Consider the following 143,512-nt stretch of genomic DNA (forward strand, 5'->3'; position numbering starts at 1 on the left):
CGAGCCTCTGTGGTCCATGAGATGACCAGAGAGGGACCTGGGTGGGGTGGGGTGGGGCCAGAGGGAACATTAAGAGAAATGGACTTCAGGCTAACTCCACAGCTTATGGGAAATCACCTGGGCTATGAGCACCAATTTGACTCTTTAAAGTGTCCAGAGCACTACTTCAGGGGTATGTGAGCGTGTGTGTGTGTTCACGTACATGAATGTGTAAAGAGCATAGCTATGCCTATATGGGTTGTAGGGTTATAAACTTGGGGTCTGTTTCATCTCATCTAGGCTGTTTGAGTTTTAAACTGGTGGTCTGATCTGGCCACCACGATTCATTTGGCCAGTATGATATCTAAAGAACAACTTTTTTGGGGGGGGAATGGCTCTAGGCCCTCTCTGGTTTGCCACAGGCTCTCCCAGTCCTGTTACTCAGACCTGACCTTTTCACACATTCCTGCTTAAATGCATTTGCGTTCACAACCAGTGCCCTAGGGAAAGAACTGAGGCCTCTGTGGGAGGGTGGGCACCGGAATGGGTGCCCAAAGGCAAGTGGTCTCAGGAGTCCCAGCGCCTGGGAAGGCGGGGGGTGGGGGGTGGGGGGCGGCATGGATTGTTCATGTGCAGACTTCCCACTCCCAGAGCCTCTGACACAACTTATAAATCCTGGGTCAGCTCTCCCTGCACCCCCCCCCCACCCCCAGCTCTTCCCTTTCCCAGAGAAGGGTGGTGGCTGTGTTAATTGCAAACCTAGATCTAAAGGGTCCAGGTGCAGCAGCCCCCATGGCAGAATGGGCCCCCAAACCAAAGACAACGTGGCTGCACTTTCTAAAATTTGGGGTCTCTCCTGCTTCCTGACCCTGCCAGGGCATCCAGATGTGCTGGGAAATCATCCTCCCCTTTCCTTTAGGTTAGGCAAAAGCATTTTTATCTGACTGGCACTTCACTATATTGTGAGGCTAAGAGTGTCTCTGCTTTCTTTTTTTAAAGACTTTATTCATTTATTCATGAGACACACACACACACACACAGAGGCAGAGACACAGGCAGAGGGAGAAGCAGGCTTTGTGCAGGGAGCCTGATGCGGGACTTGATCACAGGACCCCGGGATCAGGAACCTGAGCTGAAGGCAGATGCTCAACCGCTAAGCCACCCAGGTGTCCCTGTCTCTGCTTTCTTGGACGCTGAGCTCTGCCTGGGAGTCCCCTCCCCACCCCCAGGCTGACTTCCCATGGAGCCCACCCTCCAAAGCGGCTGCTGTCTCTCTGTCTCAGGGATGCCTGTCTCTAGCCACTCGCTTTAGCTTCTCTGTCTGTCCCCCTGGTTTGGCCGGGCCTTGGTGCTGGCCGGGGCTTGGACTCTCCCCTCCCATCTCACCTGAGAGTCCAGGATGCTGCCCTGTGCAGGAGTTGAGGAGTGGGCTCAGGTGTGTGCTGTCCCCTCCACTCCATCCCCCTGAGCCGGCTGACCCTGGAGCCTCTGAGCCCTGGTGAGCAGACTTCCCACTGGCAGGCTGTAGTCTGCATGTGTTAGGGCAGAAGGGTGACTTTCCTGGGAAAACTGCTCCCCTGCCTGGCCTGGCATCCTACTCTTATACCCTCTCCCACCCTGCTCCATGCAGAGCCCCATAAGAGGGTAGTGGGCTCTGGTTTGGGGCCTCCAGGAATTATCTGGGCTACACCCCCAGCTACAGGTCACCTTGTGGCAGATCCTTGACTCCTGGTTGGATCTCTCGTCTCTGTGTCTGTCCCTGTAGGCAGGAAACACGGCTGTGCTCTTCTGTCTCATGAGGACACATGAGGCTCATGAGCCCACAGGTCAGACCTTCCCCAGCCCTGTCAGACAGAGAGAGAGAGAGAGAGAGAGAGAGAGAGAGAGAATGTAAGCTCCCCCAACTTGTCAGCTTGATAAGCTTTTAGCTGTGGGCATGAGGGGACTGGGTAATGGGAGTGGGGTCTGGGGCATGACAGAGTAGTAGAAGCAGATGGTAGGGGAAGGGAGTGGGGGCAGAGGGACATAGACAGCAAGCTCTGGAGGACAGCAGTGTGAGATTTTGGAGGAAGGAGCCAGGACTAGGGTTCCTGAGGAGATATCATCACAGGGCTTGAGCTCAGCTCACTGGAATGGCCAGCACCTGTCTTTAAATAGCCAGGGACACAGAAAGAGCTCTCTGGATAAACCTTTTGGTCCACCTCTTACCTTCTTTTCCCCTAAGGACCCTGGTAGCCAGCCTCCAAGATGGCCTTCAGTGATCCCCATCTTCTAGCATCCACACCGTTGGATAACAGTGTATATGACGGAATGGTGGCAAGTGACTTCTTCTGCCTTGACCTCTTGGGTCATTCACTCAGGGGAGCCAGTTGCCATGCCATGTGGACCCTTGAGGACCCCAGGAGAGAGGCCTACTGGAAGAGCTAAGGCCTCCAGCCAAGGGCCATGAGCCATCACTGACGCGTCAGCCAGTTGAATGAGCCACCATGGAAGTGACTCCCGCAGCTCCACACAAGCCTCCTGATGACTGCAGGCCTGGCTGGCGCTGACTGTAACCCTGAGCCGGGAATGTCCAGCCAGGTGGCCTGCACCAGCAGGTATAGGCCCTTGGCTTCCCCACATACAGAAATCCCCCTCTGAGGGTCAGGTGTGGCTCCCCATCGGAGGTGTCCTTCAGCACTAGGGGGAGAGGAGGTCGCGTTGGAGTTCCTCCTGTCTGAGCCCTATGCCTTTCGCCCACATCCTCACGCCCTCTGGCCCTCCAAAGCCCTCCCCGGACCCTGGACCTTGCCCTCTTCTCCCTGTTCTGAAGCAGGTGAGGCCCACCTGCTACCCTGGCCCTCAAATGTCCCCTCCTGGTTGACCCAGGGAGCATAGCTTCCCTGTGGGTTTGGCTGCTCAGGAAGGTAACATGGGCTGATTGGATCTGAGGGAGGAAAAGCTTGTGAGCCACCCATCCGTACAGAGAGGCCAGGAGAACAGCAGAGGGCTGATGCGGACCAGGCCCGGCTGTCACTTGGGGCTGAGGTGGGTTGGTGCCCTTGGGCCCTGGCATCCTGCATTGCAGCACTTTCTGCTTCCAGCGTAACCACCAACGTGGGCAGCTTGCTTGCGTGTGTGTGTGTGTGTGTGTGTGTGTGTGTGTGTGGTCTGGGGAGGTGAGCTCAGGTCATGCCACAGAGACTGAGGAGGGCTCACTGTCTGCCAAGGCCAAGGCTGAGCCTTGAAGGCTGGAACTCTTGATAGGATCATGTTCCTGGGCTTTCTCTGTCCACACCACCTCACCGACCTGCTGAGGACAGCCACAGTGGTAGTGAAGGGCCTGGGCTCGAGGCCAGAGCTCCCAGGGTCCATCCACATCAGCAGTGAGGTTGGGGGCAGTGGCAAGTCCTCTCCACTCAATGGCCCACTCCCAGGAAGCCTCAGTGACCTCATCCCCATTCAACTCCCAACCCATGGGAGTACATGAGGGTAACCTGCACCTATCCAGTTCATCTTCAGCAAGCGCAGTTGGAATGGGATCTTTTGTTGAAAGGAGGGTCCCCATGAGAGGGACATAGGCTCGTGGCTATGACTTTTCATCTATCCCAAGGTTTCTGGTTTCTTTAAATCAAGACCTTTGACTTGGAGGCATGACCTTTGTTTTCTGTAGGGGTGATTGAAGCATGAGGTTTTGTGCAAATTAGATTGCTAAACTATTTCTTTGGAACAAGAAGATCTAACTTTCTCTTTCCACGATGCACAGTCACCTATTCCTTTATAGTTTTCAAGGAAGTAAAAAAAAAAAAAAAAAGAACAGAATTCTATTGATTGTTTTTTCTGCATCAATCGAAATGATATGGTTTTCTCTTTTTATCTGTTAATGTAGTGAATTATAATAATAGATTTTTCTGTTTTTTAAAGATTTTATTTATTTATTCATGAGAGCACAGAGAGAGAGAGAGAGGCAGAGACACAGGCAGAGGGAGAAGCAGGCTCCATGCAGGGAGCCCAATGCAGGATTTGGTCCCAGGACCCCGAGATCACAACCTGAGCTAAAACCAAGAATCAGATGCTCCGGCAGCTGTGGTGGTTTAGTGCCGCCTTTGGCCCAGGGCATGATCCTGGGGCCCCCGGGATCGAGTCCCACCTCAGGCTCCCTGCATGGAGCCTGCTTCTCCCTCCACCTGTGTCTGTTTCTCTGTGTCTCTCATGAATAAATAAATAAAATCTTAAAAAAAAAAAAAAAAAAGAGGGATCCCTGGGTGGCGCAGCGGTTTGGCGCCTGCCTTTGGCCCGGGGCGCGATCCTGGAGACCCAGGATCGAATCCCACATCGGGCTCCCGGTGCATGGAGCCTGCTTCTCCCTCTGCCTGTGTCTCTGCCTCTCTCTCTCTCTCTCTCACTGTGTGCCTATCATAAATTAAAAAAAAAAAAAGAATCAGATGCTCAACTGACTGAGCCACCCAGGCACCTCTATTAATGGATATTTCTCATAGTTAACCATCTTTAATTCCTGGGACCAATCTAACTCAGTGGTGGTTTATCATATTCTTTGTTATTCACTGCCAGCTCCAGAGTGTTGATATTTTGCTTGGAATTGTTATGTTTATGCCCAGGAGCAAGAGTGCTCTCTAGTTTCCCTTTCTTGTATTGCCTGGTCTGGTTCAGCTTTTGTTTTTAAGATGACTCTAGCCTCCTATAAAGCAGTTTGAGAATTTTCTTTCTTTTTCCCCTTCTCTGAAAGAGTTAATAGAAGATTGGAACTATCTATTCCTCCGATGTATGGTAGAATTGTGTAAAATCCCTTGGCCTGGTTCTGTGTCGTTGTCCTCGTGGAGGGAGGTGGCAAAGAGATTTTTAACACACGTTTGAATTTCTTTAATGACCATTCATCTCACATTCTCTACTTGTACTCGAGGGAGTTTGGGGAAGGTAATTTTCTAAGACCGTTTTCGTCCCGTGATGATTTGCCACCGTGTTGTCCTAAGTGGGTAGTTCATTTATAGTGGATTTGTAGCCTTCTCTCTACGGAGGAAAACATTCCTGCAGTCTTGGTAGCTATGTGCTTCTCATTACCTCAACTTCTTTACCTGTGCCCACTCTTGTTCTTGTGATCAGTCTGATCGGATGTTTGTCCATTTTATTAGTCGTTTCTTGGAACTGACTTCTGGTTTTGTTCATCTTTTCCATCATGTATGTCTTTTCTATTTCACTGTTTCTGCTTTTGTTTTCATTATTTCCTCTCTCCTACTGCCTGTGGGATTATCTGGTTGTTCTTTTGGAGGCTTTAATTTAACTTCTTAAGGGAAAGAGCCCTCCTATCCATAAGAAGAAGCTGTTAGGCTGCCCTGCGTGCTTCCAGGTGTGATGTTCAGGGACTCTGTGCCTCCCTGCCTTGGTGGACAAGGCTCCCTCAAACCTGGGGGGGTGGGGGGTTACAGGGGCTGGGCCTCTTCCCAGCCCAGATGTCTTAGGAGGAAGAAGGATTGGGGGTTCTTGGGGGAGGGAAGTTGGGAATGTGGGAATAAGAGCCAGCTCTCCTGGTGACTTCCTGCCTTCCAGCAGCTAGTTCCCACAACTTTTCCACAGCCCGCCTCAAGGTTCTTTAGGGTCATGGAAGCAGGAAGCACAGAGGTGCCCAGGGCTAGCTAGTGGGGCTAGGGCGCCGGGTTCTCTAGGGAAAGGAGCCACCCAGACCTGCAGGAGGGTGGGAGCACGGAGGCCTCCTCATCTCCTGAGCCCTGTTCCTTCATCCTCCAGCCTCTTCCAGAATGGAACTTTCCCAGGGGGACCAGTTCTGACAGTTCTGACTCCAGTCTGGGACAACATGGGGCCTATCCCTGGGCCTGGCTCCTTCCTGGGAAAGGACAGGAACAGATAAGAGCTCAGCCTGTCACTCTGGCCATTGGGCTCTGGCTGGGCCCCACATTCCCCTGGAGAGAACATGTCCCCCCCCCCCCCCCCCGGTCCTGTGAAGGGTCTCTCGAGGCCAGGGATGCCTGGCAGTGGCCTGTCTGGGCCCTGGTTTGCCTTGGGATGGAGAGCTCTTCTGGGCTCCCTCCTCGCTGGCACTCCCTGTCTATGACCCTGGCTACTATCTAGTACCTCGATGACCTATTTTGCCGGTCAGAGGCCAGAGGGAGCCGATGGCAGATGAGGAGAGCCAGTGAGGGGACCTAGTGGACTGGGGGTTGGCAGGGGGCTGGAGATCGTGGAGTCCTAAGAGAAAGCAGCCCTGAGCATTGGACGGGCAGAGCATCGGCGAGCTAAGGAACGGTGCAGCGTCTTCCCGAGCCGTTTCCCACAGCAACGTGAGGTCGTGGGCACTGACACCTGCCACCGGGCCCTGCGGAGGCTTCTTCCCTGGGCCCCTGTCAGCCCGCAGAGCTTGTCTGTGCCTCCTGCTCTAAAACCACCTCCGTCCCAGATGGCTCCCCTCAAGGACGGGTGAATGGCAGCTTAATGGCAGCTTAATTACATCCCCGGCGCCAACATTTGTTGATTGATGGGGACTCCTAGAAAGTGGTGGTCAATTGGCCACATCCGCCGGGGCTAGGGAAAGGAAGGAAGTGTGCCAAGGCCCACGGCAGGGTGCCAGCGCTAGCAGGCGAGAAATCGGCCTAGGCACCCTAGGACGAGAAATCGGCCCTGCCACGGTTTTGTATGATTCTTGCAGAGGTCAGAAAAGTTACCAACCCCACGGTCTCGTGGGTAATAGCCACGGAGTCCACCATGTTATGATTTTAAGTTGCGAACTTGAGTTTACTTGGTTTGGGGCGACAGGGAGGAGGTGGACAGCGTGCTCCCTGCAGGCGCAGTGGGCCCTGGGGCGGACTCTTCCCCACCAGGAGTCAGAACCCCACGGCACCCCTTGCTCTGGACAGTAGCTGCCTGGCAGGAGGGCAGCGCTCCCTCCTCACCACCACTGTGCTTTGGTGGCCTGGGTCCTCCTGCTGGGGCCCAGCCCTTAATGCTCCCCCCACCTGGCCTGCCTCCAAACCTCGATGGCCTGCTGTCAGCCCGCCTCTTTCCCACTGGCTATGATGCCCGTCTATCTGGAGATGTCCAGGAGAAGCCTAATTTTGTGATTTCCTCAGCAAGGGTGGTTCTTTCCATGCACTTAAGTAAGACAGAGTAAGATAGTTCATGCAAGTACATTCATGTGTTAGGCAGCAGTCCGTTGGCAGATGTCTAGGTTTCTGTCCCAGAAAGCTGTGGTCTGTCCACCTTGTGGAGATGGTCTCTGAACTGTTCACCTACCCTTGAACCTGGCCTTGACCGTGTTGAATTTGCCTCCCTCCAGAGCCTTCCTGACTGCTCACTCCCTCCAGTGTCACCTTCCCTGCCACCACTCTGCTAGGTGGCTCCCCAGGGGGTAGCGGCTTGGTTTGTGCCATCCACTGTGGCATTTCCATCTTGCTTTCACCTGAAGATTGTCTTAAGCAGCAGCCCAGCCCCCAGTGGGTGGGTGGAGGGGGTGAAGGAGGGCTGGCATTCCTCCAAGTGCCAAGCAGCCACTCTACACCCTCCCCCTGCCCCAGGACTTGATTGGATTAGAAAGATGCCTATTTTTCTTGTATCGAAATCTATTTTCTCCCAGAGACACTATTTTTGCAGCTGTTTGAAGTTTGTATTATTTTCTGTACTGCAGAGCTTACACACAATTGAAGAAGAATGTCAGTGTTCACGTTTTCTTATCCTGTGTTTAGAAGTTGTTTTTTTATAGATCTTGGTGTTAATAGATCAAATAAATAAGTATTCCCAGAAAAAAAAAAAAAGGCCTGGTAATGCGGGGGCTTTGTAACCTTGTTGACTTCTCCCTGAATCCTAGCACTGGTGTCCTGTTCTGGCCCATGGCTCTCCGATGCCCAGTCCCCCTGATTGGAGATGTTCTAAATCAATGGCTGATGAGTCTGAGCTTCCCCCTGCTAGAGGATCACTACCAGGGAGAGGCACTGGCGGACGGACCCAGGGGGCTTCTGGTAGAGCACAGGGGTCTCCCCCTGTCACTGGAGAAAGGGCCATTTCTTCCAGGCGACCTCAGGGGCCAGAAGGCTTGGAGGATGGCGTGCTGCCCTGCGTTCCCACACACCAGCAGCCCTCTTGGCCTTAGGCCCTCTCCCAGGCCTGGGCTGAGCTGGGTCCCTTCAGGGGTGCTCTCAAGGGGCCCGTCCTCAGATTCCGGGGTCAGAGAGTTCCCAGGATGGGACAGGTCCTAGCTGGCCCCAGACTTCTCCTGGAATTTCCCGTTTCCTGGAAGGAGGGTGAGGTCATGTTTTCCTTTTCCCTTGGACAGAGGGTAATGGGCCCCAGCCTGAGGAGCCATCTGGTTTTCTGGGTGTTCAGAGTTCTGGTCACCAGAAGAGCTGGTCACCTTCTTTGCAGGTGTCCCTGGACCCGCCTCCCTGGCCAGTCACTTTTCTCCCACAGTATAGTGCCTCTGACACCTTAACTTTGCTGGAAGGCTCTGTCCTCTCTCCCCTGGCCAGGAGAAATCACTCTCTGAGAAGCCCCTGTCCCTGGAGCCTGATGTGAACACTGCACATAGTAGTTAGTGCTCGCCCAAGCCCCTTCCTCTCTCCCCAGTTCCAAAGTTACTGTTCTCTCATGCAGAATCTGGGCATCCCCTCCAGCACCCGCAGATGTTTGCTTCAGCACATTTGGTGAGTCCACGCACCTTCCCTAACAGTGTTCCTTGTACTTGGGCCTGAGACCCAGGACTGCCAACAGGCCCCTGCTCTCCATTGCAGAAAACCGAGCAGGGTGGATGAGGTCCTGACCCCTCATCTCTCACTCTGCTGGGGTGCACATTAGCAGTCATGTATCTGTAATGCTGCCCCGGTCTCCACCATTTAGCTGCTCTGTTCCCTGGCTAATTGTGTGCATGCGTGTGTGTGCATGTGTGGTGTTGGTGAGGTCAGCTCCCTGACCCTGCACCCCCAGCTCTGACCATCGGATGATGCCCCTCAAGTCTCCTTTATTTAAGACAGGGCTTTCTAACCATGTCCCACAGTAGCACAGAGGTACCTCATCCTGGTGTCAGGGGTGACACCTCTATGGCCACGAGAGAGCAGCCAGGCTGTCCAGCTGCCCCTCAAAGACTTCGGGGCTGAGGGCCTCACAACATTCTCTGGCTTCAGACTCCGGCCTCACAGACACACTGATTCAAAGCAGGATCTCCCTCAGGGAGAATGAAAGAAATGGAACCGACACAATTTGCTCAAGTGACATATTTCAATATAATCTCTAAAACTCTATGAATTGAACAGATAAAATACCTCTGGGCTATTTTGTTACAAAATATTTGCCATTTGTATTAGTTGCTGGGTGTAGCCACCCTGCCTTTCCCTAGAGAGGTTTCTCTCCAATGGGGTGAAGGGGCATATACGGGGGGTGGGGGCAGCACAGCAAGAAAATCTGTACAGCAGGACACAGGGACAGATGGACAGATGGTTATCGGGGAAGCCTATTGGACACAAAGAGACATTCTGGCAGGCTATGGGGGAACAGTGCAGTGCGACGTCAAGGATTTCAGGGGTCGAGGGCCCAGGGCTGATCAATACATGTGCCTTGGGAGGCAGGCTTCCAGCTCAAGCTGTCAGGCCAGGGTCTTGCTCCAGGTCTGGTGTGGGACTTGCCCAAAACTGCGTGGGAAAGCTAGTTATAGTTCCCACTCCTGGTTCTGGGCTTGGGACCAGAGGGATAAAATTGAGATAGGGACTTAGGTCCCCTAAATAAGGCCTAGAGAGTTGATCCAGTGGGGCCACTCCGGGTGCTGTAACTGGGTACATACCCAGGATGCTGTGCCTGGGGGCCCAGTTGGCACTCCGCTGGCCCCACTGCTTTGGCGAGGAGAGCCCAAGTGTGTTTCTAGCCAGGCCCCCCGGGAGGGCTGGGCCTTGGTGTGGCTGCTGGAGTGGGAGGCTCATCCTAAGTCTTTGGGGATGAGGCTCTGGGGACAGGGACAGTGGTGGGTCCCAACCTTAGTCTGTTGGCCGATCAGGGAAGGGCAATTATAGATAGTGGGAACTCTTGCATCCCCAACAGTGAGGGGAGCCATCAGGGATTAGAAGCCCCTCACAGCTCAGACCAGGCCTCCCAGTGCTGCCAGTGGGGCTCAGGGAAGCCACCACAATGACGGGGTGAGCTCCTCCCTGGAGTAGGGACCCTGAGATGCCTGAGCATCTGGGTCCTCAGCCTCTGCTGATCCTGACCTGGAAAGCCAAGGCTACAGCAGATGTGGGAGGGAGGGGCCAGCTTGGCCTGCCTGTCAACAGGGGGAGGGCACTTTTCAATGAGAAGCGCTGTGGAGCAGGTGACAGGGACCAGATGGTTGCCACTGTGCCCCTTCTCAGTGGCCCCTGGCACTCATGGCCCCACCCTGTGGGGGTGGCCACACGTGGCCATCTCATAGCTCCTGTTCCTTCCTAAGGCAGCATCTCTGACGCCCAGCATAACGACTGACTGCCCTCTTCCAGCATCGCCCCTCGTTTGAGGATTGGCCCCTCCCTCCTGAGTCCCTGACTCCTGCTGCCCAGGCCTGCACTTTTTAAGGGTGATCCCTGCCTTAGCCAAGGGCATCAGAGGTGACTGAATCTGTGCATCCCATCTGTCAGCCACTCTGTCCCAAAAGGCTGTGACTGGAGCCACCTGTTACAGGGAAGACATGAGAAAGGTGCCAGGCCCACGAGGATGGGGCGGTCAGCTGGGCAGCCACCATGGGAGGAGGTGGCAAATTGGCCACAAGTTATGGAAACCAGACTGACAAAGACAGAGCCAGAAATAAACTCACTGGGTGACATCATATGACGTCTGGGTGACTGCACACACACATACGAAACTAGGTCATCTGGAATCTCTGAGACTGGGGGAGGACTCTGTGCCTCCTAGCTGGCTCAGGGCGCTCCCTTTGGGACATGGAGTAGGCGTCAGGGAGAAGCAGATTCACTTTGGCCCCGGGCAGCACTCACCTCCATCTCCTGGCATGCTTTATTAACGGGCTCCAAGGGAGGGGATTTTAGTGCAGGACAGCAATGAGCTCTTGGCACAGGACTGGAGAGGCCAGCCTGGTCTGGGGCAGACGCTTCCTGAAACGCCTGGGGTTGGGTTTGGGGCAGGCCACCGTCTTGCCTGAGGGTTTCAAGGCTTGGATGCCTGGGCTCTATGAGGAGCCTCCTAAAAGCTGGACTTTCTGATTCTGGTTGGCCCTGGGAAGGTCAGTGAGCCCTGCTTGGCTCACCTGCAATTTTGAGGGTGTAGGGGCTCTTTCAGCCACTCCTACTGAAAGCAGGCCTGGCACCTTCCTGGAGGAGGCATGGGGAGGAGGATTTAAAGGCTGATGGGCTAGTTTGGGACAGCAGCAAGAGGAATCCAAGTGCCTCTGGAGCACCTGCTTCTCTTGCCTGCTTCTGCCTCCAAATCTTTCATGGAGGTTGTGGAAGTCGTTCAAAAAGGAGCCCTGACTTGGATCCAAATCCTACCTGTCCTGGGCAGATCACCGCTTCTCCCTGTTTCTGCTTCCACATTGGAAGAACCTGGTTTTTCTGAATGTGTTTCCATCTAGACTCTGCACACTCTGCATTGGCTGGGGCTAGAAAACTAAGAAACCCTTTTGAAAGTTGCATATGTGACCTCACAATTCCACAGCTCTGCTGACTTAATCTCAAGAGAGCTGAGAGTGGTCCCCCTTACCCTCTTAACTTCCTCAGAACTTTCCTGAAGTCTGAGATGCCCTGGATAGGCAGGGCCCAGCTCCTGAGAAGGCGGGAGAAGGCCCTGGGAGGAGGGTAAGGATGTGGTCAGGACAGCTGAAATCCCTGGGGGGTGGAGGATCAGTTGCCTGAGACTCCTGGCCCTGAGGGTGCAGCAGAGAAAACCTCCCACCCCTCGTGCCTACCCACCTGGTCTGAGGCCCAGGGCCTGACAGTCTCAGGGCCAGGAAGCTGGTTAGGCTCTTGGCTCCTGCCTTCTGCAGTACATGGTCTAGGTGGCCAGAGTGGTAGTAGGGAAGAGGAGGCCTGGATGCACCTTGCTGTGGAGGGCCCCAGGAGAGTGAGGTGGTGTCTCCAGATTAGGGGCAAGGGGTGCTTGGCAGACTAAGGGAAGCTTGGTTGGGTGAGGCAAACCTAGGTGCCAGGGATTGAGATTCTCTTTCCAAAACAATGACCAGTGACCAGAAGTGCATCGTGCCAGGGCGTGGGAAGCAGCGAGCAAAGGGGCAGTTGGGGCTGCTGGGTGCAGCTGAGGGTGCTCCCAGGCTCCGGCAGCCGGCCTTCCCGGGACAGCAGCATGGGGAGGACAGAGTCTACACCAGGCTCCTGGAGCCGCTGGAGTAGCGGCGTCGGTGCAGCAGGGACCCGGGTGGGCAGTACTGGTGGGGGTGGTTGTAGGGGGGAGGGGGCGGGGGCAATGGAGGCTGGTGGATGACCTTGACTGGGGAGCCTAGGCCACCCAAGGGCGTGGAGCCACAGGAGTCAGAGGAGGACGAGGCGTAGCAGGAGAGGGCCTGGCTCAGCAGGGGCTCCATGCGGGCCAAGCAGGGCTTGTCCAGGACAATGACCTTGACAATCTGCTGGCACTGCACCAGGGTCCCGGGGGGTGTGGGTGGCGGTGGCAGCGGCGGGGACTGCTCCCTCAAGGGGCTAGGCTGCGGGTCTTGTGATGGCGCCGGCGCTCCCCTCTCGGCCCCCAGCGCAGGGTTGTGCTGAGATGATTGAAGCCTGTTGTGAATTGACACCTAGTTTAGAAACAGCCAGAGAAGCATGAAATGTTACAAGACTAATTCCCAGCTGCTAGGACTGGCTACCCTGAGCCTCCCGTCCCCCCTTACTGGCCTCCTGGGTCCTTCGGCTGCTCCCAGCACTCACTTCGACCCGCCAGCCCTCTCTCCACCCGCCTAGAGGAACCCTGGCTGCCAAACGGGAGGGCCGCCCCTGGGTGTGATGGGGGGCCGTGGCTCTCCAGGCCTGACTCCTCTCCTGTGAGATGGGAACCCAAACCAGGGGAGCCCAGGGTTTTTAGGGCACGGCTGTCACCTCTCCCGAGTAAGTGAACCTCTCTCCACCTCCCTATCAACCTCTAAGCTTGGAAAACGGGATAATGGTCTCTGCCCTCTCTCCCTGCCTCCCTCTGGTTCCTGAGACCAGACACAGGGACAATCATCCTTGAGCCTTTTTTTTTTTTTTTTAAGATTTTATTCATTTATTCATGAGAGACACAGAGAGAGGCAGAGACATAGGCAGACAGAGAAGCAGGCTCCCCACAGGGAAACTGATGTGGGACTTGATCCCAGGACCCCGGAATCATGACCTGAGCCGATGGCAGATGCTCAACCACTGAGCCACCCAGGTGTCCCCATCCTTGAGCCTTTCAAGCCCTATCCTCCCTTTGTTAAAGGAGAGGCTTCACTGGCTCTGTGGAATCACAAAGGTGCCCAAACCCAGAATGCCAGGGACCCCTGAAGGGGTGATCTGACCCTACCCTGTCCTCCTAGATTCCCCAAGGCAAAAGCCATGAATCTGAAAGCAGCCCAGATGCCCAAGGCCAGAACTCAGTCCCCAGCAGCCTTGCTGGGACAGCCTGTGTCCTGGTTAAATCTGCCCCACCGTAGGAGGGGGTACCCAGAAAGGACTGTAATCTTAAGGACTCCCCTCAGCCTGTGGAGGTCACTGTGAGCCAGCCTGGCCTCCTCTCGCTAGCAGAGGGAGGCTGAGGAGAACTAGAACCTTCCAGGAGTGGTGCTTAGTTTCTCACCCTCCAGCTCCCCAGCCTATAGGTATGACATGCCCCAATCCCCTTCTAACGCCTGGCTCGGTGGTCGCTGAGACCCTTCACTCGGAGGGGACCTCCTATTGTCCTTGGGCACTACCACCCAGGACAAGCTGTTCAGAGCGCAGAGACAGTAATTGAGGCCACAGAGAGGGCCTGGCCTGATTGCCAGGCCTAGACCAACATGCCCCGCTCAAAACCATCTCGGAGCCCTACATTAGCGGATCCTAACCCTATTCACTGGCAGGAGATGCAATTTCTACAACCCACCCCCCCTTCTGGCCCAGTGCACTCCCCATGGGCTGCTTCCATCTCCACAGTCCCCCAAGCCCTGGCTCCATCTGGTCCTTCAATGTCCACAGGCCCTGCTCTGCTCAGCACATTGGAGGCTTTCCTCTTCACTCTCAACCTCCAGCCTTGACAGCTTTTTCTAGGCTGAGATCCAAACCTCCCTCCCCAATCAAATGAAGGAGCACGTGAGTCCCTCCGTGCCCTGTGGAGACACAGGACAGGCAGAGGGCATAGCCGGGGCCCACATTCCCCTGGGGGCCCTCTGGGGTCCTCACTCTGACAGAAGGCCTCTGCCCACCGCTGCTGGAGGGGACAGGCTCCTTTCCCCACCTGCCTGTGTTCGGAGTTATTCCCAGGAGAAAAGTGGCCTAGATAGTGGGGGCAGGTCTTGTGCTCTCTTACCCCCACCCCAGATTTTACAGCTAACATCTAGCATCCCTAGTCCAGACCCACTGAGCCTTCCCTGTACTCTGCACCGGCACACCTCCCCCATGTAGCCCACAGCTCTTGGCTCCTCCTCACCTCCTCCTCACCTCTGGCTCTCTGATCCCCCTCCATTGTCTGCACCTCCCTTCTCCCCCCTGGATCCCTTATCTTTAATGGTCAGTAAGTGAGAAGCAGGAAGTGACAGCAAAACATTCATTTTGACCCCCTTCTTACCTCCCTGCTAATGAAAGAACGGAGAGAGGGAAAGAGGGGCATCAGAGAGAGAGAGAGAGAGAGAGAGAGAGAGACAGAGGATGGATCATGAATAGCAGGTCAGAATAGCTCAGAGAAGATGGAGAAGCGCCTGCCAGAGGGGCTCGGCCAGGCAGTGACAGAGAGAGGGCAGAGGACGAGAGAGCTTGGGGTCCAGCTGAGAGGCTGGAGGCAGCGAGGCTGTCCTCTGTGCAAGGGAGCAGAGGCTGGCAGGGCCCTGGGGGCTAGCTGGGGGTGGCAGCCTTGCAGATAGCCACATGGCCCTCTGGCAGGGTGGGAGGGGAGGACGGGCCTCAGATCGCTTGGCCTCCCCAGGTAGGTCAGCCTAAGGCAGGGCAGAGCAGGAGAACCAACCGGAGGGCTGGGAGCTTTGTGTGTTTATCTGCAAGGCTAGAAAATGGGCAGCTGCAGGAAGATGGGGAGAAGAGGGGGCGGGGGATGGAATACCCACCCTGGGGGCTTGTCAGCTGCTGGGGCAGGAAGCTCCTCCGTGTAAAGGTGCCTCCTCCAGACACAGGTGTGTGGGGGATGGGGGGCCAACAAGGGAAGATGGGGGTGGGGGGGTGTCCCCTGGGGTATCCTGGTGGGGGTAGACTCCTCCCTCAGACCTCTAAGTGGGGGCTCCTCCGGCTGGGAGTGGGGCTGGGAAGGGAGGTGTCTGTGTGAGAAGCTAGTTGTCCCTGGAGGCCTGGCAGAGGAGTGAGGGGGTTCACTGGGGTGCGAGGGGAGCAGTGAGGGAGGACTGGAGCCCAGTGAAGCTTATGGGGGCCACTGAATGCCCCCCCTTCCAGGTGACACTTGGGGGGCCTGGCAAGAACTAGCTGTTGTGGCTACCTCCCTAGTCTCTCCCCATGTGGCTTTGGAGGGCGGGATTCCCCTCCCACAAGGACAGTCTTTGGCTATACCTGTTCTCCCCTCAGGGAAATCCCTAAGGTGACCCAACCCTGCTCTGCCTCCTGGGCTCCGGCACACACCCCTAGCGAATGGACAAGCTGGTCCAGGGAGGGGCTCTACCCTCCCAGCTGCCCTTTCTCTGAGTTCTCAGACCATCCCAAGGGCCAACTGGGAAGGCAGGGTCCACTGGAAGCGGCCACTGGGGCTGAACTGGAGGGGTGAGTCTCTGGAGGGGCCCAGGCTCCCTCCTGAGGAGGACAGAGGCACCAGGGGAAGGGAACGGTGGCTTCCCCGATAGAGCAAGTGTTAGGGGGTCAGTGAGCAGTGGCCGGGAAAGTGGGTTGGGCGGGACGGGTGGGCGGCTATGGAGGCATCATGGGCATCATCTGCAGGTGTCAGTTGGGAGCTTGGCCTCGGAGGGCACTCGGCTGGGGAATGGGCAGAAAGTGCGGTGGCTTAATTAGACGCTGGAACAGTGGCGTTACCCATGCTAGCAGTAACTTTTAATTGTATCTCTTGAAATTGGTAAAATGGTGAGTCGGGCTGGGGAGGCATTGATTAATACCTGAGAAGAGAAACAACAGAGACAGTGAGAAGGAGGACAAGCGGGGGCTCGGAACCACTCACCTGGGCAACCAGGCCTCCACTTACCTCCACCGTGCTCTCCACCGGCTTCTCCCCCAGCGCCGCTTCCCTTTTGGCTTTGAATGCAAAGAGCACAGGGCTCACTCTCTACCCAGCCCAATATACAAATTCCTGCCTCTCGCCTCCACCCCTCACCCTGCTCCGCCCCCAATACCAGGCATCCTTGCCGTCAGACGGTGTGGACAGAAGATTCTAGGTACCAGGCCACTCCTGAATGAGATGCGGCCCTGGGGTGGGAGACCAGAAGTCGGAGCCCAGTTCTGCCACTAGGTAGCTGTGTGAGCTTGGGCATACAGACTAGAAGACTCTGACGGTTTTTAAGTGAGCACTGTTGAGTCTTGTTTACCCCTAGTCGAAGCCTCCCTGATAGGGACAGTGAAAGTTGGTTTCGAGATGGCATTGGTTCTTGGTTCTCAAGAAACACAAGGGGGATCTGCTGTGTGTTTGTGGGCACCACGTTAATCTGGCCCTTTCAACCACAGGCCCCATGAGGGAGGGGCCCGGTTCCTTTTGTGTCTTATCCCTGCCACTTAGCTGAGTGGTGAGGATTCAATGCACTGAGGCCCATACAGGACTCAGCACGGGACCTGGCATGGCAAGCTTGGCTGATGATGGCTGTGTGATCGCTATGGAACATTCTGACTGGCTCCACACAGCACCTGGGACGCTGTGGACCTCCAGGGACAGCATGGTGGCTTTTCTCAGCAGTCACTCCTAGCTCCCATCCCTACCCTCACCAGGCCTCCCAGAGCCCCTCTGCTGGAGCCCTCTGACTGTTCACATGTTGTGTGCCTATGTGCACATGTGCATGTTAGCAGATCCCCTCGTTGTGCTCATCCCTCTGCTTTCTGTAGCACAAGAGGGAGCTATGCCATTGTTTGGGATCGAGAAGAATCCCACTGGGGAAGTGACGGATGGACCAGGCCCTGGACACATGCATCTTGGCCTGACCAGGGGGTGCAGCTTCCAAAAGAGGCAGCCTGGGATGCAGAGTGGGGTGGGATGTTGAGTAATTAATCACAGCTGAGGTTTGGCTCCAGGGTTTACACAGCTGTGCAAACAAGCAGTGACCCACGTACTGTGACCTTAGAGAAATGGAGGGGCCAGCTGAAAAATCAGGCAGGGTGGAGAATTATGAATGCATGATGGCAAGTCAAAACCACATGCCGAAGATGACATCACAGTAAGGATCTCCCTGCAGCTAAAAGGGCCCCAAGTCTTGCCTGGAAAAGGAATTGCATCTTCTAGCTGAGTGACCAAGTGCTGTGATGCCGTCTGTCCCAGCATCATGGTGTCATGGCTGTAAGGGAGGGCGGGGGTGGGGGTGGGGAGGCTAGCATGAAACCCACTGCAGCCTCTTGGCTCCAGATGGTGTCTTGCTGGAACCCTGGTCTTCTAGTGCTTAGCAGGGAGCACACAGCAGGCACTCAATAAGTGTTTGTTAAATATAAGAATAAATGGCTAAATTAATTAATTAGTGGACAATTCTGGATGGTTTACTGTGTGTGTGTGGGGGGCGTTGTTGGGATGGGAGTGAATTCTCACACCATCTCTCCCTCTGATTTTTATTTGGGTTTGTAGAGCAGGGGTGGCGGTAACTCTTCCCAGGCTCCCTGCAGGTGGTGCAGGGGAAGGGGAAGAGTACAATGAGGGCCAAGAGATAGAAAGTAGGAAGGTGTCAGTGGGAGAAAGGAAGCAGGTCTAGAGAACATGGCCAAAGGTGATAGAAAATTTGAAGCTGGCTTGATTTGTTTGGAGTGAGTAAGTCAATTTGAAGAAACCATTTGAAAAATTGGGTTTGAAGGCTTGTCTGGATTTTGGGGTGGACTGACTCTGGCCTGGAGCACTTGTGGCTCGTTAGGGAAAAGACTTGATGGGCAGATCAAGATTTCCAGACCCCTCTGGCCACCCTCCTTACTGGGCTCCCATCTGTAGGCAGATTTTTCTCATGCTGCTTCTCTTTACTACACCTCTCACCCCCAGTGAACCCATAGTCCCCGAGGAGCCTGCATGCGGGGAGGGTGGGTAGGAGGCTCCCCCACTGGGGCCAGGGTGTCTGGGCTCTTGGCCTGACTCCTCCAGGGAGGACAGTGACATTCCACAGGGACCCGTGGCCTTAGGGCAACGTGTAAATGGACACGTCCCTCTCTTCCCGTCCTCCTCACTCCCACTACTAAGGCCCGTGAGACGAGCAGAAAGAAGGGTCCATGGGAATGAGCACTTCCCTCACCCCAATTCCCCAGGAACCCAAGGGCGGAGCGTGGCCTCTGTGTGGGCCCAGGGCCGGCCAGGGCCTGGGGTCTGGGACTCCGGAGCAAAACCAGGGCTCACCTGTAGGCGATCCTTGCTTCAACTGCGGGTCCACCTGCGCCCCGCTGGACTTGAAGGAGAGTGTCTTTGCTCCCTGCTGCTTCTCCAGCTCCCCTAGAGGATGGAGAGGAACCCAGCCTCAACTGTGGTGAGGTAGAAATGGAAGGAAGTGGGGGGCTCCCTGACATGTGACCTGTGTCTGACACCCCACTTCACAGCAAATTAGAGACCCTCTAGAACCTCTGTTTCTTTCTCTGTCTGTGGGGTTGCTAACAGCTGCTTGAATGTCAGAGACACAGCAAAAGAGGCAAAGGACAGGGCGGCGGGCTGCCTGGGTTTGAATGCTGCTTCTGGGACTTCTTAGCTGTGTGACTTTGGGCAAGTTACTTAACCTCTCTGTGCCTCACATGAAGGGACTGCAGTGCCCACTTCTGAGTGTTGTTAAGAGGATTACATGAGGAGATGCATCAAAGCCCTTTGGAACAAGGCCTGGCTTGCGGCAAGTGCTCAGTAAGTATTAGCTTTTATTACAACTTGGACGAATCACACACACACACACACACACACACGCTCACACACATGCTCACACACACGCACGCTGAGGCACAGCGGACCTCAGTGATGGCTGGTGAAAGCAGGTGACAGCCAGTGACGGCCAGCCTGTCCACCCTCCACCCAGCTGGCCGAGCCCCCCCCAGGGAGGAGATGTGCTGCCTGAGGACGGCAGTGCTGACAGCCAGGGATCCGTCTTGTCCTCCACTTTGATTCCTCTCGCTAGACTTTACACCTGTTCCAATCATTATTAAATCACTCCTTCAGCGTCTGTTTTTCAAGAGACATAACTTAAAAGTTCCCTTTATTAAAGCTGCTCTCCTGGGTCCCATCTTCTGTCTCTAGTTATCTACAATCCAGGGACACTGGGCTGCAAGCCTCCAAACCAGAACAGCTTGTCCTGACTGCCTGAATCACACCATCAGTCAATACTTCACACTTTTCCAGAACGGAGGGTTGTCCCTCCCTGGGGAGGGGCTGTCTTGGCTCTGGAAAAACGAGCTTCGTAATTATGAGCAAGGAGTCCGAGGACCTTGGCGCAAACCTCGCTTTGTCACCGACAGTGTGATCCCAGATAACTTCCTTCAGCTCTGTGAGACTCACTTCCCTTATTTGTAAACTGAGGACAACCCTATCTGCCTGATGGAGAGTCACAGCAAGGGTTAGATGATAAAAGAGGCTCGGCATGCAGCCCGGTGCCGGGCATGGGAAAAATGGTAGCTCTGCTGTTACCATTTTCCTTTTTCTACTTCCTTCCCACCTTGCTTTCCTGCCCAGTGCTTCAGCTTTTCTTAGCTGAACAGGAAGAGCCAGACGTGAGCCTCTCTCCCTGCTCCCCTGCCCTCTAGACAGCAGGAGAGGACATGTACTCTTGACAGGCTGATTCTGGCAATGCCTGCTCCTTTGTACTTTGGGCGGGATGGGCATGCTGCTCCCGGGCTGATGGGGGCGGGGGACGAAGGGGGGCCTCTTCCTGCAACGCTGGTGCCCATTGGCCCGCGGTGCCTCCCCGGGGCAAGGCAGAGCCACTGGTAGCACTTTAACATTGACAGAAGTGACATATCAGGGTGCGTCCTTGAGAACAGTCAAGATCAACAGCCAAGGCGGCATCTCTGAGCACCCAGGCCCACCGCTGAAGTCTGTCTGTGATCCCGCTGAGCTCAAGTACGCCAACAGAGCTCTGCAGGGGAACGCACGCCCCTGCACCCCAGCAGGTACCGAGTCGTACAGTCGGGTCTGGTGGGTGTTTGTTTCCTTATGCTACCAGAAACTTCTTCTGTCATTCTCAAGAGTAGAAAGTACACGAACCTCAAAATCAGACTTAAACGCAACTGCCAAGCGCCAACTCGTCCGCTTCCAAGATGCACAGCCTTAAACACGCCCCTTAACTTCCCTGAGGCTCGTCTGTACACCGAGGACAAGCACCACGTGCAGCATCACTGTGAACGCTGAGGACAAACTGCCTGGCACGGAGTAGGTGCTCCAAAAATGCTGATTAAAAAGCATCACCCCGTCATACTGGTCCCCTGACCCCCAGATTCCCCTGCCTTCCCTGTCGCCTAATGGGTTTAAATCAATTTAGAGGCACTTGTCAACTAAGTGACCATCTAAGGCAGACCTGAAATCTATTTGCTCTTTTACTTTCTGAATCCATTGTGATTTAATTTCCCATTAAAGGCAATCCAAAGCCACTGCGATGCTAAAGCATCATGCTTGCGAGTGGGCATATCACAGCTCTTTTCCTAAACCACAAAGTAACTGGCAAACTACCTGCACCTACAGAGAGGCCCACATGATTTTTAAAATGACTGAGTTGGAATAATCAAGAATCCAGGTATTCCTCAGTGGAACAAAAAGACAACTCTTAGATGAGGGATGGTCAGAAAAGTGGACTGGACTCCTCAGAAAGACCATATTATGAAAAAAAATAAAAGAGGGGGCTCATTCTGGGGGAAACGAGATGAAGGAAATGAAGCCACCAGATGTAATGTGTGACTCTGATTGGATCTAGCGGGAGGGGCTGAACGGAGGCTGTCTGGTGGGATGAGAAGCACCCGGGCCCACAGACTTTTAGGTGTGTATGCCTGCCTTGGTCGGCTGGGCTTGGCTGTGTCAGTCAGACACAGCGGAGTCCTGGGTTCCAGGGGGCTTGGCTGGGTGTGCATACAAGGTGTGCATGCTCTAGCGCACCCGCCTGGGCTGTGACAGTGCAGCAGGGCTGGGGGAGGGCTCGGGATGGCAGGAGGGTCCTTGGCTCTCCCACACTCACTCCAGACTGGAGCAAGCAGCCGCCTCCTTGCTGGACCGGGAGTCCCCCTGCCCACCCTGCCACGAGGCGCACAGCAGCCTTACACTCTATCCGGATTTGCTCCAGCTCTGTCACCTCCGCGACAGACTCCTTCAGATCCTCCACAAACTTCTGCATCTCATCCGAGCCCAGTGCACAGAAATGCAGCACTTGCTTCTTCTCGGAGCCCGAAAGTGGGGTCACCAGGGTGATGCCATGAGAGTAATCTGGAAAGCATACCCCAGGCCCCCATGGCCGTGAGTGGCAGCAGGCTGGAGGTGGAGTGGTGCACGGAGCAGCGATAGGACCTTTGGGTGTTTGCTGCCCCCCCCACACCGTCCCTACCGCTTCCACCATGTCTCTGGATCCCAGGGAGACTCACATTCATTCTCAAAGAGGTGGAACTGCATGCCCAGCAGCCCAACTGACTTGCAGAATGTGTACGTGGAGGAGCTCTTCTTCTTAGGGCAAAGTTTGAGAATCTGTTCAAGAGAGGGAGAGAGACAAGCCCTGACGGTGTACACGTGTGTGCGTGCATTCAGATGCATGGACACACAGGGACACCAGGGAACACGCAAATAAATACGAACATGAACACAGTTGCACACTACTACACAGGATACATTCACACACATACACGTTGATATATGTGTATGCACAGGTATACACACACACATATAAATACGCACTATAACAAACCATGGGGGGCTTTTACTGTCTAAACCCCTCAGTGGCTATTCCCACTGCACTTTGCAGAAGAGAGTCCACACTTCCTGTCTCTCCCCATCTGATCCGTGCCTCACTCTGGCTTTATGCTCCAGCCCTGCTGTCCTCCTTTCTGTGGTCTGAATAGAGGGAGTGCAGACCCCTATTTGCACATGCTACCCCTGTTCCACAATTCTCCCTGCAGCTTTCTACGGGGCTGGATTAGTCTTATGACTTAGATCTCAACTCAGATGCTGCCTCCTCAGAGACCCCCTCCCTGAGCAGCCCACGTGACAAAAAACAAACAAACAAACAAACAAATCCACCCTAACCCCAGCCCCTCCCTATCTTGTCACTCGCTTTCCTGGTCTTCATGCCACCTTTCCCCTAATTTGGTATTAACTTATTTGTTTTCTTAATTATTTTCTATATCCTTCCCCATGTAGAATGGAAACTTAGCACCTTTCCTAAGCGGGCCCTAGGGGCACAGGATCTGCCAGCCCAGAGAGAGCCCTGCCCTCAGGGAAATGCTGTTCCAGAGGAAGACCCTTGGGGTATAGATCTATGGATCGATCTATAAAGCATAATAAGCAGAAAAAAACCAAAGTGAAGGAACAGATAAATAATGTAATTCCAGAAACTGGAAAGTGTTTCGAAGAAAATGAAATAGGGTAAAGAAGAGAAGGTGACTGGGCAGGCTACCTTCTGAGGCGCACGGGGAGGGCCTCTGGGAGGAGGTGATATTTGAACTGAGACCCGAGTGAAGAGAGGGAGGTGGCTGGGTAAAGTCTTGGGGGAGCGGCAAGAACAGAGGACTGAGATGGAAGGAGCCTGGCCCATGGCAGGCAGCTTGTGGGGCCAGGGGGCCAGCGCAGCCAAGCAGTGGAGCAGAGGAAAGGGAGATGGGGTCAGAGATCTGGGAGGCCCTATGTCTGGGAACGTGGACTTCCTTTGCCTGGCATGGGAAGTGTGGCAGTCATGCGGCCTGATTTGTACTCTAGAAGGATCACTCTGCTGCTCTGTGGAAAGTGGACTTAAGAGGTGGATTGTTAGATGTGGGGTAATTTTAAAGGTAGTGCCAGTGTGACTATGGATAGAGAGGATGGGGGGCGGTACGAAGAAAAGACACAAGCCCAATCTTGTTCACCACTGTTTCCCAGCACTTACAAATCTTGTTCCCAGCCTGGTACATAGGTGACACTCATTAAATATTGTGGAATGGATACATATTTCAAAGAACGAGTGCCCCCCACCCCGTCACCCCCCTATCCCCATCCCCACATACACATGCACACTCGTGAGCACACACACACATACACGCACACACATCCCCCAAGCTCACTGTCCTCTCGGGCTATGCGATGTGAAGCACACCCTGTACCGTTCCTGCCTTAGGTTTTCCATAATGTAGGAGAGGCACATGCTCTGGAATCTGGTTCATTTCCATCATGACCACGGAACCATAAACAAATTATTTGGTTCCTCTGAGTCTCAGCTTCATACCTTAGAAAGTAGGAATGATCATATCTGCTTGAGCGACCTCACTGCCCCCCCACCCCCATGATGTGAAAGTGCCACGGGAAAAGGTAAATGAGTATGGCATTGGCATTCGGAATGAGGTTGCTGGCCCTCCCCAGCCCTCTCCGGGCTCGGGGCGAAGGTCCACTCACCACCAGCAGGTCATTGAAGAGGAACACCTCCCTCTGATGCGCGGCCTGCTTCTGCAGCTTGTTCACATCTGTCACCTCGAAGAGCCGGCTGCAGCAGACCAGGCGGCGGTGAGGCATGGACAGCACCTGGGGAGGAGGCACACATTGACGGGGGAGGCTTCGGGGCTCTCAGCCCTCCGCACCCCACAGCACCCACTTTCCAGAAGAGCAGATGGAGGCCGGGGTTCTGCCTGCAAACCCTGAACTTGACCCTAAATGTCCCCTCTCCTCACCCTAAACGTCTTCCTTCCTTGTGTGACTTGGGGAGAAAGGCTTGAGGAGAAGTGTTCATTGTTCTGGAGTAGATGAGGAGATACAGGCATGGGGAGAGGAAGTTGAAAAGAGCTTCCAGATTGTTCAAATATGGCCACTGCCAACTCTTTTTCCCCCAAGATCTTCTTGAGGACCCCCCACGACCCAGGCTGCAGCCTGCAGGGTGGCACTCTGGCACTTTCTTGCCTGCACACCCAAATGCAAGTGTGCAAGAGGGAGGGGATGGTGAGGATGCCTCAAATCTGCTGTCTGTAGAACAATCTACTGCAGTGGCAACGATGAGATCTCCAGCTGTTTCTTGGGTCAGCACTTTAGGGAGGAGAAAACAGACACGAATACCAGAACCCACTCTACGTCCTTTATACTTATGGCCTAAAGAGCCTCTGCTGATGTCTGAGTAGTAAACCATAGAGCATCACTGCCAACCTGGACCATATTGCCTGAGACACAGATCATGACCAAGGGGCACCCCAATGGTTGGGACACCACAGTCTAGAGCTTCCTTCAGCCTCTTTCCTGCCTTCTGTTCAATAGGACCATCCAGGAAAACCCAGTATCCAGCCCATCTTTCGTCTCCCCATCTGGTCATCCAGATGCTTCAACCCTAGATGACTGGACAGTCAGTCCTTCCCGATACCTCACCACAGGCTCTCCTGATGTGGTGGCTGGTAGCCATGAGGAAATGTCATTAAGGGGAGACAGAGGGTATGGTGGATGGCACATAGTGGGGATTCAATCATTATGAAGTGAGCAAAGAATGGGAAGGGGTTTCTGAAAGGGAAGGAGGAGAATGAGAAGAGATGTAACACAGGAGACAAAAGGAGGTATGAGGTAGGGGGCTTGGCATCCATGGGAGAGGAAGCGACCCCTGTGGGGTGAGAGCTGTTCTGTGGTGGGCACTTACTGTCTTCATGCCCATGATGGACTTCTCCACTTTGGTGACATACGTGACATGGTCCTCATTGGACTTGAGCTCCTTCTGCTGTATCCTTTCATAGATGCCTACCACCAGCTCCCTTGGGATGTCTGCACCGTCATCCACACCTACCAGGGTGGAGTAGAAAGGGGAGGCGAAGGAGGGGAAGAAGGGAAGGAGTGTCAGAAGTGAGGAGCCAGAGAGTGGAAGACCTCACCAGACTGAGGCTCCTGAAGGCTGGCTTTGACATTGCCCTGTCCCTGTTCCAAAGCCTTCAATGACTGGCTCCCCATACCTATTGAATTAAGGACAAACTCCTTAGCCAGACACTAGCACTACTATAATATGGCCCCAGCACACATTTGCAGCCTCATCTCCTGCTGTTCCAGAACCAGAACCTCCACTCCCCCTTCCCACCTGTTTCTCATCCCCAGGACAGCTTCCATGTTCCTGTTCAGCACCTTGCTTTAGTAGTTCTCTTGTCCTCCGTGTATTTATCTACCCCCCACCCAGCTCCCTGCCTCCCATGAGAGTCTCTTGAAAGCTGATGTTCTGTCTTGTTCTCTCTTGATCTCCTCCCTCTTGGACCATCCCTCTTTCTCCCCCAGGGAACACGGTGCTCAATGATTAGTTGCTGAATATATGACAAGATTCTTCCTTCACTGGAAGCCTGGGAGGTGGTGGTGATTAGATATTAGGTGAAGAGGAGTTGGACATCCCCCTGTGGCAATGCAGGTAAGAAGACCTTACTCCCATCTCCTACTTCATAGTCACAACACTCTGGTAACAAAAAATACTGACAGGAAATTTACTAATATTGAAAAAAATTTCTTTGTGAGCTAGAAAGAGAGGCAATAAAATTTTTCTTCTTTCTACTTTTCCTAAATATATTTTTTAAATTTTTATTTATTTATGATAGTCACAGAGAGAGAGAGAGAGAGGCAGAGACATAGGCAGAGGGAGAAGCAGGCTCCATGCACCAGGAACCCGACGTGGGATTCGATCCCGGGTCTCCAGGATCACGCCCTGGGCCAAAGGCAGGCGCCAAACCGCTGCACCACCCAGGGATCACTTTTCCTAAATCTTTTAAAACTATATGCTTCTCTTGTAAGAAAGAAAAACAGAAAATAAAACAACTTTGGCAAGTGTCCTCAAAGGAGATTTCTTGACTAGTGAGAGGACATTACACCTTCTATGAGCAACTCTTTGTGTCAACCCTGTTTCATCCACATTCTTTTCTTGGTTCTTCAAGTCAGGCACATTAGCTGTGTGGTGCCCCTGGGGACCTAAAAGACATAGGCTGGGGACAAGAAAGAGCAGGGAGCAAGACTCCATACAAGACTCCATCCGAACCAACACAGAGGCATCCATCCCACTGAAGAAGCACCTCTGCTCCTTCTGAATATTCTGGTCAAAGGGAGTTTTTTATTTTTATTTTTTAATTTTTTAAAAAGACTTTATTCATTTATGTAAGAGAGTGTGTGTGTGAGAGAGAGAGCACGAGCATGGGGAATGAGAGAGAGAGAAGCAGGCTCCTCGCTGAGCAGGGAGCCTGATGCAGGGCTCAATCCCAAGACCCTGAAATCATGACTTGAGCCAAAATCAGATGCTTAACTGACTGAACCATCCAGGTGCCCTTAAAAGGAATTTTTTAAAAAGAGAGATATGTCTACAAAGAGTAAGAGTAGGGAAGAAAAAATGGCACCATGTGACCTGGGAAGTGGACAAATGAGCAGATGGACTGGCAAGCCTGAGAGAGTGGAACCTGAAGCCAGCAGAGAGGTTACAAGCCACTTAACACACCACAGAACCACCAAAGGGCTCTGGGATGGGTGGCAATGGGAATCTTTGAACGTGGAGGTAAAGTTGGGCTGGAAACAGGAAAATAGATTGATCATCAGCCTAAAAAGCATTTAGATCTCCCTGTCCCTTCCTTCACTCCAACAGCAGACTGAGGGTTAGTCCTCTGGAAGAGGTAAACTGGGAACTCTGGGATGGGAGGACCCCAAGGCCAGCCAAAGACTCATCAAGTCTATGCTGAAAACTGAGGCATGGAGTAGATGTCTATGTATTAAGAGACCCTCTCAGTCCTATTGACCCAGAAGATCTTAGATCGCTGGCATCCAGATTCATACCCTCTGGGCAACAGACTGGACATTTCTGGGGAATCAACAGGCACAAGAGAAAAATGTAAAGATACTACAGTAAGGATTTCTCAGTGAAACAGTTCAACTCAATCACCCTATGAGAAAGCCCATTGGTCAGCACCCTGTCCCTGCCCATACTCACAGAGTCTTAAAAATTCTGCTTTAAAACATAGTTAAAACTGTTTTAAATCAGCCTTTTAGCTCACTCTTACATATGAGAGAACAACTACGTTTCATCATGTATATATGGAAAGCCTATAACACGAAAGAAAAATAAGTATGGGGAAACAGAGAAAGGAAGCCAGAAGAATTAGAGGCAAGCAGGGAGCAACTGAAATAAACCAAATGCCATCAGAGATAATGTAAGAAGATACCACATCTACAAAACAAGACTAAAATGTTATAAAAAAGGAACATTTCAAGAACAGGTTCTTGAAAATGAAAAATGTGACAGCAGAAATGAAGACCTTAAGAGGTGACTTGTAAGACATCTTCACGAAAGTCCAACAAGAAGACAGGTAGAAAGCTGTAAAAACTAAAAGGTCCAACTAGGAGATCTAATATCTGAATAATAGGAGTTCCAGAAAGTACAGAGAAAACAAAGGAGGGAGATGATTAAATACAGTATTTTTTTAAAGATTTTTTAAATTTTTATTTATTTATGATAGTCACAGAGAGAGAGAGAGAGAGAGAGAGAGAGAGAGAGAGAGAGGCAGAGACACAGGCAGAGGGAGAAGCAGGCTCCATGCACCGGGGGCCCAACGTGGGATTCGATCCTGGGTCTCCAGGATTGCGCCCTGGGCCAAAGGCAGGCGCTAAACTGCTGCGCCACCCAGGGGTCCCTTAAATACAGTATTTAAGAAAACTTCCCACAATCGGAGAACATGTTTCTAGACTGAAGGATCAACCCAGCACTAGCACAATAGATGAGAAAAAGCCCATAAAGAAACTCACCAGTTTGAAGAGATATCTGCACCCCCATGTTCACTGAACATTGCCTAACAACAGCAAGATGTGGAAGAAACCTATGTGTCAACTGAAAGATGAATGGATAAAAAAGATGTGACATATATATATATATATATATATATATATAATGGAATATTGGCCATAAACAAGAATGCAATCTTGCCATTTACAGCCACATGGATGGGCCTAGAGCTTATTATGCTAAGTGAAACAAGTCAGAAAGATAAGGAAAAACACCATATGATTTCACGTACATGTGGAATCTAAATATGAAACACATAAACAGACAAAACAAAAATATAAACAGACTCATATATACAAAGAACAAACTATTGGTTGCCAGAAGGGGAGGGGGGTTGAGGGTAGGCGAAATGGGTGAAGGGGATTAAGAGGTACAAACTTCCAGTTACAAAATAAATTAAGTCGTGGGGAGGTAATGTACAGCATAGGAAACAGAGTCCATAATATTGCAGCAACTTTGTATGGTGACAAATGGTGACTAGACTTATAATGGGGATCATTTCCCAGTGTATAAAAGTCACTATGTTGTACACCTGAAACTAACAAGATGTCAATTATACTTCAATTAAAAAAAAAGAACCCGAACGAGGTGGAGTATCAGGAAAGTTTAGAACGCAAAGGACAAAGAGAAGAGCCTGTAAACTTTTAGAGACAGAGAGAGAGAAAATAATATGCAAAAGGTGAGGAATTGGAATGGCAGAGCAGCACCGTCCATTAAAAGACAATGGAGCAGTGCTTTCAAAATTCTGAGCTCAATCTTGCCAGTCCAGAATTCTCTTCCCAGCCAAACTCTCAATCAAGAGTGAAGGTAGAAAATGATATATTCAGACACACAGGTTGTCAGAAAGTTTGCCACCAGGGTACCTTTTCTGTGGAAGTGAACCATAAACGAGCAAGCTACGAAATCTAGGACACAGGAACTGATCACAAGAACAAGGCAAAGGAGGCCTGTCAGTGATGTGAAGGGTGTCCCAGGCTGACTGCCGGGTGCTGGTGCAAGCATTCTCTGTCCAGATTGGAGCAGAGCTAGAGGCTCGGGGAGAGAGGCTCCAAGAAAAAAATCTCCCAGGCTGCATGTGTGGAGAAGAACTTGACAGGGTGGGGAGTTTGGAAATTAGTGGGTGGCAGGTGCCTAGAGAGCTAAGCAAAGGGAAAAAGAATACAAGTATTCACTCCAAGGAAAGCAGAAATAGGAAGGGTCTGTAATCATGATATACTTCAAGACTCAGCTTTGGACTATGTTTACATCTTAGTAACATAAACACCGATGTCACCAAAATAATGCTGAAGCTAGACAAACAGTGTGGGGCTGCAGTGTAATTTTAGTGGGGGCGGGCTAGGGTAGGTGGATGAAAGAGAGCTAATCCTCATTTTCCACGATGGGAAATTGCAGTGGTCTGAATGCTTGTGTCTCCCTCCCCCATTTGTATGTTGAAATCCTAGTCCCCAAAATGGATGGTATGAGGAGGCGGGGCCTTCAGAAAGTGCCCAAGTCATTAAGATAGAGTTCTCATGAATGTGAGGATTAGTATCATACACCAAAAAGACCCCACAGAGCTCCCCACCCCTTCTACCATGTGAGCACACAGCCAGAAGGCTCTCAAGCCAGAACCAGGAAGTGGGCTCTCACCAGACACACCCCTCTGCCAGTACCTTGACCTTGGGCTGCCTGGCTGGCAGAACTGTGCCAAATAAATGTCTCTTGTTTATAAGCTACCCAGTCTGTGGTATTTTGTTAAGGCAGCCTGAACGGATTAAGACAGAAATTAATGATACTTAAAAATTTAAAAAATGAACAAGTAGCAGTGTATGAAAGAAACCAAAATCCACATACTATTTAAACCCATCTATATGAAGTTCAAGAACTGGCACAATTGGTCAGCATGGATGGAAGGTCAGACGGTTGGCACTGGGGCAGGGGTACTGAATGGGACAGGATGTCCTGGGATCAGGGAACGATCTCCATTGAGAGCTGGCTATGATCACATGTGTATGTGGACATAAACATGCACCAAGTGCTCGGATCTATAAACCTTACAATGGGCTTTAATCTAATATAAAAAAAAAGGAATAAGAAAAGAAGCAGAAGCACGTTGTTCAGCTCTATAAAAGAACACAAGAAATGGCAAAAAAAAAAAAACCCAAAAAGTTGAGAGCGGTTGCCTCTGTGGAAGGAGAGTGGTAACAGGAGCAGGGACGAATATTTTTTTTTGTAGCAGGCCTTATAGAACGATTTGACTTTATTAAATCATGTGCACGTATAGCTTAAATTTCTTAAATGCTAAAAAAGAAAAGAAAAAACAACTGAGCACTTATCCCATCCTGTCAGTTTTGTCCTGGTCCCTGCCAGCGGGTGCATTATCTCACTGGGGAAAGGATGTGGCCAGTGGGTGCCATGAAGTTATCTGCAAGGCTGACATAAATGGACCCAAGACTTAAAGGCCCTCATATGTTATGCAGTGGGGAGGTCTGGTACACTTTGGTGCCAGCGGTGCCGCCGGTGCCTACAGGTCACCCACTGGAGGACGTTCTGTGGAGGGCAAGGTCCGGGGCTGTGGCAGTGACTCTTGGAAACTCTCCAAAGTTGCCTGGCATGCAAGCAACTTTCCCAGATGGCTGTGTGTGCCCGGGACTGGACACAGCACTGTCCATTCCCTTGGCTGCGGGGGTGACAATCTACAATCGGCTCAGCCTCACAGAATGAACGCTGAACGGAATGGGGCCTGGGCAGTGGCCTTGCCCTCTGCCCCTTCCTCCCTCTCTTCCTCCCCCTCCTCCCCCTTGTTGTCCCCCTCAATCCCCTTCATCTCCCTCCTCCCCACCCCTCACCTCGCAGGTTTCGGATAAAGTCCTCCAGCATCATCTTCCGGTCAGGCTTGATGTTGGGGCTGTACATGTCAGTGTTGAGGAGGATGATGGCAAAGGCGAGGATGAAGATGGTGTCGGGGTTGTGGAACTGCTGCACCACCTCAGGGTTGCACATGCAGTAGCGCTGGCTATGGTGGGGACATGGAGTGGGGTGCCAAGTGAGGCCCTCTCCAGCCCTCTCCTCCCCTCCCCAAGCCCCAGAAATGGGAGGGCACATGGCTATCGGGGCACATACACCGATTCTCAGAGGGCCTCAGGTCCCTAAAGATCACTGTCTGCCCAATAGCCTGGTTTTCTTCCCCGCTGAGGCGATAGGGCATGTGTCCCACACCCAGGGGGCCCATCACCTTGCACAGAGGCTTGCCAAGGATTGCTGGTCACTGGGGATGAGTGAGATGCACGCAGACCCCTTGGAGGGCCTAGGGCTGCTCTGGCCTCACCAGCTCCAGGGATCATGTACCTTTACTCGCCTTCCCTCCTTTCCACCCAGCCCACCACCCCTGGGCCCTGCCAGGAGGGCTTCTCCCCAGTCCTGGACTGACCCCTGGCCCCCCAGCATCTGGTGCCCCAGGCATGTGTTCCAGGGCTGCAGGAGGCAAGGGGGGCTCAGGAAGGGGGTCTTACCTGAAGGCCTCTATGAGCCGCTCCACCTTCTGGGCCTCCCCCTGCACGCGGATGTGTGCCTGGAACTTGCGCAGGGCCTCGTCCAGCTCCATGTTGGAGAAGTCCATCTCGTCCACCACGCAGCTGAGGGCAGGCAGGGCAGGGGCTCTTGAGGAGAGGTCGGCCCCCTAGACCTCCCTGGACCCCAGGCAACTCGAGGATAAGGGTGCCTGGCACAGCGCCCCCTCCCCCATCGGCCTACCCACCCTGGCGCCTGGGGGAGGGACTGGGGTCCCTGTGACCAGCAAGGAGGGGACTGACTTGGGCCCTCCTGAGTCAAATCACACCCAGGGCTCTCTCTTCAATAACCCCAAGGACCCTCCCTCACAGGGCCCTTCCTCTAATGCCGTAGCCCCTGAAGGCAGATGGCTGACTGCTGTCCCCACCACGCAGCTAAGGATTGGAGGCCCAGAGAGGCCAGGGTGCTGCCCAGGGCTGCACAGCCAGAAGGCAGCTGATCTTCCTCCTTCTGATCCCAGGTCCTTTCCTGTCTCAACCTCAGAGGATCTCAGAGTCAGACCAAGGTTTGAAACAGGATTAGAACAATCTACTCTTCTGGTCTTGCTAGGAGCCTGTGCACCTCCCTAGTTGCTCGTTCCCACATGGGCTTCCCCATGACTGAGCCCTGGTCCAGCACCAGCCCTCGGATCTGCCTTTGGGCAGGATTTGCAAGGAGCGAGCTCATCCCAGCCTCCCCCGCAGCCAAGGAGCCCTGAGCTCTCAGGGAAGTGGTGGTCTCTGAAGGTAAATGACAAATCAGCTTCATGTGGGAGGGGACGGTGTGACAAAGTCACAAAAAATGCGGTGACTCAGAGTTTGACTTCTGGTCAAAACTCATCTTTCAGAGCCTCAGTTTCTTGCTCTGAGAAGGAAGGAGGCCAGAATCCTGCCCCCCCCACCCCAGGGCTCTTCTATATCTGAAATGTCCCCTCTAGCCCTGGAGAGTTGGCCTCTGAATGTCCCCTTTCAGTGCATGGGGGGAGGGGGAGGTGGGGACACAGCCCAGTCACCCCCAGGAGGTAGTGTCATTCCTCAGGCCTGGCCTGCTCCTGGGGCCCCTCCTTTCCATGGGATCACACAGCCTTGCCCTCTCCTGGGGTGCCCTGTTCCTCGGGCTGTGAGCAGTGGGCAGGAACCCAGGCCTGGTGGAGCAGCAGACCTGACATGCCTGAGAACTGCAGGAGCTCACACGTGCCAACGGGCTCTCGGGGTTGATTTCTCCCCTTTCTGCTGTAGTCCAGTCCTCTCTCTCCTGGTTGCTTTTTTTTTTTTTTAACTTTTATTTATTCATGAGAGACGCAGAGAGAGAGAGAGAGGCAGAGACACAGGCAGAGGGAGAAGCAGGCTCCCCTCAGGGAGCCCGATGTGGGACTTGGTCCCGGGACCCCAGGATCAGGCCCTGAGCTGAAGGCAGACGCTCAACCGCTGAGCCACCCAGGTGTCCCTCTCCTGGTTGTTTTTATACCCAGCCTCACAGCACCCGCTGGGGTGAGCAGCTCCTCTGCTTTACAGCCCCGGCTGAGGCCACCACAGGGGCACCACCCCAGGCAGCAGAGGCCTGGTCACTACCTGCCTCCCTGCCCACAGAGGTGAGGCGAACTCCAGGCCTAAGCCCAGCATATGGCTCAGTGCCCAGCCCACTGGGGGACTCAGGGAACATTCACCCAGGGACCACGTAAGCAGAGGGACAAGCCCTGAACAGGACCCACTTCCTACACGATGCTGGCTCCGTGCAGAGCTCACCATCTAGGAGACTCAGAGGTCCAGACCCAACCCTGGCTCTGGTGTCAATTTTTAGGAGAAGGCAAGAGGAGACACCCACACAGCAGTGATCAGGGGCCTGGTGGCCCATGGGCTCTCCCTCCCCCACTCCTTTCACGGGGAACAGGGAGGAGAGGGCAACATTGAAACTTCTAAGAAGGGGAGACTGGGAGCCCCCTCAGCTCCCAAGGACAGAGAGATGGCCATCTTGGGGCTGGCAGCCCATCCTCGGCTTCGTCAAATGCAGCCTTCTCTCAGGCTTGTCTGCCTGCATAGTGAGTAAGAGAGTGGTGCTGGGGGGTCGAGGCGAGAATGTGGCCCAACTGTGACAACTGGCAATGTCAGTGTCTGGCGTTTGAGAAGGCAATTGGTGGTAGCAGCCTCCGGATCTGATTTCTCAGCAGCTCTTGTCACCTCTTCCCTAGGCCCTCCCCAGCTGGCAGGTGAGCCCTGAGAGCAGCATCAGGCTCACATCCACGTGTCCCCTGGTTCATCTCCATCAGGAGTTATGAATCCTGCATGATTGACCCAGACAGCGAGGCCAGTTGGAGGAAGTGAACCTGTGCGGTCTTGCAGCAAAGGGACAGGGAGCTAGAGCCAGGGAGGCAAGGACAAGGAGGGGACAGACACGGAAACAGCAAGAGACACAGAGGATATGGAGTCAGGTGAGAAAGAGAGAAGGAGAAGGCAAGAGAGGCAAGGAGACGAAGAGGGGAAGAAAGACCAACAAAACAGGAGAGATGGAGACTGAAAACAAGAGACAAACAGAGATGAGGGAGAGTCAGAAAGAAAGACACAGGGAGACAGACAGAGGGGAGGAGAGAGAGGTGGAAAAGCATAGGACATGGAGGTGGAGGAAAACACCACAGACTGGACCGGGGCAGCCTGGGCGTGGAGCAGAGGGGCTGCACCTGCTCATCCCACCCCCACATGACGTGCCAAGGCCGCGGGGGACGGCAGTGGGCCCCAGGGCTGGCCCGACCTGGAGGACCTCAGGCTGGCCCCTGGTGCCCCCGCCTGGCGTCCACCTGCTGTCCAGGACTCGCTCCATCAGTTTGTCCACCCCACCCCTACCTGGCCTGTCAATGTCGCTCCTAGAACCTCTGTACTGTGCCCTCTGCCCCAAGGCCCCAGGGTGCCATGGGGGGGTGGGGGAGGGCCACTGAAGGAGGCAGTGGAGCAGCTGGGAGAAAGTGGGATCTGCTCCGCCAAGCACGATGGCCTAGTTTCCAGGCCTTCACTCAGGTGACCCACAGCCTGCTCACTGGCCCGCTCGGGGCTGCGGCAGAAAGCTCCAGTAATGAGCCCAGAGCCTGAGACTCAGCCATGTGGAAATGCCAGCCCGCAGACTGGGGAGTGCTGAGTAAGTCGGCCACGGGCCATGGGGGCGGCGGGGGGGGGGGGACAACTTTGTGGGAGGTCGCTGTGGGGTGGGGATTCTACACCCCACATCCTCAAGAGCCCCTTGTTAGAGCTGTGAGGTGGCTTGGTAAAACACAGATCCCTGAGCCCCAACCCAGATCTACTGACTGAACTATGTGGAGGCGGACCCTGGCAATCAGCATTCTTCGCTGGCTTTCCAGGCCTGATTCTTAAAAGCTGAAAACCAATCACTGAGCTGATGCAAGGGCTGGAGGGGGATCCAGCCCATGTGGAGGCTTTCAAAAACAAGTGAGTCCAGCAAGTCACGAGCCACCAGGCCAGCAGCTCCGGGGAGCAAGCATGTCCCCTTCAGGCTCTCAGGGGCTGCTTTGGCAGTGCGAGTGGTGAGGGAGGGATGGGAGGTAGAGACTGATGTGTGCCCCCTCTGCACACATGCCTGCACGTGTGAGCTGACTTCCCACCTTACTCCCTGTTGTGGCCACCACAGGGCTTCAATGTTCAACGGGCTGATGGTGTCCTGGGGGTCTCAGATCCCAGGGGGACAAAAATCTCAATGTGTTCTGCAAAACCCCCAGATGGAAGGGAGGAAGCTGTGTTGAATGCTGGTGGGGCACGACTGACCCTAAGAAGACAAATGGGGGATCCCTGGGTGGCGCAGCGGTTTGGCGCCTGCCTTTGGCCCAGGGCGCGATCCTGGAGACCTGGGATCGAATCCCACGTCGGGCTCCCGGTGCATGGAGCCTGCTTCTCTCTCTGCCTGTGTCTCTGCCTCTCTCTCTCTCTGTGTGTGACTATCATAAATAAATAAATAAAAATTAAAAAAAAAGAAGACAAATGCCTTCCTCTCTGGATATTTGGGGTCCGGACCAGGTGACGTCTCAGGACTGCCCCCACTCTCTGAGAAGGACCAGAAGTAGACAGGGTGCACAGTCAGCAGAGGGCTCCCAGACAGCAGGTCACACAACATCCTTCCTGGCTGGCTTTGGAATACAGCTGGCCGCTTCTCTCCCTCCTCCGGTGAAGCACCGTGTGCCCCCTGGGGCAGCTGGCCAGGTTGAGGCTGTGCCCTCTCTGCCGACAAGCCTGCCCCAGCGACCCTCACCTCAGGGGCCTTGGCCATCCTGCAATCACCCAAATCCTTGCCCCTCCACTCAGCACGATGCTTTTTTCTCTCCCGAAGTACCAGCTCAGCCTACCCTCTCACCTCCTCCCCCCTCCACTTCAACAGGGGTCCAGCACCAGAGCGGGAGGCACCTTCTACCCTCGCATTTACTAAGCACTGTTCTTAGAGCTTCCCTAGGTCCACCTTGACTTCATTTTCTTTCTCTACCCTGTGCGATAGTAACTATCATCCTGTTATTTTTTTAATTACGTAGGAAGAAATAAGCTCATAAAAGAGCTGGTCCTGGGGGAACACTGCACACATCACATTCCCTCCTGGCATCTCCTGGGCCAGGCCAGCCTGTCTCCTTCCCTTCTCTGTGGACTGTGCTAATGTGTCTCTCCCTGGGGGCTGCTGTCTTACCCAGATGTCCTTGGGGGGCTGTGGTGGGGAAACAACTGGGCACAGTCAGTCACGTGCCAGGAGCCACTCCACCATCGGCAGTCAGCACAGAAACTGTGTGGCCATCCCTCAGTTCCAGAGTTGGCCTGGGCACACAGACCCCACAGCAGGGACCAGTGCCCCACCTGCCTTCCCCCTTCTCTTCTCTGGTGCTTTCTCTGACCTCTGGTAGTGACATTTCTTTTGTTTGTTCGTTCCTTCCTTCCTTCCACCCTTCCTTCCCACCTTCTTTCCTTCTTTCCCTCCTTCTTTCCTTCCTTTCTTCCTTCCTTCCTTTCTTCCACAAACATGCATTGACTGCCTCCTATGTGCAAAACGTTGTGCTTGGGACCTGGTATAAGTGGCAAACAACACAAACACAGATTCTGTTTTGGTGAGAGACAAACATTATACCCCAAGTCAAAAAAATAATGATTTCATTGTAATTGTTTCAAATCCTTTTAGGCAAAGGACAGGCTTCCATGAGAGGACAAAGGATATATTTCATCTTGGGATGTCTGGAAAGGCCCCTTTGGGGACACGACAGTGAACTGAGACCTGAAAGATGAGTGGGAGCTGACCAAGGCAAGGGGAGGGATGGGGGAGAGCTTTCAGGCAGTGGAGAGAAAGCATATGCCAAGGCCCTGTGGTAGGAAAGAACACCCAAGGATCTAGAAAGGGTCAATGAGGCTGTAATGTAGAGAGGAAGGGGGAGAATGGTGAATGGCAGGTCGTGGGGTTGGGAAGAGGACAGGGGCTTGACCAGCCCGAGCTCTGTGAGTCACCAGAGGTTTTCGAAGTTTCTCCTTCATGTAGCAAGAGAATACAGAAGGACATGATCAGAGGAGCAATATGAGCCAGCTGGTTTTACGAAGATTTCTCTGTTTTTTGGGGTAGAATGAGTGGAACAGGGAGGGCGGGGAACAAGAACGAAGTGGGGCCCTATGAAAATGCTGCTGCTGAGGACCAAGTTAGGGCTGATGGAGCCTGGGCAAGGAGGAGACCAAGTGAATGGACAATCTGAGATGCATCCTAGAGGAAGAACTGATGGCAGTGTGTGATGGAGGGAAGGTGGGAAGTGAACCAAAAAAAGAGTCAACGGTGAGTCTCAGAGCTCTGGCTTGAGCACCTGAGGCCCAATGGTGCTGATTTTTTAGTAGACGCCATGATGGGGTAGACACATATGCTGCAGGAGAGATTGAGAGCACAGGTTGGGACACACTCTGAGATGTTCCTTCCTGTTCTACCAGGAATTTAGCATCTTAGTAGAGTGGAGTAAATCATCCTCCTTAGCACCCAGCGTCTTGTCTCCTATTTCACAAATCATGACCCTGCCTTGACCTTTTCTGCCTCTAGTCACTATCCCTTTTCTATACTCTTCTTTAGAGCCAAAATTCTAGAAGGTGTCCCTATCCATGCTGTCTCCACCTCCTCAATCTCACCCACCTTTCAACCCGCTCCAGCCAAGCATCTACTCCCAGCATTCCACTAAAACTTCTCTTGCCAAGGTCACTCTGGCTGCCCCATTGCCAAGTCCAATGGCACCAACTTATTATCCCACCAGCCTCTTGGCAGCACTGACATGGCTAATCATTCCCTTCTCAAAACTCTTCTCTTTCCTCACACCACCCTCTTCTGGGTTGGCTCTTTGAACCTCTGAGGGTGCCCCTCCTTCCCAGAACCCCCACTTCCCCTGAGCCTTCAACTTAGGGCTGGCCACTAGGCTACATTCCCTCCTCCTAACATCCTCTCTCTAGGTGGCCTTACCCATTGCCATGCTCTGAATACCCCTCCGTGACTACTCTGAAGTGTTTATCTCTTGTGATGAATTCACAATTTTAATTTTATTACTCATCACTAATGAGTTGAGTTTCTTCTTGGTTAATCTATATTGCTTATAAAAGACAATGTGCTCAGTCCAGAGGGTGCAGGTAAACCATCAACTCTGCATTTGACTGGAAGCTGACCAACACACCTTTGAGTTCTGGCTGTTGAATTCCTCCAGGTGCTCTGGTCTGAATGGCAGGCAGAGCTGACCAGGGCACACTCACAAGACCACGGGTTGTGCTAGCATCTCTTGCAGGGAAGTCAGCCTGCACACATTTCATGTTTCAGCTGGTATTTAATATTTCAACTGTTCTCAGTAAATATTTGGCAATATCTGGTTTGAGGGATTCTTCAGAAGAAATGTCCTCGACCCTGGCACTCCCCTCCCAAACTGAAAATATACGCATGTTTATTTGGTATAATTTCACAAATTACTCTAGAGAGCTTGAAGCACAAACATATTCATATGCAAAGACTGAGTGTTCTGAATTCTCAGCAGCTCTGGAGGATGTTTCCTGGGATCTGCAACACCCCACCCCCCTGCCCCCGCCTCACTTCAGTGGTCTGGCTAGCCATGCCTCTGGGCCCTGCCTACCTCTCCGTTCCTTGGTCACTGGCCAGACTCAGGGTCTTACCATTTCTCACATTTCTTGCCAGGACTGTGACTGCAATGGCCTTCTACCCGACTGCCTGCCTCCAAGTCATGTTCCAGAACAATCCTTCTAGGATACCTATTTGGTCCTGTCATTCACTCCTCTGCTTATATTTTTTCCAGGGCTTCCCACATCCCTAGCCCAAAGCCCAAGTTTCTGGGCCAAGCAAGCAAGGCCCTGCGAGTGGCTCAGCTTCTCCTGCCTCTTCCCCATACTGGCTCCCCTCCTGCAGCCTGGCTCTCAAGCCTGATGCTTTTGCACATGCTGTTGTTTCTTTCCACTGCCCAACCCCAACCTCAAGGTCCCTGGTGAGCTATCCATCTCTCCTGGACCGCCGCAGTCTCCTGGACACACCTCTGCCTACCACTGCCGTTGTCCCTTGTATCATAGCATTTACCTGCCTGTCCTCCCACCCAGCTCTGCGATCCTTTCGGCAGAGGCAGTTCTGTTACTCTCTGCATGCCTGGCGTGTGAATCCAATAACTGTTTCTGGGATGAATGAATGTGTGAGTGAGAGACCAGTTGGGTGAGTGAATGGGACCCTGAGCACAGGCTCAGCTAGGGAGGGAGCCCATGGGTTGCTGGGCCTGCTCTGCCAAGATCATCTGGAGCTGCCCCCGAGACTGGACAGAGCTACCCAGGAAACAGCTCCCTGGAAGCCAAACCAGAGGCAGCAAGGCAGTGTGGCATATACACGCTTCCCACTTCCTTCAGTGGCGCATGCCAGCGAGTGATGAGAACCTGGGCAAGCTGGTGCCCATTAAACTGCTTCCAGCCGAGCATGTCTGCACCTGCCCAGGGAGGTGTCGCTGATGCTGATCAGGGAGTGAGTGAATCACAAGCGCGGTAGCTTCTGCTAGGGCGTCCCCCCCTCTTTCCTATGGCAAGTACTTCACAGGGGCTGGGGAAGCATAAGCACAGATGTTCCCTGTATCTGTATAAACAGGTACAACCTTGCATGAAATTGTTTCTTAATACTGATCTGTGCGTGGAATCAGTTTGTGTTGCAGGGAAATGAAGCGTCACACGACTGTAATCAAAATGAATTTCGTCATCTCAACTTTTTTTTTTTTTTTTTTTTACATGATAGCAAGACAGTGTCTGTCAGACAAAGGAACTGGCTTGGAACTGAAAATAGGTAATGATAGCAGCAGTGATTTTTAATTGGCCAGAAGAGACAGCAAAGATCTGGAAGATGAGGCACAGGCTGAGGCTCAGAGGAGGTGTGAGGGAGCACTGCAGACAGCAGAGGGGGCACTGGCGCTCCAGGCAGGGACGAAGCCCAGGCTCCAGGATTAGGCTGGAAAATGAAACCGCCCACTGCCACGGGATGTAGGAACCTTGGTTTTATTTCTGCAATTCTTGGCTCATACAATTCAATTAAAAATATCCCCATCCGCCAGAGAGTTATTTTTGTTAGGCAGAACTCATAACATGCCCAACAAAGGTCAAGGCTTTTTGGAAAAGTGCAGTGTGGCTCAGAAAATAGAGCAGAGGGAAGCTGACGCAAGAGGACCTGCCAGTGTTCCTGGTGACGACATGAGGACAAAGATAATCTCGCCTGGGAGGGCCTCAGAAGGGATGGCTGCCGGTCACACCTTGAGGACCCAGGAACCAAAAGAACTATGTTTAAACTACCCAAAGAATGAATCTGAAGTTATTGCGGATGCCTGGGGTGATTCTCCCTCTGCTGGGTCTAGCAGCATCGCTGCTTGCCAGGGGTCCTCAAGCTTGAGAACCGAACCAACCGGCAGGCTTGTTAACCCACCAATGCCCCCAGAGTTCGGAATCAGTGGGTCTGAGGTGGAGCCTGAGAATTGGTATCACTAACAGCTTTCCAGGTGACGCTGCTGCTACCATCCTGGGGACCACACTTTGAGAACCACTGCTCTACAGAATTAAGAGTCAGCAGAATGAGAAGTCAGGCCTTCGGTGTCAGACACCCTCAGGGTTGAATCTTGTTTCCATCACTGAGCTTTTCAGTTCAGGTCACCCAGACTCTCCATGCCTCAGTTTTTCTACCTGTAGTATAGACCTGACACCTGTACCATCTAGTGGGCAGGTGGCTCTGAGTTTTAAAAGAGACAATGTATGGAAAATGCCAGCCATGTAACAGAGCTTCATAGGTGATAGTTTTCATTGTGTACCTGGAGACCAAATCTAAGTTGACAAACAAAGTGAGTAAGTGAATTTGAAGTTCCTCCTAGTATAGGTAATAAGAGCCCTTCCTTCATCGACAGTGAACTCTGCCTGAAATTACAGCTCTAGACCTTCATCCACTGACTCTTTAAAATATCCGTCTATCAGGAAGAAAGGAAACTGGATCCAGCTCAGACCTCTTGAGATTTGTGATTCCATTTCTCAGTTCTGCTTTCTTCTCAGATAAGCAGAGCAAACAAAGGGGAATCAAAGGGTGGAATAGTACCTGATTTCATTCAATTTGCCACAGGCCAGGGGACTCGTCATTTCTTCTCTCTGGTCCTCACATTCTGCCTGGGTGAAATGAGAGGGGTGGACAAGCAGACCATGTAAGGGGTCTTCCAGCACCACATTTCACAACTGGGCTCTGACTACAGCTACAAGGCATCTGGACCACACTGGCCTTGAGATGAGGTACAGAGGTGGGATGGCATCGGGTTATGGGCTCAGGTTGTAGAACCATTCAGCCTGCCTTCAGATCTCAGCAATTGGTTAGTTCTGTGACTGTGTGTAAGCTACCTAAACTCTCTGTTCCTCAGTTCCTTCATGTGGCACAGATTGATAGCACTCACCTCATAGAGCTGTTGTGAAGATGGAATGAGATTATGCATGTATGGGTCTTGGCACAGTGCCTGCTGGCACACAGCGAATGCTTGATATATGTGAGCTGTCACTGTTATGTCTCACAGCCTGCTCACTCACAGCTGGCCCTCCTACAAACCCCAGAGGAGTGTAACTCCCAGGAAGCCCCTTCCCTAGTATCCTACTCCTTAGAAATCCCACTTCAAAGAGTGGCCAGTTGAAGCCACACCTGAGTATCACATAGGGATTGAGAGAGCCCCCCAGACCTAGGGCCTGAGTTATCAGAAAAGGCAGGGTAGTAGGTCTTTGTGTGAAAGCCCAATTTATATGCTAATATGACCAAGCCAAAGGGAGACTCAACTCTGGACTTGTTCACCCCACACTTAGGGTCCAAGGATTTCCACACATAGGAGTAAGCGGGTCTGAAACATGCATGACTCTTTATTGTTAAGGAAAATCTCTTGTCTGTTGGTGTGTGTGTGTACATGTGTGATGGTGAGGGGGTGGTCAGGGGAAAGGGCACTGGAGAGGCAAGGGGTCAAGGACATAAACTGAAAAATTTCACGTTTAGAAGAGACCCCCCATTCCCAGAGCTGGAACAAATAATCCTAAAATTTGTATGGAGTCAGAGAAGACTCTGAATAGCCAAAGGGACCTTGAAAAAGAAAACCAAAGCTGAAGGTATCACAATGACAGATTTCAAGCTCTATTACAAAGCTGTAATCATCAAGACAGTACTGTACTGGCACAAATACAGACACATAGATCACTGGAACAGAAGAGAGAACCCAGAAATGGACCCTCAACTCTATGGCCAACTAATCTCTGACAAAGCAGAAAAGAATATCCAATTCAACGAACGCTGTTGGGAAAATTGGACAGCCACATGCAGAATAATGAAACTGGACCATTTTCTTGCACCACACACAAAAATAGACTCAAAATGGATGAAAGACCTAAAGGTGAGACAGGAATCCATCAAAATCCTAGAGAACACGAGCAGCAACCTCTGTGACCTGGGCTGCAGCAACTTCTTGCTAGACACATCTCCAAAGGCAAGGGAAACAAAGGCAAAAATGAACTATTGGGACTTCATCAAGATAAAAAGCTTTTGCACACTAAAGGAAACAGTTGATAAAACCAAAAGACAACCTACAGGATGGGAGAGGATATTTACAAATGACATATCAGATAAAGGGCTAGTATCCAAAATCTATAAAGCACTTCCCAGTCAAGGAATGGGAAGAAGACTGAGTAGACATTTCTCCATAGAAGACATACAAATGGCCAACAGACACATGAAAAAATGCTCAACATCACTGGGCACCAGGGAAATACAAATAAAAACCACAATGAGATACCACCTCATACCAGTCAGAATGGCTAAAATTAACAAGTCAGGAAACGACAGATATTGACAAGGATGCAGAGAAAGGGGCACGATTGTACTACTAGGTATTTTCTCCAAAGATACACTTCGGATCACTACTCTTGATCCGAAGGGGCATCTACACCCTAATATTTATAGCAGCAATGTCCACAATAGCCAAACTATGGAAAGAGCCCCGATGCCGTCAACAGAAGAATGGATAAAGAAGATGTAGTGTATGTATGTATATATATATATATATATAAAATAATGGAATATGACTCAACCATCAAAAATATGAAATCTTGCCATTTGCAATGACAAAGATGGAACTAGACAGTATTATGCTAAGCAAAATAAGTCAATCAGAGAAAGACAATTATCATATGATCTCACTCATATGTAAAATTTAAGAAACAAAACAGAGGAGCAGGGATACCTGGGTGGCTCAGAGGTTGAGCACCCGCCTTGGGCCCAGGGTGTGACCCCGGGGACCCAGGATCGAGTCCCTCATCGGGCTCCCTGCATGGAGCCTGCTTCTCCCTCTGCCTGTGTCTCTGCCTCTCTCTCTGTGTCTCTCATGAATAAATAAATAAAATATTTTTAAAAATTCTTAAAAAAAAACAAAACAAAACAGAGGAGCATAGGGGAAGGGAAGGAAAAATAAAACAAGATGAAATTAGAAGGGAGACAAACCATAAGAGACTCTTAATCATAGGAAACAAACAGGGTTGAGGAGGGCAGGGGGTGGGTAGGGGGGATGGGATAACTGGGTGATGGGCATTAAGGAGGTGCACGTGATGTGATGAGCACTGGGTGTTAAAAAGGCAACTGATGAATCACTGACTCTACCTCTGAAACTAAAATATACTATATGTTAATTAATTGAAATAAAATAAACTTTAATTTAAAAAAAAAGAGACCCCCTCCTTCTAACCTGTAGGGTGGTGGCAGTGTCAAATTTTCAAAGCAGTGGAAATAAGCCTATTTAAGTGGGAAATAAGCAGTCTATTCCTGCCTGCCCAGGCCTCTTTCCATCCTCCTCCAGACCTATAAGGGTCTGCGTGGGCCCCAGACTGCTCTCTCCCTCCCAGTGGAATTCCCCAGAAATACAGTAACATTTCTAAGGTTACACATGGCACAAAGGGCAGGATATTCTCAAATAATTTCTTCTAAGCCATGAAAGACTAGCGCCTCCCAGCCTGTTGAGTTGGACAGGCAATCTGTCTTCATTTCTGAATGTCCCCTAAGAAGAACAAATCTGTTACACTCCGGCCAACATATTTCTAAGGAAATGAAATAATGCAATCTGACTAAAATGTCAAACTCTTAATATTGAACAAAAAACCGAGTTGACACAGTGAGAGAAGGAACACCCAGGAAACTCTTCTGGCAACTCAACCCAAAAGCTGCCCTTCGCGCCCTTCCACGGAAATGACAGACACCGATGGCCTCCCCATCTATGTGATTCACATCAGAAAAGATCACCCAGGCCAGAAATGAGCCTGCCCACAGCCCACATGGAATGTTCCCCCATCCTCTGGCCTTCCAGGCTGCTGAAGCCAACATTTCAGAAGGGAAACAGAGCAAAGCCAAATTTCCTGGCTATGTGAAAGAGGGAGAAGCTTCCAGCACCAGAGCCTCCTAACCGTAGCTGGTGACTGGCTCCTCCTGCCAGGCCACCAGGGCCCTTCTCTCCTCAACACCACAGAGGACCTCCTCAGGGTGTAGGATGGTCCCCAAATGAGCTCGCCTCCCTTCCCCAGCAAGTTCTAGCATGTTCTTATTGTCTGGGGAGTAAACCTGATCTCAGACCAGAGCTGAGGCGCCTAAGGGATCCCCCACCAGGGCTGGGGCCGAGGCGGGGAGGCATCTACTGTCCTGTGCCTTCAAATGTGAAAGATAATAGCAGAAATAGCTAATATTTGTAAATAACTTACTAAAGTATCAGTCACTGATGTAAGCACTTGACGTGCATTTTAAAATTGTAATTTGTATGAGGTGGGTACTACTGTCCCCACTGGACAAGTAAGGAAGCAGGCTGGTTTCTCCTTTAAAAAACCAAACCTGGGATCCCTGGGTGGCACAGCGGTTTGGCGCCTGCCTTTGGCCCAGGGCGCAATCCTGGAGACCCGGGATCGAATCCCACATCGGGCTCCCGGTGCATGGAGCCTGCTTCTCCCTCTGCCTGTGTCTCTGCCTCTCTCTCTTTCTCTCTCTGTGACTATCATAAATAAATAAAAATTTTAAAAAAATTAAAAAAAATAAATAAATAAAAAATAAAAAACCAAACCTTTCCCAAGAAAACAGTGGAACGGACAGGGCCCTTTGAGTTCAGGATGCCGTCTATTATTATTTGATACACCCTAGTTAAATACATTCCTTCTTGGAATGCACCTTCTATGGAAACAGGGCACTAAGTGGACGAAGAGGTCAGCGTCTGAGAGCACCAGGGTCCAGATTTTAGGAGGCAGGGCCACGGCATTTGTGATGCTCAGATGCAGGCCAGCAGCTGAGGTGGATTCTGCTCAGCCCCTCTCTCTTCCATTTCTCCACAGGCCCCCAGGCTGGGAGGTAGTGGTGGGGGTCCCGCCCTGTCCCCTCCTAGAGGCTTCCACCCTCTCCCCCTCCTGCCTGGCTGCATCTTGGAGAGTACTGTGGCTGGGGCTGTCTCAGTCTCCAAGGGGATGGGTGATTTATATCCTTTTATTCAGCAAGCAGCTTTGTACAGAACGGACGCGACATGCTGAATGTCACCAGGCGGGGGCAGGGAAGCTGTGCAGAATCCCAATGAGGCCTTTCGGCCTGGCAAAATGGCACCAGTGACTTTGTTATTGTGTGTTTTCTCTCATGGGTGTAGGGAAGAGGCAGCAGATCCTGAGAGGTTGCAGGATAGCTGGCTTGTGTGGCAGGGAACCCCCCTTGCAAAAACCCCAGCATCTAGCTCCCGGGTGAGTGCCTGCCCCATCTTCTGCCTGCACCAGGCAAGCAGGAAAACAGACTTGGGTGCAGAGGGCTCCTTTCTGTGGAGCTGTTCCATGTAGAGGTGGGTGTGTCAGGGCCTCCGGGGCCCGGGGACTCATGGCTGCAGAATAAACCCAGAGGGACAGAGGCACCTGCTGGGGCAAACAGGCTCGACACGGCTCTCAACTCTCCTGACACAACAAGGCCTGCTGGAGGTTCCTTGGTCCCTTGTCTCCCTTCCCATGCTCCTCCTCTCATCTGTCCCATTGACACCTGGGTCTGTAAGCTCCCTCAGGCCACAGCGACACATGCCCCTCACTGCCCCCATCTCCCCTTCACACGGATGCCTGTAGGGGACACCTCAGCCCAGCTCAGCTCCATCCCCGGAGCAGGTACACAGCCCCACCCTCTCGCCTGGCAGGTGAGAAAACCGAGGCCCAGGCCCAGGGGAGGCCTCCCAGCACATGAGGAGCAGAGCCAGGGGTCAGAGCAGGCCCTCCTAGGCACAGCTCTTTGTTGCCGCCACGCTGCCACCTCATCCCTAGCCTGATCCCTGCCTCAGCTGCCACCCCAGTCCCCAGTCGGCACCCTCCTTGCGAGGGCAGCAGTGCTGGCCTGTCTCCAGCCTTCACACTCCCTCTCCCAGGAAGGATGCAATTAGTGTGTGTTATGCTGCTTGGAAAACCACGCGATCCCATCACTCCAGGTCACCATGGGCCTGGAGGGCTGGAATTTCAGGGCCAAGCCATGAGGGGACCAGGCAAGGCAGAAGAGATGTCAGTTGGGGCCTGTGAGCGAAGCAGGCACCTCTGCCCCCAGAGCAGAGAGACAGGGCTGGGTCCCCCAGGGGCGCAGGGAGCCAGGGAGAAGCCAGGGGTGCGGCACAGCACACCTGCTCACCCCCCTCTGCAACGGAGGAGGGGAACAGGGACAAAAGCAAATGGAAAGGCCAGAGCCATGAGCCAGATGGAGGGAAATCAGGTGAGGAAAAGACAGAGAAGACTTTCTATGTGTCTCCTCAGGGCATCCCCTCAGGGCACCCTACACACGGCAGGGGTAGGGGTGAGCTGAGGAGAAAGGGGAGCCTGGGGGAGGGAGAAGAAAAGACAGGGGAAGGAGGCCCATTTATCAGTTCACTTTCCTCTGCCAGCGAAGGCAGGCCCCTCATCCCACTCAGCATCTTCCACAGTCGTGGGGTGGAGGGTGGGGTCTGATTGGCCAAAGCTGCCAAAAGTCCAAGGGGGGCACTGGGTTCTGTCAACTAATAGGCATCTGGGCATTTCAAGGTCCCTCAGGGGCTCCCAAGCTCCTGCTTTTCAGACTGTCCTCAGACAGCTGCCAGTGAATTTAGGATGTGGCAAGGATTCCAGAGGGCCACTGGTCTACCCCTCATAATCCAGGGCATGGAAAGGCAGGCTCCCAGGAGCAGGGGCTCGTCCAGAGACAAGGCAGCTGATGGCTGCATCAAAGAAGCCAGGTGTCCGAGGTCCCACCCCAGGCACCCCGACAACCCTGCCAGTCAGGCTGCGCCACTTCATGCTGCCCAGCCGTTGGCCCACCGCCCCCATCCCTCAACCCCGCTCCGTCCCAGCACAGCAGGCCCTGGCTGCTCCAAGAGCTTCTCCCAGAACCTCTGAGAGACACTTCTGTTTCCTTCCCAAGGAGAACATGGGGAGAATGGCAGGGTGACCCTTCAAGAAGGAGGCCTGAGCCACGTCATGGAGCCTCACCCTCTCTTTGCCAGGGGAGAGGTGGCTCCAAGCCCCAAGGATGCCACCCTGGGCCTGACAGCTCGAAGGAGAGTGGTGAGCATGAACAGATTCTTACCTGCTCCACCTCAAGAGCGAACAAGAGCTGAGTGCCAGCAAAGGCAGGCCCCTCATCCCGTCCCCCATCTGTTGATCTTGGTGGTAAACTTATCTTGATGGAGTCACAGTATTTTATTGCTCTTAAGACTCAGTCTAACTCCTTTTTTTTCTGATTCACATTTGCTTCCACCAATATGAAACTGAGCCCATGTGGGGACAAGCCAGCCCATGGGGATGGTGCGGGGGTCCTAGGCAGGTGGCAGCTAGAGGGTGGGCTGAGGGCCTGTTTGCCCCACCAAGTTGGCCTCAGTGCACACCACAGTCCTCTCCTTTTCCAGGCCCATTCTTTTGCCCCAGAGGGGAGCCAGGAGGGAGGGCTTTTTGTTTCCTTTGACTATTTCTGTACACCCCTCACCACCGCCAGTGCCTTCCAAGGTATCCTGCCCAGAGCACGCGTGGTAAATGTCTGCAGGGCTTTGGAGGGGGAAACAGAGGCTGGTCAAGACACAATGATAGGCCAAGGCTTCAGGGCCCTCCCCTGTGTCCCATGGGGCCTGTGGAGGACGGGGGTGGGGAGGAGGAGAGGGGCACTCACTCCAGCACATCACGGTTGAATTGCTTCTTGCTGTTGCCCAGGAACTCCCCGATCATCTGACGGCTGAGGCCCTTGCGTTGGAGAAGGAAGTGGGCCACTCCAATGGGGGTGTCAGGGATGAAGCCTCGAGAAATCAGGAACTGGATGCCTTTGTCTGGGTTGCTAAGGGTGGGAGTGGAGGTGGGGAGAAGGAGTAGAGAGTGAGCTGAGGCTATCCATGACTCCTTCCAGCCCATGAAACCCATAAGAGTGCGCCTGGAGGTTTCTGGGAAGAATGCCTCTGAAATGCCAGGATTCCTTCCACTGCAGAGGGGCTCCTGATCCCAAGTGCTTCTTCCTGGAGCCTCATCCTCTTGGACACCCGACAACCCCAACACACACACAGGAGTGAAGATAGCATGGAGGAGGAAGAAGTTAGGGGATTGTGGCCAAACCAAGCGAATTCTAGAGCAGGTGGAGAGGTTTCCTTCTGTCTTCCCTGAGGGGCCTGACAGGAAGGCCCTTCCTCCCTGTCTGTATTCTGTTGTCTGTACACAGTGCCCACCCTGGAATCAGGAGGCAGGGTGAGGCTGGGGGACAGAGGTGAGCTCTCCTACTATACTGTCCATAGTGTGGGTGTGGGTGCTGTGTTCACAAGTGTGGTCTGCAAATCCATGCTGTACCCTGAACGGTGTCTTCCTGGTTCAGGAGAAGGTATGTACAAAAATAGAGGGTAATAAGCATTTAGAACATTCATAGCATTTTGACATTTTCAGGATAACCAAGCATGTGATTGTTTTTCTAGCAATTCATTTTTATTACATTTTACAAAACTATCAGCTCACAACTTACCAGGGTAAAAATTCTAACTGGTCCTTCGCCACAGATAGTTTGAGAACCACTGCCTTGAGGGATCCTGGTATCTGTGTGAGTGTGAGTGAGCATGCAGAAGGGGTGCTGCAGGTGTGTGGAGATGGGAGCTGGGCTCACCAGGGTGGCAGTCCGGCGCAGAAGAAAGAGCAGTGGACTAGGAGAGAGACAGACCTGCAACTCACCACCTATGTCACCATGTGCAACACACCTTACTTGTGGGAGCCTGCTTCTTTTCTGTAAAATGGCATAATAAGGCCATCTCTAGATATTAGGAAGTTTGCAGATGTTTTATGTACGGTGAGCCATGAATAGTAGCTATTCCCCACCCCACTGCACCCCTGCCCCGGAATATAAGCTTCTTGAGACCAGGGTCATCTTGTGGTCAATGCACCTGGCACTCAATAAATAACAGTTGAGTGAGTAAATGAACATACATGTGGGTGGGAGAGATGTTAGATCTCCTGGCTTAGAACTCTGAAAGAAGAGGCGAATGGAGGGTGGAGATGAGTGCCTCCCACACTTGCGATTTCCACGGGAGGGGCATGTGTATACTGCTTTCCCCCAGATCTCTACTTTCCAGCACAAGGACCACAAGAACTATTGTGGCTGGGGCTCTGGCTGCAGACTCTGATCTACAGCACTTGTTTGTTTCTCTGCTTCCATCTCCTGCTCCACCTCTGCTTCTTTGTCTCCCCTTTTATCCCTGCCCCTCTCCTGCCTTTTACCTGTATTCCTCATGCTAGGTCTCTTCTCTCTCTCCTACCCAGGCCCTCACTTGCCTTTCCTTATTTTCTCCTTGCTCTCATTCCTTGACATCATCCCCTGGAGATAATGGTGTTTCCCTAACTTCACACCCTACCTGAATGATTTCTGCTCAATACTCATACAACCTGTACTGTTACTTACTTAATATTGTATTTTCTTTTAAACTCTCCCTTTTTCAAGCCCTAGCTTCATCTTAAGCAGTAATAGAGGTGAAAGCATGGGCTTAATGTGTTGTTTTGTCCCGGATCCTGAAAATAAATTTGTAACAATTAAAAATAAAACGTGCAGCCCTACACAGTATCTCAAGGAGCAGGCGTGGCACAAATGCCATCTGGAAGGGCGCTGGGATGATGTGGGCAATTATCTGGCACCCTGCTCACCTGTAAACGCAGCACACGCACCCCCCCCTTCCCCGCTCCCGAGATCTTCCCAGGACTCTCTGGTGCTCCAGAACCAGTGCTCACTTACATGTTGAAAAGGTTGAGGCCGATGCGATAGAGCCGTTTGCGCAGGGTGTCGGTGGAGAGCGTGGGCGACTTGCAACTGGCGGGGTTCTCGCAGTGGTAGCGGGGCAGGCTCAGGATCATGGCCTGCAGAGCCTCCTTGGAGGCCGAGGCCGACACTTCCGAGCCCGACTTGGCCGACTTGGTGGATGTGCTGCTGCTGCTCAGCCGCTCCGAGTTGTCGCCGGCCTCGGCCTCAGTCCCCTTCCCCACCTCCCGGGTCTCCTCCTCCTGGGCCTCGGCCTCCGTCAAGGCAGCCTCCTGCACCGCAGCCTCCTGCACCGCAGCCTCCGCGGGTGGGTGCGCGCGCGGGCTCCCGCGGGCTCCGGCCTCTGCGCACGCGTTCTCGGCGGGCACGTCTCCCTGGTGGGCGCTGGCGGCCTCGGCAGAGGCCTCCTGCCCCGGGGCTTCGCCTTGCTCGGCTTTGCCGGCCGCAGGCTCCGCCGGGGCCGGGGCGGCCTGCGCGCCCCGACAGTTGGCCACCGACAGAGCCGTGGCGGAGGAGACAGAGATGTTCTGGTTGGCGATCTGCACGGTGACGTCCCGGAAGGCCATCATGAGGGTGCTGCTGTGGCCCGGCGGCAGGCCGGCGGGCTCGGCGGCCTCCTCCCCGGGCGCGGGGCGAGCACCGTCAAGCTCCCGCATCTCGGCCTCCAGGCCGGCCGGCGCCGCACCCGCGTGCAGGGCCTGGTGCAGCTGGTAAGCGCCGCTCTCCTGCAGGGAGCACATGGTCTTGAGGCTCCAGGTGCTGAGGGCATCGTCGATGGACTTGGCCAGGGACTGCACCTGCTCGGTGAAGGAGTCCTCCAGCTCGGTGAGCGTGCCCGCGAGGGTGGGCGGCAGCGAGGGCGAGCGCACGAGCGGCAGCCCCACGAGCCCGTAGCCCTCCATGAGCGCCTTCTCGGCCGCCAGGCTCTCGGCCGCGGGCGCGCGGACTTTGCGCAGGGAGATCCGCCGCGGCAGGCGGCTCTCCAGGAGCGAGTTGCGGATCTTCTCGAAGTTCTTGCTGAGCTGGTACTGGCGGAAGGCGGTTTGGATGGTGCAAGCGGCACGGCGGGACACGAGGTGGCCCCCGTACTTGTGTTCTAGCATTTCAATCTGCGACAAGAACAGGGGGGAGGAGAAACAGTAAGGACCCGGGGTCGCCGGCTAAGCTTTGGCTGGGGCGCAGGGATGCACACCCAGAAGGGTGGGGAGGGTGGGGGGGGTGTACGGTACGAGAGACCAAATCTGAAACTCCAGCATGTCACAGCCTGAGATACCAGATCCTTGCCGAGACTCCCAGAGGTGTAGGATGCAGGGACTGGCTTCCAGGGGGCGGCGATGTCCGCGGGGCAGGGGACATAGTATCGCTCTGGTAGTCAACTGCTGCTGCTGAGGTGGTAATTTTAAAACGTTCATATTGGAGGTCCGTATGCAAGTACTTATGGGTGAAATACACAGTATCTTGAATGTATATTAAAATACTCCACCAAAAAAAGCGGAACTGTTAGATGAAACAATATTAACAAAAATTGTTGGAACTGGGTGGTGGTTATATGGAAGTTTACTACACTATTCTTTCTACTTGTGTGTACATTTAAAATAACACATTAAAAAATAAAATAAAATAACACATTAAAAATGAAACAGAAATGCTAAAAAAAAAATTGTTGCTACTCCTGTTCACCTGCTTTCTTCCTCTGCACGCACATCACTGTGTTGTGGAAGGTCCTGACCCTGGATCATCATAAGGGTTGAGATTGAGGTTTGATCAACTCCGTGTTCCCAGTACTCAGCCCAAGGGCTGGCACGTTGTAGATGCTCAGTGACCATGAATTTAATAAAAAGATGGATGGAGGACAGATGAATGAGTGGACAGATGTTTCAAGAGTGGGAGTCCTAGGGTGCTGGGGGCTCAGTCCATTGAGTGTCTGCCTGTGGCTGGGGTCATAATCCTGGGGGTCCTGGGATCGAGCCCCATGTCAGGCTCCCTGCTTGGCAGGGATTTAACTTCTTCTTCCTTTGCCCCTCACCCCTGCTTGTTCTCTCTCTCTCTCTTTCTCTTAAATAAATAAATAAATAAATAAATAAATAAATAAATAAATAAATAAAATCTTTAAATTTTTTTTTAATTTAAATAAGAGTAGGAGTCCCTCCATGCTAACATGCTCCATAACTTGGACCACCTCTGTTCTGAACAATGGGAGTTGTTGGGATCCCCAGGTGGCTCAGCGGTTTAGGGCCAGCCTTCAGCCTAGGGTGTGATCCTGGAGTCCCGGGATCGAGTCCCACATCAGGTTCCCTGCATGGAGCCTGCTTCTCCCTCTGCCTGTGTCTCTGCCTCTCTCTCTGTGTGTGTCTCTCATGAATAAATAAATAAAATCTTAAAACAACAACAACAACAACGGGAATTGTACAACAGGCGGGGCTTGGTTGGGCTGGTGGGGGCATGCTACCTCATGTAGACCGTGCTAACTCAGGAAAATCTCTGATGAGGAGCTGGTGGTGTGTCTCCAAAGCCCTTACTCACCTCCTCCCACCTCCTGCTACAGTCTTTTCTCCCTCTCAGATGGCTATGTTCTCCCTCTTTCTCCCTTACCAAAACCTCTTAGGAAAAGACCAGAGAGACTTTCCCTTTGAGATGGCAGTTACCACTAACATTTACCCAAGGTAGGCTCACCAGGGCTGCAGCTGGACTGCCTCTCACGACCCCAGTGATCCCTTCACTTCCCTCCCTGTGGGTGCCCCCCACCCTGCCCCATCAGACCAGAAGAGATATCTTTCTAGCCCAGGAAATCTCACAGACACAGTTGGGACACTACTGGGTAAAATGGGATGATCTCAGTGTTGCCTTCAGCCCTTCCATCTCACCATTCAGGGCCCTTCCCATCCCCAAACCTAGTGGCATTATTCTGTCTTCCCACAAGCTCTCTGAAGATAGTTGGGAAACTCAATCCTATTAAGGTTTAATGGCCAATAAGGCCTCCTGCCTGGCACCCCTCAGAAGTGTGTTCATGTCACGAAGTACAAGGCCTCAAGCAGAAGGGCTTTCTGGTCCTCATATCATAGGACCTTCAAGATGCTCTTAAAAACCATACCAAGTGGGTGGGTGGGTGGGGGGATGGGGTAACTGGGTGATGGGCATTAAGGAGAGCAGTGATGTGATGAGCACTGAGTGTTTTATGCAACTGATGATTCACTAAACTCTACCCCTGAAACTAATAATGCACTATACATTGGCTAATTGAAATTAAGTTAAAAAACCAAAAAACCCATACCAAGTGTATCAGTTATCTACTGCTGCATAACAAATTACCTCAAACTTAGTAGCTTAAAACAACACCCTCTTATCTTCTCTATAGCTCTGTCAGTCAGTGGTCTGGGCACTGCTCAACTGGCATCTCTGGGTGGGACCTCACCTAGAAGAAGTCAAGGCATCAGCTGGGACTGCAATCTCACACAAAGCTCAGGGTCTTCCTTCACACTTATTGTCGGCAGAGTTCGGTGAGATTCTAAGGCCAAGGCCCTCAGTTATAGATACCTGCTGTTCTCTGCTATGGGGTAGTTCAGCCCTTAGAGGCCAACAGAAGAGTGACTCTGATGCTTCAACTTCTTATAAAGGGTTCACCTGACTAGATCAAGCCACCCAGGGTGATTTTCTTTTGGATTCACTCAAGGGCAACTGAGTGGTAACGTAATCACAGGAGTGATAGCCTATTATGCCTTCTAGTCCCCTGGCACTCAAGGGAAGGGGATTATATAGCATGTGAGCATTTGGGGTCAGGAATCTCAGGCTGTCAGATTTCTGCCTACCATACCTATTAGACAATTGCCAATGGGGTTTTATCATGTACCCAAGATCTCCAGAGAAACGTAGAAATTTCTGATATCTCAGAGGCATTTCGTTGCTGCTTTTGCAGCAATCACGTCAGAGGGTAGAGACCACTGTAGCTTGGCTCACTGTCCCTACAGAACTCTGGCAGGCTCCCTGAGGTCTGGAATGGAGATTGGCCTTGAAGAGACTGGAGCGCCCTCCAAGGGGAAGTGTACAGAGTGAGGGGAGCTGACTTAATTACCTCCTTCTGGCAATTTCTGTCTCCCTCTTACCCTCCTGAGTACCAGGAGAAACTGTCACCAGGCAGAAATTCATATTTCTTTCCTACCTGGCCTACTCACACTTCAAGGGAAATACCAGGCCCATGAGCATTCTTTTCAGGTTATGAGATGCTATTGGCAAAAGAGTGAAGGTATAAAATCCATTGCCTGAAATGTTTCCAGAATAGGAAAGATGTTCATCCCCCTGGCACCGTATTGTCCTACCTAGAGGCAGAAGGCTGACTGAGCTAAGCCTAGGAGGCTTCTGTGAGCCAATGTCCCCAGGTCACCCAAGCAGAGAAGAAAACCTGACTTTATTTTTTTTTAAAGATTTTATTTATTTATTCATGAGAGACACACACACACACACACACACAGAGGCAGAGACATAAGCAGAGAGATAAGCAGGCTCCATGCAGGGAGCTCAACATGGGACTCAATCCTGGGACTCCAGGATTACATCCTGGTCCGAAAGCAGGCACTCACTCTTTAGCCACCCAGGTCTCCCAAAACTTGACTTTAAAGATCTTGAATCTGTTCCATCCAGTTCTCCACTAGACTATAGGCCCCATGAAGGCAGACTTTGCCATGTTCACTGCTTAATCCCCAATGCTTAAAGTGTGCCCAGCACACAGTAGGCCTTCACTGAATATTTACTGAATACATTAAAGAATTAATCACAAAGTTATCTTTGTGACTCTCAAAAACCTACCTAATCTTTTTTTTTTTTAAGATTTTATTTATTTATTCATGAGAGACACACAGAGAGAGGCAGAGACATAGGCAGAGGGAGAAGCAGGCTCCATGCAGGGAGACCGACATGGGACTCCATCCCAGGTCTCTAGGATCAGGCACTGGGCTGAAGGTGGCACTAAACCGCTGAGCCACCCAGGCTGCCCAGAGACCTTTAATCATGAAATCTGATGGTCCATCCTCAACCTACCTTCCTCCTCCCTGTTTTCTGCAGCTCCTGGTATTTTTATCACTCTGAAACCCTGTCCTCAGCTCTTGTGACCCAGTCTACCTTGGTCATCTGTTTCCATACAACTTTTTAATCCAATACTCTGACCACAAAACCCCTAAGCATGCCAGTTACAAGTCATATGTGAGCCACCGTCCACTCTGCAGACACATTTGAATTATTTTCCTATGCACTTCGGTGTTGGAAATCATCAGAGCAGTCTCTTGTAGCTGATAATTAACAACTGATTAAGAGGGAAGCTATCTCAGGCAGAGCCCTTGTGGCAACTCTACAGTTGTCCTGAAGGCTAGTGTCTTCTCACTTCTTGTGTGAGAACCTTGTCCACTATCAGAACTTCATCCTACTTTAATGGACTGATGAACAAGCCTTAGGGGAGATCCTCAGTCCCAGCCTTGCTTCTTCCCTGCTGGTTGACCTTGGACAAGTTTCCTAACATCTCTGACTCTCTGCTTTCTTATCTGTTAAATGAAGCTAATCCTGCTGACTCTGTAGCTTGTTATAATTGAATTGTTTCATATAGCACTGGCCACATACTCGGTGTACAGTAAGTGGTAGCTATATGAAGACAATGATGATTATGTGAATGTCTCTCAAATTTCCATTCTTAGGCTTGATCCTAGAGTTGCATTTCCAATAGTCCATGGATCCCTCTGTTCATTATACAAAGCCACTCCTTGAACCAGCTCTCAATGGTTTCTTTATTTCCCTACAGCGCCTTGGCTGCTCTGCTCTCGACAGCCTGGGAAACTTGCATTTGTCCATGGGTTCTCCTTCACCCCAGCCTCTGCATCTGTCAGCCTCAAAGCCTTTATTCCACACTCCTCTACCCTCAATACCTTTTGCATCATCCTGACCTTTCCACCAGACTGTTGCCACATGGGGCTATCTTTGGCTCCCAACCTGGACCACTGTGGCTGGCAGCCTCCCCACTGCCTCCCTGCTCCTTTCTTAAATCTACCATCCACCCTAGTCTGCATAACCCTAATCCAAGCTCTCGGAGAGCAGATTTGAACACAGGCCTTCAGTTGCTTGAGAGCATTGCCCAAAATAAATATAAACGCTTCCTGCTGGCTTTCTGACCCTGAACAATCTGACCTCAGCCTATGTCCCATCCTCTACTACTACACCAAGCCTATGTCTACAACTGGATGGACTCCTGCTCCTCCCCCAGCCCACACTAGGCTTTCCTGCTCTGAGTGTTTGCTCAGCCTTGTTCCTCAGCCTGCACTATCCTCCCCTTTCTTCAAGATCTGCCTCAATTGTGTTTTCTCCAGGAAGCCTTCTAGGTCTCCCAACCAGACAGGGAGCCCCTGCTTCAGGTGCCCATGGAGAATGTCATTTCTTACATCTCTCTGACACCCAGTTTTCTCTATTCATCTTTGTGATATTCATCTAACCCATCCTTCCCTCTCTCCACCCCACCAATTCCGACTCCAGCAGAGCATAAGTGATTCGAGGCCTCTGATCCATGCACAGCACCTAGCACAGAGCCTGCAAGGAGCATCTGCTTACTAGGGCATTTGAATTCAGTTGTTGGATATTCTCCATTTGTTCCAATGCATTTAACACAACCATCTCCCATTTATTTCAGCCTCATGCCTGCCGCAACTCCAGCCTGCACTGTCCCCCAATGTTTCTTTCCCATGCTTTGCAGCCCACCCTTAGTGCTCTCTGGATTCCCATGGACTGTACCTCACAGGCAGGATGGTGTTATCTGTCTCTACATTCCTGGTGCCCAGTCTCAAGACAGAGTCGTCTGGGGCTTAATAAATGTTTGCAGACATGAACTAAACTGAACTCTACCCTGTACCCCAGGGGAAATAAAAATCTAGGCTCTCTTCTGGATCTGGGCTTGGAGTCAAAAGCTGCATCTTCCTCTTGCCCTCCTCTGCCCCCAGCCCCCACCCCAGGGCTCAGGAACTTGGCAGTGTCCCAGGTCAGCTCTGTACACCCAGCCAGGCCCTCCTGATCACCCTAACTCTTTTCTCTTCTTAACCAGGGCCAGGTCAGAGAACTAAGAGAGATGGATATGGGAGTGGGGGTAGGGGGTGGCCCCAGGGAGGGAAGGGTCTCTGGGCCCACTGGCCTAAGGGCAACTCAGCTCACTTCTCTCTAAACCCCATGAATCATGGGTAATCGTAGCCTTGCCTCCTCCCAAGAGAGCAATCTCTCAGCTTCTGCCAGAAGAAGCAGTAGAGGGGAGCTGTGGGGGGGGGGGCTTTGTCTATCTAATGAGCCTCTCAGTGTTAATTAGAACGTACTCCTTCTTTTCAGGTTGCTGTGGCAGCTGAGCTGGAGGAGGGCCTCAGAGAGGTGGCCGCCGAGTCCAAGTCCGGGGGAGGGGAAAAGAGCAACTAGCTGGGGGACTGCAGGGCTGAGGAAGGAGGGAGCTGAGGGGGTGGTGGCTTTCACATGTGAGCAAGGATTTCCTCTGATCCAAGATTTCCCAGCTGAGAATGTTAAAGCATTACGTGGAATGAGCCTGTAGAACTTGGCAAGGGAAGGTTTACGTGAGGCTTAGGAGCAGACAGTCTGGGGCAGGAAGGAGGGGAGGGGGTGGTGCTCAAGCTCAGAGATGCTAAGCATCCCTGGAGGAGGCTGGCCTGCATGGGGCAGGCTGTGACCTCTGCGTCTTCTCCGTGTGCCCACCTCCCTGTCCACTGTCCAAAGTACAGAAAGTGCTGGACACAGTTGGACACGGAGTCCTGCCTTGGGAGCAGGGCTGCACTTGGGAACCTCTCTTGACTCTAGCCAGCTGGGGGTGAGAGGGGTGCTATGACTCAGCTGCTCCTAGGTCACAGAGACTGTCTCAGGTAGAGCTGCTGCTGTGGGGAGCCTTCTCTGAACCCTGGATCAGGCTCCATGCTGTCACCAGCACTCCCGAAGTGCCCTGTGCATCACTTCCTTGGAACCTCTCCCTCCTCTGTGATGAACAGACTGTGGAAGACTCTGGGTAAAACCAAGGACTGTGGAGTCCCAGTATTGGCTGCATCTAGGGATGTGTCCTTGGGTGAGTGACTCGATGATATCACTAAGCCTCAGTCTCCTCCTTCCTAAAACAGGAATAGCTCACTGGGATATGGTGCAGATCTGGTGAGATAATGCATGGGAAATGCTTAGCACCTTGTCCCGCACATAGTTGGAGCTGTTCATGCCAACTAGTGCTGATGACATGTCAGCACCCACCGCTGGAGTGAGCTCCTTGAGGCCCGGAACTGCATCTTCTGTATTGTGGTGGCCCAGGCCTTGCACAGGGCAGCTGTGCAGTATCGTTCCCTGAACTGAATGCAAGTGGACAGAAGGACTCTCCCTGATGAGCGTCCCTTTCACCATCATCCTCTGTGGGCTGGCCCTCTGGTGTGCTCCATATCCTTGGTAGGACTCTCAGCTTCAGAGGAGGAAGGAGACTTAGATCCTCTGGGACAACCCCTCATTTCACAAATGAGGACACTGAGACCCAGAGAGTGGGAAACATAACCACCACTTCTCCCCTTGACAGGTACCCCCTGGTGAGGCGAACCCTGAGGCTGGCGTCTGGGAGATCTGCTGTAGAAGGGGCTGCTGTCCAAATAGAGAACGTGACTGAGGCGGATGCTACTGACCACAGCTGCATGGCCCCCTGGCTTGGACAGCACAGAGTGCAATGCCATTTGGACACCCCATGTGAGCTCCAATCCGTGGGGGCACAGAACAGGATACAAACCCCCTCGAGGGCCTGAATGAATTTGGAAATCACTCGGGTGCCCTGTGTATCCTTGTCACACAACTTTCTTGGAGGACCCCCTCCCTCCCAAAGGGACCTGCATGCTCCCTCTTGGTCCACCTAGGTTGTAGCCCCAAGGGCTGCTGTGAGATGAAGTGACAGAGCTGAGAGCAGAGGGAGCGGAGGACCTCCGCACTGTGTGAAGCTGGGGAGAGGCCCTGGGGGCTAGGTAACTGGAAGTCCAGGGGCCAGCTCCTGTATTCACTTGTTCGTTCGTTCATTCGTTCATGTGTCTGTTCTTTCATTCATGTGTTGCTCCAACATGGAGCATGTCCCCAGTGCCAGGGACTGTGCTGGGTGCAGGGAAACAAAAGTGCAGCGAGAACAGTATATCATCTAATACATAGGGAGCGCTTACACCTACACGGACTATGCAGTAACGCCCGGCCCTGGAGGTGTCCTGTGCACAGCCTGCTCACCTCCACGACAGCCCTGATAATGACATAGTTCTTACCCTTAGGAGTGGGACGGTTTTCGGGTGGCACAGGGTCAGCGGTGGGGCACTCAGGGAGAGCACACACCCAAGCTTAGGGATGCTGAGCTGAGATGCTGAAGTATGAGTAGAGACCTCCCAGGTGAAATGTGATTGGGGGACAGGTGGGGAATGTTCCCAGCAGAGAAAATAAGATACATCAAGGCCCAGAGGCAAATGACAGCACTGAAATCTGGAGAAAGGCAAATGAGACCAGCTGGAATCCCGTGTAGGGGCGGGGCAGGATATGGTGGTGGTGGAAGAACCTGGAGAAGTCTTTGTCCTATACGCGGTGAGGAGCCATGAGAGGTCTTCACACAGCGAAATACCATGATCAGGTGCACTCTCTATAAAGAGGACTCAGCTGCAGGGCAGAGATCAGGTTGGAAGAAGCACATCTCCCACCAGGGGAACCTGTGGGGGTTTCCCCAGGGGCTCAGGTAAGAGTTGATGGTGGCCTACCCTGGGGGGTGCAGTGGGCTGGGCAGGAGAGGGAGGAATTCGGGAAATAGTTAAGTACAGTAGCATCAGTGGGGTTTGGGGTAGAGCAGATGCCAGGGAAGAGAGAGAAGAGTCAGAAAATTCCTGGGATTCTGGAATGGCTGGAAAGTTGGTGGACTAGGAAGATAATGATTGTCCAAGGATTCATGCAACTGGGGACACTGACAGAATCAGAATCTTAAATCCTAGATCTCAAAGACTCCTAACTCTGGGAAACAAAGTGTTGCTGATAGGGAGGTAGATGGGGGATAGGGTAACTGGGTGACGGGCATTAAAGAGGGTATGTGATGAGATGAGCACTGAGTGTTATACTATATATTGGCAAATTGACAACAACAACAACAACAAAAAGAATAAAGAAACCTAAAGCAAGGTCAGGTCCTGGTCCCAGGCTTCATGCATCTCTCCCTCTTCAACTCACTTAGTATTTTCCCCTTTTCATCCTCAAGTATCTTCTTCATGCCAGGCACTGTGTCAGGCACTGAGGATATAATGATGATTAATAAGCCATGTATCCTGCCTTCAAGGAGGAGTTAAGTGAATGGAGAATGAGGATATAGAACTGAAGGGCTACGACAGGGAACAGCTGGATGCTAGGGGATCATCAAGAAGGGACATTCATTGCAGCCTTGCAAGGGCAAGGAAAGCTGCCAGAAGGAGGAAGGAGGATTCTGTCCACAATTCCGTCCCAAAGTAAGAGAAAGTAACTGAGGCCAAGTGCTAGATGAGGAGCAGCAATGTTAGCAGTAAAGGCAGAAGGAACAGCATTTACAAAGCCCCAAAGAGATAGGAGGCAACAGAGGCCCAGAGAAGTTAATCTTGGGCAGCTTGCCCAAGATCACACAGTTCATTTGCAGGAGATATAGGAGCTGAACTCAGTCTCTTATAAACGTGTGCTGTATTTTTAATCACTTTTCTCTAGCCCCTCACCAGCCTGTCTTCCTCCCACCCCTAGCCTATGCTTGGCTTAGAGAGATACTCCAGCCAGGGGAGGTGGGCTGTTCCCTGAGGCTGGTGCACTCAGCACGAACGCCCCTGGCACATCCTCTACCAACTCTCACCTTTCCCACCCCGCTCCTGGCCCAACATGCAGACCTGTCTATCAGAATGATGTCCACCACAAAAAGGTCCATGACACCAATGAAGAAACCCTATACAACTCTCCATGTGCCACCAAGTCACTCAGAATTAAACTAATTCTCCTGTCCAAGTTGAAGCACAGCTTTCCCTTGGTTTTATTGACCAGATGCTCCTTAAGTTGACCTGCACTCTCTTTGCAGGAGAAAGTAGAGACCATTTTTTTTCTTTTTTTCTTTTTAAAAGATTTTATTTATGTATTTATTTATTTATTTATTTATTTGAGAGAACAAGTGGGGGGAGGGGCAGAGAGGGAGGGAGAGAGAGAGAGAGAGAGAGAAGCAGACTCCCCCGCTGAGTGGGCTCGATGCTGGGATCATGACCTGAGTCAAAGGCAGATTCTTAACCAACTGAGCCACCCAGGTGCCCCCGGACCATTTTTTTCTCCCTGTTACTTCACTCTCTTGTTCTTTTGCGCATCATAGTTATTCAAAAATTATTCATTCAGTGAGCTCTTAGTATGTCCAAGACACTCTGCTAGATGCTGGGGGAAGGGTACACGGATGGTTAAGAGATGGTCTCTGTCCTCAAGAAGCACAGTCATGCAGAATTGAGAAGACTTCTTATCTGGGCCAACTGACCACCCACATCATACTGTTGTGTTCCAGATGGACTGTCTGCCAGCCCCTGCCTGGGCATTCCCGGTAACACAAACTCCCTACCTCCCAAGCAGGGCACTCTATATTTTTAACAGCTCTAATTGTTAATTGAGCTAAAAGCTTCCTTTCTTGTAGACTTCATACATTAGTACCACTATTTTTGCCTAGAATGATAGAAAATATATCTAATCCCTTTTTCACATGCCAGCTCTTCCATATTTAAAACTTGTTTTTATGTCTACAATTTCTCCATATGACTCTAGCCAATCCTATTTTCCTTCTTAGGAGCACCTTGGAATCCTCGGGATTCTTACATCCCTCTTAAATGAAGCCCCAAGAATCAAGTACAGGCTCCAAATGAGCCCTGACCAGAACTAGTGTAGGGCTCCAGCCAGCTGCTCCCTTATCGGTGGGGGGACTTTATCCACCCCTCTGTGAAGGCTGCTGTACTCACTTCTTTGGCAGCTGTTTTACTGGTTATTGACTCCTCTTGAGCTTACAATCAACTAAAGCCCTACGGTCTTTCTCCCAGGACCAAGCCTGCCCATCTTATGCTAATGCTATGAACTTTTCAAAGCTAAGAGAACTTTAGATGTTTTTCTCTATTTCATTTAGACTTTTTCATTTAAATCTTTAGGTCTCAATGAGATTTTTACAAAATCTTGGATTCTATCACCACGATATTAGCTGTCCTCTTTCAGCTTGGTGTCAGCAGAAATTAGTGCCTTGTCAAAAATGATTGAACTGAACAGGACCAACGACAGCATACCACTTAACTCCCCAGGAATTGGCATTGATGGAAAAATCAACATTTTTTTTTTGTTTTGAGAATTCCATTTGAAAACAACCCACTTGACTATATTGTCATCTAGTCTACTTCCTATCTTGTCCACATACATATCATGGGAGATTTTGTTAAATACTCTACTGACAGCCAGATGTTCCACCAATAGCTGGCCTTGATGCTGAAGGGAAGAAATGAGGTTGGTATGGCCTGACTCAGTCTTAGTGACATTTCTAAGAGCTTTCCTTCCAAAGATTCACTTTGGCCATTGAGTTAAATGATGGTTCTTTAGAACCTATACATTATAGGGCTAGAAGGGACCTTGGAGATGATTCAGGGTCTAATTCTCAATTTTGCTGATGAAGAAACCAGCGTCCAGAATGCTTAATTGGCATTCCCAAAGTCACAGAGTTAACTAGAGCAAGACTAAGGACTGTATCTTATGTCTATGGATCCAAGTTCAGCCTTCTTTAAAAAATATTTATTTATTTAAGAGAAACACAAAGAGAGAGGCAGAGACATAGGCAGAGGGAGAAGCAGGCTTCCTGTGGAGAGCCTAATGCAGGACTCGATCCCAGGACCCCTGATCACGACCTGAGCTGAAGGCAGATGCTCAACCACTGAGCCACCCAGGTGTCCCTCAGTCCTCCTTCTTAACAGTATCTAGTCATGATATCTTTCTCTAAGCATATGCACATGAGTACACACACACACACACACACACACAAACGAATGGAATTTGTTCTGCAATAGGGGAGCTCTGGTTAATCTTGGGAATCCTCAATCTCCCTGGAGGAGACCACTGTCTTTGCATCTCATTTGAACCTATGTGTGCCTATACCTGGGGCATGAAAATGAGGCTATATCTTCTAAGCAGCAGGTGGAGGTAGGGGCTTCCCCAGGGAACAGTGGGCCACCTGCGGTGAGGTTTGGGGGGTGGCTATTTAGGCCTCCTGAACATGGCAAGAGGAACAGAGCCCTGAATACACTGCCTAAGGGCCTGGCATTGCAAGGGTGTGCCCCCTGCCATGTAAAGGCTGGTTCCTGACAAACTGGGCTACAGGGCACCGCAGAATACTTAGCTCAATTTAGTGGGAAAGGAGTGCACCTGCAGCAGAAGTGTGCCCAAGTGGGGAGATCCCTGGTACCCTGGATAGCCCCCGGAGGCAGGGCCCCTTCACCACCCTCCCCGCCCCCCTTGGAGGCCCTGGGTACCTGTTTATTCTTTAGGTCAAGGGAGAGCTCGTAATCGGAGGCGTTAGGGGCGTGGGAGCAGAGCGCCGTCGCCAGGGCAGGCTGCTGCTGGCCGGGGGAGGCCGTGCGGTGGGGGCCAGCCCTCGGGGAGGCACCCCCCGCCCCCGGCCGCTCCTCCTCCTCCTGCAGCTCCTGGGCTTGAGCCTTCGGGGCATGGGCACTGGGTCTGCCGGCTGCCACCGCCGCCGCTGCCACCACGGAGTCCTCCATGCCCCCACCGGCCTGGGTGCAGGAGCCATCACTGTGAACAAAAGGCAACGGTGCTCGGTTGGGGGAGAGCGGGACTGGGTGCATGTGGGTGCGGGGGGTGAGGAGAGCACTCTGGCCTGGCCTTTGGGGCAATATCGAGCCTTTCTAGTATGGGGGCTGGTGGAGGGGCCCCCTGCCTCACCTCTAGGGAGGGGCTACCTTGGCAGGGGGAGAGCTTCAGGCAAAGAGCAGAACCTGAGTTAGCAGGGATATCCCAAGCAGAGGGAAGAGGCAGCTATACTTAGAAGCAGTATGGCCCATAGGGGAAGAGTAGACCACCTGGGTTGGAATCTGGACTCTGACTTACTAGCTGTGCGAACCTGAACAGGCTACGTAAGAAAGTTCATTGTACCTCTGTTTCCTCATCTAGAAAATGGGCACAATACTAGTACCTACCCCAGTACCAACCCCCAGTTGGAAGGTCTGAGTTAGCTAAAGCTCTTAAAACAGTGCCTGGCTCATGGTCGTGGCTATATTTAAGTGTTAACTGTCATCATTATCAGTGATCTAGTTCCCTGCCCAGTGGTTTAGGCAGCTGGAAAGAAGCTGACCTACAGTGGACCTGCTCCATTTTTACACCACCCCAATGACTGTTGGGGGGGAGAGGGGTGATACAGGCTTGGCCGGGGCACAAAGCCCCTCCAGGCTGGGTAGATGTCAGCTCTTGGGGCTGGGGCTGTGAAAAGGACGGTCCTTGCCCTTCCCTGCTGGGTCTAGGGAAGCATCAGTTTTTGGCTTCTGGCTGCTCCTCCCCTTCCATGGAGCCAGCAGCACTGACCATAGATGCTGCCCACCTCTCTAGTCTAAGAGGACACCTGCTAGCTGAAGCCACACACCCAGCCTGTGCTGGAGAATTAGTACTCTCAGGTTGTTCCCCTCCCTGGCCAGTCACCAAGTTCTGCCCCTGCTCAAGGCCAAGGGCTAAGCACCTGTCCATGAAGCCTTTCTAAGTGACTCCAGCTTTAACTGCTTCTTCTGCTAGCGCACTAAGAGCTGTGCTTAGAGAGTCCCTTTTTCTTTCATAGGAGGAGAAGTATTGTGGCTACAGCATGGGCTAAACTCCCAGCTCTACCACCGTGTGGCTTCTGTTAAGTTGCTTTTTCTCTGAGCCCCCTTCTGGTTTCCTCATACAGGTAGTGGGTGTACTAGTACCTATTTTATGAGGCTATGGTGAGAGGGAAAGGAGTCAGCATGTGTAAGGTGTCTGGCACACTGTCTGGCACAGAGCAAGCGCTCAATAAGTGTTAACTCTTATTTCCCCCACCTATCCCACCCTAAAGGCCAGGGCCTATATTCTATTTTATCCCTGCCCCTCACTTAATGCTGGACATATGGTGAGAGCTCAGTTAATACTTGTTGATGGATAAATTACAAGGAGTGTAGAGGCCGTAGGGATGGCCCCTACAGTGGACAGAGATAGAAGATCAAGACTAGAAGGGACCCTAAGATCATCTAGTCCAGCCCTCCAGTTCCCCCTCCCCTTTTTTTACAGGTAAGGAGCAGGGGCTCAAGAGTTAGGGTGGCCCTGGTCAGAGAGCCAGGCAATCTTCAGGCTTTCTTCTTCTAAGGCTTTGCCTTCATGTAAGGTGCCCCAAATCACACCAGAGATTGCTTCCTGTTGCTTCTACCCAACCTTGGAGCCTCCTGGTACTGGAATAACCAAGGATGGTGAAGAATCCTTTCACTCAGTCTCCATTTATCCTCCCAGCACTCCTTGGTCTCATCGCCTCCAGAAGGGAGAGCTCTTTAGCTGGCCCTACCAATAAGGAGATTCAAATTCCTGAAGGAAACCCTCCTTGGGCATGTTTCTTTGCTCCATCATTACTTGTATGGCCATTAATCAAGTCGTATAGTTGAATGAGCTCTAGATATCTGATAAGTTTTTTTTCCACTGATATTATCAAGAAGTTCTTTTCAAGACCTGACTTCAACTCCTATTCTTTCCACAGGGCACACAGAAATAGCTCTTCCCTCTCCTATCACAATCTGCCTCCAGGGGCACCATTCAGTCTCACCCATCTTTTCCACAGACTGTCTTTGGTATTAATAATGCCCAAGCCTCTTCACCCCAAAAGGTTTTCCAGATTCTTTAAAAACCCGGCCACCACTCAGGGCTACAGACACCTTTGAAAACAGCCCTTTGCTTTCTTTTATTGCTGGAGTGTGCTTGATGAGAGGTTCTGGGGAGTTGATGTCCTCGAATAGTAGTACTCAGCTGATGGTGAGGAAGGTAGATGGATAAATACCCTAGCTTCCTTGTCCCTTGAGTGGAATAATCCAAAGCACATTCTGCATCATCTCCCAAAGACACCCAACAGCCAAAGCAGTGACTTGATCATTAGTGAACAGGTACTGGCTTCCTTCTCTTCTGTGTCTCATCTCCCACTCCTACATTGGCACTTCTTGGAGTTGCCTTGTCCCAGATAAACTACTTGTATTAAGCTAAAACAATTTTAAAAATAGCCTTCTTTGTGGTCCAACGCCTCTGGATATAGACAGACTCCAAGGCCTTCTCCTGAGCTCATTTACAGGACCTGGGAGTTAGGAGATCCCTTATTGTCATCTCCAACATATATACATATGCACACACACATACACACACTCTCACACCAACACACACTAATGCTTCTAACTAGCTCTGTGGCCTTGGGTAATTCTTTTCTTCCTTCTGGGTCAGTTTCCTTACTTCTTCCCAGAGCTTGGATTCCGGTGCCAAGGCCAGTCCACCAAGGCCCACCAGCCCCAAGGTTTTAGACTCTCCAGCTGGTATAACCAACCCTGCCTTTGCCTACCTCTATGCAAAGTGACCTGAGAGACTGTGGCCCTCCCAAGCATATGATGAAAAGTATTAGAAAGGAGACCTTGTCCTAGCCTTCCCTCCTACAATTTCTTCACAGATTTGTGTGGTACAAGGTGGCTATTGGAGAACTGCTGTCATCAATAAGGCAAAGTTTAAGGTTATACAGCGGCGGGCAAAGACCATGGGCTTTGGTATCAGGAAGACCTGGATTAGAATCCTGGTTCTGCTACTTACTATGTGACCTTGTACAGGTTACCTAACCTCTTTGGGGTTCTATTTCCACAAAATGGACAACCTAATAACTCCTTTGCATATCTGCCGTGAGGAATAAATATAGCTTGCAAAGAACTTAGTATAAGTGCCTGGCACAGAGTAGTCCTTGGTAAATAGTGACAGCAGTGGTGGCTGTATTCTGAGCTGGAAACCTACAGCATGGCTCCCAAATGAATCCCCAGAAAAACAGCGTGGAGAATTCCTATGTGGAAGAGGTTCTCAACATTTAGCCTACCTCAACCTTCACAAAGCCCAAATAGTACAGTTTTTCCTCATGGTCTTTCCCAGACCTCTAGACTAACTCCCCTACTCTATAGGGAGACAAGTGAAGGTGAGCTGGCTTCCTGAGTCTTCCTCCCACCCTTGTTCTCCACCCACTGGGGAAACAACACAGTGAAGGGCCTTGGTCTTGGGGGTCACCAAGTCATGGGATCTGTGACCTCTGAGGAATGTACACGTATTTACCACCTACAGGCAGGCCCCTTGACTGTACCAGCCACAAGATGGAGCATGCCCTAGGCAGACATTTGTCCAGTGCTCCTTGTGTGGTTTGTGTTTTAGTCACTTTGTCAGGGAGCAATGCAGGCCTGAGTACTTAAAAGTTCTATGTGATGGCTGAGCATCAAAAGAATGTTCCCAGCCTCTGTTTCCCTCTTTGTACCCCATCTATAAAAATGGTCCAAGGAAAGAGGTTAGAATATTCATCCTAGCTGTCATAGCTTGGGAGGACCATCTACTTCAACTGAGACCATTTACTTCAATCCTAGTCTCATATGGAACCGAAAGTCTATTGCTCCAGTGTCCAGAATACCACTCTTCTCAAAACACTGGCTGTGACCCTTAAATGTCGAGAGTTTGCTGGGCTGACCTTACATCATGGAGCTCCTGTCCCTAGTGGGTCAGATTTCCAGCAGCCTGGCACTTGGACAGGAATCACATGAATGGGATTCACTCTGTGACCTGCATATCTTCTTGTAAGAAGGGAGGAGGAGAAAGAAGAGGGATCCTGGTTATCTTAGCTACCTTGGGCTCATCCAGCTGTGGAAACAGGTTCCTTGAGTGGCAGTCCACTGGCGTGGAGAAAGTTAGGGTCACTGATGACATAAACGAGATGCTAGTCACAAAAATCTTTCCAAGGTTGGGATGCCCACTTGAGAAGGTAAAAAGAATGTGGGTGGCACCAAAACAAGAGGGTTCTGAGAATGCTTTGGTTGTGCCCATGTGACATAAGGCCAATATCCATATAGGGACCCATGGTATCCACAGAGGTTATTCCACACATGAGACCACAGGATGTGAGCATGGCAAATGAAAGTCTTTAGGGAATTGGGGGAATAAGTAGTTGCCCAGAGAAATACTACCTGTGCCCCGGACTAGAATGTCCTATGTGTTGGAACTGAATGTCACATCAGAGAGGGTTGCTTATGTCAGAAGCTGATTTGTGCTTTGAGGGATGATAGGGGCCTATGGAACAAGGTGTATATATGACTCCCTTGGGGCTCCAGTGACCACTCCATCCTATCACCCCTGCTATCAGAATTGACTTCCTAAAATGTAGATACTTTAATATCAATCCTTTGCTCAAAATGCATCAGTGATTTTCCAAAACTTGTGAGATAAAGTCTACAGGCATGGACTCAGGAACACTCATGATCCCCAACCTTCCCTTCCAGCCACATTTCTACCAAGTGACCACCCACTCCATGCACACTGAAACTCTCCCCAAATCTACCATGTGCTTTCAGGCCACCATGCGTTTCATGTGATCTCCTTCTGCCTTGAAATGCCTTCTCCTCTCCATGCTCCTACTCTCTCACCCCTCCTTTCTCTGCCTTGTCAACTCTTTCATTGCCCCTGGGAAAAGTCAATCCCACCCTCCAATATGCTCTAATAATTCCTGGAACTTGCCTCTATTTCAGTAATGACCATTTTGTGGTCTTATTAGTCTTATTTTCATTGATGTGTCTCTCTCTACTAGACTATGCCATGCACACCTTTTTATCACCGGTGCTTATCACAGTGGGCTAGCTCATAAGACGTGTTTAATAAATGTTAAATGAAAAGATAGATGGCTGGACAGGTGGGTGGATGGATGGATAGATGGACATCATTTAATCTCTCCTACTTTCCCAAAGGCAGAAGTATTGAGGGGAGCTCCCAGACCCTCCTTCAAGGAACGACTTTTTGCCCAGCTCTGGCCATGCTTTTGGAGACTGCCCTTGCCATCATCAGCCCCATCAGCCCCATCAGGGACAGGCTCAGCTGCAGAGAGCTCGTTGGCCCAAAGTCAACATCATTCCCAGGGCTGTCCAAATCCAGTTATTGATTGAGGTGGGGATATAAAGATTCAGCCATTTTTACCCAATGTGGGGCAAGTTTGATAGGTCATTCTGACTCCAGAGCTTGCCTGGGATTGGCTGAGACTTCTGTTGGGCCTCCATCACTTGGACTTCTCCCTTTGCCCCTTACTGTGTTCCTGCCTTTCCTCCCATGGGTGTTGATCCCAAGCACATCCTCTAATAAACTTTCAGCACCCTCAACTCAGACTCTGCTTCCCAGAGAACCCAATCAGTGGCAGATGCCTCGCCTTTCTTTTTTTCTTCCTTTTTCTCTCAACAGTCAGAGTTACCTGGGTCTGCCTGCCTGCAGTCCTGTAGAATCTTTCTCAGTTCCCAACGCCTTTGAAGAACTCTCTTCCCAGGAAAATGCACGTGATTTCATACAGGCCAAAATTTACCTCCACATTCAGAGACTTTATAGGCCCATAGACACTTTCTGGAGAGATTATCATGGCTTATCTCCCATATGCTGGGGACCGTGCCAAGGAGTATAGGCAGCTCCAGTCATACGGAGAAAGTGTTGGGGTATCAGCCACCACAGAGCTTTCCGACATTGGTTACTGTTATCCTAACACGGATGGCATCCTCGTTCACAAGTGAGAGAGCTGGAGTGGAATGAGGCCCCTGGTTCTGCAATTTACTAGTTGGCTGACTTGGGCAAGACACTAACGTTTCTGTACCTCAGTTTGCTCATCTGCAAAATGGGAAGGTGAGTACCTCCTTTCAGAGGGAGTGAGAAAGGTAAAATGAGCTCATAGATGGGTATGCTGGCCACAAAAGGAAATACAGCCTTTCTATTAGGACAGAGTAAAAAGAAGGGCACCTGGCAGGATACCGGCATCTGTATTCACACAGCCCCTTCTAAGGGAGCTGACTACAATTGGCGAGTGACCTCCCGGGGTGCTCAGGCGAGGCCATGTTGCCCACCGCCAGGAGCTGGACAGGACAGGGGTAACTGAAGAGCGTGAGGACTGGGAGAGGGCACCTAGGTGCATGCTGCCCTACCAGAGGCTGGCTTGGGCGGTGGCCCTTGGCAAGAAAGTGGAGAAAGGAACGAGGTGGAGGTGCAGGGAGAGGAGCATGGGTGGGGGCGGGAGAGGGAGGTTGTTTTCCTTTCTTGCACAGGCTAGAGCACAGAAAGGAATTAGAGCAGTGACTGCTAGAGGCCCTGCTAGGAGGTTTGGAAGGCTGAAGGGCTCCTCAGGCGGGAAGCATCCCCGGGAAGGCCTGACCAACTGCTTTACATTAGCCCGAACTCTGCCAGCCTTTCTTAAAGTGCTTCTGAGACAAAGAAGCAAGGCATTTTACAGACAAAAGCTAACAACATGCCTCACATCTGAAGATTTTTCAGCCCTTATTAAAACAGTTCTTTTTCTCCCGTGTTTGAATCAATAAGGTGGTGGTAGATGGTCAGAATAAAGGCACTGAGCCAGGGAAGCCAAGTGTCTTCCCTCCCAGGTGGCACCCGCGAAAGCTGAGTGTGCAGAGGGCCAGTCCTGGAAACACAGTTGCTCTGTGCTGATTCTCCAGGCAGGCTAGAAAATGCTACTCAAGGCGGTGGGAAGAGCACTAGTCTGGGAGTCAAGGTCCCATCTCGCCTCGGCCCGCACCATTTGGTATAAGCTTAGGCACGTTTCTCTCTGGACCTCTGTGTCCTCTCATGACATGGACAGTTTGAGCAAGATGCTTTGGCAGTTAGAAGAAAGGAGAGGCTCAGCTTTCTCCACTTTCTCTTCCCTCTCTGTGGGCCCCGGGCACAGTATGGACTGCACCATCCCTGCTCGGTGGCTGGGCTCTGGTTTCCCTGCCCTCAACACTTAAGGACACAGCAGAAGCCTCGTCTTGCTTCCCTTACATCGTCGAATCCATGCCAGCACCTGCCCCAGCCCACGCACGGCTCCTTGACCTCCATTGTCCAAGCTGGAAGCCATGTCTCAGAATAGAAACCCCTGGAGGAAGGCAGCTGTGACTTTCCAGGCTCATCCCCTTGCAGAAGCTGCCCTGACTTCATTGGCTGTGACAGATGCTTCTCCTTCCCCTCTCCCAAGGGCCCAGAGAGAGTAAGTTATTCTGTCTCCTGTTGGCTCCTCAGAGATTTCAGGTTTTGGTCTCAGAGCTGTTCCAAAAAGGTGTTGGCTGGTTTGACTTGCCAGGGGAGGTTTCCTGTCAAAGGAACCACAGTGCCCCTCTGGATGCGCGCCTGCCCCATCTCCAGGCCCACAATAGCATGGCGCTCACTCAGGGTTGGTCACAGAACAGCTCCAGCAGACTGTCCCCAGACGGCTCATGTGGAAACCTCCCCTGCCCAGCCCACCCCACAATAGAACTTCAGCACCTGGGCACATTAGAGCCTGCAGTCCTCCAGGGAAGCCTTATCTAGAAGTTTCCTTAGGACACCTCCCTCACAGCCTCCCAAGCTGGCCAGACTGACTAATGCCATCTTCTTGCCACTGGAATCCTAACATTCTTGAGCATTGTGTTTTCTCACAAATAGAGGTAGACCTCATAGCAAAATCAAAGGTCAAGGATATTCTCCCTGCTCCCTGTCACCTCCCCAACATGCAGCACGCAATTTCACAAATGCATATTTTTCCTAGCCCAGGCACAGAGAACTCACTGTGCACCTTGGATTTCCTCACCTTTTATGTGTGCTTGTGTAATCATGCCTAAGAGAAGATGTTTCCCACACCTGATGCCCTCATGGCACCCAACCCTGCGATGAAGCTCCAGAAATACTGCCCAAAGTCATCACAAGCCTAGTACAGACAACACTTGGTGTTTACAGCCTAGTAAAATCTGGTTTTATTTACTTTTTTCTTTTATAGAGCCATTTTATATATGCAACTATGAGTGACATATGTAAGGTATAAAGAAAAATATTCACTTGTACCCAGCTCAAGAAATGGCCCATTAGAAGCCTTCATGCCCTGCATATTCCTCTTTATCTCCTCAAAGGAATCTTTGTCCTGAATTTGTGTTTAGCATTCCCTAGCTTTTCCTTAGGGGGAAATTTCTTCCTCATCTTTACGTAAGCAGCGATGGCTGCTTGGCAGGAGCCCTGCGTCTGCAGAGCGCTCTCACAGGGGAGGCTCAAGAACATTCAAGACCTTGCAGACTCCAAACAGGTCAGGAAGGCCCTGCAAGGACGATAGCCCAAAGCTCCACACTGGCAGGACAGAAACAGTGGCAGGGATCTGACCACCACTGGGCTGTACCCATTATCCTGGCAAGGGAGACTTTCAGGAAAGAAAATGGATTTGTTCTTTAAGGAACCATGCTGCCCCCGTCTTTTTGTGGTCTGGATATGTAACCATCCCCAAATGGACAGTGGTGACTGTCAGGAGCCACACAGCCACACATGCTGGAGAGGTGTACTCAAGAAAGACATCAGCCCATGAGCCAGGTGGGAGCCAGGTCTGGGGTATGAGTGCCTTTGGGGTCCCTGAGAGGACAGAGCATAGGAGGCTGCAGGCATTGTTGGCCAACGCATAATTTGGGGCCGCACCACAGCAGGTATAGGTGTAGACTCAGCGCCAGACTGCCTGGGTTTGAACTTGGGTTCTGCCATTGACTTGCTGTATGGCCTTGGGCAAGTTGCTTAACCTCCCTGGGCCCCACTTTCCTCTGTGTGAGAGAATTAAGGTAGGAATGTGTGTACAATGCTCAGCAAGCTCTATATAAGATGCAACTATCTTTTTCTTTTTTTAGGATTTCCAATGTGCTATTTTGTTCAAATAAGAAAATAAAAAAAAAGCAAAAGTATCATTTGGCTTCCTTACAATGTTACAAAAAAATATGAAAAAGTAGCAAGGATATGACTTCAGAATAAAGAACCATCCTTGAACTTGACCTATCATTCCTCTATGTTCTTGTGCTAGAGTTCTTAAAATGCAGAAGTATTGTTCTTTTCTGTATGGCATAGTTTCTGAAGATCTGAGTTAAAGATGATGCTGAGAGAAGCATGCCAGAGGTATAAGGGCTGGGAGGCAGCAGAATGTAACAAGTATGAGATTAAGAACCAGACAGAATGACCACCGTTTAAAACCCACCCAATCACTTGCGGTGTGGCATTGGCTAGTTCTCTGACTTCTCCACGCCTGTTTCCTCATGTGCAAGGTGGGGATACCTACCACATGATTCTGCCGGAGAGGTTAATAGAGCAATGTCCAGAAAGCCTCTGGCACCGACTGATGTTCGGTCAGTGTAGGTTTCCTTCTGTAATCTGGGCATGTCATGCTTCTTTAGCTCCTAGCTCAAGGGCAATTGCTCCCTGGAGAGCAAAGACCTCATCTAGCTCCTCTTGGGTCCCTCAGAGAGCCACAGGATGGTGACCTACACAAACTGGGTGTGCACACCGTGCATCCCCGAAGCTGGACAAGAGACCGTGTCTGGCTATTTTAAATCCTAGTGACTAGAAAGTCCCTTTATTCTATCCTCCTCCTGTCCCAGCCAGATCAGCCCTGCCTCATCCCAGCCAAGCAGGTGTTTCTTTGGTTGGAGCTATTTCCAGGGAAAGATATTCTCCCAGCGACTCACAGGCTCAGTTTCACCACATACCAGGGGAAAGGTCTCTGATGGCCAACCGGTGCCTGTGGCAGTCAGGCCTATGCTTGCCAAAAACAGGACACAATTGTCCTATTTTGTCCTTACAACACAAGTGATGGAAATGGCAAAATGGCCAGTAGTGTAGGATGCTGCTCTGGACATCTATCAAGTTGCTATGGAACAAGATTATTTACCTGTGTCCCTACAGTCACCTTATCTTTTGCTTTCCTACTTGAAGTTCTGCCTAATGTCTAGCTTCAATCTTTCTTGCTGCAGTAGAAACCATTCACAAACATACTGGATTAGAGTGGCCATGCCATTTTCCACATTTCTGTGGGTTTTGCACATCATTTCCAAAACTGTTTAGGATGAAGGGACAACGAAGAGCACACTGGCTTTGGGAGGAAGCCTCGGAGATCCCAGCTTGGGGGACCACCCACCCTTCCAGGCAGGGCAGGGTTTAGTGCCAGGCCATAATCCTTTCCCTGCAAGGGTTCAACTGTTTCCTCCTCTTAGGAGAACACGCAGTCAAACTGTCAGCTGGCAAGAATTTTCTGATAAAATGCCTTTGCTTTTAATCTCATCTTAGCCTGCACTGTGACAGCCTGGTGCCAGGTTAAATCATCTCCTCTCCTACCCTGATGTCTAGAAAATCTCCTCCCTGGGCCTGGTGGCCCTGCTGGATTGGCATTCATCTGGGCCTCTAGCTTCTTTGATCTTTTCCCCAAATCGGTCCCTTGGTTTTCAGAGTCTTTCTCTCTCTCAGATATTGGGCTCTTCCTAGCCAACACTTCATATGTCCCAGGCTAGGCTTGAATAGAAACATCTGAAAGACTGCCTCCTTCTCCATACACATCACCTGCCATCCAAAGGAGGGACTAGACCCTCTCTCTGATGGGCATGGCTCAATGACCTTGAACAACATGCAGGGTAGTGTGTCTCCTCCTACTTGCCATCCCAAGGGCTCTGCCATTAGACCCTCATCCCCTGAAGTAGTCAGCACATTCTTTCTACACATTTCCTAGTCATACCTGAGTTTCTAGGCCCCTTCTCTAGGATTCCTGGATCTTGATTGATTTCGCCCTCCCTGCTTTTGAAAAATCCAGCTTTAGGGACGCCTGGGTGGCTCAGCTTTTGAGCACCTGCCCCTGGCTCAGGGCGTGATCCTCAGTCTCAGGATAGAGTCCCACATCGGGCTCTCTGCCTGGAGCCTGCTTCTCCTTCTGCCTATGTCTCTGCCTTTCTCTCTGTGTGTCTTTCATGAATAAATAAATAAAATCCTTAAAAAAAAAAAGTTAGCATTTACCAAGGGCTTCCTCTATGCGAGCACCCTTGCATGCAGCATCTCATTTAATCCCCTCAGCCTCATAAGAGGTAAGTACTATTCCTATCCTCATTTTACAGATAAGCAATAATAATTGAGGATTAGAAAGTATAAGTCATTTAACCAAGGCCACAGAGTTTGTAAGTAGCCAAGCCAGGATCTGAACCTGGATTTGAGCTGCTCTATGTATGCTCTAAACTGCTCCGTATTCTAGAACTTCCTTGAAGTCTTCCTGCATTCATCTTAAAGCCCAGGGTAGGGATCCCTGGGTGGCGCAGCGGTTTGGCGCCCGCCTTTGGCCCAGGGCGCGATCCTGGAGACCCAGGATCGAATCCCACGTCGGGCTCCCGGTGCATGGAGCCTGCTTCTCCCTCTGCCTGTGTCTCTGCCTCTCTCTCTCTCATTGTGTGTGACTATCATAAATAAAAAAAATAAAACAAAAATAAAAAAAATAAAAAAGTATCTCCTAAAAAAAAAAAAGCCCAGGATACTAGTTTACTACCTCCCCAATTCCTTCTTCCTTTCCAACCTAGAAGAGAATCCACAAAAATCATCTGCTGTTCATCTCTCTGTCCTTGGAAAAGAAAAGAGACACTCATATTTTTAAGTTCCTTATTAATCGATAATTATGAGTAGTATCCTGTTCACCATTATCATTTCTCATTATGAATTAATAAATTTATACTGATATATCAGTCTCATAAATTTGTTTCTGGTGAGTTGGTTCCCCTGAAGTCCGAGGACCTCAGGGTAACCTAATTGCTCCTCCAAACCTCCCAACCTGCAGCCTATATTAGAAGGTGGGAACCACACCGAGATGCTGCCAGCCCATGTATGTGGTGGCACCTGGGGCATGGCCCAGCCATCAAGTTCAAACAGTGACAGGCTCCTGCCAGGCTTAACGTCACTGCTTGCTGCATCCCCTCTCTTCATACAGGCTTGTCTTCATCCCTGCCAGCTTCTACCTTTGGAACCTGAACAAGTCCTTTCTTTTCCCTGAGTATTTCCTCAGCCATAAAATCGACACAATAAGTCTTGCCCCTATGACCTGTAACAGGTTTGTGGTGAGGACCAGATTCATGAAAGGACAAGAGTTTGATAACCTAGAACGTGAGTTATGACTGATTTACCACTTAGCCTTTCTTCATTTTCTATCATTTCTGTCCTTGGAGTGAAGGCAAGTGCATCTGTGGTGGAAGAGAAGTGGGCAACAGGCTCTTCCCTGGAGCATGCAGGGGTGCAGGGGTGGAGGCACAGCCCAGCATCCAGGCTACCCTGTCCACAATGCCAGGAGGTGCTGTGAGAATGCTAGAGGATTATGAGTGAGGCCAGGCTTTGCTTCTTTCGAAAATTTCCTTTTGTGCTTTAACAATGAGTAGAACAGGGGCACCTGGGTGGCTCAGTGGTTGAGCGTCTGCCTTCAGCTCAGGGCGTGATCCCTGTCCCGGCATCAAGTCCTGCCTCGGGCTCCCTGCATGGAGCCTGCTTCTCCCTCTGCCTGTGTCTCTGCCTCTCTGTCTCTCTGTTTCTCATTAATAAATAAATAAAATCTTAAAAAAAACCAAAAACGATAAGTAGAACGGAGAAAGACAGAACCCAGGCGCTGGCCCACCCAAACGCTTCTCATGTGTTACATATGCTCACGCTAGTCCAGATGTTGCTGTTCCCATTTGCTTCTTGGTCTGCTGTCCCCACTGTGCCACTTGTCCTTTGTTTGGATTTGTCAAAACCCTCCCCCACCACCACCACCTCCCAGGTGCTCTGCAGGTATGCTGGCCCTCCAACCACCGCAGAGTGTCTTCTTATGGGATCACTGTTGCCTGGGCCTTATTGGGGATAACATTCACCCTCTCATGAGGTAGCTAAGGAAATTGAGGCATAGAGAAGTCTGGGGGTGGAAAGCACCAGCTCTTCAGGAAGACTGAACCCTGTAGACCCTGTAGTGTAGACCCTGTTCTACACTTCACCAGCTGGGAGACCTTGGGCAAGGCACCCTCCCGCATCTCCTATCTGTGTGATAATGGGTGATGCATCCCTGAGGCCTCCCCCGGCCGGACATCCTGTGGTTCAAAAGCAACAGTCCCTTTCATTTTGATCCTGCTGGCACTTCTCTGTGTTGAAGACAGCAACATATGCTAGTCTTCCTTCACAGACAGCTGTCCTTCCTGTTTTTTGTTTTGTTTTGTCTTGTTTTTTCATCATCACAAAAGAAATCTCTAAATTCTCCTTTATCAAGCCATTCCAAGGCCTCTGTCAAAGGCATTAATGTCGTCAAGAATGTCAGATCTGATCAAATCACTCTTGCTGCAGAGTAAGATGATTGCCGTCTTTTGGTTTGATGAAACAGACTTAAAATGCTTTTTGTCATAGAAGCAGAAACACTTATTGAAATCATAAATTATTTATATGGTCATGTTATTGGTTGAAAGATAAATGAATGGGTTAATATTACTTTCAGAGGAGAAAACCAAACCAAACCAAAAGTATCCATGTAACCACCATCTCTTAGATGGTGACGTTAGAAAAATCGCTTAGGGCTGCAAGGAGAGGGCATTCTTTCTGGGAATGAAAAAAGAATATCCAAAAGGCTCAAATAAGAAGTTTCTGGTAAATGAACAAAGAATCTGTTTCCCCAAGTTGGACAAAATTCTGCGTTAATGAATACCCACTAAACAGAGATAGTTAGGCATTTCTTGTGGTAGCTTTCATTTTGTTGTTCTGGGAGTATTATCCTTTGTTATGTTTATTTCTTTAAATAATAAAGCCTAAAGCTCTTCTGCCCCCCCCCCCCCATACTCTCTGGGTCCTTTCCTTTTTCAGTTTGGTGGCTCTGATGGGTTTACCTGCTGCTGCCTGGAATGCTCAAACAGCCTCATCTGTAGGGGGGAGGGGCACGAGATCAAGGTCCTTGATCTGCAAACCAGGCTACAGCCTCCATCCCATGGAGAGACTGGCCTTACAGAGTGACTGAGAGGGGAAGGTACGTAAGGAAATTGGCCCCGAGAAATACTTGTCGCCAAACCCAAGCTTCACACGGCTGCTGAGGCAAACCCTCTGAACAGAAAGCTGAAAATTATGACAAGACCAAGCTTTTCTAATAGTCTCTGGACTCTTGGGAATTAGGGGTGGGGGAGGACATTCCTGACCCAGCTGTCAAAGGATTCTGACATCTGTTTTATCCTTTGTGCCTCTGGTGGGGAAGATGGGGCAAAAGCATGGACAGGAGAAGAGACCTGCCGTATGGTTCATCAGAGGACACATTTCCCTAGCTCCAGGACTGAATCATCCTTCTGCCATTTTCCCTGTGGTTATCCTCAGGTACAGAGCCCAGCCAAGGTGGATTCTGCTGGAACTACACAGAAATCCTCAGGGCGCTGGGGAGCAAAGCCCAGGTAAGAAGGGGCAGCCCCTCGGCTCCGTCCCCTCCGCCTCCCCTCGGCTCTTCCGCGGGGCGGGCTGTGTGGCCCCCAGGCCGAGGCCCACCACCGCCAGGAATCCCACCGGGCCCGCAGCCGGCAGATGCATCGGGGAACCTGTCACAACACCGCATCAGGTCGCAGGAGCCCGATGCTCGCCAAGGCCTTTGGGAACTCACCACCCGCCGCGGGAGAGACCAGACCACTCTCCCTCGGCCTCGCCTGCCTTCCGGCTGCCGTCCCGGGGCGCGGAGGGAGGCCGAGGCCGCAGAGACCCCACCGCCCCACCCTCGGGCCTAGGAGGGGTCTTCCCGGCGCTGCCCGGCGGGGCGGCCCCAGGACCAGCCCTGCCCCTCCCCGCGGCACGTGACGCCCAGGCTCCCCAGCCCAGCTGTTGCAAGACTGAACAGTATCGACCGAGAATTTAATTGCTCCGTAATCGCTGAGTAAACACTGGCTGGTCCGTTGATCTCGCCCCGGGCCGGACCGCGGCGCCGGCGGTGCAGACGCAGGGCGCTCCCGCCCGCAGCCTCCGAAGGAAGTCCCTTCCTCCAGGGCGGCGCCCAGGGCCGGGGGGCGGGGGGCCGGCTGCAGGTGCAGGTGGAGGTGCAGGTGCAGGTGCAGGTGCAGGTGCAGGCGGCGCCCAGAGGGGTGGGGCACGGGAGGGGCTGCTGCGGGCCGGAGGCCCTCCTAGACGGCGCAGCTTACTGCGTGCGAAGTGCAGGCTACAAAATCTTTTCTCTTTTTGTTTTTAACGGGGGAAAATGCAAAATCCAGGGCCTGGAAAAATAACACCCTGGAAGGTTGCGCCCTAATATATTGGCAGTGGTTAATTGTATGTAACTGGATTGAATTATTTTCCTCTTTATACTTCTGCATTTTCCGTATTTCCAACAACTAGCAAGTATAAATTACAATCACAGAAAATAGATGTTATTTAAGATCAAAAGAAATACCTACAAGGATTTCTCCTGTGCTCTTTAAGAAAGAAAAAAAAATCCTAGCAGCAGCTCAGCAGAAAGAGGTTGCATTTTGGAATTAGAACTGAGCTCACCTGCCACCTCCAGAACTGATTAGCGCCATCTCTCTATCAAGAAACAGGACTTCTGGGCAGCCCAGGTGACTCAGCGGTTTAGCGCCGCCTTCAGCCCAGGGCCTGATCCTGGAGACTCGGGATGGAGTCCCATGTTGGGCTCCCTTCATGGAGCCTGCTTCTCCCTCTGCCTGTGTCTCTGCCTCTCTCTCTCTCTCATAAATAAATAAAATCTTAAAAAAAAAGGACTTCTCTCCATCCCAGATTCCTTACTATCTCGCAGAATTGAGATAAAATATTGAGGGTGCTTAGTGCAACATCGCTGGCATGTTCAATAAATATAATGTTCAAGAAATATTAGTGTATCTTCCATCCTGGAGTAAGGGTGGGGTAGGTGAGGAGGAAGGACCAAATACGAGCCTCCTCTAATAGAAGCCAATCTTCCTCAACTTGGCCCCATTGCCACCCACAGAGACAAATGGGCTGCCATTCTGCTGGATGCTGGGAGGTGGCTGGCCAGCTCCAGGGTCATTGTTCCGAGTGTCACTGAGAGCCTGAGAGGGAGGGAGAGCCACGGAATTGAAAGTAGGACTGCAATTACTAGCCTATTCAGTTCCCTAGAATAAAGCCCTGTCATTAGCTAGCAGCAGGAGGAGGTAGGGAAGGGGGAAGAAAGCCTGGCATGCACTTGCTGCCCCTGGCTGGCTGCTCTGGGCTCCACCCCCACCCCCCAGCTCTCACCTGAGGGCTTAATTACCCTGGTAAGCCTAGGCACTTTGCCTAGAGGCTTGAAAGCCTAGGCACCATTCTTGGGTGGTCCAGCCCTTGGCCTCCTTTCTTACAGATACTCAGCTTGCTTCACTTGGGTCTTCCCACTTTCGGGACCATCACTCCCTGGCAGGCTCCAGGTCCCAAGATAGAGTTTCTCCCAACTCCATTCCCCAAAGGCTGCTCTATTGGTGGCTGGGCAGGTTGTCCCAGCAACCCCCACCCCCTCCTCCAGGGCTGGAGCTTGGCTGCCTCTTCCAGAGGGGTAAGGATTTCTCCTGCCCCGCCCCCAATCTCTCTCCTGGGCTGAAGGTTTGCCCCAGGCTATGGCAGCTCCTCTCCACATCACTGACTGATGGGGCTGTGGTTGATCCACTTACAGAGACCAGTTACCATGCCGCCCCTAGGGGAAGAGTCCAGCAGCTCAAGGAAGGGATTCTTGCTCAGCCCCACAGCCTGAGGTCGGACACCTCAAACTCAGGCTGACCTTGGTCACCCCTGGCTTCAGCCTGGGTGCACAGGAAGGATGTGAGACAGCCAGCTCTGAGTTCACACACCAAAGTTCCCAGGGACCCTGAGACCTCATTGAGTGGGTTAGACCTTCTTATTAGGGGCTTTCATAGAGACCAATGGGCTTATCCTCAGAGAACTCCGAGGCAGCCGAGTGGGAAGTGGACTGACCGGAGCCTGGCTTGTCTCAGAGCCCTGCAGCCCAGCCCCAGATCTTGCACCGTGGCCCACTCACCCTGCACTAGCCCGTAGCCCAGTCTCTGACCTTGGCACATTCTCACAGAGCAATTTCAGGGAGGTCTGGGCTACACTCGGGAGGCAGGAGATCTGGTTAAAGAAGAGGGATAAGGGGCTATGAAGGGGTCAGGAAAGGCCTGGTAGTGGGGATGTTGGGGTCTAATGGAAGAAAACTTTCTCAGGATGGAATGTCCCCCACGAAGCCGAGAACAGATAGACTGACAGACACACACAGTTAGACTGTCAGAAGACATCCAGAAGGCTTCCTCCCAGAGAAGCCGAGACACTGACATCAGAGACACAGACAGACAGACACATGGACAGATAGAAATATGCTCTAGGAAACTACAAACCAAACAGGACAATTTAGAATAACTGGGAGCAGAGGCGGACAGCAGCTGAAGGTCTGGACCAACTGGGGACAAGTCCCCCTGCCCTGCGCAGAGGGGAGGGCGGCGGTGGGCAGTGCTCACGGGCCCTCCACCACTGAATGGTCTCCCACCCTCCCTTCCAGAGTGCCTCCACCCCAACCTCGGCCTCCCCTCTCCCACAGGGCACACCAGCTCCTCCCACCCCTTCCCACCAGAATCCAGGGCTGCAGGGTGGACCCAGCAGGCAGAGGAGTGTGGGCAGGTGGAGGAATGGGAAGGATGAGAGCGAGAGAGAGGATGGCCATGGGAAACGCTAGGGGGGACTTCTATTGCTGGCACTCTGCCAGGACTGAGCTTGAGGACACCCTGCTATCTGTCCTCACCTGTGCCTGGTGCTTGGGTAGTAGTAATTAAACATTCACTGAATTGAGCTGGATGGATGGGTGGGAGGTCGCCTAGGCAGGCAGCTTTTTTCTCTTCTTCCTGCCTCGCCAGGGAGGACATTTTTAAGAAGACTCCACTGTGTGTCTGAACAGTGACAGTTCATGGGAAGGAGTCAAGGCCCTTGGTCCCTTTCCTCAGAGATCACCTGGATGTCACTCCACTCTCTGTCCTCTTTCTTTTCCTCTCCTCCTGTCTCATTCTCCCATTTCTTTCTCCTTCCAGTTTTCCAGGCGAGCCACTTTCAATTTGGGGGCATTACAGTGCCCCACTAGATGGGGATTTCCCCCAGAATCCAAGTGGCCTTACCCAAGCTTCTGTCCCCAAGCACAGAACATGGCCCCCAGACCACCTGGGGCATCAGCACAGTGCTTGATCCTTCCCTTTGCCTTCCATCCTGCATCCTGGTCAGCCCCCCTCAGCCCTGGACTGAAGAATCCCTATGGTGTGTCACTGGTTTTAGCCTCTGGCCTAGTTCCCTTCTGAGTTCTGCCTGCCTTCCCCCTGACCCTGACTTCCCTTTAAGGGAAAAAGAGTACTAATGACTTTAGGGGGGGTTTTATATCTCGGATTACCACCTAGTTACTTTCCAAGGAACAAAGGAAAAAAGATAATGGAATCATTGAGTCCTGATGACTGAGCGGTAGTAGTCACCTGCCCTCAGGGCAAGTCTGGGCACCAGTACTCACTTTCTGGCTGTGTGATTGCGGGCATGGTCGTTGAGCTCTGAATCTCCGTCTGCTCTCACGTGAGACAGGGATAAGAAAACCTCCCTGGTCCAACCTCACTGAACAACTGAAAGACTCAATGAGATTATATGTCAACGTTACTTTCCAGATAGACTCCCCACCCTTGATCATACAGATGGGGAAACGGGCCCAGAGGGAGCTAAGCAACTTGCCCAAATTTGTCCCAACAACCAGAGACAAACTGGGGCAAATTTCTGGCCAGAATCTGAGTATCTTGACTCCCAGTCAAGTCAGAAACAAAGAAAAGAGACATGCAGAAGTGAGACAGAAAAAGTGGTAAAAAGAGAAGAAAGTGTAATAAAGGACCGGGGCTGAGAGTGCAGGGATCTGGGATCAAAACTAGTGAGAAGAGTGGAATTGCATGTGGGAGAGGAAGAGGAGAGCTGGAAGGACAGAAGAAAGAGGAGAGCCTGAGAAGGAGAATGATTAAAATAGGTGGGCGGACAGAGGGACAGTGACTTCAGCTGTTCAGACTGGCTCTCTTTTCTCCTGCTCTCACTGAGGAAGTGACTGGCCCTGAACAGAAGTATTAAACACTCACATCCCAGGAAAGTCTTGAGTTTAAGGAATACAAAGAAAGAGTAAAGGGGCAAGGCACCCTCTGAGCACCTGCTCAGGTTGATGTCAGGTGTCAGTCCCAAGATGTAACCCATGCACAGCAATTGGCTGGGAGCTGACAAGGGGAGAAGAAAGGTCAGAGCATAGGAAGCTGGCCGCGCAGAGCTGCCCTGCTATGCTCATGCGTCCGCGCAGCGCTTGATGACTCACTGCCCTTTCCGCGCAGGCTTTGCAAATGTGATGACAATGATGCACATAAACTTAGATGAATGTGGATGTACTCCACGGTAAAATGAAAAATTTATAGTACATTTAGAGGCTAAGCAAATAGATTTTTTGATGACTATGACTATTTCCCACTGAAGGCTGCTATATTATTGACAATATTGGAAAGACCCCAAATATATACTGTAAAACCCATATTTTCTGTCTCATTACATTGCTATGCTATGCCTGTTCAATCACAATAATATATATATATGTACATAATACATATACATATATATTTAATTTTATTACTTAAGATGTCATCAATGACTATTAAATGATCTGATATTTCCCTAGTAAAAATTAATTAATTATTTTTTTAAATTAATTAAAGAGGGACCATGACTAACACAAACAAGATGAAGAAAGCCCAGGACAGTGACACTGACTCTTGACCCAACACTCCCCCTTACTTCCCAGGTTGACAGCGTCTCAGTCAAGTTTCGAAATCCTGAAAACTAAACCCAGTCATCTTGGCTCCTTTATGGAAGGAGAAAGAAAGAAAACTGTAAATCTTTGCTATAATAGAAAGAATAGGCACTACCATTGGTTGAGCACCTCTTGAGTTCCAGACTATATATATATATATATATATATATATATATATATATATATAACCTAGGACTGTGTGTGTGTATATATATATATATATATATATAATTTATAAATATATAATAAAAATATATAATAAATATTTATATAACATACAAATCAATAATTATTTTCTCTTGATGTTTAAGAGGCGACATTTGGAGATCCCTGGGTGGCTCAGCGGTTTGGCGCCTGCCTTCGGCCCAGGGTGTAATCCTGGAGTCCCGGGATCAAGTCCCGTGTCAGGCTCCTTGCATGGAGCCTGCTTCTCCCTCTGCCCGTGTCTCTGCCTCTTTCTCTCTCTCTCTCTCTCTCTCATGAATAAATAAAATCTTTAAAAATAAATAAATAAAAATAAAAAGACGACATTTTATGTAGGTCGTTTAGGGGGAAGGAGCCTAGTTTGAAATTTAAACAATAGGGTATAATGACCTCAAGAGTTGGGAATGGTTCATCTGGGGTCCAGAGGAAGGAAAGAGAAATGGAAGCAGGAGGAAGGAGGTAAAAACAGAGAAACAGGAGCACAGAACTCAGAGGAAGAGGTGCTGTGTAATGTGCTTTGCTCTGGGGGAAGGACAGTGGGGATAGGGAAGGGAGGACAGCCACCAGTTCATCCCCACCTTTGTGAGACCGAGTCAGAGCAGGCGGGCTTCTGTTCAGCGTCGGCGGCTGGGCAGCAGAACTGGTGCAGCACGGTCTCATTCCTGAGGGCAGAGCAGAGGGAGAAGGTCAGAGGTGGCCTCGACAGACTGGACCCAGCTGGTACCAAGGCTTTCCTCCTCCAGACCCCTTGACCCTGTGTTACCACAGAATAAGCACGCACTGCTCCTGGGAAGGCAATGCAGCACCGAGTTTCTGTCATCAAGGGTTTTCTCAACCAGGCAGTAGACAGTGCCTATTCAAACGGCACCTCCTGCTTGCAGCCCCTGGACCTCCCATCAGCAGCTCTTCCTCCTTCTCAGCCTGCAGTCCTGCAGCAGGTTCCTCTGCATAGGATGTCCCATTAATTCGGCTCTATCTTTCATCATTATAGTTGTTTTCAACCCTGTTCCCCACTATGGTCCAGCAAGGCTAAACTAGGTCTATTCATCTGTGATGCACAGAACTGTATGCAGTGAATGTGTTTAAGCTGATCATATGCAAAGATACAAAGCACTCATACAGATATTTTAGTGTTGCCGGGTGAAAATCCAAGGCACGTGCTTGATGAGGGATTTGTTTGATGCAAATGAAAAAGCCACCCCAGAGGTGGAGATATAGGTTCTAGTGCCAACTCTAGAGCTACCCAGCTGTGTGATACCTCAGTTCATCTTTCCCGGGTCTCAATTTATTTGCTAATGAAATAAGGGAGTTGAACTAGAGAAGTGGTCTTCAACCCTAGTTGCTCATTAGAATCACCAGGAGACTTTTTAAACCATCAGTGCCTCGGCCCTACCTCCACCCAGGGACTAATTCACTCGGTCTGGCCCCAGTCAGGGACACCAGGACTTTTTATAAGTTCCCAGGTGATTTGAATGGTAGCAATAATTGAGAGTCATTAGACTAGATGATTTCCAAGGTGCCTTCTATCTCCAAAACTCTGCGATTCTAATATCTACTTTGAGCCATCTTGCGATTTAATATTAAAATTACTTTTATATAAAGTTATGCTAACATGTTGTCTTCTTTCTCTTAGCAAGCATTTACCATCATGGAGTCAGAAGATGTTAGACCTGGAAGGGCCCCCAAAGATTGCACGAAAGAGGTTTTTTAGACCTCCTTTGGCCTCAGAACACTGTGTCCAAACACAGTCTTTACTGGGAGCTCATTGTATAAAACAACCAAAGTGGGATAGCTCTATGGTCAGGAAGTGGGAAGTCTCTGCCACCTCCCTGACCTGCCAGCCTCAATTTTGGTAGCCACCTCCTGGCGTCTCTTGGGGGCCCCAGGATTATAAGAACATAGATTAGAAGCTGCTGAGTTTGGTTCTTCTCATGGAAGAAAATAACGATGGAGCCTACCTTAATTTGACAATAATAATTCCAGAAAGATTTCATGTTTCAGTAGGAAAAAGTAAAAGAAGGGAAAACTTACAAGGAAACCTAGGAAGACAGCTTATGTGTTGGGGAGACTTTGAAGACAAAACAGAAAATTGAAAGGCCATTAGGAAAAAGAAATATATCTGACTACATAAAATGAAACCATCTTGTATGGAAAAAGATACTCTAATAAGTCAAATGACAAATGATTGAGTGGGAAAATATATTTGCAATGCATATGACAGAAGGCAAGTTCATATCCTACATTGAGATCCCACAAATTTATAACGTGAAGACAGACCCAGTAGAAAAAAATGAGCAAAGGAAATGAAATCCAATTGACCTAAGAGGAAATCCAAAGGGCTAACAAATAAATGGAAAGATGCTCTACCTTCCTAGTAAATAGGGAAGTGCAAATTGAAGCAACACAAAGATGCCTTTTCTCATCCATTAGAAAGACAAGTAACTACAAGTGCTGGTGAGAATGTGGGCAAAGAAGTGCCTTGATCTACTACCTGAGTGGCTGTGAATTTTTACAGCTGTTTTAGGAGATTAAAAAGAACACATGTCTTCTGACCTGGCAGTCCCACCTCTGTAATTCTATACCTTAGGGATGCAAGTAACCTATTCATAAAGGTATTTGTACAAAATGTCATGGCAACATCGTTTTTAGTGAGGGAAACAAAACAGCTGGAAATAACCACGGTCTCCATCAATCAGGGACTGATTGAATACATTGGGATAGCTTCATCCACACCATGGAGTTATGCGCTATATCTCCAAGTGGAATTATGTGTGATATCTCTTGGCTAAATGAGAAAAGCAAGCAGCAGAGAAATGTATATAGATTTGTAAAATAATGACTCCTCTCCCCTAAATGCACATTCTGTACAATGTACTGTATTTTTACATGAGTGCATATATAAGTAAGTGGTTCATATTAGCTACCTCAGCAAGAAAAGAGTAGAGACAAAGGAGGCAAAAAAAAAAAAAGGAAAAGGAAAAAATATGCTTGGTATAATGTTAGCTGAAATAGTTCAATATAAATTCCTACTTATGATATTATTGTAAATATATTAAAATTGAATATGTACCTGAACAAGGACTAGGAAGTATCAGGAACCAACACAAATATTAATATGATTTCAGGGTAGATTACAGACAATTTTTATCTTGGGTTTTTGTTAATTTAGTAAGTTATGATTATGGATTATATATAGATTATAGACTGACAATTAATGCAACTAATATAGTTTTGTAAAAGGGCAGTAAGGAAAATAATTGAATCTAATCCCTCATTTCACACATTAGAAAACTGGGCTCAGAGTCGGGAAGTAATTTGTCTACAGTAGTTCCCTGACCAAAGTCCGAGTTCACTTTTCCAGCTTCCCTCACCTCCCTTATTCCAGCCCTGGGGTTCCTGGGGCAAAGCAGAGCCTTTAGAGAATTGCCTGGATCCCAAATGTCTCGTTATAGGACTGCCCAGCCTGAGGAGAAGGGGAAGGAGGAAGACAGGACAGGAACCAGATTGGCTCAGAGCCCGAACAGTGGAGGGACAGGTAGACCCAGGTATGCAGGAGACAGAAAACCTACCCCCCAGTTCCTGCCACCAGAAGTACCTGTGTCCCAGAGTAGGCTCAGAATTCAAACAAAAGCTCCCCAAGATCCTAGGCAAAGAGGCAGAGCTTGTTCACTACCCATGGCTCTAGCATTTCAGGGAGGAGAGCTCACTGGGATACAGCCACAAGCCAGGTACCTAGGGGCTCTGTTCTGATTCTGCCTCCATTTCTCAGAGGCCTCCTCTCAGAACTGGGAGGTGCTTCTCTGGCCAGGCACTCGGGGGCTCCAGACGGTCCTCCCAATCCTCCATATTCAGCTTCGTTGGCATGTGCACTGGGCGATATAATCCTGGATGTCCCCAGGTCCTTCCCTACCTTGGGCTTGGGATGGCAGTGCTTTTGGGGCTTGCTGTCTCTTTTAGGGTTCCTGCTGAGGAGGTCCCTCAGAACAGTCCAGCTGAGAGGGGAAGTTTGCCTTTAGCCCTTCTCCTATTTCTCCTCTATCCACCTCCTATCCCATGGGCCTCCTCAACCTGGGGCAGGGGCTCCCCATTAGAAACTCCCTTCCTGCCTTCTCTTGGGATTTAGTTCATGCTGAATTATAAGTTCTGCTCTATCCACCTCTGACCAGCCTGGCCACCCTCCCTGCCCAAGGTCATGGTCCAAGACCCTACGGTCTTAGCTTAAGTTGGCTGAACATTGCTTTGACCCTCCTAGACTTCCTTCCCTTCAATCCAAAGGAGAACCCAAACAAAGGGATCCAAAGAATTTATTTCCATTAAAAATAAAATTGGGGGTGTGACAAGAAGAGCACTTCACCTCTGTGGCATTCTTCCCCCAAAGCTATAACCCCAGGCTAACCATAAGAAAAACAATAGACACACGCAAATTGAGGACATTCTACAAACTATCTGACCAGTACTCCTCAAAACTGTCAAGGTCCTGAGAACCAAAAAGAGACAGAAACTGTCACGACCAGAGAAAACTAAGAAGACACAACAAATTATCATGTGGTACCCTGGATGGAATCCTAGAGAAGAAAGAAGATAGTAGTGGAAAAACTAGTAATACACAAATAAGGACTAGCGTTTAGTAGATGGTAGATAGATAGATGATAGATAGATAGATAGATAGATAGATAGATAGATAGATAGATAATAAAATTGGGGCAGCAAAATACTAATCATTGATTTTAGTACTTTATAATGTTTACTACGTGGCAAGACTATGCTAACACTTCCTATGTGTTGTTATTAATTCTCACAAAACACCATTGAACAAAACTTCCTCATCAATTCTACAGATGAGGAAACTGAGGCATAGTCAGTTTATGGAACACTGATGAAGTGTCATGCATTAGACATATGCCTCATCCCTTCCAACAACTCTTTATGGGATGTGTCATTACCTTCTCTTTTACAACTGAGAAAACCAAGACTCAGAGCAGATAAATGACTTGCCCATGGTCATACAGCTGGTTAGTAGGAGAGCCTAAACCCCAGGCAGGCTAGTTTCAAGGATCATGACCATTACTCTACTTCATAAGATTTTTGGCCAGTGGGCATTCATGTGTCCAGCCACCAAACCCTGGACTGGGAGTACCCAGCACATAACCCAGTGTCTGGTACACTGCTGGTGCTCAATGCATGAGTGTGCAAAGAAGCATCACATGCAGGCCCTGCCTCAGGGAGCCCACCAGCTAAGAGAACATCCAAATTGGCAAAGGAGAGGTTCCTGTTTGATTGAAGCTGAAAAAGGAAGCTGTAATGAGAATGTGGGCAGAGGGATCATCGCCAAGTTCATTCATCCCTGTCCAAGTCCAAGGCTTGTACTGACACTGCCTTGAACTGCTTCCTGAATCCCTAGCCCACAGGTCATAGTCCTTTGTCTCTCTCTCTCTCTCTCTTTCTCTCTCTCTCTCTCTCTTTCTCTCTCTCTCTCTCTCTCTTTCTGCTTTCTTCTCTTCCCTCTTTCTCTTGGAGCTCTGCCACCACAGCAGATGGGCCAGTGGGCACTGGAGGCTGCAAAGGGGAGTGGGAGCCTGGGAGGGACAAGACAGGGTCCCTGGGATAGCACCAACCCAAGGCTGTTGCCAGCATGTCCCATCATAGCTTGTCCAGGTGTGAGGCGGAGGCGGAGGCACCACTGGCTTCTGTCCATGGAACCCAGAATAAGGCTTTCTCACCTCAGGATGCTTGATGTGAGGCCTTGCCCCCACGCCACTCCACATAAGGTTTTGGGGTCTATGCCAGTGTTGTCAGCTCTCCACAAATGGGCTGTGGCCCTCATGTGAGTTCATTCCAGTCCAATACCTCTTGAAGCCTGTTTTCTCACCAGTAGAACTAGGACAGTAGCAATGCCTGCATCTGCTTTTAGGGAATCAAATACAACATCGAATACCTGTGCACCTCCTGAAGGTAAAGGCTTACAACTGAACATTCATTCATTCACTCGTCTGACCTAGCCCTTTCATTTCATCAGCTCAAATGACAGAAGAAAAGGAAGAATTTTCTTCTGCCGCCACCATTTCCTGTTTCCTGAAGTCAACCAGTGCTACATTTTATGAGAATCAGAAGGCAGAGAATGTCCCCTTGATACAGCAAGAATCAGCTATCATATCCATGCCAAAAGCTTATTTCTTATATTTTTAATTCCATGGCCCATCACTTTAGGCAGAATTCAGTCCTTCCTGGCTGTAGTGATACCGAGCACCCCCAAGCTGATAAATATCAGGGGGTAGCTGAATTGTGTGAGGATGTGGCAATATGAGGTGGTCCAGACCCAGAATGAGAATTTTGATGTGTCTCATCCCTGGTCATGCCATGAGACTGGGCTGGGAAGGAGCTTGGAAGTCTCAGGAATGAGAGTTGTAGAGTGAGGAGCAGCTGGCTTAAGGAACTTCAGGCCATCATCCAAGCAAGACAAGTGGTTCAGGGTCTTCAAAGAAGGCATCGTGGATCTGAAGGAAGAGGAGAGCCTCAGGAAGAGCCAGAAAAGGACCCTGTTCCTGGAAGAACTAGGAAGGAAGCTGGGAGAGAGTGGTGGTGCTATCAGGGGAGAACAGGGACCAAGGGGCCAGGAGGCTGGGAGGGGAAGGAAATGGCAAGTGCTGGCAGGAGCTAACTAAAGCTTTAGCCAGGGCCAGGCTCTCAAAATTCTGGGAGGCTATGCACCTATAACTCCCCACATCTGTATTTGGTTTGAGACTCAGGATTTCACTGCATGGCCATAAAAATAGTCGAGTAGTTTGGAGGAACTGATGGTGTATACAGGAAATGAAGCTGGCAGAGGGAAGAAGGGGGATTCCCAACAGGAGAATCAAAGAGGCAAAACCAGGATCCCAAGGGGCAGCTTTGAATGAGGAACCCCCTTCTCTCCTTTCAAGTTGAATACAGAAGATTTAACCACCAGTCCTTGGAAGAAAACAGCCAGGGGACCTCCATAAAGGAGCTTCTTTGAGCTCCAAGAAAAGGGAGAAATCATAGAATCGTTTCCTGTTACCTCCCTGATCCCCACCTCCTAGGACCTCCTAGGACCACCATCACTAGGGCTGGTAGAGTCTGAAGACCAGGCTCCTTTATTATTATTTTTTCATATTTCTCTTAATTTTCTCACCTCTTCCAGGAAGACTTCTCTATCTAAAATAAACATGATGAATAGGAGGAAAATGTCACTCCTTTTCTCAGAGGTCACTCCTATTCCTGGGAGAGTGGGAGAGGCTGAATAGCCAAAACAACTTTGAAAAACTAGAACAAGAGGCACCTGAGTGGCTCAGTGGTTGAGCATCTGCCTTTGGCTCAGGTTGTGATCCTGGGGTCCTGGGATTGAGTCCCACACTGGGCTCTCTGTGGGAAGCCTGCTTCTCCCTCTGCCTATGTTTCTTTCTCTTTTTTTTTTCTGCCTATGTTTCTGTGTGTCTCTCATGAATAAATAAATAAAATCTTGAAAAAAAAAAGAAAGAAAAACAAGAACTAGTTGTGCTTTCAAGACTTAAAGCTACCAAAATTAAGACAATTTGGTATTGGCAGAAGCACAGACATATGGATGGATTGAACGAAATAAAGAGGCTAGAAATAGACTCAAACATGTATTAATTCATATTAATTGATTCATGGTAAAAATACCAAGGTAATTCAATGGGGAATGATAATTTTTTTAACAAATGGTGCTGAAACACTGGAATATCCATATGCAAAAATAAAATAGACTACATACCCTGGGCCATATTTATCTATAAATTAATACAAAATGGAATATAGACTTAAAATAGCAGGTACAATTAAAAACTTCTCAAAGAAAACATAGGAGAAAATGTGTGACTTAGAGGATGCAGAGATTTTCTAGGTAGGACACAAAAAGCATGGATAATCGAAAAAAATTAATAAATTAGACTTCATCAAAATAAATATTCTCTTTGAAAGATACTATTTAAAAATGAATAATCCTTACAACTTAATAATAAAAAGACAAACAACTTTATGGAAAAATATACAAAATATTTGAAACAGATATTTCACCAGAGAAGATCTACTAATGATGTGATAAGTTATTAGGGAAATACACATTAAAACCACAATGAGATACCATTAGACACCCACTAGAATTAGTAAAATTTAAAAGTCTGACAATACTAAGGGTTGAAAAGGGTGTGGAGCACCTTGAACTCTACACACTTCTGGAAGAAATGTAAAATTGTACAACACTTCAGAAAGCAATCTGGCAATTTCTTATAAAGTTAAACAGACACTCATTGTCATTGCATTCCTAGGTATTTACCCAAGATGAATAAAAACATAAATTGACAAAAAACTATTCAGAGCAGCAAATGTTCACAGCAGTAAAAAACAGGGAATTCTACACATACACATTCAATTAATCTTTGACAAAGGTGCCAAGAATGCACAGTGGGGAAATGATAGTCTCAACAAATGGTATTGTGAAGTGGATATCCACGTGCAAAATTATGAATTTGGACTTATATCTAACTGTACACAGAAGCAGCTCAAAATGGATGATAGACTTAAACACAGACCTGAGACTATAAAACTTCTAGAAGAGAAAAACACAGGGAGAAAGCTTCATGACATTGGTCTCAGCAATGATTTCATGGATATATGACATGGAAACTACAGGAAACAGGGATGCCTGAGTGGCTCAGCGGTTGAGTGTCTGGTTGGTTCAGGGTGTGATCCCAGGATCCTGGGACTGAGTCCCACATCAGGCTCCCTGCATGGAGCCTGCTTCTCCCTCTGCCTGTGTCTCTGCCTTTCTCTCTCTGTGTGTCTCTCATGAATAAATAAAATCTTAAAAAGAAAGAAAGAAAAAGAAGAAAGAAAGAAAGAAAGAAAGAAAGAAAGAAAGAAAGAAAGAAAGAAACAACAGGCAACAAAAACAAAAATAGACAAGTGGGACTACATTAAACCAGAAAGTTCCTACAGAGCAAAGAAAACCACAGAGTGAAAATGCAACATATAGAATGGGAGAAATTATCTGCAAACCATATATCAAATAAGCAATTAATTTCCAAAATGTATAAGAAACTCCTACAACTCAAGAGCAAAAAAGCTAATAACTCCATTAAAAATGAGCTAAAGGCTTAAATAAAATATTCCTCCAAAGAAGACAAATGAAGGGCCAATAGGTATATGAAGAGATGTTCAATGTCACTCATCATCAGGGAAATACAAATCAAAACCACAATGAGATATCACCTCTCACCCGTTATGATGGCTGTTATCAAAACATATGGATATATGTATGTGACAAGTGATGAAGAGGATGTGGAGAAGTTGGAATCTTTGTACACCGTTGGTGGGAATGCAAAATGTTGCTATGGAAAACAGTATGGAGATTTCTCAAAAAATTAAAAATAGAACTACCATATGATCCCAAAATCCCACTTCTGGTTATTTATCCACAAGAACTGAAATTAGGATCTTGAAGAGATATCAGCACCCCGACATTCAATGCAATGCTATTCACAATAGTCAAAATTCATAAACAATCTGAATGTCCATCAGTGGATAAGTGGATAAAGAAAATGTAGTATATACATACAATGGAATACTATTCAGGCTTTTAAAAGAAGGAAATCGGGCAGCCGAGGTGGCTCAGCAGTTTAGCGCTGCCTTCAGCCCAGGGCGTGATCCTGGAGACCTGGGATCGAGTCCCACATCGGGCTCCCTGCATGGAGCCTGCTTCTCCCTCTGCCTGTGTATTTGCCTCTCTCTCTGTGTGTGTCTCTCATGAATAAATAAATAAAATCTTTTTAAAAATAAAAGAAAATAAAAAATAAAAGAAGGAAATCCCGTGATAGGTGACCACACTGATGAACCTTGAAGACATTACCTTCAGTAAAATAAGCTAGTCATGGAAGGACAAATACTACATGATCCGACTTACATGAAGTATCTTAAAATAGTCAAACTCATAAAATCAAAGAGGAAAATGGTGGTTACCAGACGCTGAGGGAGGAAGGGGAAATGGAAGATTGCTAAATAATGGGCACAAAGTTTCAATTATGCATTGTGAGTAAGTTCTAGAGAACTGCTGTACAACATTGTGCCTGCTTGTAGTTAACAAGCCTATATTATACACTTAAAAACTGAAGAGAGTAGATATCATCTTAAGTGTTCTTACCACAATAAAACACAATAAATAAAGTTAAATACAACATTTTGCTTTGAATATTCATTTCATGAGTTTATATGACTAAACTTTGTGAACATCTGCACCCTGGACAGAGGAGTAAGAATGAGGTGGAGCTGGCCCACAGTTAAAACAAGGAGGGGCACAAGTACATATGCTCACCAAGCATAGTCTGTAAATTAAGTAAATGATATATCCTGCACATATATCACATATGATCCATGTGTTCTAAATGTATGTAGAGACAGTTATTATCAATAAAACAAAGATCCATATAAAAAAAACCCAGCAACAACCTAAATGTCCATGAACTGGTAAATGGATAAACAAAGGTGGTATGTCTATGTAACGGAGTACTATTCAGCAATGAAAAGGAGCAGGCTTTCCTTCAAAACTTGTTTCAAAAGAGCACCACACTAAACGAAGGAGGCTAGACACAAAAGTCTACACACTAGTATGATTCCATTTGTATGACTTTCTAGAAAAGGTAAAACAATAGTGACATCAGATCAGTCTCAGGGATACGGGAGGGGAGATATTGAACTGCAAAAAGGAACAAGGGGTCCTCTGGGATGATGGAAATGTTCTATAACCTGATTGAGATAATGGTTTCAGAACTGTAGACATTTCTTTAAACTCCCATTTAAAATGGGTGAACCTCATTGATGCAATTGTACCTTAATACGGCTGATTTTTTAAAGACCAAAGTCTTTTTCTCTCCCTTCTCATTTCTCATCAAGAGGCTTTAGAATAATTTCTTTTCTAACTTCCCTGCTCCCATTGGTCCCAGATCACCTAATTATTTTTTTTTAACTTTTATTTATTTATGATAGTCGCAGAGAGAGAGGCAGAGGGAGAAGCAGGCTCCATGCACCCGGAGCCTGACATGGGATTCGATCCAGGGTCTCCAGGATCGCGCCCCGGGCCAAAGGCAGGCGCCAAACCGCTGCGCCACCCAGGGATCCCCAGATCACCTAATTGTTAACCCCCCTGCAAGCAGTGGATAAAAATACCAGATTCTTCCTTCCCTTCAACGGCTAGATTGGATTTTCAGAGACCAGATGGCTCATGACTGAGCCAAAGGAGTCCAGGGGCCAGAAATTAGGACAATGAGAAATTTGGGGGTGGGGATGGCTGAATGCGGGAAATTTTGGAGCTGGGCCTAGGGCTGAGAGCCCCTGGAAAGTGCAGTGGGAATGGCGCTGAGCTGGAGATGGAGACCCAACTCCTCCTCCACTATCACTGGCCCTCACGAAGGTCAAGTCATGGTAAATGAGGTTCTTATTCCTCCCCTGTTTACATCACTGAATTGTAGGGGTTCAATAAGACTTTGAATGTGAAACTGCCTTGGGAGAAACATAATAAACCCTGCACAGATGCAAAATCTTATAATGACTATTATTGATATTATTAGTCCTTGACTGGGGCACTCAGCAACTGCAGCGCTATTGCAAGCAGGGACGAGCTGGGATGCCATTGTGACTTCCTCTTGCCCAAGTCCCCACCCCCTCCTCCAGGCATGGGGGCAGTGGAGGAAGGGGGTAGATATTCTTTGCTCATCGGTGCAATCTGCCACTGCAGTCTTCCATGGGAAGCTTTGGAAAGATCTTAATAAAGCAAGTGCTTACAGATGTTCCAGCAGCCAGGGGCAGAGAAAGGAAGCGGCTTGTACTTACTTATATGCAGATTTTGCAAGTTTCCCCCTCAATTCAGACTAGAAACAGTGGATCCCATCTCCTTTCTCATGTTTCCTCAAAAAGGCATCAAAGCATACTCTTCCTCACAGAAAGGGTCATCTCTCCTCCTCACCCCCCTCCGCAGAACTCAGAAGTCAGTAACATTCCCTAACTGCTTGCTTGTTCATTTACTTTTTGAGCACTTATTGCCTACTAGGAACTTGATGTACAATAACCTTAAAACGATAGATTGGAGAGGGGGCGCCTGGGTGGCTCAGTTAAGCGTCTGTCTTCAGCTCAGGTCATAATCCCAGGGTCCTGGCATCAAGCCCCACATCAGGCTCCCTGCTCAGCCAGGAGCCTGCTTCTCCCTCTCCCTCTGCCTGCTGCTCCCCCTGCTGTGCTCTCTCTCTCTGTCAAAGGAATAGATAAAATCCTTAAAAAAAGAAATAAGAAGGGTTATATTTTCTTTAAAAAAACAAAACAAAACACAACAGACTGAAGCGGTAGATATTACTATTTCATTTTACAGATGAGTAGAGAAATTTAGTAACATGGTCAAAGTCACGCTACTAGGAAGAGGCTGAGGTAGAACTTGAATCCAGGCCCGATCCCAGCCTCCTAGTGATTTTACTGCTATGGAGAGCCTGAGGTGTACAGTTGACCAAACAGGAGGCCTGGGTGCAAAGTCTAGAGAGGCATCTGGTCGTGTGGCTGGGGCAAGTCACTCGAGAGCTCTCTAAGCCTGTTCCCTCATCTGTAAAATCCACTATGTCATGGCGCTGCTTTGAGTGTTGTAAGAGGTAACTGGTAATGAAGGCTCTCAGTAGACAAAGCAGAGCACAGGCAGCCCTGGGGTGCTAGTTGTTACTGTAGTGGCCTCCCGACTGCAGCTCCACCTCCAGCCCATACCCCTGACCACCACTCTGCCCTTCTGAAAACGTGATTTCATTTCACGGAAGTGGCAGGCCCAGGGGAAAGACCTTGACTTAGAATCAGGATGACTTGGATGTATATGACGCCTTTTCCATTCACTAGCTTTGTGACTTTGGGGAAGTTTCTTAACCACTCTGAACATCTTCCTTTATCACTCAAATGGGCATGATAATAGCAGTACCTCATTGCATAGTGGAAAGAATTCAACGAGAAAATGTACTTTAGGAATTTAGCCCGGAGCCCACGGCAGTATATAATAAGTGGTAGGCACTCCATTCTTGAATCAGTTGTTATATATCCCAATCAAATGGCAAACTCCAGGTCCTGTGTGTGTCTATCTCCCTAGGCACATGCACAGGGCCTTACCTTGGGCTGGCCTGTCATCGTTCCCTAAACTGAGGGCAGAGTCCGCCTGGGTCTGGCACATGCCTTTTTGGCTGTTACTCAATTATACAATTCAGCATTATCAACTAGAGTCATCATGTTTTACATTAGGTCCCCAGGCTTTCTTTCATCTTGCAGCTGAAAGCATGTGCCCTTTTGCCAAACTCTCCCTGTTTCCCCCAGCCTCTAGTCCTTGGCAACCACTTTGCTACTCTGAATTTGACTTTGTGTGTGTATGTGTTTTTAAGATCCCATGTGTAAGTGAGATCATGCAAGATTTGTCTTTCTCTCTCTGGCTTACTTCACTCAGCATAATGCCCTCAAGATCCATCATAAATAGCAAGATTCCCTTCTTTCTCACGGCTGAAGAATATTCCAGTGGATGCATATAGCACACTTCCTTTACTCATTCACTTGTTGGTGGACACTTAAACGTTGTTTCCATGTCTTGGCCACTATAAATAATGCTGCAGTGAACATGGGGGTGTGGATACTTCTTTCAGATTCTGTTTTCATTTCCTTCCAATAAATACCCAGAAGTGAGATTGCTGGATCATATGGTAGTTGTTTTGAGGAAATGCTGTTTTCCAGAGTGGCTGCATCATTTTAAATCTCCACCATGAGTACACGTAAGTTTCCTTTCTGTCCTCATCCTTACCAACACTCGTTATTTCTTGTCTCTTTGATGATAGCTGTCCTAAAAGGTGTGAGGTGACCATCCACTGGAGGTTTGATAGCCATTTCTCTGATGATTAGTGATGTCAAGCACCTTTTTAATGTACCTGTTGGCTATTCATATCTTGTTTGGAAAATGTTCATTCAAATCCTTTGCTCATTTAAAAAAATTTTAAGATATATTTATTCATTTGAGAGAGAGAATGATACATACACACAGGGAAGGGGCAGAGGGAGAGGGAGAGAGAGAACCTCAAGCAGACTCCCTGCTAAGCATGGAGCCAGACACGGGGCTCGATTTCACAACCCTGAAATCCTAACCTGAGCTGAAATCAAGAGTCAGACGCTTAACCGACTGAGCCCCCCAGGCACCCCTGCTCATTTTTAAACCAGATGTTTGGGGCTTTTTTTGCTATTGAGTTCTACGAATTCCTTATAAATTTTGGATATTAAACCCTCATCAGACATGATTGGCAAGTGTTTTCCTCCATTCCTTAGGCTGCCTTTTCACTCTGTTGGTGTTTCCTTTGCTCTGCAGAAGCTTTTCAGTCTGATGTGATTCCACTTGTTTATTTTTGCTTGTGTTGCCTAGTGCATTCCTTATCACATTTGCCACAGTGGTTGGCACACAATGCTGCTTTCTCTTCCTTTCACTACAGCACTTCATATTTATACAGCATTTTCTTACACATCTTTTAACCTTTGTACCACCTTGTGAGTTAGATCTAGTTATCATCCCCCTTTGCAGATGAGGAACAGAGACATGACCCAGTTTCTCTGAGGCCACATAGCTGGTAAGGAGTGGAAGCAGCATTGACCCGAGCTCCTCCGGTCCTTGGAGTATACCTGCATGGGGCAGTGAAGAAACCACATACTCTAGGGAGGAATTTATCAAGGCCGCTTAAACCACAGGCGTGGTTCCATGGACAGCAAGCAGATCTGGGGATTGGGGAGATGTGCACTCAGCCCTACCTTCCCACCAGGATGGCTGAGGGATCTCGGGCAGATTATCTGAACTTCTTCAGCCCCAGATTTCTCAGCTGTGAGCGGGGAGGATCATAAAGGAAACTACATCATAGGGTTAGCATGGAGATCAAACAAAATAACCCACGTCATGCTAGTGCGATGCTTAGCACACAGCAGGGGCAGAATCAATATCTGTACCAGGCACTGACACAGGGAATGGGAAGTCCAGAATCCAAAGTCTGGTTTTGCCACCTTCCAGTTAACAGTCTGGCCTGCCTGAGCCTCAGTTTCCTTACCTGTAAATTAGGATACCAATGGGATCTACCTTAAGGGTTATGGTGAAGGCTCAATGAGCCGATATATCTAAAGTGCTGGGAATTGTGCCTGGCCTGGGAGGTATGCCCCTGCTGCTCCCAGAGCCCAGCCCTGGCGTGGCATGCCCCAGAGCCTTGGAGTCACACTGTGGGAATGGCACAGGCCCTATGCATCTCTGAATTATACCATTAGGAAATTGAGTGAAGTGGAGGGAACCTCAGCCTCAGATCCCAGGCTGCTTCGGTCTCCAGTCTCCAGTTTCTTCCCATCCTCCAGAGCCCAGCACCAAGGCCCTGCAAAGCTTTCCCCCCTTGCTCTTGTGCCTTACCCCCAGCCCTGCTGGCCTCAGCCCCTGCCCCTGCCTGGGCAGGACCCGCTGTCCTCTAGATTCCCACACCAGCCTCCCGTCAATTTTTTCACACCGGATCACCAATGTTTACATACGTACCATGTCTCCCTAAACTAGAGCGAACTCTTCACGGCAGAGCAGCGCCTACGAAAATTTGCCTCTACATCCAGGACAGAATGCAGCCTGGCTCATGGCATATAATAGATTCCATTTGTTGACTTGATGCATGAATTAAGTCCCTATTACTGAGGGTGCTGGAGAAAAGTGGGGAATGAAGCATGCACATTTGTGAAACTCGCATGTGAATGGGAACAAAAGCCCAAGTACCTGCCACAGAGACCTGTCCACCTGCTATTGATGTATGCGCAGGTGGACAGAGCCCTTTCCAGACACTGCCTCATTTTATTTTTATTTTTTTTTAAAGATTGTACTTATTTGAGAGACAAAGAGTGGGCAAGAGTTGGGGAGGAAGAGGGAGAAGCAGACTCCTGGATAAGCAGGAAGCCTGACGTGAGGCTCCATCCTAGGACCTCAAAATCATGACTTGGCCTAAGGCAGACACTTAACCAACTGAGCCACCCAGGCTCCCTTCATTTTAATCCTCATTTTACAGATAAGGAGGCTCAGAGAGACAAGGTATTTGCTTAATAAAACAAAGGCTTGGCATCAAACTGGCAGCTTTTGGGAAGCCTAACTCAGGCTCAGAAACTCGGTCTATAACTTGAGTGTGCCAGGAGGCCCCAACCTCCTCCTCCCCCGACACTCACTGCCCCAGCTCAGCCCTACGGCTGTCAGGGCTTCCTCTCAGTCCCCGGCCTTCCTGTTGCCCTCTCTCCTTCGTGCCCAGCCGGGTGGCACTGCCCACAACCCCAGAGTCATTCAGTTGCCTATCTTGAAGCCTACTTGTTTGAAGTCCAGCTACCTTTGTGGAAAGCCAGGAGAAATCCCAGTGCCAGGTTGGGTGGCTCAGCGGGAATTACAGAGCCGGGCACTCAGTTGCATCTTGCCAGCTTCCCTCATAGAGATCTCTTTATTACCTGGCAGACCAGTACCTGGCTACTAGGCAAAGCCAGCCTCAGAGGACTAATCAGGGCCATCCAGTCCATGCCAGCCTCAGAGGCTGCCTCACGCTACATCCTGCCTCACACCAGAGAAGCACGCCTACACAGCGTTAGTCACCTACCCTTAGTCAATTGTGGGCATGCACCAGTTTTTGCAGGAATGATGAAGGCAGATCCTGGTCGATAATAATGACTGCATTTATCAGTGTTTCTGATTTGCAAACATTTTTGAATGCCCTGTGAATAAGCTGAGTGGATAAGAGTAGTAATAGTAATAATATTATATGTCATAATTATAATAATAACTGTTAATTAGTGCCATGTACCTGACAAGGTAATTAAGGATAAGGGAGGTTTGATGACCTCCTGAGAACCCACAGCTAAGATGCTCGCCCCATGACCTTCCACAGCTGTTCACTGCTTTTGGCACCCACCCCTGCTGCACCCCACGACCCCATGGCAGCATCTGCAGGGAAGATGGCCTCTGGGCTGTGAATGGAAGAACCTCGATCCTGCCCTCCATAGCACAGTCAGACTCAGAGCTAGACAGAAATACAAACCTCAGGCAGTCTCCAATCTCATACCTCAACTACCTTCTAGCCACACCCTCTGCTCATGTGCACCAACCCAATTCACATACCCCCAGAAACACCAACTGCTTCTGGTGAACCAGGTACATGCTAACACTCAATGTGCTTATAGACACTTGTTTGGGAGTGCAAAGATTCATACACAGAAATACACATGCATGCGCCTCGTCACACACACACACACACACACACACACACACACACACACACACGTGCACAGACTCCTTAAAGGCACATCTCATTTCGAGAACAAATCCAGAGCTCTCATAAAAATGCACATTGGTCCTAAATACACCCCAACTCTCACACTCAGCAGAAATCCCCCAAACCTTTGCACACGTAAACACATGAATGCACACACACTCACCCGTGGATATGCAGACATACATATACACATATACACATAATACATATTTTCACGCACAACCCCCCATGTGCATACACACACATGTAACTGGGACCAAGGATTTGTCTCTCTTACATAAGCCCCCCTGACCATTGGGCCCTGGAAGGATATGATGTTCCATAGGGACCTACAAATCATCCATCTGTGGTTCCATGTGGGTGGCATTCTGCCAGTCCTCTAGCCTAGTCCTGTGTGGCATGACAGAGACGAGCGGGCCAAAGGCCAAGTTCAGAGCTGCAGCAACATGAGCAACTGTCATACGGGCATGGCGCCACCAGCCTTTTTGTCCCTGAGCACCGAGCCAGGTTCCTGAGCTGGCCTGGCCCAGGGCAGCTCTTCCCACCCTGCAGAGGACTCCTCTAGAGTGGGGATAGCTGCGTCAGGGTATAAGAGCTCTCACTGGATCACACTTTAACGTGTGACCTTGGGTGGGACACCTCAACCTCTCGGAGCCTGTTACCACATCTGTGAAAGAGGGATAATCATACCCCCCCATCAGGAGTGTGGCAATAAAATGAGATGTACATAAATGCCTAGCACACAGCAGAAATTAGTACATGCTGTTGAAAGAAAGAGTAAACAAGCGAATAGCAGATGATTGTGAATGGCACTCTGGGGTTCTCTGCTGAACTACTCTCGCTCTTCTGCCCTTTGAGCCCTCGACTCAGTTTTCCATAGGAGTGCATCATCACATCGCTGCCCTGCTCAAAGTTCCACCCGCATGACTTCCCATTAGCTTCCCACCCCACACAGTCCTCTGGAAGGCCCATTTACCCTCCAACCCCATCTCCCCATTTCTCTGCCTTCTGGCCACCCTTCCCTTCTTCTATTCTTTGAGCCCATTCATTTCTTCCAGCCCTAGGGCCTTTGCACAGAATATTTCCCCTTCAGGTTTTCACATGGCTCTGTCCCTAGCTCTATTTAATCTCTCTGGTTAAATGTCACCTCCTAGGTGAGGTCTTTCCTATCAAAACCACCTCTCCCCTTCATCCTATTTTCCATTTGAGCCCTTATGAATTTATATGCACATATGCTCGTTTTCTTGTTTAATATCTATCTTCTCTTGAATGTGAACTCCATGATGGCAGAGTCTTTGTCTAGTTGTGAATCCCCAGCACCTACAGCAGAGCCTGACATGCAGTAGGTGCTCAATAACTACTTGCTAAATGAACATACAGATAGAACTCCAGCCCTTGGGGAACCTAAATAAAAATTTCCATCCCTAAATAACAGTAATGTGCTTAGCTCCCCTCTCTCCACATTCCTTTTTCCTGTATAGCATAGCTCATTAATTTTAATTTTTTCCCAGCCCCAGCTAGCCTAATTATTCACAGCACTCATGTGAATATTTGTGTATGCGTGTTGATAAATGAGTGAGCTTGGGCTGATCTATTCTAATGGTTCTTAAGCAGGGAAATGCGTCGAAATCCTGAGCTCGCCATTTAAAATACCCTTGGCCGCCCTCCTTCCACTAGCCTCTTACTGAACAACAGTCTTCAGGGAAAGTGCCTCCTGAGAAACTTCTCTTGGCCACCTGGATGCGTGTTACTGCATCATCTGCAGGAAGGCAGTGGAGAGCAGAGGTGAAGACACTGAGGCCAGAATCACCCTGCCAGGGTTTGAATGTGGCACTGCCTCATCATGGTTGCTTGAGCTAGTGCAAGTCACCTAACCTCTTCGTGACTCACCCCCCAACTCTAGCAGCTATCAGGAGGTATATTGAGATGAGTTTGTTAAGCCCTTAATGCAGTGCCTCACCCATAGTACACTCATGGTAAAATATTTGCTTTCATTAAGTTAATAGGATTTTCCTCTAGGTTGTGATGCAGGCTTCCTCAGTTTCCCTACAGAGCTTAGTTCAGGGCCATTCTGTGGCAGCAAGTGGAGTCACCTGTCTTGCTGATGGAAATAAACATGCTATTTCTCCCACCATCCAGAGCTACCCTCTGTCTTGAACCCACATCCCCATCCAGTTATCAACGCATTTCTTTATGCTTCTTTATAGGAAAATTCATCAAAGGGCTTTCTGCACTCACGGTCTGCAGTTCCTCTCCTCTGCCATCCTTTAAACTTATTAGGGAAATTTCAAACATGTATTTTACCAATCTTCCACCCCAATATTTTGTGCTGGAGTATTTTAAAGCATACCCCAGAAATAATAGCATTTTAGCCAGGCTGTACTCTAACAGGGAAAATTTTAAAAAGATATAATAACAGGACCATTATTATGCCTGGCTAAATTAACAATAATTCTCCAATATCAGTGCTCAAATTTCCCTGATTGCCTTAAAAATGTCTTTTTATAGTTGATTGGTCTGTATTAGGACCTACTCAAGGTCCACACATCATATTTGGTTGATTTGTCTCTTTTCCCTTCTCTCTCACACCCACACTAATCAAGCTTCTGCCCCAATGGCTTTAGCAAAGCTCTGCCTTTCAAGGTCACTGACTAGCTCAATGTTGCTAAGGCTGCTGGGCAGTTCTTGATCCCCGCCCTACTGTCTATGTTCCTGCCCTCCTGGTTGAAACCTCTCTCTGCAAGGACACCACAGGCTTCTCCAGCTTTTCTCTTGACACTGGTGGGTACCAAGACTCCACTCCTGGTTCTCTTCAGTCTTACTTTCTTGCTCCTTAGTGATGTCATCCAGGCTTAAAGCTTTCAAAGCCACCCTTAATTTATATCTCCAGTCCAATCCAAATGCCCACCGTCTCCACCAGAATGTCTAACAGGCATCCCAAACTTAACACATCTGACACTCCACCTGAAATCTCCCCCAACCTGGACCTCCCCATCACTCCCTTCCAATAACTTTGGCCCAAACTCTTAGACTCATCTCCAATTCCTCTTTCTCTCGCATTAATCCTGCTGGAAGTACTGTTGGTTTGCCCGCTCATTGCCACCTTCACTGCTACTACCCCACGTTCACACTACTTCCATGTCTCGCCTGGACTTTGCAACAATGTCCTTCCTTATCTCCTTGCTTCTAGCTTTCTTCCTCTTCAGGCCGTTCTCAACAGAAACTCAACCAGCAGCCGAGGTTCCTTTTAACCCATTTTTTTCTTTTTCCTACTTTCTTTTTATGTGTTTGTTTAAAGATTCTATTTATTTATTTGAGAGAGGGAGGGAGAGGGAGAGTGTGTGAGTGGGGGGAGGGGCAGAGGGAGAGGGAGATGCAGGTTCCCCACTGAGCAGGGAGCTTAATGTGAGACTTTATCCCAGGACCCCAGGATCCTGACCTGAGCCAAAGGCAGCCTCTTAACCACTTAACCAACTGAGCCATCCAGGCACCCCTTAACCCAGTTTTTCTTAAAGTAAAAGCCAAACTCATCATAATGGATGTCAAGACCCTATCACTGTTTCTCAACAAGAAACACTGGTATTGGGCACCTGGGTGGCTCAGTGGTTGAGCATCTGCCATTGGCTCAGGTCGTGATCCTGGGGTCCTGGGATTGAGTCCCCACAGGGAGCCTGCTTTACCCTCTGCCTATGTCTCTGCCTCTCTCTTGGGTGTCTCTTATGATTGAATGAATAAAATCTTAAAAAAGAAAGAAAGAAAGAAAGAAACAAACAAACAAACAAACACTGGTATTTTGGGCAGGAACATTCTTCACTGTGGGAGCTGTCCTGTGCATTACAGGATGTTTGGCATAGCCCTTGCCCCTAAATGCTGGACGAGCAACACCTCCCCCTCAACCTTGCCACCCATTGTGACAACTAGAATATCCCCACACATTTCCAAACACAGCCTGGTGGATCCCCGTTCAGCATCTCTTACCAGATTTGCTGCACCCCTGCACTCTCTCACTTTTGCTACGCCCCAATATTTCTGATTGGCCTCAGACTATTCTCCCTGTATTCCCTCTGCTCTTGGTGAGTTCCCTCACCTGAGTGGGGGGAGGGTTGCCTCTGCCAGCAGTGCTTCTGTCCCAGACTGCACCAAGCCCCTTCCTCCACATCTTTGCCTGGGTGTTACCTTCTCAGTAAGGCCTTCCCTGGGCCCCCTGTTTGAAACTGTGAACCCCTTTACTCTCAGGTCCCCTTTCTCTGTTTTATTTTTCTCTAGGACACCCAACCCATCAGATGTACTATATGTTTTCTTTTTCTCTCTCTCTCTGTCTCTCTCTCTCTCTCTCTCTTTTTTTTTTTTTTTTTTGTCTATCAGCTTCATGAAGGGAGTTGAGGATTTTTTGTTCTCTACTGTACCCCAGTGCCTGGAACAGTAGTAGTAATGGGCACACAGTAGACAATCAAATATTTGTTAAGTGAAAGAATATACATGCCATGAATATGTACTTGTGTAGAGAAGAAAACAAGCACTTTTAAACCAAGGAATAAAGAATTGGTTTCATCCTTAGCTGGGACTGGAGTATGCTGAGCCTGGGGTGGGAAATAGGGGGAGAGGTGATGAGAAGGTTAGTTTCTTCCTCAGATCAGTTCAGGAAGACTTCCTGAAAGGTGAGATTTTCAGACTCATCTGCAGCTCATGGGAAGGAGACTATAACACCCTGGCAGCTCCCTCAACCTTGATGACTGTACGCAACAAAGGGAGCCAAGCTAAAAGAGTGGCGAAGACATTTCAGGTAAGGAAGCACACTTCCCGAGTCTTATTTCTACCGCAGTTTACCAATGTCTGGAGGAGACTATAGCGGGACACCTCAGCAGCTGGAGGTCCAAGTTCAAATGGAGCTCCTAGGTAATGTCAGCCTACCCAGCCACCCCTCAGAAAAACACACCCCAAACGATCACACAGAGGCAGGCTACCCAGAGCTTGCCTTCCAAACTCTCAGCAGACAAGAAGGAACCCAGATTCACAGTCAATGGCATACTTTTGACTGAATGATGCAATTCTATTTATACTACATATGGAAGGACAGATATCACCATATCACCAAGATTGATTATTAGGGGTGAAAAAGCAAGGTGCAGAACAGTATATAGCTTACTGCCATTTGTGTAAAAAGAAACACACACACACACATAAACACAAATATACACATATATTTATGTGTGCACAAATATATTTGTATGCGTGTGTGTATTTGCTTGAATGGACATAGTACATCCCTGGAAGGGTGCATGAGAAGTTGCTAACAGTAGTTTCTCGGAGGTGGCAATGGTGATGAGTGGGTTGGAAACAAGGGTGGGGAGACACTTTTCACTATCAACTCCCGTATCTTTTAATTTTGTGCTATGGCAATGTGTTCCTTGAAAAAGATAATTTAAATTTGAAAAAGAACACAAATAGATTAACAAACTGAAAACCAACAGGGCCAGGTGAAAGGTTCAGCATTTTAAGTGTTAAAATGGAAGCCACTTGCATAAGAGGACGTGGCCAGAAGTCTGGGGACAGTCCTTCAGGAGCCTTCACTGACCTTGTTTGATAGGTCTCATTTGTGGCTGCAGGTTGAGAAAGCCAGTGGGTTCCTAGGTGCCATCTAAGGATGGGCAGAGTTCAGAACCTGTGTGGCTGTGCCAGGGTGAGGGTGGGACTCCCGTACCAAGGCTGGTCTGGCCAAAGGAAGTGTTCCTGGCTCCTGTTTTTTAGAGAGCAGTGAGGGAGGTGACCACACAGAGCACCCCACAAAGCCATGAGGAGAGGAAGTGGGAGGCTTAGGTGCGTTCTTCCGAGAGAGTGAAAGAGAGAGAGAGAGAGAGAGAGAGAGAGAGAGAGGCGGGCAGGGTGTGTGGGTCAGGGACAGGAAGGCCAGGGATGGGAGAGATGACAGTCTTCAAATATTTGAGGGGTTATCAAAGAGAAGTTGTCCTGTCCTGAGCCCTCTGGAAGACACAGGGGGATAACGAAGAGTGCTCTACCTTCGAAAAACACTTTCTGGCCCCAGGGGTCCCAAAAGAACACCAACTACCATACTTTTTTGAGTCATCACTGTGAGTAGGCACTTGCCTTGCTTGGCGCTTTAGTGGAATTGCCTTTCAGTTGCACAGCAATCCTGTGACGTGGGACTATGCCTATCCCTACTTTACAGAAAAGAAAACCAAGACTGTCACTGCTGAGTATCACAGCGAGCACCGGACAGAGTCAGGATGCAAATCTAGTGCCACATTCTGAACTATTATCCTTCATCACAGGTTGGGCCCCATGTGAAGACTCTGTATGAAATACAAGTATCAACCACGGGAAGGCTGAGACGCAGCTGGGATTCTCCTGCCCACGCGTCTTGCGTACAAGGGAGGCTGGGGGCGGGGTGGTGGGGGTGCGGGTGGCCGCTGTGTAGAGGTTGGACCTAGGTGACAGCATCCTGACCCCTGGAGTCGCCCACGCCTTACCTCCCCCCTTCTCCCAGGTGGATGCGGGCACACCCGCGCAGGCCGCGGCCGACAGAGGCCCGGGAGGGGTGCGCGGCCTCGGGGAGCGGCCGCGGCGCGGGGCGGGGGAAGCCGGCGGGGCGCGGGCGGCGGCGGCGCGGGGGCCGCTCCCAGACGCCGGGGGCGGGGGGCACGCCCGGCTGAGTCGGAGGGGGCCGCGGGGAACCGCCACGCTCAAGACTCCCTGCCGGGGCGCGGGGCGAAGGGCGGAGGGACGGGGGTCGGGGGGCCCGGCGGGGGCCCCGGAAGGCGGGCGGGGGAGGAGGTGGGGGCGCGGCGCCGCGGCCGAGCCCGAGCGCACAGGTGCCAAGGCTGCGCCTCCGGAGCCGGTGACTCAGCAGCGCGGCGCCGGGCGGGGGCGCGTGCGCGCGGGGGGCGGGGGGCGGGGGGCGCGGCTTCCCCGGGCCGGGGCCGCTCGGGCGGGAGAGCGCGGGGGCCGGAGGTTCGGTCCCGCCGTCAGCGGCTCGCCGGGCCGCCCACGCAGCCGAGAGCCCGGCGGCGCGCGCCCGCCCGCGGAGAAGCCCCCGGGGAAGCGGCCAGAGGAGGGAGGGCTTTCCCCAGGCTTGCCGAGCGAGTTCGGGGCCAGGGGTTCCCGGTCCCTGCGCTCCCCTCTCCAGCTAGCCCCCGGTTTTCACGCAAAGTCCGGGGGGAGCGCGGGGTGAATTCCTGGGGTGCTTAGAGCTGGAAGCCCTGCAGAATTCACCGCGCTCCTCCTGGACCTGCAGGGGGCCACCCTACGCTGCAGAGGTCTCCCGGTTTTTTCCTGCAAGGGACAGGGAATTCAGCGTCTCCCTCTGTCCGCCCTCCTGAGCTCCCTTCTTAAGGTCTTACCATTTGGAAGTCACTTTTCAGGTCTAAGCTGGGTCCTCCTGCTGCCGCAACCTCTTAACAGCCTTGCTTTTCATGAACTTGGTGAGTCCAGGAGAGAGAGAGAGTCGGACAGTGGGGCAGAGTGATTGTCCCCATTGACCAGAGGGGACGTCAAGGCCCAGAGGGAGGGTTTGCACCAAGCTTCCAGATCAGGTCTGTGAGGGTGGCACCGTCATCAGGACTGAGGAGCCTGAGTTCTGGGTCAGGGGCCTGCCTACTTCTGGAATTCGCTCCGGCCTTCCACGACTGGCCCTTAGGAGTTAAGTCAGATGCCAAATGAGCCAGTTTGGAAGCATCCAGGGCATCTCTGTAAAGACCGGACTGTGCACAGGAAATACTGAAGCTAGACACGAGCAAGAGATTGCCAACCGCTTTGTGGAGTTTTTGTTGCTGTTGCTGTTTTAAAATAATCATTGTGTTCAACTCATGTGTTGAATGAAAATTGTGGTGCATTGGAATCACTTATCAAGGAAGAAATTGTGGAATTCCCTTGCCTCTCTGCTCGGGATGGGGAGTGCATTCCTGATTGGAGGCAGAGAGACAGCAGGTTTGACCTGACAGTTCCGAAGCCCTGAGAGGTCATGTGGTGCCAGCCCTGGCCAAAGCCAGGCCAAGTCGGGATCAGGGAAAATCACAGCTCAGCTTTCCATGCATCACACGGCTGCTAGGTACCTGAGCTTCCAAACAGTACCTCAAGAGAGAATCTCTGATCCCTGACCCCTGCACTTGCCCATGGGGCAGGCTTCCTCTCTGGAGCTGGCAGCCTCCAGAGGCCTGGTCTCCTTCATGCTGCAATAGGGTGAGAGATCAGAAGCCAGGATGGAAGCATTATAGACTTGCCCCATTTTACAGAGGGGGGATCCAGAAGGACCTGGCTAGCCAAGAGAGTGAAACAAGTCATGCAGAGAAAGGAGATAGAACCCAGAGTCCAGACTGTGTAACCAGACCAGGGGGCCATGGGGAAGCAGGAAGAAGGCTGAGTTTCACCATGAGGCCCACACACATCTTTTTATGGTGTGCATTGTGATCCATCTCCCCCAGCCCTAGTAACACACTCATCCTTGCACAGCCATACCCACTCGATCCCACGAACACATCCACAATGTATACACACCCACTCACCCCCCCTTCAGTGTCCTGACATCTCCCTGCACAGAGCTGACACAGCCTGGTCAAGAGATAAGAGTAAAGAGACCTGGAGCCTGAGACTGGTTCCAGTTTCATCCCCCAGGCTAGAATCCAACTCTCTCTTTTCTCTTTGCACCTGGCAACATGGCCACAGTTGGGCTTCCTCTCCGTCCCATCATCATAGACCTTTTGCCTATTCCTAGTTCAACCTTCTGGCGAGGCTATGGGCCTTCAGAGGGCTTTCTCAAGCTTAATTCTTAACATTGCTTCCCACACTGAGGACTGGACTGGTCTGGGATCAGAAGGTGGTGGCCAAGGGAGGGGAGGCCCTTCCATACTCATAGATAGGATTGGGGGGATCTATTAGCTGGGAGGAGCATTCATGTGCCCCTCACTCCCCCACTGACCTTATGAGCTGAGCCTCTGATTCAGCTTCTCACACATGCTCGGCTGCAGAGCCTGGGCTATTAGGCCTAACTAAGCACAACCTACTTCCCCAGTGGGGCCTCCCTCCAGCTGAGGTCTTCTTCAGCCTTGACATCATACCCTTACCTCCCTCCGCTCAGTGATTACTGAGCCTGCCAGGGACCTACATATTAGGAATTTTTTTATTCAAGCAGTATTTATCAAGCACCTACTAGATGTTGAGTTAGCTCCTCATCCCCTGTTCTCTCCAGGCCCATGTAACACCAACCTCTACTGCCTCTTAACCCTCTTGCCCACATCCTGCCACCTCACAGCAAACCCCAATAGAGTTGTATGAAATTTTGCCATCTAGAAAATTATTTTAAGATCCTAGAAAGGATCAAGAGAGATTACCAAGTGTCAGGATGCTCCTTAAATTCCTGCCTACTGATTTTTACACATGAAGCTCAAGTATGTAGAAGGGCAAGTATCCCTTCTACAGCCAAGATAATTACTTTTCCAAAGCAAGCCAGTGTGGGAGTGCCCAGGGTGCCCCCACCACATTGCTTGCCAGGTCCACGCAAGGCAATTCCAATTCCATGCAAAATATGGCAGAGATAAAAATCACTTAGGCTTTCAACAGCCTTCCCCATGAGCCCTTCAGCTTCTTCTGAGCCTCCTGCTCTGTCCCTTAGTCAACCAGTACCACTATGGCTGCCTCCTCCCTTATCCAATCTGCTCTTGGGCACTGCTGAAATAAGAATTCTTTCATACTGAAGTGTCAAGTCTGATATAGCTAAATGTGTTGTTTTTCTCCTGTCCTAGGAGATTTTGCATTTTAACAAGGGGGATAACCTTGAAGTATTGAAAGGAATCTCTAATTGTGGAATAGCTGGCACAGGCAAGCTATTCTGCAAGGCAGAGACCCCCATGGGTCCCTTGAATTCCTGTAACTAGCTATAGGTCTGGCCCCAGACACCCAGGGAACAGTCCGACTGCTTCTTACGGCCCATCACTGGGTTATGTCAGCAGCGCCAGATGAAGAATGCTAAGTCTAGTTCTGCTCCAGTCACTTCTCTCTCTAGCCATAGTTTTCTCATTTGCCAGATGAGAAGTTTGGACCAAAGGACCTTTCCGTACCTTTCCAGCTCTGATGTTTGCTTGACTCCCCAACGGAGCCGGAGGACCCTGATCCAGTTCCTAAAGCCCTCCAGTCCCTACTGCAGTGGCCTAGAGGGAATGGCCAAATGCCAGCACAGAACGTGGGCAGGGACTTGGACTTGGACCTCTGTCCCCAGTAGCCTGCCTGCCTGCTGGGGACAAAAGATACCACTCAGCACACACACTGGTCCTGCAGAGTTACATAACCCTCCCAGATGGGCCATTCCAAACAAAGAGCAATAGCAGAACAGCCCATTCCCCCACCGTGCCCAATGCCACAAGTAGCAGCCTTTGCCTGTGGTGGCCTCACAGCTACAGCCACCCTGCGAAGGAATTTCAGATGCCCACTATCTTTTCTTTCCTGGTTTTTCTCCCCCTAAATGGTATTTCATCTAAGAAAGTCTTAGAAGAAGAAATTCTTATCTCTAGGCTTGACCGGAGAAAATGGAGCCTTCTCCTAATCTCCCTGCTTTTCTCCTCAACCCACCACCCCAAATCCCACAACACATCAGGCCCTCCTTTTCTCTGGCAATCCTTGCTAGTTGTTTTTTTTGTTTTTTGTTTTTTTTTTTTTTTATAACCCCAGAAGCCTGCAAAGAGCAGGGCTACCCTTCCATTCCCAGGGTGGAAGAATTGGGTTAAATGGATATAGCTTTCATTCCAGACAAGTGGGAAGCATGCCCCTGGCTCAGACTCCATTCCCTTCACCCTTTCCTTTTATCTTTAACAAGTTCATTTACCAGATGAGACTGTGGTTTCCCCACTTAGAAAAAGGGTAAGGTCATTCTTACCACCATGGGGCATCGGGTGATAACTCGGATCCCTTGGATGTCTTTAGGAGAACTGCACATTGTCTTAAAATGCAAGAGAAGACATTTAAGTTGAGCTAAAGGAAGCATTTCCCAACTATAAAGTTGTGAGACCCCATCACAGATTGCTCAGGGATGGTGAATTTGTCCTGCCTGGCTACATTTCATGGTGAGCTACACGATCATGTATCTGGGATAGCCTGCATGCGTATTGTCCAAAGGTAGAGGAATAGATGAGAAAAGGGCACAGGTTAGAAAGCAGGTTTGGAAGCACGGAAGGAATTCTGAACTTGGATTCTAGTCTTTCGCTGTGGTCTGACTGTGGATGAACCCTGGGCCCTGGTTTCTTTATCTGTAGAAATACTGCAACGTACTGAGCACTTACTGTGTCCAGAATAGACCTAAAAAAATGATACCTTTTAAGTTTTAAACTTTATAACAATCCTTCAAAGTTTATATTACTATGAACTATATTACTTTTCCTTTTATAAATGAAAAAAAGGGACACCTGGGTGGCTCAGCAGTTGAGTGTCTGCCTTTGGCTCAGGTTGTGATTCCAGGGTCCTGGGATTGAGTCCCGCATTGGGCTCCCTGCAAGGAGCCTTCTTGTCCCTCTGCCTGTGTCTCTGCTTCTCTCTCTGTGTCTCTCATGAATAAATAAATAAAATCTTAAAACAAGACAAAACAAAACCTCAGAGACTTAAGGAAGGTAAATAATGAACGTAAGATCTCTGTAGCTGGTCATGAGAGAGCAGGATTTGTACCTAGATATGCCTGACCTCAAAGCCCATGTTCTTAAGCACTTCAATCCTAAAAATTCTGTGATTCTGTGGTTTCCTTAAGTTCCCCTCAGCCTGAAAAATCTAATTTCTCCCTCACTCTACTCCTCATCCTCTTTGTTTGTTAATGCCCTCACTCCTTGAAATGGAGATGACCACCAGTTTCCTGGCTGGAAACAAGAAATTCTTTGCAGCCTGTGTGAGAACCTGTACTTTGTGCTTTTCCAGAAGCAGAGAAGGAAGGTGCTGCAGTGGCCCAAGCCTTGGAAACCCTGCCAGATGGCCTTCCCTTTGGGGATTTGCCAGGCACAATGATTGTTCCTGGGACCTACTAAGAAACCCCATACTAAGCTGCTACGTAGTTAGTGTCCAGGGCCACTGAGAATATTTTCGGGCCCCAGTGAAAAATGTTGAGGCTTCCCCAGCAAAGCTAGTCTGCCTAAAAATCTTAAAGGGGGATTTAAATTCAGGATCCAAGTCCCTTTCTAGACCACAGGTCCGGTGGTTGGTCCCAGCTCTCCCTTCTTTTTCCCTATCACCCTGCTTTCTTTGGCTCTCCACCCAGATCTGACCCCATCTGCCTTTTCTCATAAGTGACCTTTGAAATGCAGGTAGTACAGATATTTGCTGAATCAGCAGAACCAACTGCTGCTCCTCTTGTTTGGTTTCAGGCCAGCAGGAAAATGTTCCAGGATGCCATCATGGGGCCCTTATAGCTTTGATGTGTGGGCCTGGGAAGGACTTGGGAGGAAGGAAGGAGAGAGTGATTGGAGCAAGGCAGAGGGAGCCGGAGAGGAGGATGGAGGCCATTGGGTTTTCCCAGAGGCAGAGGTAACTTGTTTCTCTTGAACTGTCTTTTTTGGATGAAAAGGAGGAAGGAGCAATGCTCTGAGCTCTTGGACAAGCAGAGGAACAAAATATCTTTATAAGTGCCCACTTTGTGCCCGCTTCTAGGTGAGCAAAAAGAGGCACACTGCCTCCTCTCAGTGAGCCTTCTCTGGCCCCATTTTCCAGCTTACCAGCTAGAAGTCCTCTCTCTTGCTAGAAGCTGGAGGCAGAAGAAGAAAAGGAGCATAGGCAGTTTGGTGAGCACTGGCCTTCCTGTTGCATCATCAGCAATCAGGCCTTCCAGCCACAGGCAGACAAGGACCCCAAGTGCCAAGGCTCTTACTCTATTGATAGTTTAGCCTCATGGGAGGTCATTAGAGTTGGGGGGACTGTACTGTCAGGAAATGGGAAGATACGCACCTGCCATACGGATATCTCCGAATTGAATCTTCAGGGCTCCATCCTCCTTTCAGCTATCCTTGGCTCTTACTGTTCCTGACATATACCCTTGACTTCAACAGAGAAAACTTTCTCTCTGGTCTCTCAATATGCTCCCCATTTTCACCCTGTTCTCTTCTGATGGAGGGTAGCTCGAGGCAGCAGCAATTTGCTTACTCTTGTTTAGATGTTTTTATATATATGCCTCAAGTATGTTGAACAAGGACTGCTTGCTTCTTTCCTGGTTTTCTACAGCACAGGGTATATGGTTTTGAATGGACTGGACACTAGATAGAATAGAGTTGATTGACTGATGGACCTTCACACTCTCTCAGTAGCTCTCAGAATGGGCCATACAGGACCTGCCATCTCCAGGCAGACAACCTTGACTCATTAGGTGCAGAAACACCTGCTCCAATCAGCATTCTAGACAGCAGGCTAAAAAGCACATCTAATAATTGTCTAGCTATCCTTCAGCCTCTAGTCAGTGTGATACCATGGGAGCTCAAAGAATGACCCAAGATTTATTTTATGCTCAAAGGATGGGAGAAGAGAAGGGGAGACTTCCCTGAGCAACTTAGTTGGAGCCAAAAGATAGATAGAAAGAAGAAAATACAGGAGAGAGAAAAAGTTTGAAGGGAGGGAAGAAAAGGGAGAGAAGGAAGGACAAAGAGGAAGGAAAAAGTAGTGAGGAAGATAAAGTAGAAAAGGAAGACAAGGGATGAAGGAAGAGAAGAGAAGACAGGAGCTACTGAGCCATTCAGACTTCATGGCTACTTGGAGTTGGGGGGTTTGGGGTAGAAGCTGAATTTGGATTATAATTCAAGAATCTCATGCAGCCTCCAGTAATCCTCTGCCTAGAGGCTGCAGAACACAGGCAAGCCCTGGGCTCTAAAGGCATGGCTGGCTGCATGGGCAAAAGTGTTCAGACAGAGAAGCTGTGGTCACATGGAAGCCAGTAGCCTCTGGGAGGGTCATGTGCTTCCATGGCAAGAAGTAGACTTTGCCAGATCAGGCTGAGGCTCTGACTCCAGCCAGGAAAGGGATAATCAATTCTGTAGATGCTGTGAGCCTTGATTGAAAAAATAAAGAGGAGGAAGCTAGATCTCTGCTTTCATTAAGAGTCAAAAGCAGTGGGGGCTGGAGCTTAGCAAGAGCCAGGAAGCATGCAGAGAAGAATGTTAACCCCTCCAGCGTCTTTCTTCCATGATATCTCTGCACTAACCCACCCCTTCATCGTAGCTTCCTTGTCCTGACTTCCAAGGCCACCACCTTCCTATCTTTGTCAGCTGAAGAGCGAGAGAGCCTATGTCAGGCTGCATATAAATGCAGATCTGATGACAATTAAATGATCCATTATTTCCTGGTTCCAGGTTCCCTGGGGCTCTTGCCTCTCCTGGATTTGGGCAAGGAAGAAGAGTTCTGGTGATAAGAGACAAACTGTGTGGGGGAGATAATGCATCTGACACAGTGCGTGGCCCCATGTAACCTTCACGCAACACTTAGCAACCAACCTCACGAGGACCACGATTTTACTATAATGAGGCCAGAGAAGGGCAAGTGAAAAATGAGAAAAGATTTCAGTAAAATTATAATCCAGAGCCCTCATCTGCCGTATCCTCTTCCTACTTCAGCATGCCCAGGAGAGAACTCATTCAGCAGGGAGCTCCTCAGGAGAAACACCAGGGAGAGGGTTCCTGGCTCTGCTCTTCTCCTCACCTCCCCCTATCCATAAAGATCTGTCTGCCTGCTGGCTGCATCTAGCCCTGCACCACTGAGACGTATGGGCAGAGGAGTCATACAAAATGGGGGTCACAGGTAGAGAGCAGGGTGGGGCCAAATGTAATCAGCAACAGTGATTTCATTACTAAGGTTCTGTGGGGAAAACTCAGGCTGAAGTTAGGCAAAACAGTGGGGAGAAATGAGTGGCACAAAAGGCACAGAGAAGACATCCACACAGCCAAGATATCCATGATTTCACATCCAAGGAGAGAGAGAGTTGCGGGGAGGAGGTAGAGTGCTCTCTCTGTCTCTTGGTGTCTAGGCTGGGGAGCAAGGGGAAAAACTGGAGGATCTGGAATAAGGAAGGAGCTACTTGGGGCATTAACTCATTAGTGTCTGGCACAACTTCCTAAGTGAAAGATTTTTAACAACTTCCACTCTCCTGCACCATTCTAATTATTTCTTATTTTTGTTCTTCTTCTATGAAGCAAAAGCAGGACAAAGGAGAAGGAAAGATGGAGATGCTATGGTTTGTCTCTGGTTTTGACTTGGGATACTGGATAGGAATCCAGGTAATTCCTAAATCCCTGGCTTCCCAGCAAAGGCACCTGGGCAGGAGAGTTTGGTCTCTTTAAGCTACATTGGGGGCCACCACAAAGTCTTTCTCCAAGAAAAATTATCTTTCCTCAACTGTTCTTGCTCACAGTTCCCTAAAGAGATGCAAAAAAAAAAAAAATGGAGAAGAGAAGGGAGATACCAAAGGGCATGAGGAGAGGAATCAGGTGAAGAACCATAATTACCAAGAGGCTGTGGCTGCCCCCAGGGAAATAAATGGAATAGTTCTCCCCACCCTCACCCCATTTAGGGAAAAAGCCACATAATACCTTGTAAGAACGTTGTCTTTTGTTGAACCATGGGCACTAAGGGAAAACTGACTTTCTGCTAATAAGCCAGATAAGGAAAGAAAACTGTGAAACTGAAGGAAGGGCAAATGGGGAAGAAATGCGCATCTTCTTGGGGCTTGAATCAATTGCTATAGGTCTGCCAAGTCAGATCATCCTGGATCTTCACCCCTAAGAGCCTGTGGTTCTGGTCAAATCTATGCTGTGAGCTCTCATATCCTGACCCAACTTCTCGAACTACATAGATATGAGGAGAAAATGAGTTTTTAAGGAATGCATCAAATCTTCGCAAGTATCTGCAGACCTGAAACATGCTGAAGGTGAGGTTCTTGGCTCTCCTCCCTCCCCCCCCCCCACTCAGCTCCTCCTTTAGCATCATCACCATTGTCAGGGTCAGGTGCTGATTAGGTGCTGATTTCCCCTGAGCTTCTCTTCCATGCAGTTCGCCCATCACCTGTATACTCAGAGGAAGGAAGCTAATATGTCACAGCCTGCCCAATACAGAGGAGAGAATATTCCAGTCCTCTTTCATCTCTTCTTCCCACGTCCTTAGTTAATAGACATTGACAGTAAAAAAAGATTTTGAGGTCCTAAAGACCCTCCCTGAAGTTAATGAGTATATTTCTCTCAGGACCCAACACGAGATTCTCCATATCACCAAATAACCAAGTGGAAGCAAGATTTGCAGTCACCAGCCATAACAGAGATATTTAAACATCCAAATACCAACACCTCTGTTTGCCAACTCTCTCATCATTGTTCCACAATTGTCAACCATCCCGCACAGAAATCCTCCTGAGTCAGAGGAAAAAGCTATAGCCAGATTGAGTCCTCATGCTATAAATGAGTCCTCCATTGGCTTGGTGGGTTGTGTCTTTGTGCCCCTTTGGTTCTGTGGAGATTCAGAAGAAAGATGCCCACTCAGGTCAGAGCAGAGTAGGCTTCCCCAAAGAGCCACTCCTGGCTTTGATCCCACTGCATCAGTTAAAGAGCCAGACTCATTCCTCTGGGAAATGCTTTCTCCCACCATTTATCTTCCTCTATCTCTAGCACTTATGCCTTCTCACATCTTTCTTGCTTCTCAGCCTTATCCCCTGCCTCCTAAATTTTCACAGACCCCAAATCTACTCTCCAACTAGGGTCCTTTAAAAGGACCCTAGCCCTTTTAAAGCTCTTAACATGCCTCTTTGCCAAGCCTCTGTGTTTTTCATATCTCGCTCTCCATTCAAATAATTGTACTACCCAAACTCCCTTCCAAATTTTTCCTAACTTAAAAAAAAATTCAACTGTTCTTTTTTCTTCGGGGTAATCTTCACCACAACTTCCTCCCCAATCTTGTCCCTTTTAAAATCTCCCAGTTTCTGATATCCCCAACCACTTACCACCTATTTCTTTCTTCCTTTGCCCCCCCCCCAAGAATGGTCTAGATTGTCTCTTTTGCTCCAACATCCTCTAAGTCCCCTAAAACACCGATGCCAATCCCTCTATTCCCCCAAATCTCCTTGACACACTTCTACCCCCAAGCATCTTCTCATCTCTTCACTTCAGGTTGCCCTAGTCCCTCAGACTCTTAGGGGAACCCGATCTGCCCCTTGTCTCTTCCTTCTACACATTTACTTCCCTTTCTGTGACCACGGTGCCCCTCCCTTCGTCCCCACTCACTCGGGTCTTCTGGTCAGGACGCCCTTGCCGAGGGCGGCGGAGGATTTGTGCTGCAGGAGGGCTCCGGCGGCAGTGCAACAACTCGGGGGACGCTCCTTCTCCTTGTCGGCGACGGCCCCGAGCGCCGCGGGGTGCTGGTGGGGCGACTGGGGCGCGTGAGCCCTGCTGCTGGGGCCCGGCTGGGGCTGCACCAGGAGCTGCCCGTGGTGCTGAAGCGGGGGCTGCTCCGGCGCAGGCTGCGGCGCGGCGGGCGGGAGCTGTCCGTGGTTCTGGAGCGGCTCCTGGGCCGCGGCGGCGGCGGCGGCGGCGGCGGCAGTGGCCGGGGCGGCCGGGGCGGCAGGCAGCGGGGCCGGCGACGGAGGGACCAGCCCAGGCGGAGGCTGGGCTTGCAGCAGCTGCTGATGCTCCCACAGGCTGCGGTTCTCGGCGCTTAGCTCGTCCAGCCGCCGCTCCAGCTCGTCGATGCGCTGGCGCTGGGTGTGGATGAGGCTCTGCTGGTTCTGCACGATGGCCGTGAGCTCCTTGAGGTAGAGCACGGCACGCACCGGGTTCTCCAGCAGGCTCTCCATGCCGCCCGCCGCCGCCTGCGCCCTGGATGCGCCTCGGCGGGCGGCGGGGAGCGCGAGGGCGCGCAGGAGCCGAGCAGCCCCGGCGATCCGCTCGCCTCCCTCTCCGGCGGGCCCAGCCTCCCTCGCAGCCGCCGGTGCCGCGTCACGGCCACCCGGACCTTCACACACGCAGCGAGGGGCGGGGCCGCGGCGCCAGGGCCCACCCACCCACCCTCCCACCCTCCCACCTCCGGGCTTCGTGAGGAGTCTCGGCTTCCTGCAGGGCTGACAGGAGAAAAAGGAGACAAACGAGGGAGTGGGTAGGGGAGCAGGATGAACGAAGGGGACTGGAGACAGATAAATCTGGCCAGAAAAGGAAAGCGGTGAGGGGGACATTGCTGCCCTGGGGGAGTGCGATGGGACGGGTAGGAGAAGAGAAGCAGGTACGGGAAGAGGGAAAGAAGGGAAAGGGGCTGGGACAAGGAGGGAGGGCGCGCGGGGTGGGCGGGGGTGAGAGAGAAGGCGGCCAAAGGAGAGAGGAATGGAACTCTGAAAGGTCACAGAACCCTTTTCCTATGTCCAGCTATCCCAGAGGTTATGGGTCATCCTAAAGACCTTCTAAGGAGGGGCCCCCCTCGCCTCTTTCGTACTCAACCATCTGTTCTGCTGGGGGATTCCCTGGGACACAAGGATCATAGAACTATAAGGGACCCTAGAGAGCATCGAGTCCTTTATTCAGCCAAGAGGAAACTTAGGGTGAGAAGTCTGTTTGTGCTGGGTTTTCTCTGGGAAAGAGACCTCAGGACAGTTTTGGCCACTCTAATATGATTATGAACTAAATAAACCAGGCCCTGTGTGTCATGGGTTCACGCTTCCAGAAACTTCTGAAGAGATTGTCCTGTTTGAAAAACATTTATGCACCGCATTCTCCTACCAAACTCTGGGCTAGGTGGTGGTAAGACCAAGATGACTAGGATGGAATCTTTAGCTTCTTGAAGCTTACAGTTAAATAGGTGAAACAAGTAGTAAATATTTAATTTTGATATGTGGTGGTGGTTGTACATTGTAAGATAGAAATACGCTCAGAGTGCTAAAGGAAACCAACATCTTGGGGATCTGGGAAGGCTTCTTGGAGAAAGTAACACTTGATGTGGAAAGGATTTTCCAGAAAGGAAAAAGCATGAGCAAAAGATCAGAGATATGAATCAACATGGACTGAATCGTTAATTAATTACTACAAAATGTACATTAAACACCCACTGATTGCTAAATACTGTACTAGGAACTGTGCAGGCTATATCTAGCATAGATAATAAATTACGATTTCCATAATCAAGGAGATTATAATTTAGTACAATAGATATGGTGTGCACCTAAATAACTAAAATACAAATAAAAATTTCTGTCAGAGCTCTTCAAGTCAAGTTTCATAGGAGTTCAGGGGAAGGAGAGGTTGTACTTGACTACGGTGATCTGATCAGGAGGAGATGTTATTCAAGCTAGGCTATGAAGGATGAGAAATTTCAACAGGTAGACACAACAGGGAAGCAGAAGATGAAGAAGATATGTGAGACAGCAGGAAAAGACTAAGGAATGGAAATAGAGCACTTTAGTTTAATCTAATTTGACAGAACGACCCTTTCCTCTGGATTGTGAGTGCTCTTAGCATATCTGTTATTGTGCTATGCTATTCTCCACACTGATTTTTTGCTCCCCTCAGGGTAGGCAGATCTGTGAATACCATGTGTCCAGTGAGCCGGGCCAGCAAAGCCCGTCTGGTGCCAAACTTGAAGGACCTTATGGGAAAGGATATGTGCTCTGCAAATATATTGGTTTCTCTGCACCTGCAGGGTGTTTTTATTTCGTTTTTCTCTCATTTATTTCCTTTTTATAGAAACTTCTTTCTATAAAAGAATGAGTGAAAGAACTTTTTAAAAATATGTATATGTTTTATTGGAGTTCGATTTGGCAACATATAGTATAACACCCAATGCTCATCCCATCAAGTGCCCCCCTCAGTACCCAGTCACCCCATTCCCCCGCCCACCTCCCCTTCCACTACCCCTTGTTCATTTCCCAGAATTAGGAGTCCTTCATGTTGTGTCACCCTCTCTGATTTTCCCTGAGTGAAAGAACTTATCCATAACTGAGCCAACAGTTGGGAGAACAAAGCACCAGGGAGGACCCTTTGGTAGTGATCAATATTCCAACTAAAGAGTAGAAGTTGGGGGATAGAATGAGGGCACACAAAAACTCAAACACTTCTGAATTTTCTTTGCTTGCCTAGTCAGTTTGTTTTCCATGAGTTGGGTGCCCATAGAGACAATAGTATTTCTATAAGTAAAACAGCTTACAGCATAATTATCCATAGGGCTTGTTTGAAATGCAGATTTCTGGGCCCCAAGTTGTCCTGCTGTGTTGGAATCACTAGGAATGGTGCCCAAGTATATTAATCTTTTTGGGTTTTTTTTCTTTTATTAAAAAAATCAACTTTATTGAGTTATAACTTACATATATTAATATGTACCCACTTTGAGTGCATGGTTTAATGAGGTTTTTATTTTTAAGATTTTATTTATTTATTCACGAAAGACACACAGAGAGAAGCAGAAACATAGGCAGAGGGAGAAGCAGGCTCCTCATGGGGAGCCCGATGCAGGATTCAATCCCAGGACCCCGGGGATCACAACCTGAGCCAAAGGCAGCCGCTCAACCTCTGAGCCACCCAGGTGCCCCAGGTTTAATGAGTTTTGACAAACACATACACCCATATAATAAAAAATTTCCATCACTATAAAAACTAACCTCATGTCCCTTTGCAATCAACTGCTCAACTCCAGTCCACCACTGATCTATTTTTTGTCAAGATAGTTTCATCTTGTAAATGGCAATCATAAAATATATGTTCTTTTGTGTATTTTTTTTGCTCAGCATAATGCTTTTGAGGTTCAACTGTTCTGTTATGATATCAATAGTATGTTCCTTTTTTTTTACTTCTGATTAGTTTTATATGGTATAGATAAAAAACATGATTTATTTATTCACCTGAAAATGGACATTTTTGTTGTTTCCAGGTATTGGTTATTTTGAATAAAGCTGTTATAGACAAGCTTAATGGGCAAGTCTTTGTGTGGACATATGTTTTCATATGTTTTATTGGGAGGAAAAATCTGAAATTGGAATTGCTGAGTCGTATACTAAATACATATTTAACTTATAAGAAACTCTCAAATTGTTTTCCAAAATGGTTGTACTATTTTTTATTCTCACCAGCAGTGCATGAGAGGTTCAGTTGTTTTACATCCTCACTAATACTTGATATTTTTAGCCTTTTTACATTTTATCACTTTGAGTAGTAGCATATTAATATGGCTTTAATAAATATTTTTGTGTAGACATGCTGTTGAGCATCTTCTCGTGCTAATTGGACATTTTTCTGTCTTCTCTGCCCACTATTTCTATTGAATTGTTTCTCTTATATATTGAGCTTTAAGAATTCTTTATATATTCTGGAAAGCAGTCTTTGTCAGATATATATTACAAATATTTTCTCTAGTCAGTGGCTTGCTTTTTCATTTTCTTAACATTGTCCTTTGAACAGCAATGTCTTTTTATTTTGATGAAGAAAAACTTACGATTTTTTTCTTTTTATAGTTCATGCTTTTTTTGTCCTGTCTAAAAATTCTTTGCCTGAGTATTTCAAAGCCAAAAACATGTTCTCCTGTGTTTTCTTCTAGAAGTTTTCTAATTTTTGCTTTTATGTTTAGGCTTGTGATCTATTTCAGGTTAATTTTTGTATTTGGTATGAAGAGTCAAAATTCATTTCTTCCTTAAATGTCTGACAGAATTCATCACTGAAGCCATTCCAACCTGGAGGTTTCTTTGTGAGAAGATTTTTAACTACAAAGTCAAGTTCTTTAGTAGATATGAGGCTTTTCAACCATTCTATTTCTTTGTGCATCCATTTTGGTAATTTGTGTCTCTGGTAGGTAGAATGACCAGCCAAGGATGTCCATGTCCTAGTCCCCAAAACTTGTGAATATGTTTCTTTACATAGCAAAAGCAACTTTAAATATGTGATTAAATTAAGGATTTTAAAATAGAAAGATTATCCTGGATTATCTGTATGGGCCCAATGTAATCACAAGAGTCTTTGTAATGGGGATGTGAGAGTGTCAGAAAGGAGGTACAGCAACAGAAGCAGAGATCAGAATGAGGCAATTGTTATCTGGGAAGCAGAATTCAGAAAATGTAGATGTCATATAGAAACTAGAAAAGAGAGGGAAACACTTCTTCTCCAGAGCCTCCAGAAGGAATGCAGTCCCACCAATATCTTGATTTCAGCCAGATGAGATGCATTTGGACTTCAGGCTTCTGGAACTGTAAGATAATAAACTGTATTGCTTCAAGTCACTATGTTTGTTGTACTCTAACAGCAGCAATAGGAAATGAACACAAGTGTCTTTCAAGAATGTATCATTTTCATCTGAGTTGTCAAACTTGTTGGCATGAAGTTGTTTATAATATGTGCCTTTTAATGTCTGTAGGCTGTGTAGTGATGTCTCCTCTTTCATGCCCGATATTGGTAATTTGAGTATTTTTAAAAGTCAGTCTTCCATTTTTATATTTTCATATACCTAGTTTTTGGTGTCATTGATTTTTCTCTGTTGCTTGTCCATTTGCTATTTCATTGATTTGCTCTCTCTCTCTCTCTTTTTTTTTTAAGATTTTGTTTGTTTATTTGAGAGAGAGCAAGCAAGCATGTATACAAGCAGGGGGTGAGGGGCAGAGAAGTAGAGTCCCCACTAAAGGGAGCCTGATGTAGGACTCAATCTCAGGACCTTGGGATCATGACCGGAGCCAAAAGCAGACATTTAACTTAAGCCACCCATGCGCCCTCATTGGTTTGCTCTCTTATCTTTCTTTTTCTTTTTTCTACCTACTTTTGTTTCCATTTGCTTTTTTAAAACTAGCTTCTTGGGATCCCTGGGTGGCGCAACAGTTTGGCGCCTGCCTTTGACCCAGGGCGTGATCCTGGAGACCCGGGATCGAATCCCACGTCGGGCTCCCGGTGCATGGAGCCTGCTTCTCACTCTGCCTGTGTCTCTGCCTCTCTCTCTCTCTCTCTCTGTATGACTATTGTAAATTTAAATAAATAAATAAATAAATAAATAAATAAAAACTAGCTTCTTAAGATAGAAGCTTAGATTATTTTTTAAGATTATTATTTATGTATTCATGAGAGACACAGAGAGAGAGAGGCAGAGACATAGGCAGAGGGAGACACAGGCTCTCTGTAGGGAGCTTGATGAGATGCAGAACTCAATCCCAGGACCCCAGGATTAAGATAATAAATTTGAATGGCTTAAGCCATTACATTTGTTACAGCCACAGAAAACCAATACAGCATGTGACATTTCCCCCCATTCTTTAACTTTTAACCTATGTAAGTCCTCCACCCTTCCCCACTCCTGCAAAAATCCAGCCTGACATCGTGTCTTTTAATTGGAGTGCTTTTTTTTTTTTAAAGATTCTATTTATTTATTCATGAGAGACACACACAGAGAGAGGCAGAGACACAGGCAGAAGGAGAAGCAGGCTCCATGCAGGGAGCCTGATGTGGGACTTGTTGCCAGGACTCCAGGATCATGTCCTGGACCAAAGGCAGGTGCTAAACCGCTGAGCCACCCAGGGATTCCCTTAATTGGAGTGCTTAAATCATTTACACTTAATTTAATTTATTTATCAGTATGTTTGGATTTCAATCTACCATCTTGCTATTTTATTGTTTCTTTGTTCTTTTTCACTTGTTCCTGCCTTCTTTTAGCTTGAATATTTTCTAGTACTCCATTACCTCCACTACTGGCTTATTAACACCACCTGTTCATTTATTTATTTAGTGATTGTTCTAGGGTTTACAATATTTGTTGTTAAGTTCTCATTGTCTATGTCCAAATATTGTATTTCACATATAATGTAAAAACATTACCGCAGCTTATTTCCTTTCTTCCCATCCTCTGTGCTACTATTGTCATAGATTTACTTCTGTATTTATTATTTTCACAATATTGTTATCATTTTTGCCTTAAAGAGTTAATTATCTTTTAATTTTTAAAAAAATGTTAATATCTTTTTTATTTACATATATGTGTAAATTTTATTATATATATGGAAATTTTATTACACACACACATACATATATATATATACATACACCAATTTGGCCACTTTAATTTCTATATGGATCCAGATTTCCATTTGGTATCATTATCCTTCCACCTGAAGAATTTTCTTTAACATCTCTATAGTCAGGTCTCTTGGTAACACATTCTGTCAGATTTTTTTCTTTTTGTCTGACAAAGTATTTATGTCTCCTCAATTTTTTTCAAGATTTTATTCATATAAGAGAGAGCATAAGCAGGGGGAGAAGCAGAGGGAGAAGCAGGCTCCCCACTGAGCAGAGACCAATGTGGGGCTCAATCCCAGGACCCTGGAATCCTAACTTGAGCTAAAGGCAGACGCTTAACTGAGTCACCCAAGCACTCCCATGTCTCAATTGTTAAAATTTCTTTGTCGGGATCCCTGGGTGGTGCAGCGGTTTGGCGCCTGCCTTTGGCCTAGGGTGCGATCCTGGAGACCCGGGATTGAATCCCACGTCGGGCTCCCGGTGCATGGAGCCTGCTTCTCCCTCTGCCTGTGTCTCTGCCTCTATCTCTCTCTCTGTGACTATCATAAGTAAATAAAAATTAAAAAAAATAAAAAATAAAATAAAATTTCTTTGTCATGGTATAGAATTTTTTACTTTGTTGTTTGTTTGTTTTTCCCAGCACTTAAAGATATTGTTCCAGTGTCTTCTGGCTTGCATTTTCTGGCAAGAACTCTGTGATCAATCTTATCATTGTTGTAATCCAAAATGAGGAAAAAAATAATCAATAGAAACAAGATGTGAAATGAAAGGTGAAATTAGCAAAGATTTTAAAACAGCTGTCATAAAATATGTGTAAGTATTTAAAGAACACAATGAAGAGTGAAATGGGAAATTTAAAAAAATGAAATGGAACTTCTAGAGGTAAAAATATAATATCTGAAATGAAAGTTTTACTGGGTGGGATTAACAGCATATATACATTGTAGAATTAAAAATCAGTAAACTTAAAGATATAGCAACAGACGGATGTCTGAGTGGCTCAGTGGTTGAGCAGACCTGCCTTTGGCTCAAGTCGTGATCCCAGGGTCCTGGGATCAAGTCCCACATCGGGTTCCCCAAGGGGAGCCTGCTTCTCCCTCTGCCTGTATCTCGGCCTCTCTGTGTGTGTGTGTCTCTCATGAATAAATAAATAAAATCCCTTTTTTTTTAAAGATATAGCATCAGAAACTATCTAACCTGATTGATACTGATCCACAGGTCACTGAGCCTCAATTTTTTTCAGTCTTTTTTCTTCCTGTGCTTCAGTTTAGATAGCTTTATTTCTAGAAGTTTCACTTAGCTCCTTTTTATATATCTTATTTCTCACCTCATTACTCTTATGTTTTCTTCTAGTTTGGGGTCTTACTTTCCTGCTTCTTCACATGTCTAGTAATTTTTTTCTTTCTATGCTGGATAGTTTAAATGTGACTGTTGAGTGCTGAATTTTTTTATTTTCCCTTAAACAGTGTTGGACTGTGTTTTTGCAGGTAGTTAAGTTACTTGTGGATCTACTTGATACCTTCAAGATTTCTTTTAAGCTTTTTATAGGACAAGCCTAGAGTAATTAATACTCTTGTCTAATTTATCCTTACTCCCATGGTCTGATCATTCTGTTATCTCATGAATGTCATCAAGATCTTTGTGCTCGGGCTGGTCAGAACTCTGATCTTTTCCAGCCCATGTGAGTATTGAAATTTTTCATCTTAAACCACCATAGTCATTATTTACTCAGGCACGTAGAATTTCACATATATGTATGGCTTAGTGTTCAGCAACAGACTCAAGGAAGGCTATCTGCAGATTCCTGGAGCTCTTTCTTTACATAATTCTCTTTTCTCTGGTACTCTGCCCTGTAAACTCCAGCCACCTTGGCCTCCTCCAATCTCTGTGTCCTGAACTCAGAGAGGCCATCATGTTCTGCCTTGGCTTCCTCTCCCTGCCCTGCAATCGTGAAAGTTTCTTTAGGCGGTGAGCCAAGGTGATTATAGGGCTCACCATGTTTTCCTTGTCTCAAGAGTCATAATCCTGTGCTGATAGTTTTCCAGTGTGTAAAAATTGTTTTTTTTAAGACTTTATTTATTTATTTATTTATTTATTTATTTATTTATTTAGCAGAGAGAGAGAAAGAGAGAGAGAGAATGCACAAGCAGGGGAAGCAACAGGCAGAGGAAGAGAGAGAAGTAGATTCCCCGCCAAGCAGGGACTCTGATGCAGGGCTTAATCCCAGGACCCTGGGATCATGAAACAAACTGAAGGCAGACACTTAATTGACTGAGCCACCTAGGCACCCCTGGAAATTGGTTTTTAAATATATATTTATATTGGAATATAATAATTTTCTAGTTGTTGATAGTAGGAGGGCAAGTACAGTCCCAATTTTTGGCTTCTGGCCTTAAAATATTGGCCAGAAGATAAAAAAAGCCCTACATTTTTAATAAGTACCCAGGTGATTTTTTTTAAAGATTTTATCCATTCATTCATGAGAAACAGAGAGAGAGGCAGAGACATAGGCAAAAGGAGAAACAGGCCAATGCAGGACTCAATCCCAGGACCCCGGGATCACACCCTGAGCCAAAGGCAGATTCTCAACCATTGAACCACCCAGGCCCCCCAGCACCCAAGTGATTCTGATGACCCTAAATGTGGAGACCTCCTGGGCTAGAGGGAAATAAAAGTAATGCCTTACTTTTGTGTGGCACTTTCCAGTTTGCAAGACTTCTTCATATGCATTATCATTTAATCCTCATATCCACTCTCTGAAGAAAGCAGGGACAGGATTATGGTTCCCCTCTTAGGACACAAAATTTGAGGCCCCGGGACATTGTGACTTTCCTGAAGCCAGATGGTTGATGGATGAGACAGCTGGAGCTGGACCTCTAGTCTTCAGACCTTAATGCACAGACTCATCTCCCATACACTGTAAAAAGTGAGGAGCCCTGAAAGAGACAAGCTTGGGATTACCCTTCCCTGAGCCATGCCATGTGTTTGCTCCCCAGTGTTCAGGCTGCCTTTCTCTGCCACCACATTCTAGCCTGTCTTCTCCTAATAAATGTTAGGTCCCAGCCAAATTGGACCATTTACTCCTCCTCAAATCCAACAACACTCTTCTGTCTTCCTTGTACTTAATAATATGTGCTTAATGAAAGAAGAAGTGTGGTGGTGGGGAGAGAGGATAATGAGTGATTATGTTTAGTTGTAGGGGAGAATTCAGCCATGGAAAATGACAGTTTACTCCTTTGAGCCTCAGATATCTCTCTTTTAAACTGACATGGTTTACCTAGGTTAAAGTGTGTGTGTGTGTGTGTACTTTTCTACATGTATATATAATCAACATTAAAATGTTTAAAAACAGATTGTAAAACAAAGTCGTTTCTAGATTTCCTCTTAACTATGGCATATACATATGTAAAGTCGTTTCTAGATTTCCTCTTAACTATGGCATATACATATGTAAAGTCATAATTCTAGGGCAGTTTTAGGGAAGCAGAAAGGATATTACTGAGGCCTTTCATGACCAATGACTAGCTGTAGGAATAACAAGACATTTGGTTTTTCTGGTCCAGGGTAGGGATTCAGTACTGCTGCCCATGAGCTACACCACCCTGGTGAGAAATTCTCCCCTGTCAGCACAGAAGGCCCACAGATTCCACACCTCACTGAGTGGACAGTTCCCCAGAAAGCAGGTGGGGGTAGGGGGGGGGAAAGTAGCAGTATTTCTCTTGTCCAGAAGATTTGATGGATTCTAAACAAGGCATTCCAGATCATTTCATCCAGCTCTCTGCCTCTGGGCGGAACAGCAGCTAAGCCCCACAGACAACGAGAAGTTCTCACACATACTTCTTATGTATTCTGTTGCCAGAACTGGAAATATACGAGGCTATCAGCCTATAGGGATGTAAAGCAAATATGGCCTCTCCTTTGCCTAATTATTGTATGATAATAGTGGTGATAATCCTAGCCAGCATTTTTATTTCTCTTCATGCTTTTAAATATCTCTGGGTCTTGGTTTCCTCAACTATAAAGTGGAGATAATAACCGAATCCGTATCATAGGTTATTTTAAGGGTGAATAAATAGTGCATGTGATGTGCAATCACATGTATTCATTTTATTTGATTCTCAGTGAGTGGTAAGCAAGAAACGTATGTTTTTCAGATGTGGCAAATGAGGCTCAGAAAGGATGAGTAGCCTTCTTGATGTTACACAGCCAATCAAGGCAGAACCAGGCCTGGAACCCAAGTCTCCTATTCAACCCTCACCCTTTTTCCTTAGTACCACATATTAGGACATCTAGCATGGAGAGAATACTAGGGGCGAGTGTTGATCAGCAATGACCTTGTACTTGTGTTTGTGATTAAATGAGATAAAGGGTGTAAAGCACTTAGAACAATGTCTGGCACAGAGCCTGTGTCCAGGAAAAATCATCTTTATTATTATGTATAAAATATTTAACAGATACACAATCTCATTTAGTCATCACAAAATGCCTATGGAGTATTTTCATTAGCCTCATTTTATAGGAAAGGGAACAGGGGCACAAAGAAATAATGATTTGCAGTGTGCCTGGGTGGCTCAGTCGGTTAAGCGTCTGATTCTTGAATTGGGCTCAGATTATGATCTCACGACATGTGAGATTTGTGAGATCGAGTCCCACATCAGTCTCTTCACTGGGCAAGGGATCCGCTTAAGATTCTCTCTCTCCCTCTGCCCCCCCCCACTCCCCCCCTGAAAAGTAGTGACTTGCCCAAGGCTAGCAGATATCACAGCCAGAAATCCCACTTGGACCAGGCTGCTCTGGGGTTTTGCAGTCAAAGCTACCCTTAAATGCAGCTTGGGAGGTGACTTTTTCCACATCTCACATAGTAAAGGTCAACTAAGGGGATACAAGTCATAGAATAGGCCTCAGAAGGAGTCTTTGAGGCCTTCTTGCAGTTGGCCTTTGGGCTGAGGAAGCCCTATTAATCCCTAACTGCCCACCTGATGGATTATGCCAGTCCTGTCAGGTCTGAGACATTTTTTTTTTTAAGTTTCTATTTTGTTTTGTTTTTTTTTCTTTTTAAAATTTTATTCATGAGAGACACAGAGAGGCAGAAACACAGGTAGAGAAAGAAGCAGGCTCCATGCAGGGAGCCCAACGTGGGACTCCAACCTGGGGCCCCCAGGATCATGTCCTGGGCTGAAGGCGGCACTAAACCGCTGAGCCACCTGGGCTGCCCAGTCTGAGACATTCTGAAGGCATCTCAAGCTTTCTGACTTGAACAGACCCTTCAAACTCTCTCTCCCAAGTTACATTTTCTTGGGACTTCCCTGGATTGAGGAATGGAATAGAGTCATCGAAAAAAACATGGGTTCTGGAAAAGGCAGATGTGGGTTTGAACCCTCCTTCTGCCTCTTCCCACCTATGTGACCTTGGGGAAGTTATATAACTGTTCTGAATCTATGCAACGGGGAACATGGGGTCGTTGTGGTTGCACAATATCTGGCATAGAGTAAATGCTCAAAAGATTTTAGCATTTAGTAGGAGTGGTAAAGACTTCCCTGGAGTCAGAAGACTGAGTTTATCCCTCTGGTCATGGAACACAGGTGAGTCATTTACTCTCTCTGAGCTTCCCATCCTCATCTGTGAAATGAGTCAATGTCGGTATACCCTGAACTCACATCCATGAATGTTCTATATGAGCTGGAAAGCAGTAAACAAATTGGGCAGTAAACTCAGATCCAAACAGAACCTGTAAGCCCCTCTCTTATTGTTCCCCATCTCTAGCCCAAATAAACAGCCTGTATTGGATTTGGAGAAGATAATATACTCCAGGACAAGCACAATGAGACAATCTAGAAATACCTGCAGTGAAAAGGGCATAGAAAGAATTTTCCTCGAGGTGCCTGGGTGGCTCAGTGGTTAAGCATATGCCTTTGGATCTTGGAGTCCTGGGATTGAGTCCTGCATCAGGCTCCACAGGGAGCCTGCTTCTCCCTCTGCCTATGTCTCTGCCTCTCTCTGTGTCTCTCATGAATAAATAAATAAAATCTTTTTTAAAAAAGAAAGAATTTTCCTCCTTCTCTGACACTCTGTGGGGTGTCATTGAGAATATTTGAGAAAGCTTTGAGCTGGAGCCACAGGTCTAGACCTCTGGTTACTGGTTCTAATCTGTTCTCCGCTCCTGACAAGCTACCTCAGCAGAGGCCAAGGCCTCTTCTCCTCTGGACCTCAGGAGTCTCACAGCGGAGTGAGGGGGTAGAGATGGAATCACCAGATCTAGGAGAAAGGACCCAGGAGCTCATCTACTCTATGACACCCTTCGACCCAAATGCAAGCATCCTCACCACATCATTCTCGGTCACCAAGCTCTGCCCAAATTTTCCCACAATAAACAAGTTCCTGCATCATAAGATGGTTATCTAATTTTTGGATGACAAAATAGCTAGGAAGATATTTCCGATATTGAGCTGTGATCTGCCTTCCTTTCCTTTTCTCCCATTGGTCTAAGGTCAGCCCTCTGAAGTCTCATTATACTAACCCATCCCTAAACCCCCTCCAGATGTTTTCTCTGGAAGAAAGCAGGAAATGAGAAAGAGGGAAGGAGGGGGGAGGCCATTTCCAACTGTCTAAGCTTTCTTACATAGCATCTATCTACACACAAGCTGTAGGTGTCACATCTGACAAATTGTTTTAAAATATTCTCTGTTTCTGATTGCTGCCAACTCTTCGTCACTCCCAACCCCCAGAAACTTCTCTAAGAATGACCTGGGAAGTGGAAAGCAGTCACAGCACTCTACCCCCTGGGGTTTCTCCAGTTTGAATAGTGATACTCCCTAGTTTTCAAATTTTTATTATTTAAATTTTTTTTCAGCAGAGTCTTTTTTTTTTAATCATCATAAATTCTTCCATAATTCTTGGATGGATGGATGGATGGATGGATTGGTGGGTGGATAGGCACATAGTTAGATAAAATGGGAAAAGTGTGGTTAAGTAGGTATACTCTAGAGCCAGGATTCAAATCCCTGGTCTGTCATTTACTAGCTGAGTGGCCCTGAGCAATTCATTTAACTTGTTTCCTCAGTTTTCTTATCTGAAAATGGGTAAAATCCATCTTATAGGGATATTGCGGTAACTAAATGAATTAATGCATACAAAGCACTTGTCACCTGGGGCAGTGAGTGCTCTGTTAAGTGTCTGCCATTATTATTACTGTTGTCATTCTTACCATTATATTATTATTGCCACTGACTGAAGTTAGGAAGACTCTCCCTTCCTCTAACCAGTGAAATTTTTGAGACACTGGAGGTTCTGGAAACACTGTATACCACTTAACTAGTTCATTTTCTCATTTGACAGCAGAGAAAACAAGACCCAGGAAGGAAACCTCTCTTGTCTAAGGTCACACAATAGAGTGTGTAAAGCCAGATCTTGAGCTGAGGTCGTCTAACTCTTGGCCTTTGAAATTCTCAGAGATCTTTCTGCACATGCCAAACTGCGGACTGGAGCCCAGGCCAGAGACCAGGAATTTGAGCATCCCCCAGCAGCCTGTGGGTCTGACCTTGGCTGAGCTCTTCTCCTCCCCACCCGCTCCAGGATGGGTCCCTGGATGGGTGCTAATGAAGTAGCACCTTTTGCTCTCTCTTGAAGCCCTGGTGGAGGCTGAAAGGCCAGGAGGAGGTGGATGAAGGCAGTGAGCTGTGAAGCTTAATTCACACTTAGGCCATGTCTTAAGAGTGCAGGCTACAAGATATTACATGCTGTATGTGCAAAGTGCAGTGATTAATTGACAGGCAAGACTAGTCAGGCTTTCTCTGCCCCCTCACTCCTTTCTCTCTTATTCCACTTGAAATATTAGAGGATGTGTCTCTCCCGAAAACTGGGAATTCCAGGCAGTAGTGCCCATCTGAAGTTTATGTAGAATCTCCAAGGTGATAGAAGAGGGAGGTTTTTAGCTTTTATCAAAACCAGATGAGCTATGTCTGATATCAAGTGACAACCTTTCATTCACTCATGTAATGTGTATTTATTCAGCACTATTAATGTTTGGAAGGATCACCTTCATGAGTGTGTGACCTGCGCAGCCACACAGGGTCCTGTGCATAGAAGAGCCTTGCACTTGGTTTAATGCTTTGCTATCACCATCTTGAAATCATTAATAGTTTTTTTTAAATATTTTATTTATTTATTATTCATGAGACAGAGAGAGAGAGAGAGAGAAAGAGGCAGAGACACAGGCAGAGGGAGAAGCAGGCTCCATGCAGGGAGCCTGATGTGGGACTCGATCCCGGGTCTCCAGGATCACGCCCTGGGCTGAAGTCGGCGCTAAACCGCTGAGCCATCCGGGCTGCCCAAAAAATCATTAATAGTTTTAACTTGAAATGTATATTTTCTAACTAAAGTCTAATGGGACAAGGGAGCATACACCCAGACAGAGGAGATATACGGCATATGAGTACCTGCCATTCCTTGGCACCTATTCCCATGCAGCCTTTCCAATGACCTAGGAGCACAGAATTCTGGTGGACCCATGCTATGGAGGGAGCACAAGGAAAGGGTGTTAGGTCATGACTGATGAGTAGGGACACCCAAAGACCTGAGACTTTCCATTCAAACCAGAACATATACTGTACACAAAAAGAAGGCAATGACATTTGAGGACATACAAATGACCAACGGAGCCTATCCTATCCTTTTCATCTATTGTTACATCTCTATATTAACCAATACTAGAGGCACCTGGGTGGCTCAGTCGATTAAGCATCTGCCTTCAGCTCAGGGTCCTGGAATTGAGCCCCACATTGGGATCCCTAAGCAGGGAGACTCCTTCTCCCTCTGCCGCTCCCCCTGCTCATGCTTGCATGCTCTCTCACTCTCCTTCTCTCTCTGAAATAAACAAATAAATAAATAATTAAAATCTTCAAAAATATTCAATTCTTTAAGAAAACAAAATAAAACAAAACAAAAACTAATACTTAGGCTGAAAACTGACACAGAAGGAGAGTAAGAAACAGAATGACCTACAGTTTTTTTTCCTTTCAGCGCTGCCTTACTCATCAGTAACCCAAAGTTACAGTGTGTGGGTAGAATGTGTGTGTGTCAAGAAGCAGAATAAAAACATCTGAGCTTGTTTTGTGCAGTATTTCCACTGTACTGTAAGAACAAAATACATAAACATGTACAAGGTATGAAATGTTAATTGTGTAATTTTGGTGATTTCACATATAAGTTAAATGTTCATATTTCCGTTTAAAATTTGCATCATATAAAGATAAATGGTAATATTCTGATAATGACTTAAATTATTTTTAAACTTAAAATGACATTAAGTAGCAAATAAAAATACCATGTGTAAGTATAAGGTGATAAGTGCTAAGTAAGAAAATTATAGGGTTCCCAGAGAGCATATTGTAGTACGATCTAATATAGCCTCAGAATCAGGGGGGACTTCTCTGAGGCAGTGATGTTTGAACTGAGTTGTGAAGAATAAGCATGTGTTAGTGAGGTGAAGAATAGGTAAAGAGTGTTCCAGAAAGAGGGAACAGCATGTGTAAAGGCCCTGAGACAGGAGAAAACCTGGCATAGTAGCTAAAAGAAAACTTAAAAATTGTATTAAAAATTTATCTTTATCCTTAAAATTATGGGAAGCCTTAGCAATCTAAACATGAAAGTAATGTGATGTGATCAAATCTGTGTTTTAAAAAGGTCTGACACTCGTCACATGTTAGAACATCTTGAAAGGAGGAAGAGTCCTTAGAAAGGAGGCTATTGCAGTAACCCAGGTGAGAGATGGTGGTGTAGGCTGTGGTGGGGTTGGAGAGATAGAATGGGTTAAGGGATAGGCAGGAAAAAAAGGGATGGAGCTGATGGGGTGGGGAGAATAAAGGAGAAAAGATATCAGGAATGACCCATAAGCTTCTAGTCTGTCCATTATGTGGATAGCAAGGCCATTTCTAAAACATGTTCCAGGGGTGGAGGCCAAGTTTGGAGAGTGGAGGAAGAGTGAGGGAGAAGGTTATGAGTTGACCTTTCTTCAGTAGAGGTCCCTTTGATATATCTAAGCAAAAGCATCAAAAATGCCATTGGCATATTTATCCAGAGCCCAGAAGTGAGTTTGCATAGAAGCAAACTGTCTAATAAAATTTGTAGCCATGTAAAAGGCTAGAACAGGCACTTCACAAAACAGGTTATCCAGACAGCCAAGAAGTACATAAAACGTGCTCAATATCATCTGCCATTAAAGAAATGCAAATTGAACACCACAGTGAGATATCATTTCACTAGAAGGGCTAAAATTTTAAGAGACCAACAAAACAAAATGTAGGCCAGGATGTAGAATGACCAGAACTCTGGTATATTATCGGCAGACATGTAAAATTGTACAACTATTCTGGAAAACAGCAAGGCTGTTTCTTTAAAAGTTAAACATATACTTACCATACAACCCAGCAATTGCACTCCTTGCTATTTACCCAAGAGAAATAAAACATTTGTCCTCACAAAGACTTGAAAAATAATGTTCATGGCAGTTTTATTCATAAGAACCCACAATTAAATAACTCAAATATACATCAGTTGTGAATGGATGAACAAGTGGTGCTATATCCATACAACGAAATACTGCTTTTTAACAAAAAGAAACTATAGGTCCATGTAACAATATGGATGAATCTCAAAATTATTATGCTTCATCAAGGAAGTCAGATATAACAAAATACATATATATAAATCAGCCTATGTGACATTCTAGAACAGACAAAACTAATCTTCAGTGATGGACATCAGATCAGTGATGTGGGGAGCTGAGAGGGGGTGGATTGACTTCAAAGGGGTGGGAAGGCACAGATTTCAGAGCAGTTGAAACTATTCTATATCTTAATTGTGGTGGTGGTTATTGATCACATACATGTTTCAAAACTCAGAACTGTACCCCAAAAATGGGAGAGTTTTATATGAATTTTACCTTAGTAAACATTTTTAAAATTTTTTATTTATTATAGGCAGAGAGAGAGAGAGAGAGAGAGAGGCAGAGACACAGGCGGAGGGAGAAGCAGGCTCCATGCAGGGAGCTTGACGTGGGACTCGATCCCGGGTCTCCAGGATCATGCCCTGGGCGGAAGGTGGTGCTAAACCGCTAAGCCACCGGGGCTGCCCCTTGGTAAACATTTTTTTACATTGAAGCTATGAAATATCGATAAGATTCACTAAGTGAAGAGGATAGAGAGAGAAGAGAGGAGAACCAGAGGCTGCTAATCTTATCAATGGGTAAGAGGTGCAGTTATCCCCATCTGACATGTAAGGAAAACAGGGCTCAGGGGCAGCCCGGGTGGCTCAGCGGTTTAGCGCCACCTTCAGCCCAGGGCCTGATCCTGGAGACCTGGGATGAAGTCCCACGTCGGGCTCCCTGCATGGAGCCTGCTTCTACTCTCTGCCACCCTCTCCCTCTCTCTCTGTGTTTCTCATGAATAAATAAATAAAATAAAAAAAAAGGAAAGGAAAACAGGGCTCAGAGAAGTGAAGTGACTTTCCCAAGATTACACAGCTACTAAGTAGTAAAACTGAGGCTGGAAGCCAGAACCATCTGGTATTAAGGTATACCTTCTTTTCAGTCTGCCCCATCCAGGGGCCAGGGCCTGGGGCTAAGCATAATGACAACACAGAGAGTTAAGACCCCAACTCCTATTCTTTGAGGAAGACAGGCAGCAGCCTGAGGGCTGAGCCTGAGCCTGAAAACCATGTGCTTTGCAGAGAAGAGTGTATACTTAGAATGGAGGGTATAGGCATCACTGTGAAGATGGCCTTTTGCCATGTTCTCTCCACCAATCCTCACTGTACCCAATGGAAGCCCTAGCAATATGACAGGCCAGGGTAGAGGGTTCTATCTTGGGCCCACCAGACACCCAGGGAGCTACCATGAGATCTTCCCCAGGGGAGAAACCATCCCCTGCCCTGATCCTCCAGAGATCTCAACATTGCCACAGACAGCACTTTCCACTTTTCCACCTCCAGAAGCATTTGCTGAGGACAACTACCTTCAAAGCTCTTCCTGGGGCTCATTGATCAATCTCAGCTCTGGTGATGAATGAGCTCTCTCCTGGACAGTGACCATAGCTGAGTGATGGCTCACTCTTTCCCTCATTCCACCCCTTCCCACTACTCCCCACACTTCCACAAAAGGAAGCCCTGGCATTACCCTCTTCAAAAGATCTTCAATGGTTTCCCATTGCCTAGGCAGCACTTTGCAAAATGCAAGCAGTAGTAGACCATGAAATCAATGTAATGGGTCATTTAAAAATATGAAATCAAGTAGAAAAGAAAGTAGAGTGTATCACATGTGCTAAGGTTAAATTCTATCTCTTAAAGTGTCTGATTCAGTCAGGTCCATCTATACATATGTGTGTGTATACTGACCAGAGTATACATACAACAAGGATTTCTTGCAGCGGATCACAATCAAAAAGGTTTAAAAGCCTCAAAAGAAAGAAAAAAAAAAAGCCTCAAAAGAAAAAATAAATAAATAAATAAATAAATAAATAAATAAATAAATAAATGCCTCAAAAGTCTTGCTACAATTGCCTTTCTGGTCTCTCACTATATGTATGTGTCCCACATTCTACATCCCATCCAAACCAAGACATTCCTCCAAACACCATCCCTCTTCATGCTTACAAAGCTTGCCTCAAATTCCTTCCTCCATAGTTGTCTTTCCCTCGCCCTCTTGTCTGTTGCGATTCTGTTTGACAACACAACCCCCAAAAATCTCAACCTTTTCCCCAATCAAAGCTCAACACATATCCCTCTTTGTTCCTATTGCACTTTTTCCTACACTCTCTTTAGCATTCTTCATTCTGCTAGAATAAAGGTTAAGACAAATGTCAGTTTCTCCCAGTTGCCTTGAGTTTTGAGCACATATATAATCCATCCTCCTTTCCTCTCCAACTAACACAGTGCCTGGGACATCAAAATTGCTAGGGAAATGCTTATTTGTTTGAGCTGAATCCTCAAAAAACCCAATGAAGTGGGTATTATTATTTCCATTTTGCACATAACAAAAGTGGGGCTCAGAGAAGTTAGGTGACTTTCCTGAAGTCATACAGCTTGGTTAGGAGAGGAGCAGCAGAACAGAAGAGGTGGATCGGCGTTCCCTCACTGCAATCCTCACTTCTGGCTGTACCTGGTCTCTGGAGTGTGGGCCTCAGGGCAGATGCCTCACTCACTGACCTTGCTGCCGGAGAGAAGTCTGAGCCAAGCATTCCCTGGTACACCACAACCAGCTCTGGGGTGTGGGGAGTGAGGGGAGTGCTGCCCCCAAGCGATTGGGCTTGGAAGAGGCTGAGAAAGTCAGGAAGACAGGCCAGGGTAGGCCGGAAGGGGCAGGAGGGAGGCAGAGACAAGCCAGGCAGGTGAAGATAAAGAGAAGAGGAAACAAGAGGGAAGGAGGGACAGAGAACAGAGGAGGAAGGACGGGGAGAGAAGGAAGTGCACAGGAAGTGTACAAGAGGCCCCTGTGGTTGCTCCCTGTGGTTGCCCCCTGTGGTTGCCCCCCTGTGGTTGCCTAGCTGGCTCTGGGGCCAGCTCCCACAACACCCTGCTCCTCCGTGGGTCAGGGCTTCTTGTCCTTCTGTGTGTCCACCAGCGGCCTCTAGCATCTGGCAGATGGCAGCTCCCTCATCTTCTCCGTCTGGTCAGAAAGTGGGTCTGGTCTTCAGCTCAGTGGGTAACACCAGCTTCTCCTCCAGGTGGACAGAGCTTGCTTAGGATATGTGGTACTTTGGTGGCAGAGCTGGATTTGAACCCATGGCTGCTGCCTCCCACTCTGGGGAGGTTTCCTGCTCCCCAGACTGCTCCTAGGGAAGCTTTCCTGGTAAGTCACTTCTCCAACTGTGGACTGTGAGTCAGGAGACCTCCTTTCTGATTCCTAGATCCAGAATGAAATAAATGAGTGACCCTGGTCAACTTTACTGACTTCTCTGGATGTGGATATTCTCAGGTGTCCAATGGATCAAATGAGAAGGAGATCCAGCACTGCTGACCACGTAGTGATTAACACTAGGTGTCATCCCTTTACATGCTTCCTTTAATTCAATGTATATAGTCATTGCTATTTTATAGAACACAGGGATAGACCCACTACTGATTCCAAATTGTAGGATCAGATTTTCTATAATAAGGAGTATGTCCAGGAAAAGTATCTTTGAAGTTAGACTCAACAGAAATCTACCAGCCAGAAAATGTCCTCCAGCATTACAGGCTCCTCATTATCCTAACCATCCCCAACATTCATGAATCCCCATGGTTCATTTATTTTCTCTGCTGGTATTAATGAACACATCCCATGATCTGGGAGTGCAACAGTAAAAACTAAAACAAGCAAGAATGATGATATAAACATTGGAAAAAATAAAGAAGAGGGGCTTCTGGGTGGCTCAACGGTTGAGCATCTGCCTTTGCTTCAGGGCATGGTCCTGCAGTCCCGGGATTGAGTCCCACATTGGGCTCCCCTCAAGGAGCCTGCTTCTCCCTCTGCCTGTGTCTCTGTCTCTCTCTGTGTCTCTCATGAATAAATAAATAAAATCTGGGGGGTCCCTGGATGGTTCAGTGGTTAAGCGCCTGCCTTTGGCCCAGGGCATGATCCTGGAGTCCCAGGATCAAGTCCCATGTCGGGCTCCCTGCATGGAACCTGCTTCTGTCTCTGCCCACCCCTCCCCCCATGTCTCTCATGAGTAAATAAATAAAATCTTTAAAAAATAAATAAATAAATAAATAAATAAATAAATAAATAAAATCTTAAAAAAGAAAAATAAGGAAGAAAGAGAGGTAGGGAGTGTTGGAGATGCATTGCAATTTTTAAAGAGATGACAAAGGAAGACCTCACTGCAACAAGATTGCAAGATTTAGGCAATAATCCAAATGAAGCAAAGAGTGAGTCATGCACTTATGTGCAGGAAGAGCACTGAAGGAAAAAGGAACAGCAAGTGCCATGACCAGGACACAGATGCTTCCTTGGTGGTTTCAAAGACCAACAAGGGGCCATATGGCTATAGTACGAAGAACCAGGGGCAGGGTGGCAGGAGACAAGCAGGTGTGGGAGGTGGGAAAGGCCTATCAGCTGTATCTGATCTCTTGTTGGGTCACGAATTACTACAAACTTAGCAGCCTCAGGTAGCACGTAGTTATCTCACAGGCTGGAAGTCTGGGCATAGCTTAACTGGATTCCATGTGAGGCCACAGTCAAAGTTTAGCTAGCGCTGTGTTCTTATCTAAAGTTCAGGGGGTGGGGGGAGGATCTGCTTCCAAGCTCATGTGGCAGCAGCATTCAGTTGCTTGCAGGCTGCTGGATGGAAGCCCTCAGTCAACTGGATGTCAACTGGAAGCATCTCTTAGCTCCTTACTTCATGGTCCTCTCCATATGGCAGCTCACAACATTCTGCTTCTTCAAAGCCAGCAGGCAAGACAGTGCCCTGGCAAGACAGGTATTGGAATCTTACGAAATATAATCATGGATGCATAGTCACAAATAAACTGTCACCTTTACTGAACTTTATTGATTAGAAGCAAGGCATTGGACCTGCCCATACTCAAGGGGAGGGGATTATGCATTGGTGTGAATACAAAGAGGTGGGGGACCCTCGGGTTCACCTCAGAGTCTGTCTGCTTTGCCCTCTCTCCCCTAGTGACTCATGTCCATTGCACTTGCAAAATAAATTTGCCACCAGCCTCCGAAGATAAAAGTCCCGAGAGTCATCTAAATCAGGTTTAGATATAGAGGAGGTTCCTTTAGGTGTTCCTCTTACTTGATTTATAAAAATAAAGATACAAGTAATCTGTCTCCATAGACATAACATACAACAGTAGGATAACAACAATGGAAAAAAAAAAAAACAACAATGGACATTCCTGTTCAAAAAAGGGTAACATGGGAGGTACAGAGGAATCACTGGTCCACAGCAATTCTGAAATGCAGCTGGGTGAGTGTTGGGTGCTCCCTGATTAGGTTTTAAGACTTGAGGATTCTTCCATGTCTCTTGGCTCTGCTTTTTGGGCCTCTGCCCTCTGAGTCATCCTTCCTTCTCCATGAAAGATAGCATGTGTTTTTTTGTTTGTTTGTTTTTTGTTTTAAAGATTTTATTTATTTATTCATGAGAGAGAGAGAGAGAGAGAAAGTCAGAGAGGCAGAGACACACGCAGAGGGAGAAGCAAGCTCCATGCATGGAGCCCGATGTGGGACTCGATCCCGGATCTCCAGGATCACGCCCTGGGCCTTAATCTCTTGAAACAGTCCTTTGTGTGACTCAATACATACCCTGATCCTTTGATCTTCATGATGTTTTAACAAAAGATTATATCGTCACACTTTCTGCTTTTTTTCTAAACCGGGGTTTACCTCTCTTCCATGTGCTTGGAGGCCATTTCTTAATTTTAGCATCTTTTGCTCAGCAGTGAGGCTGAGAATTTTCAAAATTATCAAGTCTTCATTCCTGATGGACAGTTTTTAAACCATTTCCCCCCCTTAACTTCTCTCTCTCCTCTCACATTTGGCTGGAAGCAGCAAGAAGCAACCCACCAGCACCTTGGTGCTTTGCTTGTTAATCTCAACTATATTAGCCAACATATCACTTACATGTTCTACTTTCCACATCACTGTAAGACCCAATGTGGCTAAATTTTCTACCGCTTACTTGACAAGGACCCCTTCCTCCAGTGCTATTAATAAAACACTCTCTTTCTTTCAATCTTTGCTTGCAAGCCCTCCCCAAGTCCATCTCGCTGCTAACAGTCCAGTCCAGGCCATCCAGGCTTTCCCTGTTACCTCCTCAAAACTCCCTCAGCTCTACCCACCACATCATTCCAAAGCATCCCTTGAGTATTTCTTACAGAAAAGCCCCATTTCCAGCACCAAAATCCATGTTAGGTATTTATTGCTGTGCAATAGCTTTACCCCAAACTCAGAGGCTTAAAACACCACACATTAAAAAAAAAAAAAAACCCACACATTTATTATTTCACAGTTTCTGGAGGGCAGGAGTCCAGGCATGAGGGAACTGGAGCCTTGGTAAGGCTGTGGTAAAGATTTCTCCAGAGACAGGAAGGAAATTAGTGGCCTCCAGTGGCTGGGGGAGGGGAGGTCATGACCTCTAATGGGTATGGAATTTCTTTCTAGTGTGATGAGAATATTTTGGAATTAGATAGAGTCTCGGGATCAAGTCCCACATCGGGCTCCCTGCATCGAGCCTGCTTCTCCCTCTGCCTGTGTCTCTTGCCTCTCTCTCTCTCTGTGTCTCCCATGAACAAACATTTTAAGGGGGGGGGGCAAATCTTATGGTATGTGAATTATATCTTAATTAAAAACAAAAACTGTTGTCTAGGGCTGGGTTCTCATCTGGGGCCTGACTGGGGAAGAATCTGCTTCTAATCTCACGTGGAAGCTTTCAGTTCCTTGCAGGCTGCTAGATGGATGGCCTCAGCTCTTTGCTTCATGGCCCTGTCCACATGGTAGCTTGCAACACAGCAGTCTGCTTCTTCAAAGGCAGCAAGGGCTTGCCCTTGGCAACATGTTATTACAATTTTGAAAAAGATTTTATTTATTTGAGAGAGAGAGAGAGCATGAGGGAGGTAAGGACAGAAGGAGAGGGAGAAGCAGACTCCCTGCTGAGCAAGGAGCCTGACT

General features: G+C 48.8%; 1 protein-coding gene across 2 annotated transcripts; it reads right to left on the minus strand.

Moving 5' to 3' along the window:
• Positions 1 to 9,213: 9,213 nt before the first annotated feature.
• Positions 9,214 to 119,787, minus strand: IQSEC3 (IQ motif and Sec7 domain ArfGEF 3). 2 transcript variants are annotated; one of them, XM_055315346.1, is made up of 14 exons: positions 119,134 to 119,787; positions 85,142 to 85,225; positions 64,012 to 64,291; positions 50,447 to 51,579; positions 48,362 to 48,523; positions 31,639 to 31,761; positions 30,976 to 31,142; positions 24,998 to 25,137; positions 23,782 to 23,907; positions 21,789 to 21,888; positions 21,472 to 21,633; positions 18,589 to 18,681; positions 16,264 to 16,313; positions 9,214 to 12,697 (listed from the first exon to the last, which is right to left on the minus strand). In XM_055315346.1, exons 1-14 carry the CDS (start codon positions 119,700 to 119,702, stop codon positions 12,266 to 12,268), a joined length of 3,621 nt encoding a protein of 1,206 aa, XP_055171321.1. In that variant the 5' UTR covers positions 119,703 to 119,787; the 3' UTR covers positions 9,214 to 12,265. The 2 variants fall into 2 exon arrangements, with proteins under 2 accessions (XP_055171321.1, XP_055171320.1); XM_055315345.1 differs by lacking the exons at positions 9,214 to 12,697; positions 64,012 to 64,291 and adding an exon at positions 16,088 to 16,177 and having other exon boundaries at positions 119,134 to 119,183.
• Positions 119,788 to 143,512: the final 23,725 nt, after the last annotated feature.

Source organism: Nyctereutes procyonoides, unplaced genomic scaffold (genome assembly GCF_905146905.1).
Source record: "Nyctereutes procyonoides isolate TBG_1078 unplaced genomic scaffold, NYPRO_anot_genome, whole genome shotgun sequence".
NCBI lineage: Eukaryota > Metazoa > Chordata > Mammalia > Carnivora > Canidae > Nyctereutes > Nyctereutes procyonoides.

Coding starts and splice junctions, on each gene's coding strand:
- IQSEC3 (XM_055315346.1), bottom strand. CDS start 119,702: ATGGAGAGCCTGCTGGAGAACCCGGTGCGTGCCGTGCTCTACCTCAAG. Junction 85,226..119,133: donor GTCCTGACCAGAAGACCCGA/GTGAGTGGGGAC, acceptor CTCTGCCCTCAG/GAATGAGACCGTGCTGCACC. Junction 21,889..23,781: donor TCTTCAATGACCTGCTGGTG/GTGAGTGGACCT, acceptor TCTCTTGAACAG/ATTCTCAAACTTTGCCCTAA.